The sequence below is a fragment of the Benincasa hispida genome, chromosome 10 (assembly GCF_027475165.1).
Source record: "Benincasa hispida cultivar pf3 chromosome 10, pf3_genome.v1.1, whole genome shotgun sequence".
NCBI classification, from domain to species: domain Eukaryota; kingdom Viridiplantae; phylum Streptophyta; class Magnoliopsida; order Cucurbitales; family Cucurbitaceae; genus Benincasa; species Benincasa hispida.
Window position 1 is genome coordinate 41,052,572 of NC_143487.1, and position 144,179 is coordinate 41,196,750.

At 36.9% G+C, this 144,179-nt stretch overlaps 1 protein-coding gene and 1 pseudogene across 12 annotated transcripts; both read left to right on the plus strand.

The window, feature by feature from the left end:
- Positions 1–29,451: 29,451 nt before the first annotated feature.
- On the plus strand, positions 29,452–30,344 carry LOC120089079 (uncharacterized; annotated as a pseudogene). The gene is made up of 2 exons (XR_016524126.1): positions 29,452–29,722; positions 29,913–30,344. The product of XR_016524126.1 is annotated as an uncharacterized LOC120089079 (transcript).
- Positions 30,345–46,205: 15,861 nt separating this feature from the next.
- On the plus strand, positions 46,206–107,316 carry LOC120088145 (cleavage and polyadenylation specificity factor subunit 3-II). 11 transcript variants are annotated; one of them, XM_090305976.1, is made up of 17 exons: positions 46,206–46,857; positions 47,774–47,842; positions 52,019–52,185; positions 52,263–52,440; positions 52,559–52,631; positions 69,285–69,402; positions 76,590–76,663; positions 77,594–77,730; positions 89,950–90,013; positions 90,603–90,668; positions 90,794–90,863; positions 93,620–93,724; positions 98,660–98,801; positions 99,123–99,219; positions 105,952–106,500; positions 106,597–106,648; positions 106,764–106,881. In XM_090305976.1, the coding sequence occupies exons 3-17, from the start codon at positions 52,161–52,163 to the stop codon at positions 106,769–106,771; spliced, it is 1,758 nt and encodes a 585-aa protein (XP_090162102.1). In that variant the 5' UTR covers positions 46,206–46,857; positions 47,774–47,842; positions 52,019–52,160; the 3' UTR covers positions 106,772–106,881. The 11 variants fall into 11 exon arrangements, with proteins under 11 accessions (XP_090162102.1, XP_090162101.1, XP_090162100.1 ...); XM_039045245.2 differs by having other exon boundaries at positions 46,207–46,857; positions 52,024–52,185; positions 106,764–107,316; XM_090305975.1 differs by having other exon boundaries at positions 105,952–106,648; positions 106,764–107,316.
- Positions 107,317–144,179: the final 36,863 nt, after the last annotated feature.

Genomic DNA, 144,179 nt, shown 5'->3' on the forward strand with positions numbered 1-144,179 from the left:
ATTGATGTAATTTCTATATATAGGTAAATATATATAAGGGATAGTGTTAAATTGGCATGATCAGGCATATATGTTTGTCTTGTTATTATGCTTGTTAAGATATTGCTTGTATGTTTATTTTGGAAACTAAAATCGTACCCGGGATATATAGTTAGCATGCTTGAAAAGGTACTTGGCGGAAAAGTATAGTCGGCTTCAGTCTGCAAGAAATGATAGTCGGTGACAACCGGCGGGAAATATAGTCAAGTTATCTAAGCATAGCTAGCAGGAAAATAGTCGATGTGCACATTGGTGGGATAATAGGGTACAGGGAAAGTTTCCACAGGAATTGTTGATATATTGCTTGAGTATACGTGTGAAAATACTGGGGAAAACCTAGGATCATGCTAGGGATAACCAATGGTAAAGCTGGGGATGTCTTATTATGTGATAACCAGCGGTCAAGTTGGGATTATTTGTTTTAACCAGTAGTTGAGCTGGGGATAATCCAGTGGCCTGGTTGGAAGAATAATATTGAACTTGTGGTAATGTACTCATTGATTATGTACTAATTTCCCAAAAGTATATTTCTGTAATCAAAGTTATTGTTTATTTAAAGATACCACTCACTGGGCTTTATAGCTCACGTTTTCCATGTTTTATGTTTTAACCCCCCCCCCCCCCTCTAAAGTAGCGAAAAGTGAGAAGTTCCAGGGTGCTGCTAAGGTCAAGGTCTGCCACATTCCACAGTTACACTTCCGGAGGGTTTTACGGTTGTTATTGTAAACTTTGTTGTTAAGTCTTTGAGTTGTATAAACGTTATATTGTTGTAAAATAAAAATGGGCCTACTTAATCGCTGTAGTTTGCCTCCTTGACTTAATCAATTGGTTGTTGAATCTGTACATTGGTATCAGAGTTATTTCTGCAAGAGTTATTAGGCAGTAAGTGTCAACCAAAGGGTTGATACTACTATTAGTCACACCTTTTCCTAGCTAAGAGGGTAGTCTAGGGCGGGGTGTGACATTATCACACCCCCAAATTTAGATATATGCTTGTCCTCAAGAATATCTTCCACTAAGGCAATAATGCTCAATTCCTATCCTATATTTTTGCATCGATTGGTTGCTCCGAATGTTACACTAAGGCACATTGCTTGTCCTCTAGTTTTTAAATAGAATGTTTACCTCTTCTTTGTCAAAACAATTTGATGCGTCTATATGCGGTGGTCAAATCTTGCGCCATTTCTTAGAGACTGTTGATCACGGTTACACCCTTCGTTTTGGCTTATTTCCACGGGTATCATGCGAACATCCAACCACGGTTGTGTGCGAATTTCAACTTTAACTCATGATATTCAGAGGAGTTGTCTCTTGCATTCTTTTATTTTTTTTTCTATTTATTATTTTTTTTCCTCTCTCTTCATACTGCGCTGTTCTTGGAAACCCACCTTCGTTTCGGCTTGCTCCCATGGGTGTCATGCGAACATCCAACTATGAGCAAATTCCTTTCACAACTAAACTCTTATCAGGTTGGAAACATTTTTTGAGGTTTTTCCCTTGCGCTGACATTGGAGTTTGGTATAAAAAAAAAATTTGACAGAAAATGAACGAATTTCCTTAATGACCATATATTCTTGATCTCATCTGCTCAGACCTTCCCCACCCCCAAATTTAGATATGGCAAGGTCCTCGTTGCATTGTTTGGATAGACTAGACAAACACTTAGAAAAAATTCAAAAAGAAGGTTTGAGTAGAACTTTGAAAGATAAAAGGTAAAGTACTGCTAAACTAAGAATTAACTAAGTGTCAACATATAATACATCATGGCAGCGCAATGAAGAACGCAAAAATAAAAGATCAAGAACATCACAAAAATTGACAAAGGACGATAAAGAAAAAGGCACAGGCAAATGGAGTGAATAAGTACTCAATTGTATTGAATATTAACTAAGTATACAAATAAGTACAAACTAATACAATACAAAAATTGTTGCATGTACAAAGAGTCAAAGAAATTTGTTAACTTATAAAAATAAATGAATTAAAATCAAAATACAGAATGGCCGCAAAATAAAATAAATGTAAAGATTAATGTTGAGGAGCAGGAGGATCTGGAAGAGGGTTTTGAGGTGGTGCAAAAGGAGCTTCTTCGAAAATCAAGTGCTGCATGAGATGCGAAGGCACCATGGGACCATGAAGATATGCTGTGAGAAAATTGAAGTACCCATGGTTGCGCTCCGCAAGCTGTCTTTGGTGGCGATTGATCGTATAAGTGTTGCGTTGAATATTGATCAATGCCAGCTTTGATGTGGCAGCACTGCGCTATATATCATCAACTTGTTCCATTACCACCTCAAATCTCTGGTCGAAAAAGGTTTGTTGCTGAGCGAAGAGTTGTTGATGTTGGAAGAGAAGTTGTTGTTGTTGGGCCAGAAGTGACCGCATTTCTACTAACTCAGTAGCCAGGGAGGTGATGGAAGGTTGTGCCTATGATGTTTCACCAGCAACGTTTTGGGGTTGGGCAGAGGTGCCTTCACCCAAATCGTGTGGGTCATCAATATGGGGAGTTGCGGTGATGATGATAAAGGTGAAGTCGGGGCTACTAGGTATAAGGTTGGAGAATTGAGACAAGAAGAAGATTGGTAAAGTGCTCGTGGAGTGGAGAAGAAGGTTGTGCGGGTGGGCTTGGAGGGTGGATTACTAAGGATAAGGGGTCCAAAGGTTCTGGATCATGCGTTGGTGATTCTTAGACTTTTTCCTTTCCCTTGTCATTTGTGCGTTGTCTCTTTGGCTTGGGCTCTTGCGACGCATTCAAATCAATGGCGGGCCTCTTCAAAGAGAGCTCTAGGCAGTGTGGGGAGTCCTTGAGAAGCATCCTCAGGATCTTGATGTTGATTAGGTCGTGGACTTCGTGCATGGGTTTTTCATCAATGCCTACGCCCATTGACAGGCACAAACTTGAGACAGTCCATGGAAAGAAGTATTGTCCTCTGATATGCCCCATCAATGCTTTGAGCTGTCTTGCGATCAACTGCCCTACATCGATTGGAATGTCGCGTGCGATGTAGTATAAAGCCATGACTCAATCGCTTGAAATCTTTTTATCATGCGTTGTTGGGATCAGCCGCTTCTTGACCAAGTAAACCCAAAGCCTTCCCTCCAGAAGCAATCACTTAGACGCCAGGGTACGGATGCCTCTGAGTGAAACCGTCCACTTTGTGCCCGATTGCATTAACACTCGCAGCACGTCTTCCATCTGTTGTTACGTGGGATCATCAATGATTTTATTGCCCGGTGCATCCAGGTTGTGCTTCATTTGGTATAGCTCATTGATGTCCCTTGCGCTGAAGGACACCGTCTCCCCTTTAAAGGTCACCACATCTCTGGTGTCGTGTAGACGTCCGTGGTAGAAGTCCCTCACTACCTCTGGAACAACAATGGCTGGGCATTGACAAAAAGAGTCCCATCCATGTTCCACTATCATGCTCGTGACGAGGTCTGGTAGTGGCGTTGGCACAGGGTAAAAGCCCATCTCCATCAACATGTTGTCATTTTCTTTTCTCTTTAATGGATGCCTCTTCGCCAACGCGAGCTCGCTACTCTCTGCGATTACTCTGCCCTTATCTTTAGCCAATGCAAGGCAGACTACTTTTCTTTGTCTCTTTTCCCACTCTCTGCGTTGTTCCTTCTTCTCGCGTTCCGCGAGTTCTTTACCCTTCTTCTTTTGCAAGCGCCGCTTGTTGGCTTCGCACTTCCTTTCCTTCTCTTCTCTCATTCTCCTCTCCTCTTCTGCCTTCTTTGTCTTCTCTTCTTCTTCCTCTTCTCTTTCTTCTCTCTCAAACTCTTCTATAAACTGCTCGGAGGCCAGCAAAAGACGTTGTTCCTCTTCACACCACCTTATCTCTTCGACTCTTGATTTTTCATTATTGCGGTGCACCTTCTCATCATGCAGTCTTCTTCTTCGATCACCCTCTACGATGATGAGTTGGGCCCGCGCCATTTTCTCTTCTTTATCTTCTTCCTCTTTTCTCCTTCTTTCCTCTTCTTCTATTGCATTGATCAAAATTTGACGGTCAATAGTACACCCTTGCGGTGCATTCTCCCTGCAACGCCGCATAAGGGGGGTATCTTCTCCTTCTTCGCCTTCGCCGGTCGCAACCAATTGCATTGTTTCAGGTTGCGCCGGCTCCCTTAATTGCACTGGTTTTCCCTATCCTCCCTTACAAAGGTAGATTCTCCATCCATCTCAGGGCTCTCAACCCTCTTCATCTTTTCTTCTTCCTTCTTCAAGCGTCTTTCCTCACGCCTGCGCTCTCTCCTTTCTTCCTTCTCTTTCCTCTTCCTTTCCTTCTTGGCCTCCTCATCTTCTTCATCTTCCTTTTCTTTATTCTTTTTCTCTTTGCGATGATGAGATGGCTCTTCTTTTTCTTCTTTTTCTCCTCAACCACCTCTGGTTGCTTCTCTACCGCAACCTCCTCCAACGTAACTTCCTCCACCGCAACTCTGGAGGGTCCTTCATAGGTTTCTACGTTGGCAATCACCTCAGGATTCTCTAAGGCCAGAGTGCTTCTTCTGGTCTCTTCTTCCACCACTTCTTCCATCACCGCCACTTCCTCCGTCACTGCCACCTCCTCCGTAGGCAGTGGTTGGTTTACAACCCTTGCCTCGAGTAATCCTCCTCCATGCTTCAGGTTACTAAGAATATTTCCAAATACCTCTTTATCATCACGTCTCTTTTTTTCGCTCTCAGTGGAGACTGCTGGAGTTGGGGTGGGGTGCTTTTAGTGCTTTGCCCCTCTTGAAGTGAGGTAGTCTGATGACTAAAGGGTTTCGCCGGGGTCTACCGGTGATTCTAGGGACACTGTGTGGTTGGGCAGCAAGTCAGTGACTGGCAGCAAGGAATGTTGCCTCTCGCATGGAGATTTGGTCAGTGGAGGGTGTTGAGGGTGAAGCAGAATGCTGGGAAGTTTGGTCGGCCATGGATGCTTAGGTAATGGACTAGAAAATCGATAGGGTTTCTAGGTTAGAAGAAAGCTCGGTATGCAGGCCGCTAGGGTTTTCAGATTGCAAAAAGAGGTAAAGTGTTTTCACAGACGAGGAAGTGGCAATTTATAGGTTGGGCCTCAGTGGGCTCAACGTTATTTTTGTGGTGGCAGGCCTCGAGATACTCAAAAGGCCCACCGATTGCACTCCCCTCATTTATGAGATTTCAGAGTAAACGTCCTTTCGTCTGGTCACCCATCATTTCTTTGGAATACGAAATGATTGGACTTTTCAAATTTGCAAAAAGAATTTTCTTTAATGTTTTATTTGAATGGACGCAAGGTAAAGATTAACGCAATGTGTTCACCAACGCAAATGCATCTTCACAGAGGACAGGCAACAACGCATGCATCCCCGCAACACACCCCTTAACTAACGCATTTCTGGAGGATTGAGTGTACAATATTTCTACCAGCGCAACACTACCTCAACATAGTGCATTTCGCTAAGGATGGGCAAAGGACACATGCACGCGCAACATACCCCTCAACTCAACGCAGTTGAGTTGGGTGAATGCAAAGCGTATCTTGTTGGTTCAAGATGCGTCCATTATCGCCTTGCATACTGGTTGTTGATTGTTTTATTTTATTTCTTTTCATAATTTTTATTATTATTATTTTTTTCTTTTCTTTTTTCTTTTTTTTTTTCATCAACGCAAGCTGCCATGACTTGCGGTAATAAATTTTTCCTGATTTCTCACTCATTCACCAATTAAAGAATAACGCATTAACTACAGAAAGTAAAGGAAGTAAAGACAGCACGGAAATAAATGCAAGAAAATCAAATGAATCTTAAATTCATAAAGTCATGAAACAAAGTAAATGAAGCAGTAAAGACAAAGTTCAGAAATTCATAAAGACAGGAAATAAAGAAAGCATTTAAACATAGATGTGAGATATGGACTGGAAGATGATTTCCCTTGAATGAGCGCAATCCACACCTCTGCAGGCAGTTCAGCTTGCATGCCCAATGTTCTAGGGACATTTCTCCTTCCCATTAGATCCTAGGGCTTCAGAGTTGTTGGGCAAAGTTCCTGGTGCTCCATTTCTCAACTCAGATGCCAGTTGGCCCACTTGGATCTCAAAGTTTCGAATTGAAGACGCTTGCGCCTGCATTACTACGTCATTTTTGTCCATATACTGTTTAAGTAGGGCCTTCAATGAGCTTCCAAAGGTATTTGAAGATGAGGGTTTCTGATTATGCGATTTCCTTCGTTGCCCCTGGTTTGAATTATGGTGAAAATGAGGAGGGTTCCCTCGACTACCACTCTGATGGTTGATTGGCCTGGCTTGGTTAGGATTACCTCCCCAACCGAAGTTAGGATGGCTCCTCCAGCCAGGATTGTAGGTGTTGCTGAAGGGGTTGTTTTGGATAGCGCATACCTATTGGATATTTGATGGGCATATTTCTGCTACATGAGACCCTCCACAATTAAAATAACTTATTACGGCCACTTAAGCCGGTGCAGCGGGTTGCACTGATTGTTGGGAGATGGCTCCTTGATTGATTGCCATCGATTGAAGTATGGAGGTCACCGCGGCCATCTGTGCAGCCAATGTGGTCATTGTCTCCGTAGGGACAATGGCAGTTTCATTTTTTCTTCTTTCGACGCCTCTGCCTCCATAGCCATCATCAATCCAGTCATCCATGTTCCGCAATATGCGGTCAAGGATGACCTTGGCCTCAATATATGTCTTGTCCATGAAACCTCTTGTCGCGAAAGCATCAACAACAGCCTGCGTCGATCTGTTCAGGCCGTTATAAAATGTCTCCATCAAAACGCAATCAGGTATCCCGATATGCGGGCAGTTCTTCACCAATCTTCAAAGTGCACTCAAGTGGTGCTCAGGGTCTCATTGTCCATTTGTTCAAAGTTCAGCACGTTCTTTCATTGCCTTACATTGACGGCCGGTGGGAAGAACTTCTTCATGAATTGTTCAACCAGCTGATCCCATGATGTAATCTCATTCGGCTCCAGTGAGTGAGCCCACCTCTTGGCTTCATCCCTCAAGGTGTAAAGGAATAAATACAATCTAATATTTTCCGGGGTAATGCCAGGTAATGAGAAGTTGCCGCACATTTCGACAAAACTGGTCAGGTGGGCATGCGGGTCTTCACCTTGCAGACCCTCAAATTGCCCTGCGTTCTGGATCATTTGTAGCATGACCGGTTTTGTTTCGAACCTTGCGTTCTCCTCAACAATAGGCCTCAAAATTCTGGGTGAAAAGTCGTAAGGGTTGGTCACCGCATAGTTTCTCATGGAAATGTTGAGGTCAGCGGCTAGGAAAACAGGATCCTGCGTTGGCCGTACTGCCCCTTGATTTCCTATGGGAGCCATATTATCGTTATTATCTGCCATATTAGCTGCTTTCTTTCACCTTGCTCGATTCTGACATGCCCGTGTGTGAAAGGTACGCTTGATCTCAGGGTCAGCTTCAAATTCTTGTTTGGTACCAGTACTCATAAACTGTCAGACTGATCTCCGCGTTGAACAGCCAATACAACGAGATCTGTCCTGCAAAATACCACAAACATACTCAAACAATAACCGTTAACCAATCCCCGGCAACAACACCATAAACTTGTAACTTGTAAAGACATAGATATATATCTTCTATTGCCATAAACTTGATGATATAGATATGCCATAAACTTGACAACATGGAATGTATTCTAATCTTATGATCTTATGTCATACAACGCATGGATGAATGATGACTTTATTTACTATATGCGATACTACTTCTAGATATGCGTTATTAATGAATGCTCTTGTAGTATGTTGTGCGTTGTCACAAGTTTCCTTGCGTTGGAACCAAGTATAATTCCACCGTAAGTTTCTCGGTGTGATTCAAGGTCGAACACAGGAATTGTTTTAGGTTACATGCATTACATTTGTGATATATGTGACCGGGGGTTTTTCAATTTGTAAAAGTTGTGTGTACAGGTATTTAAAAATGTGATAAAGTAAAGATAAGCGATAAAATGTGATAATAAAGTCAATTGCGATAAAAGTAAAGTGCGATAAAATAAACCTAAGCTATGATGATACATGATACAAGAAACCGAGGTTAAGATTGACTGTGAATATTATACAAAGATCGTGTTATGCAGTGGCAAAGCTTATCTGTGAAGCAGAAAGAGAAAGGATAATTAGTACAAACATCGCAAGTTCCTTAATTGCATTAAACAAATAAGTACGGTTCCGCTTTCCTTTGTCGTACACCTCTCGGTGATCGGCCGCGTTCCCACATCTCTGTTGTGAAACAGGGATGAACGTAATGAACGCAAGGTTGCTTCCATCTTTGGAAGTACTTCTCGCTTTAGTTAACGCATTCTTCTAAGCTTCTCTCGACAGATTAGAATGGCACCTTCACTTCTGCTCTCACAAGTGAAGATGTCGTCTAGCATGCTTTAGCTAAACATCTTTATTTCTTTAGCACAGATTAAGTCACTTGTTTAATTCATATTAATCACCAAGGGATTAAGAAAACATCGTGGAGAAAGCGATTAATGGAGGAACGGAAGTAGACAGAAAGATGGATATGACAATGATCAAGACATTTAACTATATAATCAAGTGTCTGATAGATGTTTGTGAATGAAGAGATTAAGAAAATTAAATGCAATTGATGAATAAGAGTTAGAAACAAATACAGATGAGTGCCAACTTCTTGACACGGATCTGGATGGAGAAATCGCTTGCCGGCATGTGGATCAAATGGAAGGAAGAGTTTCCCTCTCAGGCTTGCTCGTCCAGTAGCAGAGATCTAGGTATAGTGCTTCACGGCGGGGATTTGGCAGATTTACACTGAGACTCACCTCTCGGCCTTGTCTCTTCTCTTCTCAAATTTTCTCCGATCAGCACTCAGCTCATCCTTTCTCTCAATAGCCTCGTATCAAATAGCCCCCATATCAAGTATATCTTTTCAGTGGAGGGTATTTATAGGCAAAAAGCTTTGACTCTTTGACTTGTGGACCCTACTTTATTGTTATGGAAATTCCGAAAATGGTGGAATAAATATTCCTTCTGTTATGTAATCAGTCCGTCGAATATGCACAATGGTTAGTTGTACACGTGTCACAATCCTCCGCATTTGCGTTGCTCATTTGCATCTTTCAATCATATGCTGGCATGCGATGTTGTTTTTATTACCGCATGCGGTTGAAATTCAGTTCTGGATCGACTGTCGCATGCGCCGTCATTGCATTGATCGTTTCTTCATTGTTGATTGATGGGCGCAATGCGACGGAGATGCGTTGTTCAATTTCTCTTTGAGCCTTGATCGCAAGTGGTGACTTGATTTCCTGCAAAATAGAATAGAAATATTCTTTTCTACCATCTTAATGATGTTAGTGGGTGTATTTGCAATAATTCATAATTATTGTATTTCTTAGCTAATTTCTATATAATCAACGCATACTCTCTTTTGGCCGCAATATCTGAATAAGGCAGCATAAATAACTTGTATTTCTACAAGTGCTTAACTAGTTTGGTTCCTATTTCAATTGGATGACCTAGGCAACTTAGTCTTAATCCTGAGTGTATTATGAACTCTTGTTCATGAGGGATTATCCTTTGATTTGTATAGGTGAGAATGCTCAGTTTGCCGACTCAATAAGCCTAATTTTGGGGACAAGACTGAGTGAGGAGCTGGGAACATAATAATACAAGATGAAATTCCCTCATTCCCAACTTCAGGGTAAGTAGATGAATGTTCCCTTAAGTTGTGTCTTTGGGACTTGAACAAAGGATCATACCCCCTCATTGGTCGGAAAGGGGTTTCTCTTTATTGGTTGGACCATAAACAGGTTGTTCGTTAAAGGAGCACTGGTACTTAAGGAGTCAGAGGTAACCCAAGGGTAGAACAGTAATTTGACCCAGTAGGCATTAGAACACTCGTGAAGGACTAATTTGTTGTTATTGTTTATATTCTGGATACAGAAATATATCTACAGTGCGAAGAGTGCAGCTATCGGTCTTTAGTGGAGTGCTCAATAGTTAATGAATATTGATTAATTTAATTAAAGAGTTTAATTAATTAATCTCATATCATTAGAGCTTTTAATCTGTATGTCCATAAAGTCCCCTTGTTAGCTCATTAAAGGAAAAGAGAAATGATTTGAATTGTTCAAATCAATTGATGCAATAACATATTAATGAGATTAATATGATATATTCAATTATAGACCTAATCTATAATTAAGAAAGAAATATTTGAATAGGATTCACGTATTAAATTCTTATGAATTTGATTCATAAAGAATTAATTAATTAATTTTGAGAGGTGGAGGCAAATAAACATATGATGTTTATTAATTAATTAAATATATATTAATTCGGATTTAATATGGTTATTTTACTAATGGACTAATTAATTAAATAATGGTTATTTAATTAAATTAGCCCTAAGGGTAATTTTGGAAAGCTATGGAGAAGATCTCCATATAAATTTGTTATTTTGCCCAAATTAGGGCACGGGAAGAATTCATTTGGTGAAATGAAACCCTAGCTTCCAAATTAATCTCCTCTCAAAATTTCTGTTCTCCATATTCTTTATTCTTCTTCATCATCCAAAGTGTAGAGACCACTCTCCTAACCTTTGATTCCTAAGAGAATAACAAGGTCTCACTTACAGTAATGTCCATTGTTCGTTGGAGAATCGTTATGGACAAGACAACGAGGGAATCGACGAAGGTATGTGATATTCTTCTTCCCCTTTTTACTCTTCAATTAGCATGTTGATTTATTACATGTTTGTCCCCTGTTTAGTTCTGTTTTATGTGTTGATTTTGTTTCATTTAAATTGAAAAATCGAAATGCAAGACATTCACACACTTTCACTTGGGATTCGATCCCAACAATTGATATCAGAGCCAATTTCTTGCATTTCGCTCTTCATATTTTTTAAACAAAATCTAGCTTAAAGGTAGGGTTTCTATTCTACATTTTGAATGTTCGAGCATCGATTTGCAATATTCAATGTTTATGAGTTTTGGCACATAGTACTTGTATTTTAATTTGAATAAAATGTAAAGGTCCATTGTATTTTGGGCATTTAAAGTTTTTCTTCGAGTTTGTAAGTCCATGTCGATCGTGGAGCAAGTGTTGCTAAAAAAGGGGCATTCTACCCAACAACGTCATTGCGATATGAGGTGGAAGGCGCGATGCTTTGTCTATTCGAGACTGATGTGCTACTGCAGGCGCTGCAATTAGTATATATAAAAATCGCGCCTTTAAATGTTATCAAATTTTTTGTTGGTTTGTTGGTTGTAGCCTTTGCTTGGTGTCGTGTGTTCAAGTTTTGCTAATGTATTTTTTTTCCTTTGTTTTTTTGTGTTTTTTTTATTTCAATTAATTAGATTAATATAAATTAGTTATATTAATTTAATTAATTTTAGAGTGTCAAAATCCTGTCCAATTAATTACTAATTAATTTAATTATGCATGAGATATACGATTTAAATTAGTGTTGAATGGTGCATAATGTATGTCATTTAAATTAAAATCCCACTTAGGATAAACATGTTCATGCATCATGTCCAAATATAAATGTTATATTTTTAGATGCATGATTAAATTAACATGCTCATGCATCTTAATATAAATATTATATTATTTAGATGTATGGTACATTAAGCATGTTTATGCATCATACAATGTTATATTGTTATGATGTAGGATGACATGATGGTTGATGATGGTTAATGATTGTTAAATACAAGAGTTATATTTTACAATGAAAAAGGAATTTGCATTGTGCATGACACTACTTAGATTAATATAAACGATATATTTGTTCAATGACACAAATGCAAATGTATAGATTTTATATTTCATTATTTTATAACAGTTATGAGTATAATGAAATTAGAATTAAAATTTATAACTAAGAGTTGCATGCAAATATAGGTCCAAATTAATTTTAAATGGTTTAAAATTAATTCATCTAGACTTATGTTGGAAGTTTTTCTAATGAGATTATAAATAGATTAATCTTTTAATTTGTTTTGATAGGATTAAAATGAATTCCGTTGAAAGATTAAATTTATAAGATAATTGCCAATAAGGGACCTTTATCTAAGGAATGTTTTGTTCAAGCGGGGGTATTTAAGCTCACGGAAATAGAACACCTCCATCTGGAAACCAATCTGGAAGGTGAATTGAGCAAATATTTTATAAGCATGCAATAAAGGATTGATTTTATTATAGAGATTAATAAATGAAATCAAGTATTGTTAAATCATTCAATATAAATGTATATTGAGCAAATTAAAAGGACTTAGATAAATTCATTAGTCGGTTTTACTAAGTATAATAAAACCATAAAAATTATATGCTCGGCTTCGTGTCGCCCTAGGCGTGGCCTCCCTTCGGAAAGTGTTTTCATGGGTCAATAAAAAGGTGAATATAGAAAGAGTGCATATTAAGTGGGAGAGAGACGCATGTCAATGTATCCTATGGTCTCCTCCATTAGGTTGCATCGTTGATTCCTATGGTCCGCCTGCACGTCGTCCTGGAATAACCATCCCTTCAAGGGCCTGATCATAGGAGTCAAAACAATGCAAACTCCAACAGTGGATAGGGTTTCTTAGGATAATCTTCAACAGTTGTCTTTCGCATCCCCTCCTAGATTCCCTTTCAACCTAGAAGGAAGTGTGAAGACAGTAGATGCCAATCTTTTTATGACATCTACTACCCATTCCCCCTTAAAAAGTTTACCTTAGGCCTAGCATATTGGTTAAGCACTTAATTACAAAAACATAAAATTTTCGCTAAACAATTCCATTAACCATACAAAATACTTAGAGACTCCAGGCACACAGAAAATACATACAAACATATTACAAACACAACCATCTCCAGGATTACTCAGTAGTGGGCTCTCAACTTAAGTCGGTTTCTAGTCCCTAGTATGCATATGAAAAACTTAGCAAAATAAGGTAAAGACCTAAAGTTTCTCTTTGACCCTCAAAACTTGATCTACTCGTGTGGCAGACTGGCATATCAGCTAGGCTCTGGGGTGTAGGCCGTTATCTGGAAGGAAAAAGAAACATTGGAAAAGAAAAGTGAGCTAATAGCCCAATGAGTGACTTATTTTAAAATTTAATCAACAAATGTCATTAAAACGTATAACTTCTTTAGAAGTTCAGGGTTTATATATGTTTACATCATAAAACATAAAAATCATCATAATAATTAAAAACCCTGAAAACCATGTTCTCACTACAAGAGAACCTCCTTCACTCATCAATTCTTAATTGAGGAGATCCCTTTTACTCAATCACTCAATGTCGAGAATCCTTGGTTGGTGTGGAGTAATCTCAACACAACTAACGTCGATAACACCTACGTGCACGGGGTTATGCCACAAAAGCTACTCATATACCCTGGATACACCATACCTGATGGAATACAAGACATACGCAGCGGAATTGGGATCTAATTACACTCTAATTGCTTCTAAATTAAAGGATAATAGTATGCAATTGAAGGAAAAACAGTGAATTAAAAGTGTAGAGATGCTACCTTTGAAGCTCCCGAAAGCCGCTTCTCCTCGTTGAATCTCGACCCGAACTCTTTTGGACCACCACTATAGTTGACCTACTATCCTCTGGACTCAGAACCGAGTTGTGAGACCCGGTGGATGAAGAGAACCGAGAGAGAAAAAATAGATGAAAATAAGGAATGGAATTTTGAGTAGGTTTGGGTGTTTCCTTTTTTCTTCACAAAGTTGTAATTTTCCAGCCAAATATCAGAAAACTAATATTCAAAATGGCAAAAGTCTTTTAACTAAATTGAAAAGCCCAATTTATAGAAAAAAAAGGCATGCAACAATTATATGAAAAAACTTCACAAAAAACCCAACACCTAGAATCTACTCACTTAGTGGGCTTAATGTCTCCACTATAAGCCAACACCTAGCCCACTATTTTGTTAATGGAATTATCCAACAAAAGTTTGGATTTTCCCACTAACTATAGTCAAAGAGCAAAATAGTCATTTGGTGAAAGTCAAACTTTGACCAAAAAGTCAACATTTTGACTTTTTATGATTTTTCTCGTGTTGACTAATTTTGACCTCCTGAGCATGAATCCACATTCATTTTCTCGAAATTCAAATCACATTTGAATATAAGGTCGGTCAAAGTTTTGACTTTTCAAAGTCAAAAGTCAACTCTTTGATTTTTTACAACTTTGACTATTTCCATCATTTTCGAGCTTCCAAATATGAACGTATTCATATTCTTGATATTTAAATCACATTTAAATATTAAAGCTGTATTTCTAAGCTGAAAAACCCGACCACTATATCACATATACTTGTCGATTTCTCTTTCTCTACCTAATTCGAACAATTCGAATTATTCTATCATACTGTTCTAAGTTTATTCCACATGAGCTAGTAGGGGAACCTAATGGACCTATAGATCATGGGCTCCAAGATCCAAGATTAGCTAGCTAAACTCTTTAGACGGAGCTAATCAACATTTGTTAACTAACGGGTCATTCCATTAAAGTCCCGTAGTTGCACTCCCCTCACTATAGATATATTTGTGTCCATTTGATATAACCATGATTAGTAAGTTAATCCTTCACAGGTTGTTCGTAATCTTGGTTGGGTCATAAAAACCGTTTTACCCATAAGACCACATCTTGTTCCTTAAGTTCCACTTATCCTCTAATGAACAATTGGTTTAAGGTCCAACCTATAAACCAAATCCCTCTCGGGCCAAGGAGAGGGTGGGGCCCCTTGTTCAAGACCTGGATTCAGTACTAAAGGGAACAACCTATCTACTGTCCTTATAACGGGTAGGAGTGAATTTCGTCTTGCACCCTATGTTCCCAACTATCCACCCGATCTTACCCCTGAAATGGGAGGCTTATTGGGCCAGCGATATTGAGCTGCCCTCACCGATGCAGATCTAAGGATAATTCTGAGTGAACAGGAGTTCATAGTTAGCTCAGGATTAAGATTAAGTTACCTAGGTCATCAATTAACGAAATAGTCAGTTTTATACATAAAACGGTATTTAAAACGTAAAAAGTGACTATTTCATGGTTCAGTCTTATATAAACTCTTTACATAGGATAACCCCACTCACATATCTCTATATGAACGATTCAGGATCACATCGTTTGTACTATCTACAAAGTGGGCCGCATCCATAGTGTCCCCAGAATAAGGCACCCAACCTAATTCATATACTATAGACCATTTTGACTATATATTTGAACTTGATCCACATTTATGTCACTACATAAAGTTCAAATTACATTAAATAGCCTCGGAACCTTAGTTTATTGGATTTAAGATTACAATTTCAATAACAACTTTATCGAAAAATAAAACAGAATATATTTATTAATTTACAAACTACGAGTTTTAGGACATAAAATCCAACAAACTCCCATTTGGACTAAAACTCCTAGTGGAGTATTACAATGTTGAATTTAAGTGAGAAATATATGAGTACAATAAACATATGAATACAATAAACTAGGGCATATACCCAAAAATTCTCCCACTTGTCCTAGTTTACAAACTTCATAGACCTAGACTCTGTAGGTGACCTTCAAACACTTTAGCCGTGAGGACCTTTGTAAAAGGATCAACAATGTTTTGCTCAGAAGATATCTGGGTTACTACAACGTCTCCACGATGTACAATCTCTCGGATCAGATGGTATTTGCGCTCAATATGCTTGTCGTGCTTGTGGCTTCTTGGTTCTCTTGAGTTTGCACCTACACCACTATTATCACAATATACGGTGATAGACAGATGCATATTTGGAACGACTTCCAAATCTGTCAAGAATTTCCTCAACCATACTGCTTCCTTTGCTGCTTCACAAGCAACTACGTATTTAGCTTCCATTGTGGAGTCCGCAATACAGTTTTGCTTTACACTTCTCCACACTATTGCTCCTCCATTAAGAGTGAACACTGATCCAGATGTAGACTTTCTAGCATCTTTATCAGTTTGAAAATCAGAATCAGTGTATCCAGTAAGGATCAAATCCTTAGTACCATACACGAGCATGTAGTTCCTCGTTCACCTAAGACAATTAGGCTAATTCCTCAGGCTGTGTAGACCTCCTATGGGTGTTTGTCCTCACAATCACACCTTGTTACCCACACACACGGTCGTCCGAGGGTGCTCAAGAGGCGTCCCACTCACCTACCCATTCAACACATGCCTCGCGTGCCTAGTCGTGTCACACAGCATATGCACAGCGCCTAGCCGCGTCACTCAGCACACATAGCACAATCACACACCTCAAGCCACACTTACTACATAGCATACACAACCATCCTTCATGCTGTTCATCACTGCATGGCCTTGACCGAGCAGCTACTCACTTGTGCTTGGGGTGCAACAGCTTGCTTACTCAACCTATCAGTTTCCTAGGTTTATCTTCCAGTGTAAATAACTCAAAATTTAGGCGTTTTCTTAAAAAAATTCCTTCAAAGAATTTGTTCCCACATGTGATAACTAACTTACTTCAAACTTTTAGCATCAGATTCCACCTGAAAAACTCAAAATTCTCAAAAATTTGCAGCCTGCACAAGTGATCTGAGAGCCTTGCACACTTGGGGAAATCTGAAATTCGAAACTTGTTCCTATGGGAATTTCTGTCCGACAACCCTAAGTCACCTTCGACACTCCATACTCTTTAATTTGGCAGCATTTCCCTCTCTTTGGCACAAGGAAAAATCATAAAGTTGAGCTCCTCATTTTATAACTAAGCTTGCATGAATATAAGTCCTCTTAATGTGACACTTAGGCCATTTAATTTTGGTTTAAGGCCTCTAATCCTGCCACTTAGTCCTCTAACTAATTGTTAAGCAGGGTGCTTACACCACCTCATCGCACTGCCCCTACATGGCCACATAGCCTCCTTTGCCAACACTCGATCGCCTTAGTCTTGCCTTGCGACCATCGCCCTTAGCCTTGTAGCTATCGCTCTTATGTTCAACGCCCAGGGCTCAGTTGCTCTAAAACTCGTGGTATGTAAACAATGGAGCTTATTGTGAAAATTCAATAAAGGTGTTATTGAATACATCTATTACTTGAATAGAAATCCAATAAACCTAAAAGTCCCTTAACTATTGGATGAATACTTAAATTTTATGTGGAGACATAAAGGTGGATCAGGTTCGAATAAATAGTCAAAATGATCTATAGTGCATGGATAAGGTTGAGTACCTTATTCTGGTAACCCTATTGGATACGGCCTGCTCTGTAGTTGTTACAAGGAGTTGTAAAATGCTACAAACGAAGTGATCCTAATTCGTTCATGTTGGAAATGAGGAGTGGGGGTGTCCTTGTGTAAAATAGTTTGTACAAGATCCAACCACGAAATGAGTCACTCTTACTTTATAACGTTGTTTACTGTTTAAGACTGACTATTTCAAAGCGATGACCTAGGTAACTTGATCTTAATCTTGAGCTAACTATGAACTCCTGTTTATCTGGGATTGCCCTTAGATTTGCATAGGTGAGGGTTGGCTCAACAGCGCCAGCTCAATATGACTACCATTTTAGGGGTAAGACCGGATAGATAGCTGAGGACATAAGGTGCAAGAGGGAATTCACTTCTACCCGCTTAAGGGATAGTAGAGAGGTTATTCCCTTAAGTGCTGATTCTGGGGCTTGAACAAGGGATCCCGCCCTCTCATAAGGTATGAGAGGGACTCGGTTTTGTGATTGGATCACAAAACAATTGTTCATTAAGGGATCAGTGGGGACTTAAGGAACAAGAGGTAATTTTGGGGGTAAAACAGAGATTTGACCCAGTTGTTATTGCGAACAACCTATGAAGGGTTAACTTACTAATCATGGTTATATCGAGTGGACGTAATATATCTACAGTGAGGGAAGTTCAATTATGGGCTTTAGTGGAGTGACCCATTAGCTAATGAATGGGGGTCAGATCGGTTTAATTAGTTTAGCCAATTGATCTCGGATCGTTGGAGCCCATGATCTGTAGGTACATGAGATCCCCCTACTAGCTCGGAAATGTATTAGCTATAGAGTAATGTGATGAGTTAATTTGAAACGTTCAAATTAGAATTAAACGGAATTGGAAAAAATATATTTAAATATGACTTAAATATATGAAGATGAATTTGTGTAAAAATTAATTTAATATTAGATATTAAATTAATTAGAATTATTTAAATTGTTTAAATAATTATTTATTAATTTTATTAGAAAACTAATTTGTAAAATTAATAAATTTTGATTTTAGAAATAAAATATGATTTTAAAATCAAAATAAATTTTTGGATATTGAAAAATAACACAAAACTTGAAAAATGGGTTTTTCAAGTTCATCTTTAACTTGCTCACAAGGAACCCACCACCTCTTCTCTTGGTTTACTCCAAGCATGAGCTGCATCCCATGCAGCACATCTCTTTGCATGATAGTTTGAAATATATTGAAGAGATTGGAGTAAAGAATAAGTGATGAACCGACTGAATTTTTGCTAGAAAATTCAAATGAACAAGGTGTTCTTCAATGGGTTCTGTTCAGTGAGCTTTCTCTATATTCCCTTTGATTCCAGCTTATTTTGAGTCCGACAACTCAATCTAGAGTACCAAGAGGATAGTAAGGAAGATCTTGTGGTGGTTTACACAAGGAGTCAGAGGATTTTACAACTAGAAATGGAGATTTCGTTGGTTCGGCCAAGGTATGTTCATGAAACCCATTATACTCTGTTTTTAGCATGTTTCTTTTCAACACAAAATAAATGAATTAGAATGCTTATAGATCCTGAACTCTTCTGCTGCGTGATGGTGTCGATCCAACACTCTTAACCTCAATGTATCATTGGTGCCATGCCTAGCCACACCGTACAACCATCACGGAAATGCTAGGCTCTATCCAATATGCAACCACCTAGGCCCTCATACCTTTGGTGCTCAGAGGGAGGAGGTTGCTGCTCACCAGCCCCTCAACTAACCTCCTTGCACATTTTATCACACTTTCTCTCATGGTTATGCACTAGTCCCATTCGTTGAGTCTTCAAGCCATATACTTCTAGTGATCGTCTAGACCTCACCCTCGATCAACCTTCCTATCTTCTTGGTAATTCTTGGTGCCCAATATGCAACCACCTAGGCTTGCTTAGTTGCTCGCACACTCTTCATTCCACCCTTATGCGATAAGCTCACCCACACGATCAAAACTTGCATTGTAAGTGCTACCTTCCATTATATGTGAGTACCGTTTCCAAACACTTAGCCAAATTCCCTTCTCTCAACCCTTGATGCATACACACACCTCATCACATGGCATATAAGTATATTAACCTTCATAATACTATAACCTATAAAGAATTAGTAAAATAAGTTGAGAGCTTACAGTACCTTTGGGATCCAAAAATGATAGGGTTAACACTTAGGATGAATTAAGCTAGTTAATGAATCATTGATCGAAAAATAGTAGCCAAAAACTATAGGAATAAGAGTTATTCTGGTATTAGTGATTAGCTAAGGTTGTCTCAATTCATGGGAGGAGTAGCTAATTGCCCTTCGGTGCCTATTGCTCTAAACTTCTGAAGTATCATTGCAAAAACTAAATTAATAGTTTAATTAGGGTTCTATGATTACATGTGTTTTTTCTAAATTGATTGGATAATTAAGTAACGGGTTAAGAGAAATATAACTAATATGATCGATTGGTTGTTATTCATTTTCTTCTTCTTCATTGATCAATTTCATTGTTCTTCACTACACAGGTCAGAGGTTTTCATTCTTCTTCGTTGATTCCATCGATCACAGGTAGAGTTCTTTTTCTTTTCCTTCCTTTACAAACAATTGAAATGAGAAACAGTGAGGAAGTGTTAATACTTTGAAGATTCGATTTCAAATCACCTTCTTAGTTGTTCTTTTTCTTTTGGATTTTGTGACTCTGTTTCTTCTTCTTCTTCTTCTTCTTTTTATTCTTCTTCTTCTTCACATTTCGTAGCCTAGTAATGTCTTTGCGAATGAATTACAATGGTAATGTCTTTGTTGATCGCGTTCAGAATCTTCTTCATAATTCCTTTGCATGCAACGGAAAATGATTAATTCTCATAAACGCATAAAAGACATAACCGAAAGTGCATAAATTTGATGACAATTTGTACTATTATTTGTCTATCTTAGATAGATAAATATAGACACCTATCTTTGTCTATCCCTAATAGACAAAGATAGAAGATCTTCCTTCAATTTATAATAGCTCATATGGTTGAAACAACCAATTCTTAAAATTTTGAACACGATCAACATCTTATTCAACTATTACAAGAAAAAAAGATGTGCATATCTACGCAGCTTACATGAACTCCTCGTTCCAATCAGCACCAGAATCTGAGTAAATCAAATTTTAATTAATAGGCACATGTATGTTTATAAAAACTTGTAAAAAATACAAACAAATAAACAATAATTTGCATTTTTTTTTTTTGGCTTGATTCAACCCAAAATTAACTCTAAATATTCATTTAATATTTAGTTGATGAATTCGAAGGTTTACCAAAGAGACGGATTGATAGACAGATATAAAAGTCTATCTTTGTCTATCACTAATAGGCAGAAATAGAAGTCTATCTTTGTCTATCAGTGATAGACAGATATAGAACTTTATCTCTGACTATCATAGATAGACAGAGATAGATTCTTATCTCTGACTATCTTAAATAGACGGAGAAAGATGCCTATCTCTGACTATTCCTGACAGACAGAGATAGAACTCTATCTTTGTTTATCCCTAATAGACAAAGATAGACGCCTATCTTTGTCTATCTCTTTGTTTTTTCCTTGTTTTATTTTGAATTGAACTTATTACTTTGTATTGTATTGTATCATCAAGATAGAACTACTCATTGTGATTGGGTGTATCGTTGATAGACAAATATAGAAGTCTATCTTTATCTACCAGTGATAGACAGAGATAAAACTCTATCACTGTCTATCTGATAGATATTGATAGACAGAGATCACATTCAAAGTCTGTTGAGTTAAATGTTTGCAAGAAGACTAAAAATGGTATGTTAGGGCATCTCGGTATAAGAACAGTGAGTTATGGATGCTTAGGAAGTACATTTCTAAGCATAACTATCCATTGAACACCACTCAAAGTTGTCATAGGCAAGCTTCTTCATCATTAACTGCCAATTGCTTGATAGATGTTTTTAGGTTCATGTCTACTAATCAATCCATTCCTAGATACATAAGGCTCGTACAAAACTTGGAGTTATTATAAGTTATCAAAAAGCTTGGATGCAAAAAAACATCTAGTAAAGATGTTAAAAGGAGATGCAGTTGAATCATACACCTTGATTCCAAGATGTTTTGAAAAGTTTAGTAAAATGAATCTAGATGTGATCCATTTTACTTAGCAAATTTCTATCACTGTCTATCTATACAGTTTCAGTTGCAAATGGATCTACAAGAGAAAACGAGACCAAGCTAGTAAGGTATAGACCTACAAAGCAAGACTCGTGGCAAAAGGTTTTACCCAAAGAGAAGGGATTGATTATGAAGAAACCTTTTCTCCTATTGCCACCATAAAATCGATTAGAATTCTTCGAGGAGCGAGAATTCAAGCTTTCAAGTGAGATTTCAAGTTTCCAACAAGATTTCAAAGCTTTCCAACGAGATTTTGAGCGAGGAGCGAGTTTTTGGTCGAGTAGCAAGTCTGAACTAGTTTGACTGAGTGAAGACGATCGAGGAGGGCCGATTTGACTAATTTTCTTCAGTTTTGGTCCGGTTTAGCCCCAATCCAGTCTGATTCAACCATATTTGGACCGATTCCACCCATTTTGATGTCTTGAAGGTTCAGTTCAAGTGATTCGGGTCCAGTTTGGGTCGATTCGAGCTATTCTACACCATTTTTAAGTTGGTTATGGACCGATTTTGTAATAATTTAGTTATTATGCTTGCCTTCGATGCCAAGGCGGAACCATATCAGTATTTTTTTTAAAAAAATAATTATGCATGTGATGTATGTTGTATTTAAATTTAAACATGTTTGTGCAGATTGTATGTCCTTTAGATTTAAAAACCCACCATAGGAAGCATGTTACATGCATTATATATATGTTATAATCTGTTATAATGTATAGAATGCATGTTTAGGGTTTTTGTTATTTAATATAACTGTTATATTAAATATGAATGCCTTTGATATATGTTGTGGATGTAAGAGCATGTCTAATTTTTATAAGTTGTTATAAAATTGAGTTAGACATTAAAATTTATAACGAAGATAAGATGCATGCTCACATAAGTTAATCACCCATTTTAATAAGTTAAAATAGGTCGACATCTTGTAAAACCTATTTACAAACTCAACCGGTAGATAATCCTGTCTAAGGCTGGAGGTACTTAAGTTGATGGTCTACGAAACACCTCCTACCTGGGGATTAAACCGAATAATTTAATGTTGTTAATCGGTTTTATAAGCGTACATGAGCGGTGTGAGGTAATAAAACTATTTATCACCTAGACATTGTAGGTTAAAATCCAGCTATAAATGTTATACTTGGATAAACCACTTAGACTTAGGGTTGTTTTAATTAGCCGAAAATAACCTAAGTATAATTTTACCCATATTAATAGAACACTTCAGTGGGAGTTTAATAAACTTATATATGATGAAGTTATTAGAACACATAAGTGGAAGATTAATAACATATACGATGCATTATTTTTAGCTCTCACATCTCTAAGAGTTCACAATCGAGATTTAAACGGTACTTCGTGTCACCCTAGGAGTGACCTCCATACGGAACGTATTTTCATAAATTTGGATTCTAGTGAATAAAGGGAAGTCATTCAAACATAAATCAAATATATGATAAATAGATTTAAACTGCCACATCTCCACATAGTTCACACCGTGAGATTCATATGACGTTTCGTGTCACCCTAGGAGTGACCTCCATACGGAAAGTGTTTGTATGAGTCAATAACAAGGTGAACGGGGGAGATAGTTCATAGTAAGTGGGTGACGGATTTGTGTCAACTTGTCCTGTGGTTTCTTTCGTTAGTTTGGATCGTGAGATTCCTAAGTTGCACTTGTTGCTTTGCTTTAGGCGGCCCTTGCTAGTCGTTTAACGACGGCTATGCCCACGAAGTGTTGTAACATAGGATTCGAAACAACTCAAACTCCAAAAATAGAGAGGATTTCTTAGGTCCATTCCCAACCTTGACTCTCCATTTTGGTAGCATAGTTGGGGCCGACCTCTAACGCCTGAAAACGAAGGGTTACACTTACAGAATTACTAAAGTATTAGTAATTTCTGACCAAAATGGTAACAAAACGACTATATGAATAAGAGTTGTTTTGGATATAGTGTTTGGTCAAAATTGTTTGCTTTAGTGAAGGATTATCTGACTGCCCCTCGGTAGCATGTATTCTGACTCACTATAGTATCGTTGCAAATAAATCATGGTTATGGGTACATTATTACTTGTTTTGTTAAAACTTGATTTTGGATTTAGTTGTAATTTTCTAATTCGAATTTGTTTGAAATTTTTCAGCATGTCGAATTCTTCTAGAATACTAACTTTCGAATTAGTTAACGATAAAATTAAATCAACAAACAAATTATTAGCAGTTGATATCTTCAAAAGAGTTTTTACAGATGATTGTCTTCTATTTCCCAACACATCTAAAGTTTTGGACAATATAGATGAAAATGCAAAATTCGAACAACAAGATAAATATGATTTGCTTGTTATCGAAGCATGTTTAGTGAAAAATAATAAAACCTGGATAATTGATTAAGGTGCCGCTAATCATGTCTGTACTTTCTCACAGGAAACAAGTTCCTAGAGATAGCTGACAGAAGGTGAATGGTGATGCGAGGTTTCCTGATGCGTTGTAAATGGTGATGCGAGGTTTCCTGGTAAGTCCAAGGTCGAACACAGGGACTACTGAGTAAATATGCTACAGTAAATTTGATTCTCTTGCGGTAGTGAAAACAAATAAGTTGGATGGTGTTTTATTTAAGAATATTTCCTATGCGACGGAGTTCGAATAAAGAGTTGATGAAATTGAGAATTACAATGAGTATGCGATGAACGGGTTGAGAAGGGGTTTAGCTAACACTTCCTAAGATTACGTACAAGTTATGTGATCATGCTACACACAAATAACAGCATGTCATCTCTCAATGCAAATGCCATAATTCCTATTTCTAGGACGCATGCGATGTATACGAAAATGTAGATAGGACTTATGTCTAAGGCTCTATTCTTGTCTATGCGATGATAAATGATGCACACATACACAAGGTGACCGCATACTATCATATCTTATTTCTAGGGTGCATGTGATGCATTAATAGCAATAGAACTTATGTCTAAGTTTCTATCTCTTGCTTATGCAGTTCTAATCTGACTCTCTCAAGCCTAGATTCTAATCTGACTCCCTCAAGTTTAGATTCTTTCTTTAGACTATACTCTCAAGTATCTCTAAAGGGTGAATGACGCATACATAAGACAAGATGATCGCATAAAGTGTAAATCTTAGGTCATGCAAGCTAAGTACTTCTCATCCCATTCGGAAATTTAGCTACTCATGCAAAGTATGAAGAGATTGAACATAAGTTGAAATGAGATTTCCATTTTCTATAACTAAAATGTAGAATATAGAATAACAATGGAATGTAGAGATAAGAAACCTAGTAGCAATGTCTTGCTCCTCGAGGCCTTTTACACTGTCTTTTTCACTCCAACTCTGTCCAGATGAACATTTTTGCTTTCGCAAGTGTTGGCCCTCTCTCCCTATGTAGTGTTTCCCGGCAGTCTCTCGGGCTGTCCGGGAATGATCTCTCGGCCTCTTCGTCTCTTAGCTTGTCTCCATCTTCTAAGTATGAGCATGAATATGAACATACTAATGACTCACTAACTCTCTATTCTTCCATTCTAACTTCGCACCGAGGAGAATTATTGTCGCACCTACAAGGAGAAAATGCACACCACATCCAAGAAGCAGTCACATATCCAAAACAACTATAATTAAATAAATAAGCTAAACTAGGAAAGCAAGGTAAAGATAGCGTAGAAGACGTCCCTGGAGAAATTGGAGTGAAGCCACCGCAAGGAGTCTTCCATGTAGGAGATTGATCTCAACTGCTTAGGTCAAGAGGCTTCTGACCTATTGGAACTTCCGACAATTGTTGGGCGTATGTTGGTCGTCATGCGCTTATAACTGCTTTCAGCTCATGCAACAGATAGCCTTTCTATCTCGGGGTCAATACTGGCTTTCGGCGCATCGCCTATACTTCAAATATTGTTTGCAACTTGGTCGCACAAGCTACAATACTCCCAAGGTAAAAAGGTGCACCTGCGAAAACACAAAAATCAACAAACTATTAGCTGCCAAGTCCCCGGCAACGGTGCAAAAAACTTGATACGCAAAAAATTGAGTGAATAAATATGTATTTATCTTATGATATGCGTTCGTTCTCCATGCGTCACTGGTCATATGTTGGACTAAAGAATATGCAATATGCGTCTAAGAACCTATGCGATGACCATGCATTCCTGCCATAAGTTTTCTTGCTCTTTCACCAAGTATAACGAGATCGCAAGTTTCTCAAGGTGATCCGAGGTCGAACTCAGGGACTTGTAGCTAAATGTTATGAAGTAATGTGTTTGCGATGAAGAATAAAAGAATAATGAAGTTTAAGGACTATGCGCTACTCCTACTCCTAACTAAACAGATTAAGCAATGGAAGTATGATTATGAGAGTTGGTAGGGACACGACAACTGTTAACGCATAATAAGATGCATGGAAAAATAGATAAAATGGTGGAGGGGATGATTTCACTGCATCAATAAGCTTGATTGCAAGGGTAAACCCAACCAGCACAAGTTATGCGATTATGCTATACACAATTGTCTAGGCGCATAGGATGCATATGCGATAGTGTCAATAGGACTTATGTCTAAGTCTCTATTCTTGCTCATGTGATCTAACACATAAATAAGGTGACCGTATACCACCGTATCCTATTTCTAGACACATGCGATGTGACCGCATACTATCATATCCTATCTATAGGGTGCATGCGATGTGTAATAGCAAATAGAACTTATTCATAAGCCTCTACTCTTGCTCATGCGATCTAATCTGACTCTCTCAAGCCTAGATTTGGTTTTTAGACTGCTCTCTTAAGTATGTCCAAATGATGAATGATGCACTCATAAGACAAGGTAATCACATAAAGCATGGTCGACATAAGATTATTCCTATCTCTAAGAACACTGCTTACTTTGCTTAGTGAGTTACACTACTTACCCTCTCGGGCAGTTAGTCGATGTTGATCAGCTCATAGACAAGCATTGTGACTGCTCATAGACAAGCGTTGCTATAGCCTCACATTAAGCAATGAGGATTTTCTCACAATACTCGCGCAACGCACACCTCTCGGAGGTTTGCTACATGCTTCATATGTCTATGCCGCATGATTAAGTATGCAATACTCTAGCAATCTTACTTAGTCGTTGCAATGAAAGTGAAGGATGATAAAGAAGAGGTAAATGAAGATGGAATCGAAGGAAATCACGAGATGCATTGATTACAAAATGTATTAATGTCTTAAGTCAAAATGTAATACAATATAGAGATAGAAGAGAGATGTAGGCAATGTCTTACTTCCATCAAATGTGTTTCAAGGCTGCCGGTGGTGCCATAGATGGGCGGTGGAGTAGTCTCTCTCGAGATCTATCTTCGGCGAAGCTCCGGTCGCCACTCGGAATGGTTGGAGGAATGAAGAACTCTTAAAGAATGTCTTCTCACGCTTTCGTCTGTGATCACAAGGATCTGCCCTAAGGCAGAAGCTCGGATGATTTGAAGTTGGACTCTAAGGCTCTATTTATAGAGCTCGATCATCGACAGCATTAATGGACCTACTCTGAATTTCTGCTGCTAACGGCGTGATAGACCTACTATGAATCTCTGCTACTAACGGCATGGTAGGTAAAATGTCAACATCAGCTTTTGATACTCCCAAGGTATGCGTTCATGCTTGGTTTCCGAAGTACTATAGCATTCCACCACTCTTACGTTCATCCCTTTATTATGGTTATTACTCTGTAATCTCAACCTTTATGCGATGGACGCATGCGATTAATGGCCGCAACATCCATGCAACGAACGTATGCGATCGCCTTTTGCGATGGTGGGAATCACCGCATGCGATCGATTCCTGCGATAGCTACAAAAGTAGACATTTGGATGCAGAATAACACATAATATTGGGTTAGCCGAGATTTTCAATGTTGATCGATGCAAGCTCACTTTTCACATTAGGATAATCACCACATATTCCACTCGTTAGCCCTCATAATTCTAAATAAAAGGCTTATAATAACGTGCATTTCTACTAGTTATCAGTACCTTATTCTGGTAACACTATCAGATACAACCTACTCTGTAGTTATTACAAGTTGTTGTAAAGATACTACAAACGAAGTGATCCAGATTCGTTCATGTAATGACATGAAGAGTGGGAGTGTCCTATACAATGAGTTTGCATATGATCGAAACAAGAAATAAGTCACTCTTACTTTATAACGCTTTTTATTGTTTAAGACTTACTATTTCGCTTAGATGACCTACGTATCTCGATCTTAATCCTAAGCTAACTATGAACTCCTATTTATTCGGGATTATCCTTAGATTTGCATGAGTGAGGGTTGGCTCAACAACACCAGCTCAATAAGCCTCCCATACTGGGTAGATAGTTAGGGACATAGGGTGCAAGACGGAATTCACACGTACCCAATTTAGGGATAGAGAAAAGGTTGTTCTCTTAAGTACTGAATCCAGGTCTTGAATAAGGGGCCCCAACCTCTCACTGGCCCAATAGGGATCTGGTTTAATGATTAGATCAAAACCAATTGTTCGTTGGAGGATCAGTAGGAACTTAAGGAACAAGATGTAATATCGGGGTAAAACATCATATTGACCCAGGCATTATTACGAACAACCTATGAAGGGTCGACTTACTAGTTATGGTTAAATCATGTGGACACAAATATATCTACAATGAGGAGGATGCAACTATTGAGCTATAGTGGTGCGACTTGATAGTTAACGAATACTAATTAATTTGGTCTAACGAGCTTTAGCCAATTACTCTTAATCGTTGGAGCTCATGATCTGTAGGTCCATAAGATCTCTCTACTAGCTCGTAAAACATGAACACCTTGAATTATTAAATTGCATGAATTTGGAATGATATCAATTTGAAATGTTCAAATTAAAATTAGGGTTTGAATTTGGATAAGTTCAAATTCAAATTAGAGTTTGCATAAACTATATTTAATATAATTATTTAACATTTAATTTATTGAAATTAAACGAAATTGGAGAATTTATGATATTTAAATATTGATTTAAATATCAATTACATGAATTAGATTCATGTTTGAATTTAATATGTGATTAATTTGATATTTGATATTAAATTAATTAATTAATAATGTTTAATTAATTAAAATTCAAATTAATTTCCAATTTAAAATTCAATTTAAGAAATTGAATTTTGATATTTGATCAATTATGAGGTAATTAAATCAATTTTTTGATTAATTTTTTAATTAAATGATTATTGAAATGAAAAATTGGATTATATGGGTTTTGCCCACAAACAACTTGAGAAGGAGGTGTTCTTCCTACAAGCATACACAAATCCCACTTGAATTGAGAAGTAGGTTCTAGTCATTTGGTGGTTGAGGAATGCTTGCATGCTGAAGAAATATAAAACTCTCAAGTCTGAAGAAGAAAGTAAGGGGTTCTTGAGCCGAAAGGAGTTTCTGCTACTTCATCTTCTTCCTCACAAGAACCCTCAATATCCTTTACCAAAATCACACAAATTCGAGTTCCACCACTCAAATTCAAGGCTGAGAATAGTAGAGAAGATCCCTCGATGGTCCATTGTCGATTTGGAGCTGATTTGGAGTGAAGAGCAGCTTGGATTTGGGAGAAATCGTCAAATGTATGTTCTTCTTGAAACCCTCTTTTGAATTTATGAAATAGCATGCTTGAGAACTCAGATTAAATGTAATTAAAGTGCTTATTGATTCTGTTTGCTTCCGTTGCATGCTTATGTATTCCATCATCTTTCCCCTTGCATTTGCTATCGTAGATTCTGAAAATGACGTATCATGGATATGGTTTTATGAAAACTTACGAAGTTGTTTTGGGAAACGAGAGAATCTAGTCATTATTTCTGATAGGCATCTTAGCATTCTTAAAGAAGTTTTAAGAGTGTTTACTAATGTTAAGCATTGTGTGTGCATATAGCATCTCTTAAGAAACTTGAAACTTCATTTTAAGGATCCATTGCTTGATAATAATTTCTTTAGTTGTGCTAATGCCTACACTATTGTTGACTTTGAGTACCATGTGAGATCCATGGAGTCAATCTATCCAAATATTAGAAGTTATCTTAGTAGTATTGGGTTTGAGAAGTGGTCTCACATCGAATGTTGTAGAAAGTATAAAGACAGTTTTTAAAGATGCTAGAGAACTACACGTGGCTAGCTTGCTTAGTTCAATAAGAGATATATTACCAAAGTGGTTTTATGATTGCAGTAAAGCTTCTTTTGCAATGAAAATTGTTTCGACTTCTTGGGCTAATAACATATTACGATGAAAACACAAAAAGTCAAGAAGTTTCTTGGTAAGAATTTTGTTTTCTTTTTTTTTTTATTGTCTATCTATTATTATCTATCTCAGATAGACACTGATAGTGCTCTATCTCTGTTTATCTCAAATAGACACTGATAGAATCCTATCTCTATCTATCTCAGATAGACTATGATAGTATTTTATTTATTGATACTGATTACTTTCTTGTATTTATCTATTAGGTTGATCCCATTAGCAACACTGAATACAAGATAATGGATGGACATAAACAGTTCATAGTGAAGCTAGAATTGGGTTCTTCCAGTTTTCGAGTATGGGATTTTGAGGAAATTCCATGTGCACATGCACTTTTTGTTCTTCGAATGCTTAATTTAGATACCTGTTCTTATGTAGCTGACTTTTATTATAGAAGAACATTGTCAGCAACATACAAGTGTTGTGCTAGACCTGTTGAAGTTCATTTGGATTGGAGAGCTAAAGATGATGTCATGAAAGTGTTACCTTCTATTGTTAAACGTCAAGTTGGAAGACCTGAAAAACAAAGAATTCCATATGTAGGTGAATTTAAAAGTTCATCGAAATGTACTCGTTGTAATTGTAAAGGCCACAATAGTAGGACTTGCAAACTTGAACCAATTAATCAAATGATTTAATCATTATTTTTCATTGTAATACATGTATAGATATATGGATTAACATTGGACTTTATGAATGTTATTTTCTGATTTATGATGTTCTTGCGTTATTTTTAATAGTATCTTCACTTTTCAATAGAACTGAAGAAGTACAAAAATTATCTATTGATATCAGGCAGGTGATAGACACAAAAACTAGTTGTGATAGGCACAGATAGTGCCTATTTGACTTTATCTACCGATATCAGGTAGGTGAACTTTAGTAAGAAAATTAGTAGACAGATACAGATAGACAACTATCTGTGTCTATCACTGTGTAAATAAATTATGATATCTATTTGAATCTATCAGTAGATAGTTGCAACATTGTTTATCACTAAATATACAGTCTTGATTATTTTCCTAAATGTACATCACACATTCATTGCAACTATGTCCCCCCTCTTTAAGTCAAATCCTTAAATGATAGGACTCTATTGAAGTCACCCATCCTTTAAAACCCAATTCATTGAAATCTATCACTCTTTATCTCATATAGACACTGATAGTATTCTATCTTTGTTTATCTCAGATAGACAATGATAGAACTCTATCACTATTCATCTTAGATAGACAGTGATAGTTTTAAGTCTTTGTCTATTTCAATTCAAAGTTATCAATAATAGATCCACTCAAATAAACATGTAAATGTTAAATTATTATTGTTTATCATAAACAAGTATGTAAGATAAAAAATTATCTACCAACAACAAAAATACTGATATGATATTATTGTTTATCATTGAAGTCCACCACTGTCTATCAGATAGTGTTCTATCTTTGCCTATTTGAGATAGACTGTGATAGAGTTCTATCAGTGTCTATCTGAGATGGACAGTGATAAAATACACTATCTCTGTCTATTAGATAGACAGAGATAGTGTTCTATCTCTCTATCTATCTCAATTTAAAGTTATCAATAATATATCCACTTAACTAAACAAATATAGAGTGCAAACGATATAGAAATTATAGAAACAGATATTAACGTTTACAATTAAAGTCCATCATTATCTATCTTATCATTGTCTATCTTAGATAGACAGAGATAGAGAACTATCACTATCTATCTAATAGATAGTGATAGCCCTCTATCTCCTTCTATTTCAGATAGACAGAGATGGTCTTCTATCTCTCTGTTTATCCAAATTCAAAGTTATCAAAAATAGATCCACTCAACTAAAAAAATATAGAGTGAAAACGATATAGAAACTATAAAAATAGATATTAGTATTTACCATTGAAGTCTATCACTGTCTATTTGAGATAGACAGAGATAATGCTCTCTCACTTTCTATCTCAGATAGACAGAGATAGTGCTCTATCTTTGTCTATCTCAATTCAAAGTTATCAATAATAGATCCACTCAGATAAATAGGTATATATTGATGTTAAAGTTTTTCAATAGCTGCTAAAGTTCCTAAGATAGATAGTGATAGTTAACAAGACAATGAACAAAACATGTTAATTTTATAAATTCCAGAAGTAGTTGATTGTCAACAAGTAGAAAGAAACTTACAAATTATATAAAGTAGAAAACAAAGTACAAAGAAATGTTCAATTTGAAACTTTACAAACTGTATAAAGTAATCCAATTATTGTCTATCATACATACAAACCTCTCTACAAACCTCTCTTTAAGATAGACAGTGATAGAGGACTATCATTGTCTATCATACATACAAAACTCTCTTTCCCTTTGGCTCTCATTTTCAACTTGGATCTACAAGGAAAAGCAATTTTAGTTAATAAGTATGCAAAAATAAAATAAAGTAGTAAATGACAAACCAAATATTTATCCCAGGTAAATATGTTGTTTCACGGTCAACCATTGTATCAAGATCATGTCTTTCTTCAGAAATTCGAAGGCTAAGAGAAGCCGGTTGATTTTTTTTCCACACCTTCTTTATGCTCTTATTATTTTTTGTATGGGCTGGGATATTTTCGGTATTCATATGTTGGGTTGGGCTTTCTTCCATCCATTTTGGGTTCCTTTTAAATTTTGCTATTGGTTGTAAATAATTTGGGCTTTTTTATTACATTTGAAAAGACCTCTTAATCGAGTTGTTCAAATTATTTAAGGGAAATATAGGGATTATTTATATTAATGTGATTAATATAAAGTATAATGTATATTGACACATAACAATACATAGTTAATTATAAATATGATTTATAATTAAAACTATATAGTATATGAGAGTAATATATTTGAATGAGATTCAAATATAAATTATATGAATGAGATTCATATAATTACGATAGGTTAAAATTAATGTGAATGTGAATCATATTAAAACTATAGGTTATGAGAGAGTTACACATTTTTAAGCATGTTTAATTAAATGTGTGATATTCAAATAAATTTATGATTAATTAATAAGATTAATTATTATTATTATTATTATTATTATTATTATTATTATTAAATTTTATAATTAATCAATAAGATTAATTCATTATCATTATTTTATAAAAAAATTAATTTTAATTAGATTAAAATTAAATAATATTTAAAAATAGCTCCCATGTAGATGTATGTCATAACCAGTCCCAGACTACTCTTTAAGCCTAGGAAAGGACATGACTGCAGTAGTTATCAACTCTTTTGTTGACACTCACTACCTAGTAACTCTAACGGAAATAATTCTGATATCAACATGCAACTCATACACAGTGGAAGCCTCTTAGGCCAAATTCATTAAGTTTAAACACACAATATATTTAGAGAGATTAGATTACTAGTTTCAAAAGTTCCGATGCCCAAAACCTTAGTCCCTATATAAACAATTGTAACATGTGTACAATATTTACAGTAACCACCTAATCGACAGGTTACAATATCTTTGTCCTTTAGTGGCAGAGCAGATGCAGAGCTATCTCCTAAGAATTTGACCGCTACCTAGGGGAAAGGAAAATATTTGAAAATGGGGTGAGCTTGCTAGCCCAGTGAGTGACTTAAGAAAGAAAACTGATTCTCATGCAAAAGTTTCAATAAAGAGATTAAACTGAAATATAAATTTCTACAGTAACCTTGTACGACGATATAAACATTTTCCAAGCATAAAGCATATAAAGCTATTTTTATTAGAAAACATTAAAACTATTCCTTAGTTAAGAAATACCCTTAAATCCCAACGTCAACTGTTAGTTAAGAGAGAACCATTTTGCTCAATCTCAGACTTTAACTACCTATGTGCACATGGCCACGCTATCGTCATACCTTAGGTACTTTTGCTCAGATACCTTTTCAAAACTTGTCCTTCAGTATCGAGCTGCTCGGATACCTTATGAAATGTCCTTCAGTATCGAGTTGATCAGATACCTTCTCAAATGTTCTTCGGTATCGAGTTTCAAGTAAAACTAGTCATAAAATGACTTTCTCTTTAAAGCATGTAAGGCATACCGTATAGAAAACATGTCTTAAAAGATACTAACGCATGCTTGGTGTATTTAAACACACATAAATAGTTTTTCAATAAACAGTCATACATGGCATGCGTTTAAAATATAACTCATGTTTTGCTTGGAAATTACTTCGTAAAACTAGCTAGCATGAGAATAATATTTATTTAAAACATGGTTTCTTTAAAACATTGTAATTATTTAGTCACTCACCTTGGTCGTTTAGGAACCTTTCTCTCTAGAAGTTCCTTGGTTACCTTGGGCTCCCTTTTGAACCTAAGATCCAGATTCAATTTAAAGCTCGGATTACTCATAGTTATAAGCTTATCTCGAGATACTTTCTTCTACAAACATGCTCTAAAATGTCTCAGGAAGTTTACCTTAAAATATTAGCTCATAACTCTTCGTGATGAATCATCAAAACATCTAGAATGACCCAAGCTTACCTGATAGCTTGACCCTTCTGTCATTTCCTCACTTTCTAGCTTGATTCCTTGGAGCTTCTTCTCCAGCAACCCTATCCTAAAAACTAGACTCTCAGAGCTTTCAGATGGCTTTGGAATCATTCCAAACGCACGAGTATGCTGGGAGATATCCTCATCCCAAGTTGACGCTACTTCCAGACTTCACTGTCGACTGCGTCTCCTTCTCTTGAAACTTTATGACCAATGCCTGGTTTTGCTACCAACGCATGCGTTCTTTCATCAATGCGTAGTTTCCTCATAATCAGCCTTCATACACTCTTCTTAATATTCTTTGAAGAGAATTTGAGTTATGATCTGAAGAGAAGTCCTTGGCCCTATTTATAGGCGTCCAAAATCTCTCCAAGGCCGACACCTCCTACTTGGCGACATGTCCAAGTATCTTTTCCCCACACTATCAATGCAACCTTCATGCCATTGCAATCTAAGGTGTCTTCCTCTTCCTTAACCCACACATAATGCTTAAATTTGCATGTCTTCTTGTGCATCCACCTCATTTGCTTGAAGCCCAAGATTTCTTCCCAACAAGCCACATGTTCGGATGATCACCATTGGCTCATTCCACACCCTTATGGTCGCAAGCCATCTTGGCCGATCGCTCCCTCACATGACCTATGCGCCCATCTAACCTCCAATGCGTTCATCCAACCTAAAATGTGGTCATCCTACCTCAAATGCTTGGTCGTGGATGCCATTTTCTCTTGCATGGCTTTACCTTTGGCCTATGCGCTCAACTAGGATTATGACCAACACTCTTCCAACGCATACTATTATCCTTGTCCTATGCACCCACATGCCCTCGAATGTCCTTGGCATATAGTACATCACCAATGCATAACAACCTTTGGGTAAAGCTAGTTCTCAACTCAACACTTCATGGTATAGCTTACCATCGCCTTGGCTCTTGCTAACGCATCCCCTATGGCCAACGCATGTATGTCCTTGTTTGCCAACGTCCTTAGTCTCTTATTCAAGACCAATGCAACCTAACCTCATAAACCTTATGTACCGCAAGCCTTAGTAACGCAAAAATGTTTCACCATGCGTCCATCATGGCTTGTCTCATTTCCTAGCTCATCGTCTAGTACTGTTGCCGTATAACACCATCGCATAGGGTCTACGCCTATCGCATAGCACACAGCTTACCGCACAGCTCTCGCTCATCGTGTAGCGCTGACGCCCATTGTCTAGCAAAGCACAGCTATTGTCTAGCGCACACGCCCATCACGTAGCGCCATCGCCCAACATCATCATCTAGCACTGATGCCGATCGTTGCTTGTCCTCAAGCATATCTTCTACTAAGGCAATAATGCTCAATTCCTATCCTATATTTTTTGCAACGAATGGTTGATCCGAATGTTACACTTAGGCACATTACTTAACAAAGTAATTTCCTTCCATCCTTGCTAATTCCTAGCAAAGCCCTACTTTATTCGTCTATATAACAAATTTCTGCTCAAAGATTCTTTTCTAGTTTTAAAATAGAATGTTTATCTCTTCTTTGTCGAAACAACTTGATGCATCTATTTGCGGTGGTCAAAACTTTGCATCATTTGTTTAGAGACTGTTGATCATGGTTACACCCTTCAGTTTGGCTTGTTCCCACGGGTGTCATGCGAACATCCAACTACGGTTGTGTGCCAATTTCAACTTTAACTCATGGTATTCAGAGGACTTGTCTCCTGCATTCTTTTATTTTGTTTTTGTTTTTTTTTCATACTGCATTGTTCTTGGAAACCCATCTTTGTTTTGGCTTACTCCTATGGGTGTCATACGAACATCCAACTACGAGCAGGCTCCTTTCACAACTAAACTCTTATCAGGTTGGGAACATTTTTTAGGCTTTCCCTTGTGCTAACATTGGAGTTTTGCATAATTTTTTTTTGAAAATGGAAATAAAATAAACGCATTTTCTTAATGATCACATATTCTTGATCTCATCTGCTCAGACCTTCCTCACCCCTAAATTTAAAGATAAGCAAGGTTCTCATTGCATTGTTTGGATAGACTTGACAAACACTTAGAAGAAAATTTCAAAAAGAAGGTTTGAGCAGAACTTTGAAAAATAAAAGGTAAAGTACTGCTAAACTAAGAATTAATTAGGTGTTAGTCAGAATTTTCAAAGTATGGGAAATGTTTCTAAGTATAAACATATAATACATCATGGCAGCGCAATGAAGATCGTAAAAATAAATGATTAAGAACATCGCAAATAATTGAAAAAAGGATGATAAAGAAAAAGGCACAGGAAAAAAGGATTGAGTATGTACTCAATTGTATTGAATATTAACAAAGTATACAAATAAGTATAAATGATCGCAATACAAAATTTTTGTCTATATAAGAGTCAAAGAAATTGATAAAAAAAAAAAAAAAAGAATTAAGCTTTTCTTTCAAATTTGATTCAGAAGGGTGCACGATTAAAAATTCACACCATGCTTCCAATAAACGTAGATACATTTTTGCTGAGGACGGGCAACACACATGTACTCCTGCATCACACCCCTTATCTAAACACATTTTTGGAGGATCGGGCGCACAACATTTCTATCAGTACAACACTACCTCAACATAGTGCATCTAACTAAGGACGGGCAAAGGATACACACACGCGCAACACACCCCTCAATGCGATGCATTTAGGTATAATGGATGCAAGGTGTCTCTTGTTACCACACACTGCACCCATCATCACATTACTTACCAGCTTCTATTTTTTTTCTTTTTAATTCATCAACAACGCAAGTCGAAAAAGATTTTGCGGTGTTTAATGATTCATCCAATCATTCACAAAAATTATACGACCGACGCTACTAAATTAAAGGAATGGAAATACATATGAAATTAAATTGGAAGAAAATACATAAAGTATTAAAAGCTAATCCTAATAGGCAACAAATAAAGGAATTTAGAAAGCGGTAAAAAAAAGCTGTAAAGAAAGCAAGTAAACATAGATAGGGATGTTGATTTAAGTTCTTAGAATTACCGCAATCGCTTCCCCCACAAGCGGTTTAATCCTACTTGCCCAAGTCAATGGTGTCCATGCGTCGCTCGAAGTCGCCTCCATAGTAAGGCTTAATCCGTTGACCATTGACTTTAAATGCACTGTTCCCGTCTAAAGTTGTTAATTCCACTATGCCGTGAGGAAAGATTGTCTTGATTTGGAATGGCCCAGACCAGCAAGACTTCAATTTCCCTGGGAACAATCGTAAATGTGCGTTAAATAATAATACCTGTTGACCTTCGGTGAATGTTCGATCGTTTATACATGCCATTTCTTGGTTTCCTCCTTATAGATCTTGGCATTTTCGTAGGCGTCCCTTCGCCATTCGACCAGCTGGTTCAGTTGCAGCTTCCGAACTTTCTCCGCACTCGCTAAATCAAACTTTAGCTTCTTGCATGCCCACATCGCCTTATGTTCTAACTCGAGCAGCAGATGACAAGCTTTTCCAAAGACCAGGGCATACGGGGACATGCCAATTGGTGTTTTATAGGCAGTCCTGTATGCCCACAATGTTTCATCAAACTTGGGTGACCAATCCTTCCTAGAAGTATTGACTACCTTCTCCAAGATAGTTTTGATCTCTCTGTTAGAAATCTCCGTCTGCCCATTAGTTTGTGGGTGATATGCAGTCACAAATCAATGGCTGAAGTCGAATTAAGTCAACAAGCTGGCAATTATGCGGTTGATAAAGTGAGAGCCCTCATCGCTGATTAAGGCCCATGGCGTCCCATATCAAGCAAAAATGTTCTTCTTCAGAAACTTCGCCACTGTGGTTGCATCATTCTTGGCACATGCGATGGCCTCAACCCATTTTGATACGTAATCAACCGCGACCAAAATATAGTGATGACTTTCTGATGGTGGAAATGGGCCCATGAAGTCAATTCCCTAAACATCAAATAATTCAACCTCTAAGATTGATGTCAATGGAATTTCATTTCTTTTAGACATATTCCCCGTTCTTTGACATCTGTCGCATTGCACAACATGGGCATGGGCATCCTTAAACAGTGTTGGCCAGAAGTAGCCACACTGTAGGACCTTTGCTGCGGTCCGCTGGCCCCCAAAATGTCCTCCATATGGAGACTCATGACAAAGCTCTAAAATGTGCTTGACTTCGTGCTCAGGAATGCATCGACGTAATATATGACCAGGTCCAAGTCGATATACGAATGGATCGTCCCAGAAATAAAATTTGGCATCATATCTTAGCTTCTTCTTCTGCTGGTAAGTATAGTCATCCGGTATTTGATCGCAAATGATGAAGTTTACTATGTCCGCATACCAGAGAACATTAATGTCTACTGCCATCAGCAACTCATCGGGGAATCTTTCCTCAATATCTTTTTCTATCCCTTGAACCTCGCAATTCTCCAATCGTGACAAATGGTCGGTGACTTAGTTCTCGGTGCCCTTCCGGTCTTTAATCTTCAGGTCAAACTCTTGCAGGAGCAACACCCACCGTATAAGCCTCGATTTTGCATTCTTCTTCATCATCAAATACTTGACCGCAAAGTGATCCGTGTACACCACAACGTTTGTTCCGATTAAGTACCGTCGGAATATCTCTAATGCAAATACCACTGCGAGCAGTTCCTTCTTTGTGGTTGTATAATTCTCCTGTGCATCATTCAATATTTTACTTGCATAATAAATAGGATGCAATATCTTATCCATGTGCTGACTCAAAACTGCGCCCACAGCATATCCGCTAGCATCGCATATCAACGCAAGTGGTTGCGTCCAATCCGGAGCAATCAAAATGGGTGTGGAGATGAGCACATCTTTCAATGTATTGAATGCTTTGGTGCATGCGTCATCAAAATTATATTATCGGTCAGCTTCTAGGAGTGAACTTAAGGGCCTTGGGATCTGGGAGAAGTTACGAATAAATCTTCTATAAAACCCAGCGTGTCCCAAAAAGCTCCTAAGTGTTTTTACGTTCACTGGTAGGGGTAACTTGGAAATTGCGTCAATCTTTGCCTGATCAACTTCCAATCCTGCCTTAGAGATTTTGTGACCCAACACTATTCCTTCTTCCACCATAAAGTGGCATTTTTCCCAGTTCAAAACAAGATTTGTTGCCACAAATCTCTTCAAGACCTTTTCAAGGTTAGATAAACAGGAGTCATAAGTATTACCGAAGACTGAGAAATCATCCATGAATACCTCGACTGACTCCTCCAAGTAATCTGAGAATATTGCCATTATGCATTGTTGAAAAGTGTCTGACACATTGCAGAGTCCAAAAGGCATGCGTCAGAATGCGAACGTACTAAATGGGCACGTGAAGATTGTCTTATCTTGGTCCTCCGGCGCAATTGCTATTTGGTTGTACCCTGAATAGCCGTAAAAAAATAGAAGAATTCATTTCCCGCAAGTCTATTTAACATCTTATCAATGAACGAGAGTGGGAAGTGGTCCTTTTTAGTGGCCAAATTCAGCTTGCGATAATCCATACAAATTCTCCACCCCGTAGTCGTTCTTGTGGGAATTAATTCATTCTTGTCATTAGTGACGATTGTCATCCCCCCTTTCTTCGGAACACACTGCACTGGGCTCACCCAACTGCTATCAGATATCGGGTAGATGACACCTGCATCCAACCACTTTACTATTTCCTTCTTTACGACCTCCCTCATGGCAGAGTTCAAGCGACGTTGCCTTTCTACTAATCCAGTCTTTCCTTCTTCCATACGAATCTTGTGCATACAATACGAAGGACTGATTCCTCGAATGTCTGCCAAGGTCCATCCTAAGGCCTTTGTGTTATTTCTTAGGATCTGTATGCACACATCTTCTTTCTCCTTACCCAGCGATGCAGAAATGATAACCAGTAACGTGTTGTTACTCCCTAAGTAAGCATACTTAAGGTGCACAGGCAATGGCTTTAACTCTAGCACAGATGGTACTTCCAAAGATGGCTTAATGTGTTATGATGTCCGTTCAGATAACTTGAGCGGTTCAGATAATTTGATTCAACATGAATTGTGGCGCAGTCCTCCTCCAACATTGCACCGATTTCAAAATCTTCTTCCTCCAGCTCCTTCAGGGGTTCATGCCAAGGTTCTTCCCACAGTTCCTCAATACACTGGCAATTTTCTATATCACCTGGGTACTTCAACGCATTGAACACGTTGAATTTTACTTCCTGATCGTCGACCCTGATGGTTAATTCTCCTTTTTGCACATCGATCAGTGCTCGCCCTATTGCGAGAAATGGACGACCCAAGATGATAGGGACTTCTCTATCGACTTCATAATCCAATATGACAACTTCTGCCGGGAAGATAAACTTGTCCATTTGCATGAGAACATCCTCTATCTTGCCCTCATGAAGCTTTATCGATCTATCGACCAACTGCAATATGATCGTGGTTGGTCTTGCGTTGCCGATATCTAGCTTCTTAAAAATCGACAAGGGCATCAAATTTATGCTTGCCCCTAAATCTCATAGCGCGTTCCCAACCATCTTCCTTCCTATCGTGCAAGGCAATGTAAAACTCCCAAAGTCCTTCATTTTAGTGGGGAGATTGTTTTGAAACAGTGCGCTGCACTCATAGTTAACGTAGCTGTTTCATTTTCCCTGATCTTTCTTTTATTGGCAAGAATATCCTTGAGAAATTTTACATAACTCGGCATCTGCTCTAGTGCTTCTATCAAGGGAATGTTAATGTGTAGCTGTCGGAGAACGCCAGAAACCTCTGAAATTGCTTGCTATCATCTTTCTTCTTCAGCCGGGACAGAAAAGGTGGCAGATTCCGCCGTATTTCTTGTTCACTTGGCTGTTTGTTGAGGTCTTATGCTTGCTGTGTTTCATTAACTGGAGGTTGCGTTGATTTAGAATTCATGTCTTAAGGAGCTTCATCTTTTGTTGATGAACTTACTTCTGAACTGGTACTTTTTTCAATATTAGTTGATTGTTCATCATCAAAAGTCAAATCTACTAGTGTTGTTGTTGCATCCGGTACTAATGGCATAGGGGTTGTTGTTTTGCCATTCCTCAATGTCACTGCATGACATTGTTTTTTACCTCTGAGCCCCGATACTCTTGAGTTTTCGTGCCGCATACTAAGCGCTTTCTTCTTTAATACCCTCGCAAGCTGATCTATCTGTTCTTCTAATTCTTTAAGGGAGCCAGCTTGCGATTGCCTCATTGCCTCGCTCTTTTCAATATAATATTTTAACGATGTCTCCAGAGATGAGGTGCTGCAAGAGGTATCATATAAGAACAGTTGGTCACAGGGTGGTGTACCTTGAGAATTACCTGGGTTGCAGTCCAGATTAATGAAGACCGGAGGGTTGCCTCGATCCCCGTGATAACTGTACTCATAGAAACTATGACTCTCTTGATTGTGATTCCCATCCCAACCTAAAGTTGGGTGATCCCACCAACCAGGGTTATAGATGTTGCCAAATGATTAACCGTAGACAACATATACGGGTTGTTGATTCCATGGGTAAACTTCTACTGGATGTCCCTCTCCATATTATGCAATTCATTGCGGCCACGTGAGTCAATGCATTGACTTGCGCTGTCCTTGAGAGAGAGTTCTCTGTTGGTTAGCCACTGTTTGAAGGAGTGAGGTCATTGTGGTCATCTGATCGACCAGTGCGCTCATTGTATCCGTTGACACATCAACACTTTTTTACTCTTTCTTGCTCCCGACCCCTTTCCTCGAGCCTGGTATCAATCCACTCATCAGAATGTTGCGAGATACGATCCAATATGTTCTTTGTTATATGACTTGTTCATTAATCCTCCTTCTGCGGAGGCATCGACAACTGTTTGTGTTGATTGGTCTAAGCCATTGTAAAAGGGTTCCATCAAAATACTATTGGGAATCCCGATATGCGGACAACTCTTCACTAACTGTCAGAATCGCACCTAGGCAGTGCTCAAGGTTTCGTAACCCTTTTGTTCGAAATTCAAAACATCCGTCCGCCTCTTCGCATTGACAGCTGGAGGAAAGAATCTATTCATTAATCTATCAACCAATTGTTCCCATGCATTAATCTCGTCTGGCTCTAACGACTGAGCCCACCTCTTTGCTTCATCCCACAGTGTGTACGGGAACAGATATAGTTTAAGATCTTCTTGAGTTACAACAGGTATGGAAAATGCGCTGCACATGTCTACAAAATTTGTCAAATGAGCGTGTGGGTTTTCTCCTTGCGATCCTCCGAATTGACGTACATTCTGAATCATCTGCAGCATAATAGGTCTTATTTCAAAGCTGACATTCTTCTCAACCATGGGTCTTAAAATTCCTGGTGAGAATTATAAAAATATGGCGCCGCATAATCCCTCATAGGGATATTATGGTCAGCAGCAAGAAAAACTGGATCTTGCGCTGGCAAATTTTCCCTTTGGTTTCTTGCAGGTGCCACATTCTCATTAGCCATGCTTCTTCACTAATTAATTTGACCCTGATGAACTCTTGCGCGAATAATACACTTGATCTCTGGGTCTGCTTAGAATTTCTGGATCACTCCAGCACTCATAAGCCGTCAGACTGCTCTCCGCGTTGAACAGTCAGTACAAAGAGATCTGTCCTGCATATATCACAAAAGTATTCAACACTAACCGTTAACCACTCCCCAACAACGGTGCCATAAACTTGTAATGGCAGGGATGCATAAAGCTATAGATTAATTAAGCCTATGTCCTACAATGCGTGGATGGATGATGATTTATGCGATACTACTTCTAGATATGCATTATTAATGGAAGTTCTTGTAGTATGCTATGCGTTGTCACAAGTTTCCTTGTGCTGGAACCAAGTATAATTCCACCGCAAGTTTCTCGGTGTGATCCGAGGCCGAACATAGGGATTGTTTGAGGTTATTACGTTATATTTGTGATACATGTGACCAGGGGTTTTTCAATTTATAAAAGGGTTTGTGTACAAGTATCTAAAATTGCGATAAAGTAAAGTAAAGCAATAAAATGCGATAATAAAATAAAGTGCAATAAAATAAACCTAAGCTAAGATGATACAAGATACAGGTTTCATGATACAAGATACTGAGGTCAAAGCTGTCTGTGAAGATTATACAAAGATCGTGTAATGCGATGGCAAGTCTTATGTACGAAGCAGAAAAAGAAAAGATAACTAATATAAACATTAAAGCTATTAATTGCATTAAAGAAAAGATTATATAAAGAAAAGATCGTGTAATGCGATGGCAAGCTCTTAATTGCATTAAAGCTATAAGTACGATTTCGTTCTTCCCTTAGCGTACACCTCTCGATGATCGGCTGCGTTCCCACATGTTTGTGGTGAAACAGGGACAAATATAATGAACGCAAGATTACTTCCATCTCTGGAAGTATTACTCGCTTTAGTCAACGCATTCTTCTAACCTTCTCTCGATAGATCAGAATAACATCTTCACTTCTGCTCTTACAAGTGAAGATGCCGCCTAGCATGCCTTAGCTAAACGCATTTATCTCTTTAGCATAAATTAAGTTACTCGTTTAATCCATATTAACTACCAAGGGATTAAGAAGACGTCATGAAGGAAACGATTAATGGTAGAACAGAAACAGACAAATAAGTGAAAATGGAAATGATCGAGACATTTAATAAATCTATTTAGTGTTTGATACATGATTCGTGAATGAAGAGATTAAGAAGATGAAATACAGTGATGAATAGAGTTAGAAACAAATACAAATAAGCGCCAACGTCTTGGCGCCGATCTGGATGGAGGTTTTCTTGCCGGTGTAGATGGACCGAATGGAAGGATGGGCTTCCCTCTCAGACTTGCTCAACCGAAAGCAGGGATCTGAGCACAGAGCTTCACGGTGGGGATTTGGCAGAATCGTGCTGAGACTCACCTCTCGCCCTTGTCTCTTCTCTTCCCGGATTTCTTTAGATCAGCACTCAGCTCAACTTTTCTCTCAATAATCTAGCATCAATTAGCCCTCGTATCAAGTATATCTTCTTTAAATTCTATAGGGGTATTTATAGGTGAAAGCTCTAACTCTTTCCTTGTGGGCCCCACTTCTTGTTATGAAAATTCTGAAGATGAAGGAATAAATATTCCTTCTGTTATGCAATTAGACTATCAAATATGCACAACGGTTAGTTGTACACGTGTCACAATCCTCCGCATTTGCGCTGCTCAGCTGCATCTTTCGATTGGGTACTCGCATGCGGTGTTGTTTTTATTACCGCATGCGGTTGGAATTCAGATCTGGATCGACTGTCGCATTGCGCCGTTATTGCGTTGATCGTCTTTTCATTGTTGATTGACAGGCGCAATGTGACGGAGATGCGCTGTTCAATTTCTTGTTGAGCCTTGATCGCAAGCGGTGACTTGGTTTCCTGCAAAACAGATTAGAAATATCCTCTTCTACCATCTTAATAATGTTAGTGGGTGTAATTACGATAATTTATAATTAATGTATTTCTAAGCTAATTTTCATACAATTGACGTATATTTACTCTCTTTTGGTTGCAATATCTAGATAAGGCAACATAAATAACTTTTATTTCTACAAGTTATCAATCGTGCAGTGCCAACGCCTCATCGTCTAACGCTATCACCCATCGCATAGCATTATCGGTCATCGTATAGCGCTATCGCCCATCGTATAGTGCGACTCTCCGCATCGTCTAGCATCGCACTTTACCGCACGATTGCATACTGCATCACTTAGCTCCCCGCTTTGCTACACGATCGTCCAGCGCCCGCTTACACGATTGCCTACCTCATCGTGTAGCGCTGCTCACTTACTATACGATTGTCTACCTCATCGTATAACGCCACTCCTTTGCTACATAATCGTCCAGCGCCCATGCATGCACAAACTTGAGGCTGCCACATGCTTTGCTAACCTCTCAAGACATTGGCTGCCGCATGCGTTTCTCTTAGACACATTTTGGCTTCCTTCAACGCCCAAATAATCTCTAAAATGAGCAAGGCCAACGCATGGAACAACACTTAGCCAATTTTCTAGCTCCCAAGCATGGGTTACACTTAGCCAATTTTTCAAGCTTTACCCAAGAGTCCAGCTTTCAACTTCAAACTTTTCTTCGCTTTTACAGAGAAGGTCTTCAAGTGTAAGTCTCCTCTTCTTTGTAAAAAGCATGGTTATTATATGTTTATCATGTATTTCTTCTTTTAGTTATCTTTTTTTCACGAAATTCTAAAGGCATATGCGTTCATGCGCTTCTATTGAGGAATTCGATTCTTTCTAGTGATCCCCTCAATTTTTTCAATTAATGATGTCTCTCTTAACTTGATTCACAGAGAAAAGAGTTCTCTGTGAATTCTCTCCAAATACAAAAATTCTCTCTCTTCAAATGGGTTTCTGCCAACCGGTACCTTGCTAAGAGAATAGGAGGAAGATTTGATGGTGGTGTCTGTCTCTGTTCATTAGGGAGATAAATAGAGAAGAAAGAGTTGGTGAAACTCTTGAAGACTTGGAAAAGATTGAAGAATAGTTCTTCAAAGATATAAGATCTTCATCCCTATATTTGTATTAAGATGCTTAGCCTAAATTTACAGGATTGTGGATGTTTTTTTTTTATATATATATTTTTGTATGTGTATTGAATTTTTTGAAATGAAAATTGAAAGCAATAAGTGATCACTCGCTTCCTCTAGGAATTTGACCCCTTCACTAAGCCTATATGGTCACCTAAACCTATATCTTAAATAGGTTCTCAAGCAAAAGATACTTTATTCCCTAATTACTTAAAGTTAAGAATGTCATTTCTACTCTCGTTCACCTCCTTCAACAGAATATAATGACATAAAAACCCATTAAAAATCAACTTGGAATCCAAAAAATGTCCAAAAACTAACATGTTTGCCTAGACATTTGTAACTTAATGGATGTTAACTTATCCTTAATTATCGAAATTATTTTCCCAAGATGGGAACAACAAGTTAGGGCAGTAGGAAAGTAGGGAAATAGTCATCTTCACAAAACTTGGGTATCATTGCCATCTACAAGACAGTTAAAAACAGGAACTAAACTCGAGACCAAAGACAACCACAAAATTTGAACAAAATAAAGAGTTAACTGCTTTCGATCTTGGTGTAGATCCTCGGTGAGATCGACCATCGAGTTTGAAACACAATGAATATATTAAGCTTTGATCTCAGGCCTCTAGAATTAGAGCATGCAAGTATTTGGGATTTTATTTTGGAATTTTGAGAATTTAAAAAGGAATAGGTAATATATATATACATTTACTTATTTGAAGTCAGTCTTCGTCTCCGGCGATTCTCCAGCAGCCACAGGCGTAAGGCAGCGACGACTGGAGCCCACACCCACGAGAACGTCCAGCTTTCTTGTCGACGACGGTCTACGTTCACCCACGAATCTAACTTGCATTGTGAGTACAACTCTGAACAGCTTCGCCTAGGCTTTTGGAGCGTCGTTTCTTCTCAGTTTGAGACTCCAGCGTGAACAAGTTGGCAGCAGTGTTTTGGGTGGGGGGTAAGCTTTGGATTGTTACCCACACGGCCACACTCCGATTGGCTTCAAATTAGTGCCCATAACGTTTAAGGTCTACATCTGCAATTTGGAATGCTTTAGGAAACCAACCAGCATGGTTCGGGGCCTTTCGGTATGTTTCGGTAAGGATCATTGCTTTAATTTCCTTTTTGAATTGAATTTAAGTATTCAGATATTACTCTGGCTTGTAACTTTTTTGTTGTTATCTTTGGATAAATTTCTCAGTGTTCGATTAAGGTTCAGCAAGTCTGAACATATGGACTAGTTCAGACTTGACTAAAGTATGTTAGAGCAGTTTTTGACTTGTGAAAGTTTGTTGGGTGTGGTTTTGGACGAATTCTGAGTGATCGATTGGTGGATTTTGGGATCAGAATGTTCCTCTTGAACATTACTGTCGACCAAGGTTTTCGAACTGAGTTCTAAACAAGGTTTAAAATGTTAATGTCGACATAACTATCGAGATCTTGATTTTACGGAAATATCGATAAAACAACAATAGTTTAGGGGTGTGTAGAGTGACCGTAGTGAGGTTTGGTCTTTGGTGATGTCTCACAGTTTTTCGGTTTCAAAGGATTTTTGTAATTACACCCTAGGCATTATTTTACCTAGTTAGAAACCCTTTCTTTAGTGGGGTTTTTGTAGGCTTAGTTTTTTGTATGCTGCTTTATACTTTCATTCTTTTTCAATGAAAGTAGTTGTTTCTATAAAAAAACAATGAAATGTTGATTTCAATGAATATTTTTGGAAAATTTATAAAACAAAAAATCCAAGTAATGAATTTAAATTAGTAAATAAATATTTTATGATTTTTAAACAAGTTAACATGTCTATTCTTTATATTATATTTACATTAGTGACATTTTGTTGCTTATTTTTCTTTTTTGTGTGGATTTTTCTATGACGCAATAGAAGTATCAATGCATCTATTATGTCGATGTCAAATCCATGGATCTGTGGAAATATCGATGAAAGTATCAACATGTCGACGAAAATGTAGTACTATGGTTCTAACATATGGACATTGTATTTATTTTTTAGGCTTCTAAAAGTTGATATTTGTTGAAGGAAGTGGATTTTCGGATTGAAAACTGTAGGTTGTTGATCAAGGTAAGTAGTTTCCACATCCATTCCATGATATAAATTTTTGATAAGAATATGTCTTAATTGTTGTGATTTGATAAATGGTTGAAAGTGTGTTTTGGATGTTCAAAGTATGTTTTATGTGATTTGAGAATTGAAAGAAAACATTTTGTATATTTTTAATTGATTTTGTCAAATGAAAGTATGTGATTGTTTTGAATTTTAGTTGCAAGTGTTTTCTTTGATTTCAAATTGAAAGTGTTTTTGTAATGGGTTACTTCAGAAAATTATTTTTTTTGAAAAGGAAACCAGTCTTTTTATTAATGCATAAAAAGAAAGTACAAGAGATGTGTATTTAAAAGAGAACGATACATGACACGGGATTAGGAGACGCATCCGGGCTTCTCAACTAGGTTGACACCCCCTTAGCATCCTCATCACATCCATAAAAACTCAAACATAACGGAAAGGAAAGAACTTACAAAAAGATTGAATACAAAGAAAACCATCCTCTTTTGAGAAACATAATACAAAACAAAAGGAAAAACATGAACATAAGTCTATACTACTTGAATCTTCTTGGTTGGAGAGTAGTGCCCCTTCTCTTTAAAAAACAATCAATCCGGGAGGATGAAGGCTTACCAATTTAGACAGATGTCTTGGAGAGAGTATGCTACGAAATGCTTAGAAAGAGAACACCATTGAGAAGCATTAAGTTTAGTAGCCTCGTAGCGGGTGAACCAAGGGTGTTCTCTATCTTGGAAGACTCTTTGATTTTTTTCAAACCAAATTTCAACTAGTAATGCTTTTACAGCATTGCACCAAATCAGATTCGAGGTTTTTCTGAGGATAGGACCTATGAGCAACTGCTGTACATTATTTCTAAAGATGTTGTCGAAAGCCCAGCTGATGTTGAAAGTTGTAAAGAGGGTTGTCCAACAATTTCTGGCCAAAAAAAAATGTTGCAGCTCTTCTCCTTCTGACTTACATAAGACACACTAATTAGGAGAAAGAAAATGGGAAGGCAGCTTGTGTTGCAAAACTGAGGCGTAGTTTAGGGCTCCAAAAAGCATGATCCATACTGTAATATTCACTCTTCGAGGACTATTGGTCTTCCATAGAGCTTTTAGTAGGCAAATGTCAAGAGGTGGGGCCAAAGCAAGATGGTTAGAAAATGATTTTACCATGAATGAACCATTGGCTTCTAAGGACCAAGTTCGAGAGTCGGATCTGTTTGAAGGCTTCATGTTGGATATCAAGAAGAGCAAATTTTGAAAATATGATATTTCTTCTTCTTTTAAGAGTCTTCTAAAGGGTAGAGACCATGAAAGGGTTTGAGAATCCCAATGATCCAATATAGATCCATTTTGGTTGGAAGCAATTCTGAACAAGGAGGGAAAACTGTTTTTGAGGGGAGTATTACCAGTCCAAGTGTCATGCCAGAAAGCTATTCTGCTTCAATTTCCCAGTTTGAAGATAGCCCATGAGTCTACTTTCAACCAAGTTTTTGAGATGCTGATCCAAGGGCTACGAAGGCTGCAAATTGTCTTCCCAGAAGTGTGCCATTCACCAAAATTTCTGCCATGAATACTCTTTATAACTTGTCTCCAAAGAGAGGAGTTCTCTTGCATAAAGCGCCACCCCCATTTGGCTAGAAGAGCCAAGTTTCTTCTTTTTAATCCTCCTAGAGCCAGACCACCATCTTCTACTTTTTTAGAGACAACTTCCCATTTTACCAAATGATTTAGCTTCCCTCCTTTATGTCCTTCCCAAAAGAAATTTCTCATAATTCTTTCTATAGAGGAAATAACCTTTTCTGGCATTAAGGAGGAAGACATATAATAGGTTGGTAAATTTGAGAGAACTGAATTGCATAACATTGCCCTACCACCTCTTGAAAGGTTATATCTTCTCCATTTGTCAAGTTTACTCTGAAGTTTATGAATCACCGGCTGCCAAACGTCTACTCTTTATGGATATCCACCCAATGGAAGACCTAGATACAAAAAAGGAAGCTGCAAAGTTTTACAACCTAACCTTGAGGCCACAACTTCTTGCTTGGAATCTTCAATATTGATTTAAAAAATGGCTGATTTTTCCCAATTTATTTTCTGACCGGAGCGACATTTGAATAATGCAAGAGTTTTTCGAAGAGTCTCTAACATTCCATCATCATATCTACAAAATAAGACGGCGTCATCTGCAAATTGGAAAATTATTGAAAGGTCTGATTTGATGATTTCTTTTGCTGAGATTGGTATTTGAAACTACATGTTTTGTTTCAAATGCTTAATGAACGATTCAATAGGGCTATCCAGATATATATGCCGAGTTTTGTTTTGAGATTGTATGCTTATGTGGTTGTAGCTAAATGTGGAATCAACGATAAACGAAATGATTGAATCTTACTTGTGACTTTTGAGAAAGCATTTTATAGTGGTTCGACATTGCTTTGGAATAAGATTCATATGTGTGCTACTCATATGACCTCACACTTAAGTAATTGATTGTTATACTAGTCAATTGTCGATCAACATCTTTGACTAAATGAATGAATGACCGGTGTTATTGATGTGTAACCACATGTGCTGGGCTACTTCAGTTATGCATCTTTCCTATTCTGTATTAAAGCTATTGAAAGTTTATTCGAACGTATTGGTTTTGCTAAAAGACTATTTGAAAGTTTCTGTTTGAAACATTTAGTTTTGGAAGCTTATTTGCTCGAAAGATTTTGATTTCGAAAGTATCCTTTGTAGAAAAATTTTGACCGAAAGTTTTGCAATGATTTATATTTTTATTTACGAAAATCTTTAAAGAAAATGAATTTCAAAGCTTGATATGGAAATTGTTTATTGAATATTTTTTTTGTACTCATCTTTGTTTTCAAAATGTTTTAGGTGACAAATTAGGTGATAATTTGGGGTGTAGTGAAGTTTGGTGTTTCGGTTTAGGACATCAACAGCTAAGAAGCACAGACTCTGACACGTGACACGAATATGACACCACACCGACACATCGACATATCAATTTTCACAAAACTAGGACAAAACATGTTGGGGACACTTTATTTTTATTTTTACCTTTACAAAAGTAAATATATTTGTGCATATTTTGACATATTGTGAAACATGCACGCATATATTTTGCAAAAGAAAGAAAAAACATAAATGGAAAAGAGTAAAGATAAAAACTGAAGGAAAAATAATAGAAATGGAAAAGAAAAAAAAGGAAGTGAAAAGTTGCCAACGTCGATACAGTTAGAAAGAAGAATTGGTTTTTATTTATTTATTTATTTTTTTGTGAAAAAAGCATATTGTGGACTTGACTTATGTCTTGAGGGTGAAGTGTTTTAGTGTGGACAAACAAACTACAAAGTGTGTAAAAACCCTAGATTTTTTTAAAAATTATTATTATTTTTTTTCAAGGGCTATCAGTTAATTTTAATGGGCTTAAAATGTCTCTTAAATGGCTGCCAATAGTGGGTCTTGTTTCTATTTTTTAAAAATTTTTTAGATGGCGTGCCTTAGTTGTGTCCTCACGCGTCCTTAGCATGTCTTGATGTGTTCTGGGCGTGTTCTAATGTGTCCTAGGTGTGTCTTAACGTGTTGGAAATAAAAAAATAAAAAAATAATACACACTAGCTGGCGTGTTGGACACGTGCCGGAGGTGTGTCGGTGTTTGACATGTGTTCAACACCCACACTTGGCCGGAGTGCAATTCTTTATATATCAAGGGATGTTTATCTTAGAATTTGATAGTTTGACCTAGAAATTGTTTGTAATAATTTGCTTCCTCTAATTTTTGTAAGTTGTAAAAGTTTATAATGGTTATGTTTCTGCATTATTGTTTTAATAACTATATTGACGGGCTGTTACAATAAAGTTAGTCATTTCTTCCAATTTCTTGTTTAATTAGCCATATTTATTATTTTAATCAATTAAGGATTCATACCTATAAAATTAATTGGAAAAATAATTCAACGATTGAGAAAAAAATATAAATTAATCATGCATGGAGCTCGGGGTGTTATATCTACCCGTACTTCATTATGTAGTTACTGACCACCATTTCCAAAAAATGAAAAAAAATCCAGAAATGTTATATTCATGCTAACTAGTGGCTAATCTTTCTCTCACTCTTCAATTGTCACGTGGCTCTTCTTCTTTTTCAGTTAATTTCACTGCTTGCTTTTGTCTTGCTTAGCTCAGTGTTGCAGTCATTGTTGCTCTCCACCAGAACTGCAGTCCTTTCTTTTCGCTCTCGCCTCCTAGTTGCCTTCTCTCTCTCTGGGGTCGGTGAGGGCTAGCATTGTGTAGAAGTTTGTCCGAGTTGAAGGGCTATTGCAATGGCCATCGATTGCCTCGTTCTTGGTATTCCCCTAGTTTTTCCATATGTATTCTTTATTTAATTATCTTTTCTGAGTTTGATCTTAATCTTTATCTTTTAGGTGCTGGGCAAGAAGTTGGGAAGAGTTGTGTGGTCGTCACAATCAATGGAAAGCGAATTATGTTTGATTGTGGAATGCATTTGGGCTATGTTGATCATCATCAATATCCTGATTTCTCTCGCATACCTGCTTCTTGTGACTATAATACTGCTCTCTCTTGTATCATCATCACACATTTGTATGTTGTTATTGTTGTTGTTGTTATTGTTATTATTATTATTTTGTAGTGATTGATAAATGTCTGTTACATTCCTTACAATGCTGTGTTTTTATCTCTTTTCTCTGCTATTTTGCAGTCACTTGGACCATATAGGTGCTCTTCCATACTTCACTGAAGTTTGTGGCTATAATGGACCCATTTACATGACGGTAAGTTTCATCTAATACACATGCTTATAGATTTTTGTCTATGTCCTTTTGGTTTTACCATGACCATGTTAGATTATTTTTTTTTTGAAGATTTAAAGAATTTTGCTCATTCCAAAATTTATATGAAGTGAAACTACCAAAAGAAAAAGAAAAAGAAAAAGAAAAAGAAAAAGAAAAAAAAAAGAAAAAGAAAAAGAAAAAGAAAAAGAAATATAGCGTTCTTTCATAGATCTCAATTAAGAGATACAAAAACTTTGGAAGAACAAAGTGCACACAAACCATGGTTGGAAAGTTTTTGTATTGATGTATAGCTTACTTCCTGTGGACTGTGGACCTGGTGTTGCCTTCCCAGGCCCTTTGATGTATTTCTTGAAAACAGATGGCTGTATTTCTTGAAAATAGAGGGCTGTTCTTGACTATAATGTCTTTGAAATTTTCGTCTTCTTGGTTGGTTTAGTCTAGGAATTCCACTCTCGGAAGAAGTAAACTCACTTTCTTGATCTTCTTGGTTAACTTCTTGGAATCTTGGAGCAACTCGGCTTCTTGTTGAAGAATCGGATTCACTCTCAGATTCTTGTCTTGGTGGTCTGTCAATTCCTTCTCTGTCTCTCTCCTCCTTTGTTTCCAGGTCGTCGTGGAGGAAGGGTAGCCAACACCTCTTCCATTTGCCTTGACAACCTTTCAATCGCTCAAGTAATTTCTGTCATGCCGATCTTCATTTCTCCTAGAGATTCTTCTACAATCATCAATTGGGTAGTAGAAGGCTTAGGGGTTAGAGGCTCGACGTCCTCGGGTTGGGGATGACACCCTTCCCTTTTGAGTGTTGCGTTCTTGCTAGCCATAGAGTTCCCACAATTGAGGGCTCTGATACCAAAACTTGATGTGCAAAGTGATGGAACTCAATTCTGAAAAAAAAATGCTTCAAAGTTGTATTAAATATAGAGAGAGTTTAATTTAAATACTAAACCCCTTTTACAACATAAACTAAGAGTTACCAACGACAACCTTATTTCAAGAATCAAGAGTACACCCAAGATTTCCAAGAAACAAGATTACCAACAAATGTCCTGAAATTTAAAACAAAAACCTGAAGAATCCACACAAGACAAGCAAGAAAAGTCAAGAAGAACCCTCTGTTTTTCAAGAAACAACCCTCTGTTTTCAGGAAATACATCACCCTTCTTCAATTTCTTTAGGTTTTCAACGTCCTCCTCTACCTGATAGAAAGATGTTGGAAGTGGTAGGTTTTTGTAAGGTCTCCAATCACTCCAACATATTTAGGGAGATGCAAAAAAGGTATCCACACAATGTAGCTGGTTTGAAATGTTGTGTGTGGCTCATTTGAGACGTGAGGACCATTGAGAGAGGTTTACGTAGGGGTTTGTGATTTCTAAAGAAGGAAAAGTTGTAGCAGCCGAGTGCTTGAGGAGGTGGGTTCCAATTTTCTCGAACAATCGACTTATCTTGTTCTTTCTTCATGTTATTGTTTTCTTTGGCATTTCTCTGTAATTGATGAAATTATATTATGAAACTCTGAAATCCATAAATTCAATATGACAATATTTCTCTTGTTTTTTTGGGAAGATTCTTGGTTAATTTTCAAGTGATATCTTAAAACTGGTATCAGAGCACGTTAAATTGTGGGAAAGACACATACTATGGCACAAAAATAGCATGAGGAAAGAAGTTTCTTGCATTAAGGAACTATTGTTGAGTTTGAATAAATGTTTGGAGAAGTTAACTATGGAGGTGAGGCAGATCTCTTAGAACAAGGTGAGAGAGACATTGGTTATCTTTGATGAGTTTGGTATGAGGCGGAAGCCTTAAAATACTGAAGGAAAATCATTACAACCTAGTGAGTCTAGTGGTCAAAGTGGTCGAAGCTAGTTCAAGAAATTGGAAATGCTTGTGTTCTCGAAAATAGATCCAAATTCATGGCTTTGAAGGGCCAAAAGATACTTCAAAATACATGAATTGACGGATATAGAGAAGATCAAGGTGTTGGTGATCAGTTTTGAGAAGGATGCGGTAGACATGGTTTCGTTGGGTGATTAAGCGAAGGAAGATTGAAACCTGGGCAGATGTGAAGACTTGCTATTTAAATTGTTTCGACGGACTCAGGATGGAAGTTTATGTGTTTGATTCTTCTTGATAAAACAAGAAATGTCGTTGGTCGAGTTTCAACATGTTTTAGAAGTTTGTTCATCCTCGTTTCCACATCTTGAAGAGGATGTTTTGGAGAACACCTTCCTTAAAGGTTTGTGTCCGACGCTCAAGGCAGAGGTGATCATACGTTAGCTGGTTGGGCTAGAGAAAGTTATAAAACAGGCCTAGTTGATAGAGGATAGGGATTTGTTAGTGAAATTGGCCTTGGTGGATTTGGGGTCCATGAGTCTAACTACTGGAGTGGGCCAGAGTACTGTTTAATAGACCATCCATTCTCCTAACCCTAATCAAACAAATTGGGTATCAAAACCTATTGTCCTGGAACCACAAAAGGATGCAACAATGAAGGTTGTCTAGCATTGAATATTAGTCAAAGTGAGAGAAGGGCTTATGTTTTTGGTGCAATGAGAAATTTTTCATAGTTCACAATTGTAAGAATCAGAAAGTTTTGAATTAAGGGTAATGGTTGTCCATGACGTAGACAAAATTGAGTTTGAAGTAGAAAGTTTAGATTAGCAACAATTGGAAACTAAAGCCTTGGAGGTTGATGATGTTGCTGAGTTGGCATTATGAGTTGTATTAGGGTTTTCAGCCCTAGGAACAATGAAGGTCAAATGGGAAGTTGGAAGAAAAGAGGTAATTTTGCCATCAGTGTTTAGTTGAAGACCTTGATCTGCCAATCACCAAAACATCCAACTACGGAGTAATTGTGGGTTAGGCAATCAGGGGAAAAAGAGTTTGCAAAGCCATAATGGTGGGACTTCTTGAATGGTTAGTTAAAGAGAATTTCTTACCTCTTCAATTGGGCAATGTTGATGTTATTCTTGGAATGCAATGGTTGGGGAAAATGGGCATTGATTGGATTGATTCACTATGATGTTTATTCAGGGGTGAATATTGTTACCATTAAAAGTGACCCCACACTTACTGAAGTTGAGGTATCCTTGAAGATGTTGGCTAGAACGTAGTCTGAGGAGGATGAGGAATTCTTGATTGAATTGCAATAGTGATAGTGGTGGAACAAGGAATTCAATTAAACAAAAAGAGTCAAACAAGCAACGATTGTTGTGTTCAAAATTCGAATGTTGTTGGAAGAGTTTGGTTCAGTTTTTGAATGGCCCACGCAACTCCCTCCAAAATGAGGGTCAGCCTAGTGAATGTGATGCCATTTTAGTATTCCCATACGTAAAAGAAAGAAATTGAGTAGTTAGTTGAAAAAAGGATGGAGGGTGGAGGTTTTGTGTAGATTTTTTAGTGTTGGATCAGTGACAGATTATGAAACTTGGTGTAACATATTACTATCAGAGATTTGAGAAAGATTATGGGACAATAGCAACACCATTAAATCAAATGCTCCATAAAGATTCTTTCGGCTGGACTTATTGTGTCATGATAACTTTTATAACTTTGAATAGATGATGGTCACTTACATGTGTTGGCCCATTCTTTTGAAACAGACTTTTTTATGTGCCGCTTTACCCGAAAATGAGCTTTGCTCCTCTAGGCTCCTGGCGCTCCCGTGGTTCGCGAGAACAGACATTGAGAGAGCTGTTTCTGATGTGAGATTGATAACTTGTAGAAATACAAGTTATTTATGCCACCTTATCTAGATATTGCGGCCAAAAGATAGTAAATATGCGTCGATTGTATGAAAATTAGCTCAGAAATACAATAATTATAAATTATTGCAATTACACCCACAAGATGGAAAACATTGTGTACATCAAAGTGCAATGCGTAAAAGTTTTCTTGATAGATTTAGCTGGGTCTTTATGTTAATCCTCAAAAAATGCTCTCCCCTCTCTCCTCCCCCCTCGTCCTTCCCTCCCTAGCCTTCTCCCTCACCGATCCTAATCCCCCCACCCTCCTCCTCCCTCACCGATGCAAAGCCTCTCCGATCAGTCACTTTGCCTCTTCTTTTCCTTGCTCTATCTATTTTCCCGTGCCCTCCAAAAAGTTTCTTACCCCCGATTCAGACCTCATGGAAATAAAAAGTTGCAAAATAGGAGAACACTTTTTCTGTATGTGGAAAGTGCTCAATGGAGTATACATGGAAGATATGGAAAAAAGACAAAAGATACTATTCTCTTCTCCATTGTTACAATGGCTAAATGAAGGACTAAAGCAGCTGCTGAATGGACCAACGTTTGAATTCTTCCTTCTAAAGGAAAGAGTGGATCAGAATGTCATCCGTCTCTCCAAATTTAATGATAACAGTGGATGGTTCGTGGAATGCGCGGTCTGGCCATGGACAGGAGGTAGAAAAAACATACACATCTCTTATTGCAATGGTACAACTGGATGGCAAGACTTCAGCGATATGGTAAGTGAATTCTTAACCTCCTTGCCCTCTTTTGACCCTTCTCAGGTTGCACCCCCTGTTTCAGAGGTTAGTAATAAAAAATCTCAACATCAATGGACTGAAAGAAGATCCATGAAAAAAGAAACCAGTTATAGAAGAAAAAACGGAAGGCATACCCTGCAGCCTACCTCAAACTCGAAGCTGAAGCATCTCAAGCAAACTTTTTGGGTCCAGAAAAACCAAGAGGTATTCAAAGAAGACTTTAACCAGCTTTGGATCTCCAAACTCTTTGCTTTTAATGAGTGGAAGGAAATAGAAGAAAACCTGAAACAAGTCTTCCATACACCGGTTATCATCAATCCTCTGTTTGAAGACAAAGTCTTAATCAAGCTAAGCCAAGGGAAGCTAGGAGATCTAATTGAAGCACCTGGAAAATGGCAATCAATAGGGCCTTGATTTGGGGGTTGGATCTCAATAAACAACCTACCTTTGGATTATTGGTGCATAGCCACATTTGAAGCTATAGGAGTATATTTCGGAGGACTTGAAAGTGTAGCAAGTGATACTCTTAATTTCATCAATTGTGCTGAAGCAAGAATTAAAGTAAGAAGGAATAGTTGTGGTTTCATACTAGCAACCATAGAAATAAAAGATGAAAAGCATGGAAACATTTTTCTAAATTTTGGGGATATACAATGTGATGAGCCTGTCAAACATCGCAAAGGAGATCTTCTCAACCAGTTATCCAATCCAATTGATATTTATCGAGTTCAGCAAGCCATGAAAGATGAAGGGGCAGAATTTGAAGAGCTTGGATCAGATTGGTCCTTTCTTCTTTCCTCAGACTCTAAGCCGAATTTTGCAAGAAATCCATGTGCAGCGTTATTAAGGAGCCCCGTTCAACAAACTTTGAATCACCAGCCACACTCATTTTGCAAGAAAATAGTAGAAGAATTCGAAGAGACACTTCAAAACCTTAAAGAAGTTTTAAATATTTCAAAAACCCGCGAAGGAAATTATCAAGAAGAAGGCCAAAAGTCACCTCGGCTTAAGAGTGAGAAGTCTTTTCCTCTCCCTTTTCAGAAGATTCCGAATTTGTCAGAGGAAGTAGAAGAGTTCACTCCCTTTTTACAGCAAAAAAAATCCTTAAAACAGCCGGTTGGCGAAATGGTAGATAAAGAATCTGAACAGCCACATTTATTGAGGAAAGAGAAGGAACCTATGGAATTAATACACATTGAATCCCCCTCTTGTTCAATAGAAAAGTAAAAAAAAAAACGGCTCTCCCTCATTTAATAGGAGCCGTTACACTCTCTCTCCTTCATTTGACAATTTAAACCTCAAAAAAGCAGTTACAACAGGGGAAATTTCAGCAAAGAAATTCGATTTTGAAGCCATCTCTGCAGTCGATCCCTCTTCAGTCAGCCCTACACAAGTTACACCCCTTCAACACCATACCTCAAGAGCTCGAACCACTTCCGATCATTTTCCCCTTATTTTTGAAGCTGGTGCATTTGAGTGGGGTCCTTCCCCTTTTAGATTCTGCAATAGTTGGCTAAAAAATAAGGAATGCTGTTGGATAATTGAAAATTCTTTGTTGATAAAAGGGCAGCAAGATTGGGCTGGGTTTGCTTTATATTCCAGACTAAGAAGAGTAAAACAGAGTGTTAAAAAGTGGCTGACAGAGCATGAAAAATCACAGAAAATCAGAGAAGAAACCTTGCTGAAAGAAATCAGTGAAAGATACCTCCAAGCCGACAGCTTTGAGAACTTTTCAGTAGAAGAAGATATGAGATTATCCTTAAAGGCTGACCTAATATCTCTTTACCAAATAGAAGAAAGAGACCTAATCCAAAAAAGCAAACTGAATTGGCTTCTTTTGGGTGATGAGAATAATTCCTTTTTTCATCGTTTCCTTGCAGCTAAAAAAAGGAAGAATCTTATTGCTGAACTATTCAACGACCAAGGATTGCCAACCAAATCTTTAAGAGAGATTGAAACTATTATATTGGATTTCTTCTCCAATTTATACACAAAGGACTCAGGTACTCGTTCAGTTCCTTTAAATTTGGCTTGGTCAAAAGTCTCAACTGAAGATAACACTCATTTGATTACAAGATTCAACATAGCAGAAATTAAAAGTGCTATTCAAGCCTTAGGTAAAAACAAGGCTCCTGGACCAGATGGCTTCATAGTAGAGTTTGTTCTGCATTTCTGGAATTTGTTGAAGGATGGTTTTAGAGATGTCTTCGAGGAATTTTATCTCAATGGTAAACTCAACTCTTGTATTAAGGAGAATTTCATTTGTTTAATTCAAAAGAAGGAGGAAACAGTAAGGATAAGAGACTTTCGACCTATAAGCCTTTCTACTATCATTTATCAGATAATAGCTAAGGTGCTTGTGGAAAGGCTCAAGGTGATCATGCCATGTTTAATAAATTCCACTCAAAGCGCCTTTATCGAAGGAAGACAAATCCTGGACCCAATTCTTATAGCCAACGAGGCCGTTGAGGAGTATAGAGCTAAAAAGAAGCAAGGTTGGATACTAAAGCTTGATTTGGAAAAAGCCTTTGATAGAGTTGACTGGGAGTTTCTTGAAAAAGTACTCCATGAAAAAGGCTTCCACTCAAAATGGATATCTTGGATTATGGTCTGTATATCTAATCCTAAATTCTCCATATTCATTAATGGAATATTGGCATCAAGAGGAATTAGACAAGAAGTCCCCTTTCTCCTTTTCTTTTCCTTTTAATTAGTGAAGTACTTTCAGCCTTGATCAAAAGAATTCATGAAAAAGGTTTGTATGAAGGTTTTGTGGTAGGAAAGATAATATCCATATCTCAATTCTCCAATTTACAGACGACACTCTCTTATTTTGTAGAAACGACGATGAAATGTTAGAGATTCTCCGGAAAACTCTTACATTATATGAATGGTGCTCCGGTCAGAAAATAAATGGGGAAAAGTCAGCCATATGTGGAATTAATATTGAAGAATCCAAGTAAGAAGCCGTGGCATCAAGGTTAGGCTGTAAATCTGTACAGCTGCCTTTTTTATACTTAGGCCTTCCTTTGGGCGGTTATCCAAAGAAATTAGACTTTTGGCAGCCAGTGTTAGACAAGTTTCAGGGTAAACTCGATAAATGGAGAAGGTACGACCTCTCAAGAGGTGGTAGAGCAACTCTATGCAACTCAGTGCTTTCAAATCTACCGACCTATTATATGTCTTCTTTCTTAATGCCAGAAAAGGTCATTTCTTCAATGGAAAGAATCATGAGAAATTTCTTTTGGGAAGGACATAAAGGAGGAAAACTAAATCATTTGGTAAAATGGGAGATTGTATAAAAAAAAGTTGAAGATGGGGGGCTGGCACTAGGAGGTTTAAAAAACAGAAATTTGGCTCTTCTTGCCAAATGGGGATGGCGTTTTTTCCATGAAAATTCTTCTCTATGGCACAAGTAATAAGGAGTATTCATGGAAGAAGTTTTGGTGATTGGCACACTTTGGGAAAGTCCTTTTGTAGCCTCCGAAGTCCTTGGATTAACATATCAAAAAGCTGGTTGAAAGTAGAAGCCTTGGCTGTCCTAAAATTGGGAAATGGTAGCAGATTTGCTTTTTGGCACGACACTTGGGCTGGTAATTCACCCCTTAAACTCAGTTTTCCCTCTTTATTTAGAGTTGCTTCCAACCAAAATGGTTCTATTATGGACCATTGGGATTCACAATCACTCTCTTGGTCTGTACCCTTCAGAAGACTTTTGAAAGAAGAAGAAATACATGAATTTCAGACATTGCTTTCCTTGATTTCCAGCCTAAAGCCTTCTTCCAGACCTGACTCTCGATCTTGGTCTTTAGAAACAAGTGGTTCATTCACGGTAAAATCATTGTCTAACCATCTTGCCTTGGCCTCACCTATTGTCACCCACCTTTTAAAAGCTTTGTGGAAGACCAATAGCCTTCGAAGAGTGAACATTACAATTTGGATCTTGCTGTTTGGATCCTTAAACAGTGCATCAGTTCTGCAACACAAGCTGCCCTCCCATTTTATTTCTTCGAATGAATGTGTTTTATGTAAATCAGCAGGAAAAGACTTACAACACTTGTTCTTTGACTGTTCCTTCGCAAGAAATTGTTGGTTAGTCCTTTTTAAATCATTCAACATCAGTTGGGTGTTCGACTTTACTTGTAAACAGAATGTTCAGCAGTTACTCACTGGTCCTATCCTCAAAAAAGCCCCAAATCTGATTTGGTGCAATGCAGTAAAAGCAATATTAGTTGAAATTTGGTTCGAAAGAAATCAAAGAATCTTTCAAGATAAAGAACACACTTGGTTCTTCCGCTATGAGGCCGCCAAACTTAATGCTTCTCAATGGTGTTCTCTTTTAAAGCACTTTGAAGCCTACTCACTTCAAGACATATGTTTGAATTGGCAAGCATTCATCTTCCCAGTTTGAATATGGCTCAAGGAGAAGGATCAACACTACCCAATTTTGAAGACTCAAGTAGCTAGATTTATTTTATGATTCTCTTGTTTCCCTCTTAGTTTGTATTTTGGCCATAAAAAAGAGGGCATTTTCTCAGTTTTCTCATTGTTCTGTAAGCTTTATATTTTCCGTCTTTGTCTAAGTTCTATGGATATGATGAGGACGCTAAGGAGGTGTTAACCTAGTTGAGATGCCCGGGTGCGTCTCCTGATCCTGTCTCTTGTATCGATCCTATTCAAGTACACATCTCGTGTACTTTCTTTTTATGAATTAATAAAAAGTTTATTTCCTTTTCAAAAAAAAAAAAAAACATCATCAAGATAGAAGAAAATGAGATTTCTACTCTGTTTTGTAGAAAACCAAGTCACTGCTTGCGATCAAGGCTCAAGGCTAAGTGATCAACACATCTCTGTCACATTGCGCTCGTCAATCAACAATGAAGAGACGATTAATGCAATGACGGCGCAATGCGACAGTCGATCCAGAGCTGAACTTCAACCGCATGTGGTAATAAAAACGACATCGCATGCGAGCACCCGATTGAATGAGGCAGTTGAGCAACGCAAAAGCGGAGGATTGTGACACGTGTACAACTAACGGTTGTGCAGATTTGACGGTCTGATTACATAACAGAAGGAATATTTATTCCTCCATCTTTGGAATTTCCATAACAAAAAGTGAGGACCACAAGGCCGGAGTCAAAGATCTTCACCTATAAATACCCCCATAGATTTTAGAGAAAAATATGCTACTTGATAAGGGGCTAATTGATGCTAGATTGTTGAGAGAAAGGCTGAGTTGAGTGTTGAACTAAAGAAATCTGGGAAGAAGAAGAGACAATCTTCTCTCCTCTACTTCTTTCTTCCTCCTCTCTTCTTCTTCTTCTCCTCTTTCTTCTCTCTCGAACTCTTCTTCAAATTGCTCGGAGGCCAGCAACAGACGCTGTTCCTCCTCGCGCCTCCGTATCCCTTCGAGTCTTGCAAGCTCATTATTACTACGCATTTCTTCGTACTTCAGTCTTCTTCTGTTTCCTTCTGCTATAATGAGCTTCCCCCTCTCCATTTTCTCCTGCTTTTCCTCCTTTTCTTTTTCTTTCTTCTTCTTCTAATGCGATGATTAGTCTTTGAGGGTCAATAGTAGACCCTTGCGGCACATTCTCCCTGCAACGTCGCATCAGAGGGGTTCCTTCTCCTTCTTCTCCTTCATCGGTCTCAACCACTTGCGTTGTCTCGGGTTGCGCCAACTCCATCAACTGCGCTGTTCCCCCCCCCCCCCCCCCCCCCATCCTCCCTCATGGAGGTTGATTCTCCATCCTTTTCTAGGCTCGCAGCCCTCTGCTTCGCTTCTTCTTTTCTTAGGCGCCTTTCTTCACGCCGACACATTTTTCTTTCTTCTTTCTCGTTCTTCTTCCTTTCCTTCATGGCCTCCTCATCTTCTTCATCATTCTTTTTCTCTTTATTTTTTTTCTCCTTGCGATGATGAGAAGATTCAGCCTCTCCAGTCTTTCTCCCTTTGTTTTTCTTTTTCCCTTCAGCTACTTCTGGTTGCGTCTCCATTGCAACCTCAGGAATCTCCACAGCAACTTCAGCCTCCTTAGTCACCTCCACTACAATCGCTTCCTTCGCAATTCTGGAGGGTCCGTCATAGGTTTTTGCGTTGGCAGTCACCTCAGGAGTCTCTAGGGCTAGAATGCCTCTTCCTGTTTCTTCTTCAATCACCACTGTCTTCGCCATTACCACTGTCTCCTCCTCCGTGGACAGTGGTTGATTTACAACCCCTGCCTCGGGTAATCCACCTCCTAGCTCCAGATTGCTTAGTATGTTACAAAACACCTCAGTGTCATCGTGTCTTTTCTTCTCGCTCTCGGTTGAGACAGCTGGGGTTGGAACAGGGGTACTTTCAGTGCTTTCCCTCTTTTTGAACAGAGGGGGTCTAACAGCCAAGGGGTTTCTTTGGGCTCTCCCGGCGAATCTGGGGACGGTGTGGGCTTGGGCAGCGAGCCTGCGACTGGCAACCAGAAATGTTGCCTCTCGAATATCGACTTGGTTAGGAGTTGAGGGTGAGGTAGATTGGTTAGAAGCTTGGTCAGCCATGGATAAAAGCTTGGGAGAACTGGGAAAATCGTTGGGATGCTGGGGAAGAAGAGAGCTTCGTATGCTGTAGGCGTTAGGGTTTGTGAATGCAAAATGAGGTAAAGATTTCACAACGAGGGAAAGGGTCCTATTTATAGGTTGGGCCGTAGTGGGCCCAACGCGACTTTTGCGGCGACAGGTCTCGAGAAGCTCAAAAGGTCCGTCGTTCAAACTTCCCTCATTTATGAATTTTCAGAAAAATGTCCTTTCGTCTGCAGAATCATCATTGCTTTGGGATATGAAACGATTGGACTACCTAAATTACAAAAAGAATTTTCTTTAATATTTTATTCGAATGGACGCAAGATAAAGATTAACGCAATGTGCTCACCAACGCAAATGCATCTTTGCAGAGGATGGGCAACAATGCATACATCCCCGCAACACACCCCTTAACCAAACACATTTCTGGAGGATACCTCAACATAGTGCATTTAGCTAAGGACGGCCAAAGGACATATACGCGCGCAACACACCCCTCAACTCAATACAGTCGAGTTGGGTGAACGCAAAGCGTATCTCATTGGTTCAAGATGCGTTCATTATCGCCTTGCATACTTGTTGGTAATTGTTTTATTTTTTTATTATTTTTAATTTCTTTTTTTTTTATTTTCATCAACACAAGTTGCTATGACTTGCGGCAATAAATTTCTCTTTATTACTCAATCATTCACTATTTAAAGACCAACGCATTAATTACAGAAAAGTTAAAAGAATTAAAGACGATACAGAAACAAATGCAATAGAAATAAATGAATAATTGAATTCATAAAGTCAAGAACGAATTAAATGAGGAATTAAAGTCAACATTCAAGAATTAAAAAAGATAGGAATTTAAGGGAAGCATTAAACATAGTGGTGAGATATGGACCGAAAGATGCGTTTCCATGAGTGAGTGCAATCCACATCCCTGCAGGCGGTCCTGCTTGCCCGCTCAATATCCTAGGGACATTGCTCCTTTCCAGTAGATCCCGAGGCTTCTGAATTGCTGGGCAACATTCCTGGTGCTCTACTTCTCAGCTCGGATGCCAGTTGGCCCACTTAGATCTCCAAGTTCCTAATTGAAGACGCCTGCGCTTGCATCACTACGTCATTTTTGTCCATATATTGTTTCAGCAGTGTCTCTAATGAGCTTCTAGAGGTTTTAGAAGATGAGGGTTGCTGGTTGTGCGATTGCCTTGGTTGCCCTTGGTTATGGTGAAAAGGAGGATTCCCTCTACTGCCACCTTGATGGTTGACTGACCCCCCTTGGTTGGGATTACTTCCCCATCCGAAGCTAGGGTGGCTCCTCCAGCCAGGATTATAGGTGTTGCTGAAGGGATTGTTCTGGATGGTGCATACTTGCTGAAGGTTCGATGGGCACATGTCAGCTCCGTGAGCCCTTCCACAATTAATGCAACTTATTGTGGCCACTTGAGCCGGTGCAGTAGGTTGCGCTGATTATTGAGCGATGGCTCCTTGATTAATTGCCATCGATTGGAGGATGGAGGTCACCGCGGCCATCTGAGCGGCCAATGTGGTCATTCTCTCTTCTTCTTCCCAGATTTCTTCAGTTCAACACTCAGCTCAGCCTTTTTCTCAACAATCTAGCATCAATTAGCCCCATATCAAGTAGCATATTTTTCTCTGAAGTCTATGGGGGAATTTATAGGTGAAGATCTTTGACTCCGGCTTTGTGGTCCCCACTTTTTGTTATGGAAATTCCGAAGATGGAGGAATAAATATTCCTTCTGTTATGCAATCAGACCGTCAAAACTGCACAACTGTTAGTTGTACACGTGTCACAATCCTCCGCTTTTGCGTTGCTCAGCTGCATCATTCGATCGGGTGCTCGCATGCGGTGTTGTTTTTATTACCGCATGCAGTTGAAATACAGCTTTGGATCGATTGTCGCATTGCGTCGTCATTGCGTTAATCGTCTCTTCATTGTTGATTGACGGGCGCAATGTGACAGAGATGCGTTGATCAGTTTCTCGTTGAGTTTTGATCGCAAGCGATGACTTGGTTTCCTGCAAAACAGAGTAGAAATCTCCTCTGCTTCCATCTTTATGATGTTAGTGGGTGTAATTGCGATAATTTATAATTATTGTATTTCTGAGCTAATTTTCATACAATCGACGCATATTTACTATCTTTTGGCCGCAATATCTAGATAAGGTGACATAAATAACTTGTATTTCTACAAGTTATCAGAGATCCGAGGAGACTCGACTTGAGCCCCAAAACTAGGTTGGGTGTAGGGGGTCAATCTTGATTTTATTCCTCAGGGTGCTTCAGATCAGGTTCTTGTAGCTGAACATGCTTCGAGACATTGACCCTATGGTCAGAATCTTCAATCTGGAAGCGGAGCTGGTGCATCAAGTCATTATTGAAAAAATAAATAAGTCTAGTGCTCAAAGTACATGATAAGAAACGCCATGATGAGGCTTTGACTTGAGTAGTGTTTTAAAAAACCCTCTCGAGCATGTGCCTAGGCTTAAAGTGCAGGTTTGGCACCTCACCATGAAAAGACGAGGCTCACAAAGTAAGGCGCGCCTGCGCACCTTTAGTGAAGCCCCAAGGCTTCAAGCCTTGGGCCACTTTTTCATTATTTTTAAAATATAGTTATAATTAAGGTTTTTCTTCTTCATTAATTAAAAAATCAAATTTACTAAGCCTAAATGCAAAACTTCTTGTATTTAGGGGTCCTTTTTTTAAAATTTCCGCTTCAACTATGCTCTTTCTTCTTGATGTATTGCTTTTATATATAGTGAGCCTCACTGAAAAATGCCCGCGCTTTTTTTTTTTTTTTTCTTTGTGCCTTGCACTTAAGCCCTAGAAGACTATTGCATCTTGAACTTTAAAAAACACTGGACTTGAGCAAACACATAACGATCAGAAAAAATAAGTGGCTTGACTTGAAGTATATGCTGACTTCTCTCGAATCAAATTTCTGAAAGGAGAGCTTCGTCACATTAGCCCATAAAGTTGAAATTGATGAAATTGAAATATGAAGGTATATCTATGTTGGCCTTGTTGGATTTTCATCTTCCATTCATTATTGAAATTGATGCTTTAGGGTTGAGGGTAGGAGTTCTTTTGATGTAAGAACACCGTCAATCGCTTATTATCATACTTCGTCTCTACAGGCTCAAGCAAAACCAATTTACGAGTGGGAACTCATGGCAATCATACTAGCTATGCAAAAATGGAGACATTATCTGTTTGGTCAGAAGTTCGTAGGCAGTACAGACTAACGAGCTTTAAAATATTTACTAGACGACAAGAGGTTTAACCAGAGTATCAGAGGTGGTAAACCAAGCTATTGGGCTATGATTTTGAAATTTGTTTCAACTCAGTTTTGCAATTTTAATGGAAATGACACTCTTTCAAAAATGGCTTAAATTGTAGACCGTATAGCATTGTTTGTTTCCTCAATTATTGATGTAGCTATTTTGCATAAGGAGGTCCATAAGTATGTTGAGTTGAAAGAAATTATAAAGGGGCTGATTCGAAGCTAGAGGAACATTCTCATTTCTCCATTCATCAGAGTAACTTGCTAACAGCTAGTGCTTTCAAAACCCTCCTGATTCATTCCATCCATCCGTGCGGAACTCACTATTTAGGTTATAGCAAGACTGATTGAGCAAGTACAATCACTATCGCATTGAGTTATCCTTTTTCACTCAAGGAAGTGGCAGAAGTTTTTGTGAAAGAAATTGTGTGACTTCTTGGATTTCCCATGTCCATAGTGTTAGATAGAGAGACTTTTATAAGACAATGTTGAAATCAAGCTCATCATTTTCGGCTCTCCACACAATCTTCTCATTTTTTTAAGAAAGGTTGGCTTGGTCGGTTGGTTGGAAAGGTGCTTTCTGGCTACTCCGACCGTCATACCTGACGATTTGCATATTTGCAAAACCAACACTGATAGAAACTTAAGCTACATGGACCTGTCAGATTGAAACTTAGAGAAACTTAGAGAGGTGGAGAGATCGGGTGGGGATATGTGATGTAGTAGGAATAAGGGTAGTTTAGTAAATTTTTAGAATTTTTTTACAGATATGTGATGCAGTAGGAATAAGGGTAGTTTAGTAAATTCAAGATTAAACCCTATCCCTCATGTAATTTTCTATAAATAGACCCCCCTCTCTTGTATTAGTTAGATTTTGATGAATCGAATAAAGTTTACTCTTTGGATTTTACATTAATTTGGTATCGGAGCAGTCGGCTGGGCCAACGTTGATTGCTGCTGGTGGAAGATCGGAAAATTCTTGGCGATGCCGATCGTAAGAGGGAGCTTCATGAGTTGTGTTTGTTGTTGAACAATCCACATCTATATAGGGGGAACCCCTTAAATTTTAGAGAAGAAAGAAGACATCGAGATCTTTTTTTCAAGATTTTGCTAGAAGATGGAGAAGAAAAAAAATATAGCAGTTGGTATATGCAAGAAAGCCAATTTTCCTCCCAAAAGTAGTGTTGGAATTTTGATTCAAGTGATTTAGAAGAAGAATTCCAACATAATAATTTCGCCCGTGCTCATTTTTCCCAAAAAACCTACATTATCCACATTTGAAATTTGATTATAGCGATTCTAGCGATTTTGATGAAGATTCTAATGCAGTTTGGAACGGGATAACAAGACTACATTATCAACAAAGAGCCCTTCGATCCAATCAAACCGGTTTCTCAAGAAATCGACGTAAGAATTGGGAGTTATATGATTCAAAAAATGATTTAGAGTGTGAAAGCAATTATTATCACCAACATCAAAGAACACCCATGAATCATTCCAACACAAATTTGGAGGTTGAAACATTTTCAAGAAAATAGAAATATTCAAATAAAAATGATGTGGTAGGATTAGGATAAGTTAAGCTATTATGATCAAATCCTTAATTGATTAGGATTGGGATTAGTTTCCATGATTGATTAGAATTAGGATTAGTTTTTTTGACTTATTAGGATTAGGATTAGTTTTTTTGACTTATTAGGATTAGGATTAGTTTTTTTGACTTATTAGGATTAGGATTAGTTTGCTTTCCAATTCTCTATAAATAGAGAGATTGTCTTCTTGTATTGACAACTTTCAATTCATAATAAAGACTTTGATTTTATTATTGGAGATTTTTCTTCTTTTATCTCCTAGGCTACATCAATTTGGTATGATATAGTAGGAATAAGGGTAGTTTAGTAAATTCAAGATTAAACCCTATCCCTCATGCAATTCTCTATAAATCGACACACCCCCCCCCCCCCCCCCCCCCCCCCCCGGTCAGATTTTGATGAATTGAATAAAGTTTCCTCTTTGGATTTTACATTACCATGTTTAATGCTTCCTTGTGGGCATTGATCTCAAGGTCTTTCTACAAACATGAGCTTTGGTATTGTTCTTTTGGATTGGAGTCTTTTTTTATGGTTATGTTCAAACTCTCTTTGTTTGGGCTTATTTTTTTTGTGGCCTGTGCATACTTTCATTTCATTCACATGAAAGTCGTTTCTTACTAAAAGGGGGAAAATGTTTGTCAATTTTGGTTTCTTGCATTTGGTATGAACATTGAAGTTCTCTCTTTACTTCCTCTCGATTGCAGTATCCAACAATGGCATTGGCTCCTTTAATGTTGGAAGACTATCGAAAAGTGCTGGTTGATCGAAGGGGTGAAGCAGAGCAATTTACTAATGATCATATTATGGAGTGCATGAAAAAAGGTAACATAATTATGTCAAGATCGTAAATAGTGTGCAATTTGTCTCTCTTGGTTGGGAATGTGATTGTTTAGGCGGCCACAGTATAAGTGTTATCTTTATTTCTTTAAAATGGTTAAAACAGCAAAGAGTTATGGTCCATAGAGGAGTATGGTACATGTCCATGTTGATTAATCTCACAATGTGATTTATTTATTTATTATTTGTCTTTTTTTAAAAAACAAGAAACAAGTATTTTTATTGAAGTAATTAATGCTTCTTCCTGGTGCTCTCTTTCCAAGTCTTTTGCAGATTTCTTCATTCAAGATTTATGCTTAAATTGGAATGTGTTTGTTTTTCGATCCTTAGTTCTTATATTGGGATGTTATTGTACTTCTTACTTTATTTTTGTTTCTGAGTATTTTGAGCATCAATCTCTTTCATTTTTTCAATAAAAAATTCCGTTTCCTTTTAAAACAAAAAAAGAGATTAATGCTGTAATTGTATCATTACACAAGGGAATGAACAAATAAAAAATAAAGGCAATTACAAAGGAAACATAGGGGGCATTTAGCACGTAGAGTTGAGTTGAGTTGAGTTGGTAATTATTATAGGAGAGTAATTGGGAGAGTTGATGCGAATAACGAGGTGAGAAATGTGAGTTAATGTGAAAAACGAGGTGATAAACCTCTTTAATAATTGGTGAACCAAACGGTGGGTGGGTTTTTTTTACCCACCCAACCTAATCCAACTTGGGGGCCAAACACCCCATAAAGACATCCCAATTCAAACAAATGTCATGTCATATAAAGAAAAATTAGCAAAAAACTTGGAAAAAGAACCCACTTCTTTTGGAAAAGGAAATGAAACTTTTCATTGAGACTACTGCTCTAAGATACAATGATCCTCAAGAGGGGAGAATAACTAAGTAAACCAAAAATAGATAGTGATAATTACAACAAAATAAAAAAATCTTGAGGAATCCCTTCAATCGTGCAGATTCAAACCAATTAAACCAAGGGAGATACTTGTCTTTTAATAATTCTTTGATTCCTTTCCATCCCTTTAATCGTGCAGATCCAACAACTAGCTGAAGAACATTATCCTTGAACACATTTAAGAAACCCAGTATGTATTAAAGAGAGAAAAAAACTTGAACTAGTTCTTCAACAAATAGGAGCACCCAAACAAGATATGGAAAAGATAATCCCCATCCTCTTGGAAGATCCAATCAACCTAAGGATGCTCAAGAGGGACTGAAAAAGGTGAATCTTCTAGATTTGTCTGAATGCATCATATTCCAGTTTCTAATGCGTAGAAAATTGACACACAATCTGTTTGTGAATGTTGAAAAGAGATAAGATGAATATTGTTGGTCATGAATTCATCTACTGAAGGTATGCTCTCTCCTCTCTCCTCTCCCTTCTTCCCTCTCTTCTCTTTTTCCTCCCGACCTTCCTCTGGCTAGCCTCCCCTCCGGTCAAACTCCATTGCCATCCAAATCTCATTCTCGCCTAGTTTCCCAGTCTTTCAAGTTCTCATACAAGGTCTTCAGGGGCATTGTTGATCATGGAAATCAAAAGTAGTTGTATTATGAATATTTATTTTGGCATTTGGCGTGTCCCCTCCGGTCAAACTCCATTGCCATCCAAATCTCATTCTCGCCTAGTTTCCCAGTCTTTCAAGTTCTCATACAAGGTCTTCAGGGGCATTGTTGATCATGGAAATCAAAAGTAGTTGTATTATGAATATTTATTTTGGCATTTGGCATGAGTACGACAGTTTTATCTTGGTAGATTCAATTTTTAAGAGGAAGATTTCTTTTTCTTTATCTTCGCAATGGTTTGAAGAAAGTTTAGTAGAAATGCTTCAGTCTCCCATCAAAGAATTACTTAAAAAAAAGATAGAAATGAGTTGGAAGTGATTCAACTAGCAAAATTCCGTACTTAGAAGGGCTGGTTTTTGGAGTGTGCTTTATGGCCTGTTAATGGTGGGAGATCAAACTTACATGTTCCAACTGGTTCTAACAAAAAAGGTTGGCTTGTATTCTGGGAAATGTTAAGTGATTTTCTCACTTCTTTTGGAAGTTTTCAAGCTAGTTCGGACTTGAAGTTGAAGGAGACTTTTCGGCCTAATAATCCGAGCATTGAAAGAATGGATAAGAGAAGCTTTGCTGAAGTTGTTTCAAGGGATCCTTCCAGCCCATCAATCTTGTCGTCACCCACTACAAGGGTTGATTTGGATACATTTTTGTGTTAAAAAATTTTCTGTTTGGGTTCGAAAGGAGGAGGAGCTGGTGAATGTTCAGCTGGATACTGTCTTGGTAGTCACTAGAATGGAAGCACATTACTCGTGGATGAGGATAAAGCTGGTTCTTGAAGATTTTTTTTTTCTCAGATTCCCTTGTCAATTAATCCATTTATGGATGGTAAGGCTTTGATTACGAGAGCCAAATTTCTCAAGTCTCATATGCTTATAGGAAAATGGAATGTCTTTGACGTTTTACACCTCAAAGTCGAGTTGGTCCAATTGGCTCCACTTCAAAAAGGAAGTTATCAAGAGTTATGGTGGTTGGATAAAAATAAAAGATCTTCCATTACCTTTTTTTGGAAAAAAAAACAGTTTTTGAAGCCATTGGCAAGCAATTAGGAGGTCTATTAGCCATTTCTTCTCAAACTTTCAATGGTCTTGATTATTCTTCAACATTAATAAAGATTGAGAAGAATTTGTGTGGGTTCATCCCAGCTTCTATGGATATTCAAGATATTATTCTTGGTGTTTTCTCTATCTATTTTGGAGATTCCGATTTTGAGGAAGTCCAAAGCTCAGATTTTTCCATTTGTGATAATTTTGAGTTTGATAATTTCTCAAATTCATTAGATATTTTACGAGTTGATTTAATTCTCAAAGATGTTGACAAAATTCCGGTTTTGTTGCGCAAACCAGACGGCTCCCCCTTGCATGGAAATGACATTTATTGCAAGGATAAAATCTTGGAAATCAATCAACAGAATTTTCTCTCCCCTGCATTTAATATTTTGGATGTCCAGTGGTCAGATTCTCTCTCTTCTTTAATGGCGGGTGCTGCAGCTATAATTGCTTCTCCTTCATCAGCTCCGAAGGAGGATTTAGTTCCATCATTTCCAGAAAAAAAAAAAAAAACAGAGGAATTTGGAAAGTCTCAAAGACTCTTTCCAAAAGCCGTGCCTTTTCCCAACATTGAAGGAAACTCGAGAGTTTTATTGGAAAATAACTCTCTCACTGGACGAGAACAATTAATTAATGCAACCTTCATTTTTCCCCCGGTTTCAATGGAGTAGATCTATCTTCAGCATTTAATTTAGTGGCAAATAGCCCCATAATTTCAGTGACAGAGAAGAATAGGTCAGATTCTCAAGCTCTCAAAGCTCCTCATAAAAAAAAAATAAAAAGACCTACCTTCATGCCTTCTTATCAAAAATATTATTCTCGTAAACATGGGGTTGCATTTTATCAAAGGATGCTTAATCCTAACGTAATTGAAGTTTGTTGCACTCTTGCCCAAGTTCCAGCCATAATTAGGAAACAGCCTGAGGTTTCTTGCTCCAACCATGCTGTCACTAGAATGATTATTCCTGTTCCAAATGGAAAATTCAATTTAACCAGGGAGGTTCCGTCCATTGCAAGTCCTAAAAATCAAGTGTTAGAGATTTTGATGACGACTCTTCGGCAAGTGTGGGCAGTGAAGAAGTGGAAATTTTTGTTCCAAATTCGGCATAAGAATAGGAAGATATTATTTTTGGGAAAGAGGTTGTAGATCTCTTTCAAACTCCTACCTTACAAATAGTCACCACAGATGCTTTCTTGTAAGTTCTCCTTAATTAAGTCTCATGAAATCCCTTCAAAGTTTTCCTTCTTAATTGAAACTTGCGGTTTGAAGCTCGGAAGGGTGATTCATCGCAATTCAATTTAATTTTTCTGAATTGGATTTTCAAGTTTTTATATATTCAAAAGAGTTATGTGGTTGTTCTCCTGAGACTTATGGTTTTGATTATTTTGGTTTAAAGTGTTTGATTATGTGGTTGAAGTTTGGTTCTTGTCCCTGCTAATATGATGCTTTTCTTCTTCAAAGCTTATTTGGCGACTTTCTTCTCTTTTAACTGCTGGTTGCTAGAGTATTTCTTGTCTGTGGGAGTGCTTGCTTATCTTGGGCTTGGGATTCCATGTCATGGGTTTTTATTTGTTCAGAAAACTTGAAAGTTGTATTTTTTGGCTCCTCAGCAACGATTTCTTGTTCTATCAAGCTTAAAGTTGGGGCTCTTTTCTCATCAAACATTCATTGTTGCAGAGGAAGCTTTTCTTCTATTTGTTCGGGCTTGTTCGAGTTTAAGTATTCTAGAATTTGGGTTTCTCTTAAGTTATGTGTTTAATTAGATTGTTTTACTTTTTCTCCAGAGTTTTAGTCTTAATGATGTAATTTGGTTCTAGACTTGTATAGGCCTGCTTGAAGTTTTTTCTTTGTTTCCTTTCATGTAATTTGAGTATTAGGCTCTTTCATTATGTCAATGAATAGCCTTGTTTCTGTTTCGAAAAAAAATCCCCATCCTCTTGACAAAAAGGACAAATTGATGGCAATAAATAGAAAAAAGCAACTTGTGTCAAAGAACTTTGGATGCATTCAGACTGCCATCAAGAATAATCCAAAGCATATTCTTTGGACTTTTAAACTTCCAGATGGCCCAAAATAGATCCTTGCAACGGAGATGCACAAGCAAATTTTCTTGATCAAGATTTCATTGAAAAAATAATAATACCAAAAGAGTCTAATGGCCATGATCATGCATCTTCAATAGAACCGACATTTATAGTATCTAGAAGACATGAAAGATCTTGCAAAGCAATGATATCATCATCTTTCAAAAACCTTAAAAAAACTGGAGTAGAGACCGTGATAGCAAATGAGAATCCCATAACTTCGAAATTAAGCCACATTGAGAGGTGGAGATGGGAAAAAACTGAGGAAAACGAAGTTTCAAAGAGGTATCTTTGGTGATTTTACAGCTAATTATCTAATTTACAACCAACATGTCCGTTACCTGATTTTTGGTCATGGACTTTGGATCCTTCTTCGTTCTTTGTTAAATCCCTTTTGAATGATTTGGTGGGGGAGATTGAGCCTATTGCCAAAGATCTTTATTCTGCTATCTGAAAGGATTTTTACCCTAAGAAGATTAAAATTTTCCTTGGGAGCCCAGTCTTGGTGCTATTATACTACTGATTGCTTGCATCACCGAATGCCTTGTATATCTCTCGCCCTCTTGGTGTATTATGTGTCAGTGCAGTTGTGGATCTCCCGCTCATCTTTTTGTATACTGCTTTTTTGCTTCACATTTCTGGCACATTATTTCGGATGCATTTGGTTGGTCTTTGCCATGCCCCAACTTACCTTTGATATTTTCGGGTCTCTTTTGGTTGGTCATCCTTTTGGTAGTACGAAGAAGATGATTTGGTTGGCTCTTACACGTGCTTTCTTTTGGGATCTTTGGTATGGGTGCAAAGGCCATATTTTTAGGGACTCTTTCTCCACTTTTGATAAATTTTTGGATTTGGTTTTGTCTACTGTTTTTTATTGGTGCAAGGATAAGCATCATTTTAATCATTTCAGCTTGTTTTATTTAGTCTCCAATTGGAAATGTTTCTTGTAATTGCCTTCTATTTCATTAATCAACGAAATGTTTCTTATTAAAAAAAACCTTTAATCGCAAGTTTTGCCCTTTGTTTGAAGTCTTTTTGGTTGGAAGGATCTTTGTCTCATGAATTTTTGAGGTGGTGTTAAAGTCTCACATAGTTTTTGAAATCCTGGTCTCTCTTTGCTAATTGCATTGTCCTTGTTGCTCTTTTATTTTCCTATGCATCTTTTGTTTTTACAAGGCATTCTTCCCATGTGTTTTTTTATGTGGCTTGTATCCCAAGAGCATTATTTTCTTTTCATTTTTTTCAGTGAAAAGTTCCATATCTTGTTCAAATAAAGAATCAAATTGCTGCCAATGCTTGGAAATGCTGGTCCAAAGGCTTCGAAGTCTTGAGCCATGTTTGCCAGCCATATGCCAACCAAATTGAGATCCCCCATGAGTGCTAATGATTACCTTTCTCAAAGCAGAATGAGGCTGATGCATGAAATGCACATCTACATTTTGCAACTAGTGCCAAATTTCAATGCTTTAAAGCTTCAATTCCTAAACCCCCATCACGTTGAGGTTTAGATGCTAAGTTCTATCGCAGTGAGTGAACCGCCTTCATTACCTTTTCAAAAGATTTCCATCAAACACTCCAATTCCAAGCTCAATTTGAGAAGGAATAAATGTATACTGGAAAGAGACATGTAGTAAAGGGGATACTTGAGATAAGTGAGTTGCTAGCTTGTTAACTTTTTGTCAAGTACTGATTGCCAAAAAAACGAGGACTTAGGATGACCACTAAAGGGAAGGCTGAGACAAAGGAGAGGTAAAGTTACCACCTTACAATTGAGCCGCCTTGACACTTCAGACAACTTTAAGTCTTCCAAATTTAATCCACAAATCGTTAATTTCTCCCCCATAACTTTCAGACCCGAGCACGATTCAAAATGAGCAATAGTTTTAATTAACATAACAAGCACCACATCATTATATTTACAAAACAGTAAACCGTTGTCAGCAAAATGGAGGGTAGAATGAATTTTATCTTTTTCCACCCAAAAGCCTTCAAATGTTGTATAGTAAGCTCTCTTTAGGGGTACGGTTTTTGTTCTTGGTTTATTTGGTCTTGCGTTGTTTTTGTCTGATTCCAAGTGCTTTTGGATTTGGCCTTCTTGTGCAACTCTTACTTTGCATTTATTTATTTTTTCATTAAATGAAACTTGTTCTTTTCTTTTGATTGTTTTCTTTCTACCTAATATACATAGTGTAGAAGGAGAAACCTTTAACTGAATATGGAAAATTGCTACTTTATGAAATCCTCACACTTCATGCTCAGTTACTTGTTCGTTATTTATGTTTGTTCCCATTGACTTAATTTGATGATTGTACTTGCTCAAATTGAGTTCTAGACTGCATTATTGGAAGTTGTGTATTAGGTACCTTTTTTGTTTTTTTCTTTTCTGTTCTATTGTATTTGATGTACATCAATTGCTGTGTCATTATTTTTCCTCTGTATCTTAAGATTATCTGTCATTGATCTTGATTCACCTGCAGTTGTACCTGTGGATTTGAAGCAGACTATACAGGTTGATGAAGATCTTCAAATTCGTGCTTACTATGCTGGACATGTATAGCCTCTTTTGATACATTTCGTTTTCTAATTTTGCATCTCCTACTAATATAAGTTGGAGGGGAATTTGTAACCTCCTTGGTTATGATATCTCTTCCCTCTGGCCCCTAGCTGTATACACATTTTGGTTTTAATATCCTCTACTCTTTTTAATTAAAATAAAGAAAGAGTTTTCAAGTGCATGAGCTTTGAAATTCTCCTGTATTTTCAATTTGAAATTGGTCATTGATGATTTTGTTTTTGTTTTCCTGTGCTAATTCCTTTGTTTTTTGGGTTTTCTTTTTTTTTTTTTTAGTTTATTTTTTGGCTTGCAAATATGGAGGCTCGATGAACCATTTCAAATAAAACAAAATGCAGGAATCTGATGCCTGTGCTTTCTATGGAATTCTATCTAGTTTCCTAGAATACATTTTAGGTGAATGTGAGTTCACATGTTGGACATATGTATTTATTTCACAAGAAGTCAGACGTAAATGAGAAGGATAACATTGTTTAGGATGTAGTTTGAGTGTGAAATTCCATCGGATGTGACAAAAAGGTGATAGTTTGAGTAAGGAATTGTAACCTTTTGGTTTTTTGTGCTTTTCAAATGTAAAAATTTACATATTATTTTTTTTTTTTTACATCGGATATGGGCATATGTGAATCCAGTTATTAGTTGCTTGCTGTGTATATGCATCTTTATATCAATCTTCTATTTTGTTTATTGTGGACCACCATATGGTGTCGTTCTATCAGCAACTTACGCATGCACTATAGCCCATAATTGTCGACTTGGTTCTTAATATTTCTGTCACTGTATCTACTGTTGATGATTCTTTGACTTCTGCTCAAAGTTTTTTCTTGTTGCTTCTCGTAAACTCTCTCCATCAACACTTCAACTTTAAATGCAGAATGTGCATATTTATATTTTAATCATGTTCTTAAGGTTTTAGGAGCTGCCATGTTTTATGCTAAAGTTGGAGATGCTGCTATGGTATACACAGGAGACTATAATATGACGCCTGATAGACATCTGGGAGCAGCTCAAATTGATCGAATGCAATTAGACCTTCTTATAACAGAGTAAGAAGTAAACATAAATGTTTTACATGTTATAGTGTTGGTTATGCACTGTTTAAACTTCAACTATGCAAAACAATTTCTTCTGATTCTTCATTTCTCTCTTTCAGAGGAAAGCTAGGCAGTAACATTGAATCCATGATCTAATTTTACCTGGAAATAAATGGTTTCAATTTTTATCTTCTAAGCATAGCTTAACTTGTTAAGATCTCATATCTGTTTTTGTTCAAATATCCACTCCCACGTTACTGAGCTCGAAAAATAAGGGAAGAGGAACTTTCTATACTTACCAAGAACCTGGGTGATGTACATTTTAAATGATCCCCAAGGCACATCAAATACAAGGAATTGAGTGACCATGAAGGATAGGATAATAATTTAATATCATCATACACCTATGACCTATTTGTAACTTGGAAAATAATGACGGTCATAATGAAGTATCTTACGTCAAATAGGTTTGGATTGGACTTGAAATAAATGGGTTTTAATACTCCCATCAAGTTGGATTTTAAATGTTGATCGAACTCAACCAGTCCTGATGTAGCCTATATCTTAAAAGGCTGGAATTGCTTTAGCCTTATTTTTTTTTTTGGTATTTTCAATTAATGGTTTAATTAGTAGTTGGGAATTAGTCCTGATGTAGCCTATATCTTAAAAGGCTGGAATTGCTTTAGCCTTATTTTTTTTTTGGTATTTTCAATTAATGGTTTAATTAGTAGTTAGGAATTAGTTTGACGGTTTGCGAATTAGTCTAAAGAAGTAGCCATTGCTTGGGTAGGTTGTTTGTTAGATAAATAGGTTGGGGGGCTTGACTTGTAGAACTGCTACAAAATAGTAGCTAAAGTACTAGCGGAGAGGCTAAAAAAGGTAATGCCAAGTATAATAGAGGCTTCACAAAGTGCTTTCATTGAAGGAAGGCAAATATTAGACCCAATCCTCATAGCAATGAAGTGGTTGAAGATTATCGTTCTAAGAGGAAAAAAGGGTGGATTTTAAAACTTGATCTAGAAAAAACCTTTGATCGTGTTGATTGGGAGTTTCTTGAAAAAATCCTTGTTGAAAAGAATTTCGATTCAAGATGGATAATGTGGATGATGGGTTGTATTTCTAACACAAAATTCTCAATTTTTATAAATGGAAGACCTCATGGTAGAATCCAAGCTTCAAAAGGCAAGGTGACCCTCTTTCTCCTTTCCTTTTTCTATTAGTCAGTGAAGTCTTAAATGCACTACTATCCCAGCTTCATGAGGAAGGCAAGTTTGAAAGCTTTATAGTTGGCAAAGATAGAATTCATGTTCCTCTCTTGCAATTTGCAGATGATATACTAATTTTCTGCCAAGATGACAAGGAAAAGCTTAGAAACCTAAAGAAAATAATTGAACTCTTTGAGTGGTGTTCTGGGTTGAAGATTAATTGGGAAAAATCAGCCATAAGCGGCATCAATATTGACCATTTTAAGCTACAATCAGAAGCTGCCATTCTGAACTGCAAGGCTGCCTCTCTTCCATTCATGTACCTCGGTCTTCCATTAGGTGGCTACCCTAAACAATTGGCTTTTTGGCAACCAGTGATTGATAAAATTCAAAGTAAATTGGACAAATGGAAGAGATACAATCTTTCAAGAGGAGGTTGCTCCACCCTTTGTAAGTCGGTTCTTTCTCATATCTCAACTTACTATATGTCACTTTTCTTGATGCCAGAAAAGGTGATTCGAGTTTTAGAAAGATTTTTGAGAAATTTTTTATGGGAAGGACATTCCGGAAGCAAAATAAATCATTTAGTAAAATGGGACCTTATTTCTCGTTCTCAAGAAGATGGTGGTCTCGGTATTGGTGGCTTGAAACTCAGAAACCAAAGCCTTCTAGCAAAATGGGGGTGGAGGTTCATCAATAAGGAAAATTCACTTTGGAGGAAAATAATTACAAGCATCCATGGAAGAAGTAAGTTTGGTTGGCACACCAATGGTAAAACTACCAGCAACCTTAGAAGCCCTTGGATCAACATCTCAAGATCTTGGCTAAAAGTAGACTCCTTGGTAGCCTTCAAAGTAGGTAATGGTGAAAGGGTAGGTTTTTGGCGTGAACCTTGGTTGGAAATTGTTCCTTTAAAAGACTCATTTCTTAGTCTTTTCTCCATCTCCACCAAGCCCGAAGGCTCATTACAAGACTATTGGGATGAGACATCAACTTCTTGGTCTTTCCACTTGAGAAGACTGCTAAAGGATGAAAGCTTTCCCACTCTAAACTTAATTCGCTTCCCGATAAAAAAGGTGGTCTTTAGAACCAAGTGGGATTTTTTCAGTCAAGTCTCTTGTAAAGCATCTATCCTTCTCCTCCCCAATTGGACCGCTATTAGAATAAGCCTTATGGAATTCCAAGAGTCCTAGAAGGGTTAATATACTGATTTGGATCATGCTGAATGGCTTGCTTAACGGTGCAGATATTCTTCAAAGGAAGCTGCCTACTCACTATATTTCTCCACTGGTTTGCTCTCTTTGTTGGATAAACTCAGAATCTCTCTCACACTTGTTCTTCTAGTGTGTTTTTGCAGAAAACTGTTGGATACATTTATTTAAGTGCTTCAATGTCAGCTGGGTTCTAGACAATGATTTTAAGGCAAATGTGCTACAACTTTTAATCGGTCCAAAATTGAAGAAGAATCCAAGATTACTTTGGGTCAATGCAGTTAAAGCTTTGTTATCAGAACTATGGTTCGAAAGGAATCAAAGAGTGTTTCAAGACAAAGCATCTATTAGCTCCTTTAAATTCGATAGTGCTCTTAGCAATGCCTCCTTTTGGTGCTCTCTCTCCAAAGCTTTTAAAGATTTCTCCATTCAAGACACCAGTCTCAATTGGAACGCCTTCATCTTCCCGCTTTCTTGATCTGTAACTGCCTAGTTCTGGCATCTTTTAATTTTCAGATTATCATTTTGTTGTATGCCTTTAATTTGGCAAGGTCTAGTCAGATTTGTACTGAGCTATTGAATTCCTGTTCTACATTTTAGGAGATGATGAGAATGCTATGGAGGTGTCAACCTAGTTGAGATGTCCTGGTGCATTTACTGATCATTTTTTATTAGTTTTGTTTTTTAATGTTTGTTTCCTTTCATACACTTGTAACATTTTTCATTATCTTAATGAAGTGGGTTGTTTCTTGTTAAAAAAAAAAAATACTATGTTTTTTACTTTTTGGGATAGGAAACAATAACCATTCATTGATATGATGAAATAGGACACAAAAGGTCCTATGTAATATTTACAAAAAGCACCACCGTTGATTAGTCAGTGCTGTAAGGCTATAATTACAAAACGTCGGTGATAATTTGCTTCAAATGATAGCTAAAAGAGATGTAGCTTCTATATAATAGCCTATCACAGTCCTTGTTCAAAAGATGCGAGCATTGCACAATCCAACCAAAGATTCCAAAAGATAGAACGAATGTGATTAATCGATGAGATCTCCTGGCCCATTTTAAGAGGATGCCGCTGGAAAGTAAGAGAGATAAGATAGAGAATACCATCTGATCTAGGAAAACTCCAACAAAAAAACATCATGTAGATGATTGCAATATTTTGATGCAAAAGTGCAGTGATTGAATTGGCAAATCATTGTCTCTTAACTATTGATACTATTGATATAGATAGGAAAACAGCTTGGAGAGATGTATACCTGTGGAGATCTTCGTTAAAACTAGTTGTTGTGCAAAACCTGATGTAGGGCGATCCCTTTAGTTTTCTTCTTATATTGTAAAAGCTCTCTGTTTTAGGTTTTTTACTGCTTGATTGGCTAAGTTTTTTTAAGTTGGATCTTGTTATGTTTATCTTTTTAGCAAGTAACCGGTCAACTCCCTTTTGCCTATTTAAAGAGCCTTTTGTAACCATTTGAGATCAATGGAATAAAGTTTTCCTCCAAGAATTTCTTCAAGATTGTTTAGTCTTTATCAAAGTGGTTTCAAAGAACTTCGTGAAAAGAGCCTGATGAAAAGGGCCGAAGCTACTCCCTCTAATGCGGAAGCATCCTTTTCAACCCGGGCATTCGACCAACACCATGACTGGAATGCAACAAGCAATTGACCAGCTCCTTGCAGTTGAATTTGGGAAAAGTGTTGTCCAATGAAGTCCAGAAAAATATAGGAAACCATATCCAACAACCAAAGAAGTCACAAGGTGTCCCTCAAGACTTGCAGAAAGATCAAGATCAACCAAGATTTCCTCCAAGAAAGATGTTACAAGGATCACAAGGTAATTTTTTCCTGAACCTTTATTCAAGTCATTCTTTCCCTACTCAAAGACTGATAATTCAAGGTCATCCTCATCCTATTTTGGGAAGCAACTCCGATTCATCAGGGGAATATCATCCTCGGCATCTACCTCCTCACCCTCCATATCAAGAATTCTATCAGCACAATCAAGAACCGATTCAAGAAGTCCGATATACCAAGAATGTTTACCAAGATCAGCATCAAGATTACCACAGGCTACAATATCAGGGAGGAACCTTTTGGAAATAAGATTCTGGCGACAAGGTGAAAATCTACTTACCCACTTGCAATGGCAGAATGAACATTGAACACTTCCTAGATTGGGTTAAGAGTGTTGAAAATTTCTTTAATTATTTGGGAACCCCTTAATAGAAAAAGGTTAAATTGGTTGGCCTTAAATTAAAGAGTGGAGCGTCTGTATGGTGGGATCAACTACAAACAAATTGAAGGAGCTATGGAAAACCACCTATCCATAGATGGCCAAAAATGCTTTGTTTAATGGAGAAAAGGTTCTTGCCAAGCAATTATGAAAGAATATTGTATAATCAATTTCAACATTGCAAGCAAGGAATTCGAAATGTGGAAGATTACACAAAAGCATTCCAAAGACTTAGCGCCCAAAATGACGTTGCTGAGAATGAAAACCAGCAGATTGCTAGGTACATTGAAGGATTAAGGAGCGACATTAAAGAGATAAGTTCATTTGCATCCTATGTCTTCCTTGTCTGAAGCAATCTCTATTGCCACAACAATTGAAGAAGATGAAGCACAAAAACAAAAATGGTGGGTAAATATAAGAAAGAATTCGGATAGAGCAACCATTCAAACAAAAAGACTAACTTCAGATACTTCTAAATCCAACACAATTTCAAGTACTTCCCAAACGAAAGCAAAGGAAATTTTTTCAACCAAGTTCAAATTGGATGATAGGGGAACTTCTAATCCTTCTACTTTCAAAAGTTTAATTCGTATAATAGACCTAATCTTGGGAAATGTTTTAGGTGTGGTTAATAAGGGCACTTTTCTAATGATTGTCCCCAAAGAAGAGTTTAGCTATTCAAGTAGACAATGAAATCTCTGAAGAAGACGAAGGCCCTGAAGATGGGTTTTTTGTACGGATGACCTCATTTATGAGGCCCAAATGAGAAATGGTCACCTATAGAAAAAGTAATGGAAAGTGGCCTTTTGCTGATTTCATCCATGTGTGAGTTTACTGCTTTGCCCTTGTGATGCACCTTGCGCTCCTGCCACTACCAAGGAACTCAATCCTTGATGGCTCGTTACTTGATCCTCGATTACTCGTCACACGATCCTCGATGCATAGTCACTCGATATCCGGATACATGGTCACTCGATATGTGTGTTATTGATATGTGTATACTCGATCATAGCCATCCGTACTTGATACTCGATTAATGTATACTCGATTATTTTGAATTGCCTGCACCCATCGGAGGACTTGTGCTGTAGTTAATGCTCATGTATGAAAATACACAAATTGGGGAATTTTCTGACAATTCTCACTATTCTTTGAAATCAATTTCTTGAAATGTGAAGAAAACCGTGCAATGTACTACCATCCAATAATAATGTTAGAATGTGGGACTTGATCATGCAACCATAGTCGTCTGTAGGGTTAGGGGATACAGTTGAAGTAGGTCAAATCTTCTTTAGTAAGAGTGATGTGAAGATGAGGTTAGCAATGTTTGCCATTAAGCACAACTTTGAGTTGTGGGTTAAAAAATTGAACAAAAAATTGTATATTGTTCGGTGTTTACACCCGACTTGTAAGTGGGCCGTTTGAGCAATTAAAATGGATGAATGTGATATTTTCAAGATCACAAAATGCATGCCCAATCACACATGCTCGATTGAAGTATTCAAACATGACCACAAACAAGCTAGTGCATTCGTTATTGGTCACTTGATGAAGGACAAGTTTGGCGTTGGTCGTGGGGACAAACCACACCATATTATTGAGGATATGCGACATCAATATGGTGTCAATATTAGTTATGACAAGGCATGACATGCGAGAGAAACTCTTGCAAGGGGGACGCAAGAGGAATCATATGCCCACTTGCATGCATATGGTGAAGCTTTGAAGATAGAAAATCCTGGAACTGTGTTTGAGATCAAGCTTGAAGAATCAAAATATATCAAATACATGTTCATGGCACTAGTTTAAGAGGTTTTAAGAGTTGTCGATCCGTGATCATTATAGATAGTACCCACTGACATATGCAATTGTTGATAGTGAGAATGACCGAGCCCTAAAGTGTTCATAACGAACCTTAAAACAACAATTGGAGACTGCCCTAACCTCGTATTCGTCTCAAACCATGGACAAAGTATAGCTAATGTCGTTGATGCCCTATTCCCTAATTCTTATCACGGACTTTGTACTTACCATTTGAGAAGGAACGTGGAGAAATACTTAAAGGACGAGTCTCTTAGAAAATTGTTTAATGGTGCTTGCAGAGTGTATCGAGAATCAGAATTCAAGTGCCATTAGGTCCAAATAGTGAACTACGACGACGGTTCACTTGCAAGATATTTAAAGGATGGTCATATTCAGCATTGGACATGGTGTTACCAGTCCGGGAACCAATATGATAACATGACCAACAATAGCGCCGAATGCTTCAATGCTATTACCAAAGAAGCCCGAGTGTTGCCAATGACTTCGTTGCTAAAATACATAAGAGGTCTACTTCAAGGTTGGTTTCATGAGAGGCGAACAATGTGGTCTAGTAGTATATCGACACATTCAAAGTATGCAGAGGAAATAATGGGTTTAGAGTGTGACAAAGCTAGACGATACCAATAAATCCAATCGATTGCTATACATTTCATGTCAAGGACGGTGGATTAGATGGTATTGTTAGCCTTAACACTTGAGAATGTAGTTATGTAGAATTTTAGTGTTTGGAGATTCCATGTTCGACGCTATTGCTGTAGCTAGAGAGTGCAATATCAATCCGTTTACTCTATGCAGCAGATTCTATAATGCTAGCATACGCGGAGTCAATAAACCCGCTTGGTCATGTATCCGAATGGAAAAAGCCACCAGAGTATACCGAGGTAAAAATACTCCCACCAAAAAGAATGGTACATGTTGGTAGACGAAGGATAAACAAGATATCGTTTGCTGGAGAACATGTCACATTAAAGAAATGTGGACGGTGTGGTCAGTCTGGACATAATAGACAAAAGTGCAATGAACCACTTGATACGTCTAAATGCAACAAATAGGCAAGGACCGAGACTCAAAGGACCCAGACAATGACCAATATTTTATAATTTAATACTCAATTACGGTACTCGATGCATGTTACTCGTTACAAGATACTCGATGCATGTTACTCGATACATTATTACTCGACAATACTTCATAAAAAATACTTGATCCAATGACTTTATTCGATATACGATACTCGTTATACCATACTCGACGCAAGTTACTTAATACACGATGCAAGTTACACGATACTCGATGCATGATACTCAATACACGACACCTAAAATCATGTACACTCGATATACACACAGTTGCTTACTGTTGAAAAATTGTTCATATAAGTATGGAAATACACAAATTACTCATATAAAGTTAATAGGTTCATACATTTACAAAAATTAAAATTTACATAGAAGAACTAATAAAAAAACTGATCGGCCCACAACTCGGCACCATACTACAACCTAAGCTCATGCATTTTATCTTGCCGTAAACTCTCCAGATTGGACCTGGTCACCAAGTATTCGAAGAACTTAAGACAAAATATCCCACAGTCTAGTGTATCTGACCCCTATAGGAAGCCTATATTGACATGGCTTAACCTCTAAGGACTATGTGCAAGGTTGCAGCATGTAAGTTGCAGAAATGTGCTAGTGAAGAGAGAGTGATGCATAGGGGCCTAGGAATGATACCAGATCTTTCTTTGTGACATACTTGGGGAATGAGTCATACAAAAGGATGCGCCCGAGGTTCATGTCTATCACCAACATAATCCAGTGTTGCTTATAGTTGAGTGGGCTATAGTTGTAATCGACATCTGCCCATCTAGTCTCATGTTTAACTACCAATCCGAGCACATAATCGACATACACGTGCTCTTTCTCCTATAATTTAGTAGCTTCTTCATGCGTTCTCTCATATATGGCGTGGAACAAGCTATCTGGACCTCATAGGTTCAAGTGACTCTGCAAAATAGATAACAATGAGCTCCTCAATTGGGGGCACATGCTCGTCAATAGGGAGCTCATGAGATTCATAATGAGGAGGGTAAGTCTCATGCTCGTCAATAGGGAGCTCGTGAGACTAATGCTCATCGAGTTATGGCTCGTGGGATCGATGCTCGTGACTCTCGTAGTCACTGGAGTGACTATGAGCATCCTCATCATGGTGTGATCTATGTGTCTTTGAGGAGCTCATCTCAGCATCAATGCGCTTGTATGCGGGTCGTTCATCAACCCTAGTGTCCTTATACTTCCTCTCCCTATCCGACATGACCAGTGGTGTGGGTGTGATTCTTGTCTGTACAAAACAACGAAGAATTTGTTAGTTATATGTGGCATTCACCTTAAATCCAAGTAAATATTGATGTAATACACTAACCTGGCCAATGAATGGATATTACCTGGAATGGATGAGGAAACCCCGGAGGTTGTACTTGACAATGTTCTTATTGTTCTTGGACCTTTTTTTTTTATAGTTATTTGCCTTGCCACTCAATCCTCTTTGTAGTCCAAGTAACATCCTCTCCCATAGCATGTTTCCCCAATCCATGTATTTAAAGTAATCCAAATCCTCCACATCAATTAATAATGTCATGTCAACATTTACCCTCGTCTTCTCCCTCCCCATTATGCCCAATTCAGTAAAATAGACCAATGTCATCTTCACAACATCCATGTCGTTATCAAACTCCATCTCCTTGTACACTGTCTCTAAGGTACCAATGTGAATGCCCCCTACAAAATCATTCTTGAAGTACCTACTACATAGTGATCCAAGTGTTTCACCCCTCCTCACAACTGTTGGATTAGGTGACTGCCACAATCCCGTCACCAATAAGAAGTCTTCTTTGGAGAATATAACAACCGTACCATTCAAATTGAAGGTCATTGGATCCTTCCTATCGTCTACAACCTCCCATAATAGAATGTAGTGGACCAATGGACTATTGAAGATAATGTCCATGTCCACGAATCGCCCAAATACCGTCTTCTTGAAGAGGGAAAGCTAAGTGGGAGTAAGCTTCTCTTTCACAATCTTGTTAGCCACCTCAATGTGAGAGGATAGGTTGGTCGCTTGGCCTGGGAAACGATCTTGGGGAGGAATCTTGAATTGTCTAGCCATACTGCACAGAATAACAAAGAACACTAGAAATTAATCATTTTGTTCAATACTCGATACTCGATACACGATACACGATACATGATACATGATACATGATACATGACTTTGTGGTGAGACATTCGGTGTTAGCTAGCATCCATAAACTGATGAACGCCGACCGCTGGAAACTGACGTGTTGGTGATCGGTATCGGTTTTGGCCAAAAATCGATGCCGCTCGCATGATGATCACCTCTTAGCACTATTTCGAACCAAGTGCAACATTAATGGTAAAGTATGTACAGCCATAGTAGATAGCAGAAGCAATGAAAACGTAGTCTCTAAGCAGCTAATTCAGGCACTTAAATTAAAAGTTGATCATCATCCCAGCCCTTATAAAGTTAGTTGGATTGAAAATGGTGGAGTGTGGTCAACCAAATTTGCCAAGTTCCATTATCAATTGACAATCACTACAAGGATCAAATCATTTGTCATGTCATTGAAATGGATGTGTGTCATGTACTGTTAGGAAGACCATGGCAGTATGACAGCCAGTGCACATAGAAAGTGATGATAGATACAAATTTGATTGGATGGACAAGAGAGTCCTCTTTCCTTTACAAAACACCCCTACTACTCGGTCTGTGATTGAATCCAACAAACAAAATGGCCAATTGTTTACATTTTTATCCAATGAGGCAATTACACATGCTTCCACCTTTCCTTTAGCTGTGTTGGTTAAGGAAGCGCAAAATCCACTTCTAAACTCCCCAGTAGACAGCAGGGTTCAACAATTGCTAGACCAATTTCCTACTCTTTTGGACCACCCATACGATTTTCCCCCTCTTTGGGAAAACCAACATAATATTGATTTTATTCTAGGCTCCATATTGCCCCACTTACCTCATTACAAAATCAGCCTATTTGAATATAAAATCCTTTGTGACATATGCAACCCTAAACCCCAAACCCTAAAGAAATATATTCAACCAAGCTTCAGTCCATGTGTTATCCCAACTCTTCTAGCCCCTAAAAAGGATGGGTCATGGCGCCTTACCTAGAAATTTAGATTTGATAGATCAATTGGCCGGGTCCCAAGTGTTTTCCAAAATAAATCTTGCTAGTGGGTACCATCAAATCCAGATCCGACAAGGGGATGAATGGAAAACTAGGTTCAAAAACCAGGAAGGCTAATTTGAATGGTAGCTCTCCAACCCAATGCAACTAAAGTTTTTCCTCCAAAGGCAACAACCTACCCCTTGCTGTTGGTTGAAAGTCTCCTTAGGAGTCTTACAGCGACTTTTGAAGACATTCAGCGGATCTTGGGTATAATGGTGATACAATTAGAACAACTTTCCGCCAAACAACCACTGGATATCTGTAAAGCAAAATTAACGGTTAACCAATCAAGAAGAGGCCAACAACCTTGCAACAGCCATCCAAGGGTGTGATCATACTTCTTCAAATGATGCCAGGGTAGCAGGATATCCTATTCAAGTACCAAGAATTCAAGAACCTCAAATTGCAACCAAAATTCCTTTTTTTTGATTTATTCATTTTACAAGAAACTGAATTCTCAAATGAAGAAGATTTTATGCAAAGGCTCCTGGGAGAAACAACAAATATAAGAGCTGATAAAATGAAGAACAAGGAAATCCCAATATCTACAAGTAGAAAGTTTGTCCAACTCAACTGTCCAAAATGGTTAAGGAGATAAACCTTAAAAATGTTACGGGTCAAGAGCCAAGATCAAAATAAAAGACCCAAGTTGGGAATTGTTGGGTTTTATCTTGGTATAGGAATGTTTCTCCCTTCTGCAACTACAAGTTCAAGATACTTGGCTTTATATCGATAAAATGAAAAGTTTCTAATACTCAAGGAATACAAACTCCTCAATGGAGTGAAATAAATAAGAGAACCAAAAGTGAAGATTGTGAATTTCAACAAATCAGCGTGCATCATTCAGAATTCTGCTCAAGATCCTTATGCTCATTTCGATTTGGCTCGTCTCAACTCTCAAGTCCTTTTATTGGTGTTCTCTTTGGAAGAATTTTGAAGGGTTATTCAGGGTATATATAGTGGTTGGGATGCTTTCATCATTCCTTTTTAATTCTATTTTTGATTTTTGGTTCAGTTGTATTTGTTGATTATTTTTTGCTTTGTCTTTGTTTTCTGTATCCTTGTATTTTTTAGTATTAGTCTCTTTTGATTCCCTTAATGAAGAGTGTTGTATCCTTTTTTAAAAAAATAATAATAAATAAAATAATGAATTACCACTAAGTTAAACACCCTTGTACTCAATTGGGGAAGTTTCTTCTTATTTTCATTGATGAGATCCTCTCCCCTCTTTTTGTATAATTTCATATTATCAATGAAATTTTATCCAATAAAAGATGGTCATAGTTTAATTAATAATGTGGGTATCGAGTCGAAGGCAATCATATAGACATGGAAATGAGTCCAGTCTTTCCCGTTTCTACTAAGCTTATTTATGGTCTTCAAGTTAAATAGAGGAGAGTTCCTGTTCCTGATGCTTTTTCATTGGTATGGTACTTTAGCATTTGTGTTCTGCAAAATATTTCTATTGTTAATCTTCCAATGTTTGTTATTCCACAGGTCTACATATGCAACAACCATACGTGATTCTAAATATGGTCGTGAGAGAGAATTTCTTAAAGCTGTATGTATAAATTAAACTATCAAAATTATTTACCCAGATTTGCCTTTTCTGCACCTTAAACGTTTTTAATTAGAAATCGGATAAGTTGGATTTTCATTTATGTTATGCATACTGGCACAATAATAATTCAGGAGCCAATAGGACATAAGGTTTACTGAAGTTGCATCATGTCTCAATTACAACTTGGCATATAGTTGATATTAGGGATAGACTTCAGAATGATATATTTTATGTCCCTCGGTGAAGGGAATGAAATATTCGGTTTTGTTTTAGCTCCTGTTATGTTTTAGCTCCTGTTTTGTTTTAGGGTTTATTTTGTGATGGTTCAGACTGTAGGTTGATTGATGCCTTTTTGTGTAGGATATTGCATGTTACAATTGTAGACTAATTTATCATAGTTGAGGACCAAGATATAGGATAGAGTCTGATTATGACTTATGAATGGCTATTGAGCATCGACTGGTGACTTAAATCCATTCTAAACTCTAAATTGTTAAATAGATGCTGAATTATTTTAACTTTAAAATTCATAATTTTTAGCGATGGAATTATCTGAAACAAGATATTTTTTCTGTATGATTTGATGTAGGTTCATAATTGTGTGGCTAGTGGAGGGAAGGTCCTTATTCCTACTTTTGCACTTGGACGGGCTCAGGTACTTTACTGAATATTGGGTGTGGCTTTTAAATCTTTTACTGCAATCTGCATCTCTCATGATTAATTTGCTCACGTTATATAATACCGTTTCAGCTTTGTTATAAAAGTTTCCATTATGAGCAGGAACTCTGTGTCTTGTTGGATGACTATTGGGAGCGCATGAATCTGAAGGTTCCGATATATGTTTCAGCAGGTGCTCTTTGAATAATAAACTACTATTATTCTATTAGATATCATATAAATGATTGACAGCTTTTAGCTCCCTGTTTCCTCTTCATGATTTCCAACGTCTTGTAAGTCCATGGTCTGCTTCAATAATCTTCTGTCCACAATTTTGTCAATAAAGTTGACATGCGTGTTAGGAATTTATTGAGAACTGCAATTGCTGAGCTGCCATGATTTATTATCGAGTGTTTAGCTCAATTAGAGCATTTAATACACCCTTTAGTGAGCCCATCCTTGATCCTTCTATTTGTCTCACAAATGATGGTGAGCTTGGGTGATGAATTTTTGTAGAGATTGAACTATATTGATGGCTTGATATTCATTTGCTTGGTGAGGTGAGTCAGAGCCAACTCTCGATGAACAATGTGTTTAAAACCCTTTATTGGGTTTGAGGATTGAAGGGACTATGCTTGGTGGGTTATTAGCCATTGTTGTTGCTGGTAGAACTTATGGATAGAAAGCCTTCGCCTCTTTTACCACAATTAAGTGGTCTACAATAGTAGCAACAACTTTTAAAAATTGACATCTTTGAAAATAACTTGCAATTAAACTTTTCTTTCCATTGAAGTGCAAGTGAAGGAACAACGAGGATAAGGGTGGCAGAGTAATTGATGGTGATAGACAATGTTCTGCCCTGCATCTTGTGGCATGAGAAGCAGAAGGTTGGAGAACTTTTGCATCTTGTGCCATTATCAAGTAACCGTACATCCATTCTTAGTGAAAAAGAAGCAAATCATGATGTAACTCTAGGTAAAGGACCATATAGGAGAGATGGTTGAGAAATCAGTGATGTCATAGTCAATATCTAATCAACATGTCTTAAAAAAAAATTCTTATCAATGTATCCTATGTAAGAAAAGGAAATTTTAATCTGTTGTGTCATGATGAAGTGGTGTAGACAGCATTAGCATTCTTTAAAGTCACTTGCAATTGAACTTTTCTTGCCACTAAAGTTTCTTTTTGGGATTTTGTTACAAAGGTTTTGTTTTTTGTTTTTTAATAATTATTTGATAGTGTTAGTTTACTGGACTGGCAGCCCTTTCTTTAGTTGTTCCCCCTCTTTTGTGGGCTAGTTCCTTTTGGTGGCTCATGTATTCTTTCCTTTAATTCTCAATAAAAGGTTTCTTATAAATAAAACTTTTCTTGCCACTCAAAAGTGCAAGTGATCGAACACTCAGGAGAGGGGTGGTGGAGGCATTGATGGTGACGCACATAATCAACTCTTTGGTGGATGCAAAATTGTTCAGATGGAACTCCTATTGTCATGCTCCAATACAAAATAGAATAGATTATGAGTGTTCAACTGTTCCTAGTGTGGTACTTGTGAAGTAGACTTCAAATGTGAAGTCAAAGTTGTGATGGTACTAAGATGGGTAAGTTTATTATGATGGGGTGTGAAGCCTTTAATCCTAGTCAGGAGAAGCCATCTATACCATCCAAACAAATGAGCTTATAGTTTTAGGTTTAATGACAAATCCTTGCAATTTATTGCTTGGCTAAAAAGATCATTGTGCGAATTGGGAGATTTTGTGATTGATTGACTGAGTTTGTTGGCCAGCTTTGAAGTAGAAGCATATTGTCACGTTTGACTTTTTGCTGAGGAAGGGCTTAGTTGTATTAGCATAAGCAACCATACATGGTGAAGGTAGGGACGTGTTGTCATATGCTGCTCTCAGGGATAAATTTAGAGACTGTTGAGCACATGCAAGTTTTGTTTGGCTTGAGCTATGTTGTATTAAGTTGAGGAGTATTAGAAGTGCGAGAGATGCCTAAGGGTCTTCCAGGCTGAAACCTGTCAAAATAAGCAATTAGGCTTTTGTCTATTTGGTCTCTAGACTTTCAAAATTACAAAATAGTAAAAATAAAAATTCATAGCTCTACTAAGCACAAAATTGAAACTTTATAGTTCTATTAGACATAAAATTCGAATTTATATTGTACTCATTATTTGGAAATATACTCCATAACATTTTAGATTAGAAAGTCGCGTATATATATATAAATGTGTACAGTAGAAAGTAATCTACAATTACAATAAAGGACAAATAACACATATATATTATAATACTTTTCCTCTAGCTGGAGCAAATATATTAATCATGTCCAATAGGTGTACAATAGAAAGTAATGTACAATTACAATAAAGGACAAATAACACATATATTATAACACTTTCCCTCAAGCTGGAGCAAATATATTAATCATGTCCACTTTGTTGCAAAGATAATTTGTTCTTGCCCCATTTAAAGCTTTCTGTTAAAAATATCTTTCAATTGTTCTCCAATTTTCATATATCTTGTGGACACCGATCATTGTATTTTCTCAAGAATAAAATGACAATCCACTACAATGATGATCACAATGGTTCTTTTGGCCCATTGTTGGTGAAGAAAGATGAGAAAATGGCGGGAAGCAATTATGCTCTCTTTCCAAAAGTAGTTTGAGTTTTAAATTATTGGCTTATCGAAAATTTTTCATTTTCAATACGTGAATTGACTCGGTATACATGCAAGAACTATAACAGGAGGACCAGGCTAAATCAAACTTTAGCATCATTCGATAGACCACCACGAGAAAGCGTTGATACTGATAGCTACTAAATATTTTTCTTTAAAATTGTTGGGAATTGTTATGTTTCATATATATTTCTTCTCACTCTGTTCTCTTCTATAAATAGTGCTGTTCTCGACTTTTACGTTCTTGTGTTCATATTTATGCTTTCAGGTTTGACTGTTCAAGCTAATATGTACTATAAAATGCTCATCAGTTGGACAAGCCAGAAGGTCAAAGAGACGTACTCTACAAGGAATGCATTTGACTTTAAGAATGGTACTGTTTCTTCACATGTTTCATGTTTTCAGGATTGGAAACAATTGCTCCTTAAAAAAATGGCCATAAAATAAATGTTATTATGTTGAGCTTATTTTGCTTACCCGTGAAGTGATAAGGGATACAGGGGCACCCTTATTGAAATTGCAGGTGGGGGATATTTATTGAGTATTGAGGCATCTTACCATAGCAATGAATAAATTAAGAGGAAATTAAGTGGCATATTGGGAAGGGATTTTTTCATGCCAAATTACTATCCTCTTCATTTATTCATTGTTATGCCTTAATACTCAATAAATGTCCCCACCTGTCCTTCCCCAAATCAGTTTTGTGTTGTTTTAAGACTTATGTTTGACAATGATGTAGAAGTGATTTTGAGAAAATCCTTATAAAGTTAGAGCAAGATATGAGAGAACTCTGCATCTTTCTATACATTAGAGTTCAATATATATGATACATGGAAACCCTTTCTGAGAATAGTAAATTACAATAAAGGACAAAAGACATAAACTCCTATAACTACATATATACTATAACACCCCCAAGTTGGAGCATATATGTTATTCATGCCCAGCTTGTTACAAAGGTACTCTATTCAAACTCCATTTAAAGCTTTCGCGAAAACATGTCCTAATTGTTCTTTAGTCTTCACATATCTGGTAGACTCTAAACATTGTATTTTTTTTCCGAACAAAATGGCAATCAATTTCAATGTATTTAGTATACTGGGTTGAATGCAATATGAAGGGCAACTTGATTGTCACATCACAACTTGGTTGGAACTGTAGTATTGAAGCCCAACTCAATCAAGAGTTGATGTAACCACATTATTTCACAAACTAGTTGTGTCGTAGCTTTGTATTCTGGTTCAACACTTGATCGTGAAACTACGTTTTGCTTCTTACTTTTTCACGAAACCAAATTGCCTCCAACAAAAGCACAATAGCCATAAGTCGATTTTCTTCCTCTTTTAAATCTGCCCAATCGGCATCTGAAAAGCATTCAATCTTCACATGACTATGATCTTTATATTAGATCCCACGTTCAGGTGCAACCTTCAAATAACATAGAATTTGTTGTACTGCAGCCCAATGATCTACTGTTGGTGAGGTCATAAATTGACACACAATGCTTACAAAATACGTTGTCTGGTCGTGTTACTATAAGGTAATTCAACTTCCCAATCAATCTTCTATAACTTTCAGGAGCTTTAAATGGTTCTCCATCTTTTAAAAGTTGCAGATTAGGAATCATCGGAGTACTACATAGCTTGGCCCCCAATTTTCCTATCTTAGATAGCAAATCAAGCACATATTTTCTTTGTGACATAAAAATATCGTTCTTGCTCCTCATTACTTCAATATCCAAGTAGTATTTTAGCACTCCCAAGACTTTAGTATGAAATTGACTTTGAAGGAAAGATTTGATAGACAATATACCTAATGTATCACTTCTAGTTATGACATTATCATCAATATATACAATAAGTAGAATAATACCATTTGTAGATCGTCAGTAGAAGACCGAGTGACCTAATTTGATTTTCTTCATTCTAAACTGCTCAAGTGCTTAACTAAATTTTCCAAACCTTGCTCGTGGACTCTGTTTCAACCTATACAATGCTTTGCGAAGGCGACACACTTTATCATTCTCTTCGAGGTTGCTCCATATGTACTTCCTCTTGAAGATCACCATGGAGAAAGGCATTTCTAATGTCGAGTTGATGTAAAGGCCAACCTTGAGCTGCTGCCACAGAAATGAATAACCTGACATAAATGAGCTTAGCAATAGGAGAAAATGTATCAAAATAGTCAATCCTATACGTTTGAGCATAGCCTTTGGTCACAAAGCGCACTTTTAAACGAGCTACTAATCCATAAGGATTAACCTTAATTGCAAACACCCATTTACACCCGATAGTCTTCTTACTTGCAGGAAGAGATACTAAATCCCAAGTACCATTATCATCCAAGGCATTCATCTCGTCAATCATTGTAGTGTGCCAACCAAAATGAGACAAAACTTCATGAAAGGTTTTAGGGATCGAGATAGGGTCAAGAGATTTAATGCAAAAACATGTAATAGATGATAAGCAATTATAAAAGACACAAGAAGTAATAGGATAAATGCAAGAACGTTTACCTTTACGAAGGGCCATGGGAAGGTCATCACTTGGTCCGACATTTGATGACGAAGAATCTCTTGGAATAGGACACTCCTCAGGAGGTTGTGGTCGTCAAGAGTGGGCCTGACGAATAGGTGGACAATTAAGGACAGGTATCGACAGAGAAGGATTAAGGTTGGGTGTGGTAGACACAGTGGTGTATATAAAGATATTATCATCTTCCCCCTAACTCGTACTAGGTAAAGATGGAGTGTGAGGCTAGTCTTCAAGGAATGTAACATTACGAGATGCAAGATATCGTTCAAGCTAGGACAATAACATCAGTATCCTTTTTGAACACGAGAATGGCCTAAGAAAATGCACTTCAAAGATTTAGGGTCTAATTTGGTCAGATTAGGACGAGCATCCCGAACAAAGCAAGTACAACCAAATATTTTCGGCTCAATAGGAAACAAAGGTTTTGTTGGAAATAAAACATGATATGGAATCTGACCTTTAAAAACTGATGAAGGCATATGATTAATCAAAAAACATGTTGAAATTGCATCAACCCAAAAATGCTTTGGAACATGCATTTGAAAGAATAATGCTTGATGAATAATTCTATGCTTATCTAAATATGATGTAAGTGCTTTTGAAAAAAATACTCATCAACATTGTCACTTCGCAATATTTTAAGGAGAACACCAAACTGAGATAGAATCTTAGCATGAAAATTACAAAAGTGAGGAAGTAATCAGGACAACTCTTCATAAAATATACCACATCATTGAAGGTTATGAAATATTGAAAACCAGTTTTAACCCCAGATGTCAGAATGAACTAATTCGAAAGGAGAACTAGCTCGATTATCAACTCTAGGGCACGAGCTAAGACGATGAAGTTTGACAAACTGGCATGAATCACAATTTAGTGAGGACAAGTTATGAAATTGAGGACAAAGCTTTTTGAAAACCAAGAGAGATGGATGACCAAGACTACAATGAGCCTCAAAAGGAGAAACAACTCCAGAACAAGCTTCACTTGTTGATTTTGATACCGGTCGATAAAAAATATAAAGTCCTCCAGATTCATGTCCTTTCCCAATAATCTTCGTCACAAGATCTTGAAACAAGCAATAACCAGGATAAAATAAGATACAACAGTTAAGGACACAAGTGATTTGACTAATAGAGATCAAGTTAAAAGAAAACTGAGGTAAATGTAGGATTGACGATAGAGAAAGAGATGGATCGAGAGTTATAGTACCAGTTCCAAGAACAGAAGATTTTGATACATCTGCTAAGGTAACACTGGGAAAAGATATAGATGACAAAATGTTGGAAGTAAGTTGGGATTACCTATCATATGAGCAGTTGCACCGGAGTTTATGACCCATTGTGTAGACGATGAAAGAAGACAATGATTTGTGTTACCTGAAATAGCAATGGTTGTAATAGGAGCATGTGCAGATGATGTGGAAAATGCTTTAGATGATATATGGTACCGTTAAAGTTCATCGATCTCAATTGCAGAATTAACGAAGAGCTGCTTAGACGAACCATGGGTGAATAAAGCCCTCGATCGAACCACATTAGACATCATTGTGACCTCTTTTACAAAAGAACTTTGAACTCGAGTAGAATATGGCCACAAGATCCTCACAAATAGTTGAAAGAAAGAAAAACCAAAAAATTTAAAATAACCACTTATCCAAATATCCTTTCAATCGAGTGTGTTTTGTTGGATCTAAATGCACAGACTCTTCGGAAAATGTATATCGAGACAAGCCCAGGCGATGGCTAAAAAGAAAAACCGAGCGCTCCACGTTACCACACGTACTGGCGCGTGTGACGGAGGGCATCAAATTTCAGGGGCGCGTGGAATATTTTTCGGCCAAACTTTGGATTCTTGTAGATCGGAAAATGGGTTTTCTTTTGACTTAGGCGGTGATGAAAAAAAAACACGCTAGTAATAGACTGATGGTGGCGAAAACGGTGGATTTCCGGCAGGGTGGCAGCAGCGGCAATGGCATAGGATTTCAGTGGTGGCAACTGGTCTCGACAACAAAGAAAATTCTAATTGCCCTAGGAAATACAAGATGCTCTAAACCTAAAACCCTAAGTGTTCCTAAATATCCAAATTACTCACAAAACCCTAATTGCCCTAGGAAATACCTAGTGCTCTAATACCATGATAAAGTTAGAGAAAAATATGAGAGAACTCTATATCTTTCTATACGTTAGAGTTCAATATATATAGGCATACATGGAAACCCTATCTGAGAATAGTAAATTACAATAAGGGACATACGACTAATAAACTCCTATAACTACACATATACTATAACAAATCCAAACACTCTGAAGGGATCACAGGAGTAGTAGATAGGAGGTGATTTTAGTAGGTGATTGACTAGAAATCACTCGAGAATTAGTTACTGAGTGTAATGCCTTCAGAAATCTGGAAATTAACATTTCAAAATTGGAAGGTGTGGAATCAAGCATTGAAGTAATTTATTATTAAATGCCGCTTTCATGAAATCACGTATAAACAAATCATTGTTGCTAAAAGCACTTGTTCTAAAGTCTTCCAAACGTGTCTTTATCAATTTTTTTAAGTTTAAATTAAGTCATGTTTGCTAAAAACAATTATTCTTAAATCAGTAAGTATGCCCCGTCTGAGTAAATTTGAACATAGAGCACATTTATCCCAATTCTGTGAGTCTGTTGTTGGATTCAAGGTTTGATTACGCATCACACATGTCATATTACATTTTAGCTACTGACGAAATGCTTATATAAGTTGTAAACTTGGGCCACATGTTGCAGTTCAAAAGTTCGACCGTTCTATGATTGATGCTCCTGGACCTTGTATTCTCTTTGCTACACCAGGGATGATCAGTGGTGGGTTTTCTCTTGAAGTTTTTAAGCGCTGGGCACCTTCTAAATCGAATCTGATCACATTACCTGGGTATTGACTACGGCTACTCACTTTTGGCTGATGCTTTTTCTTCAGTATTCAAGTGTACTTTTGCAGGCTTGTTCTTTGATAAACCATAAAGTCATTCAATTTCTGTGACTGCTTTTTTTCTTTCACTTTTTCAGCCCTTGTTTCTTTCTTTCCTTTTTTTCCTTCTATTTTTATTTTTATTTTTACTTATTATGATTATTCCAATTTTTGCATATGTTGTTCATAGTGTGTGTTTGGTCATGTATATGGATGGTCTTATATCCAAGCATAATGTGATTTTGAAATTGCCATCTGAAAGCCATTTTACTTTATCTTATGTAGGTATTGTGTGGCTGGAACTGTTGGACACAAGTTAATGTCAGGCAAGCCCACCAAAATTGATCTGGACAAGGACACTCAAATTGATGTGCAATGCCAGGCTAGTATCTACCAGACCTTACGTTGTGTTTTCCTTTATGAATATGATTGCTAGTTTATTAGAATCACGAACCCTCCGCTTCCCTTACCTAGGCGACAATTGCATCTTAATTTGGGTTTTAATGTTTCTTAGAGGTTCACACTTGGTAGTTTTTGATGCTTCATGAACATTGTGTAATATAGCTTTTGGACTATTGTTCACCTAAGGGAAAACTAGGAAGACACAACTAACTTACAATGAATGGTGCAATGGTACTAACATTCTTGTATTTCAGATTGAAAACATTTCCAACCATGATTTCAACTTCTTTGTTATTGTCCCCAAGAAAGCTAAAAGGTTATCACAACCGCTCAAATTTACATTTTCCACTTTTTTCCCCTCAGATTTGAAGCATGTCCACATGGCGATGACATGTGAACGAAAAATTTGATCAATTAGATGATCCCACTTTAGAAGATGATAAAACATTGGATATCAAATTAGTTGGCATCATGTCTTCTATAGGTTACATTAAATTTAATTTTTAATACAATCTAACCGATATTAATTACTACTAAACTTGGAAGCTTAAAAGCTTATGTATCAAACTTGACTTTCTGTTAGTTACTACTAAACTCAGAAGTTTTTTATTTATTTTATTTTATTTTATTTATTTATTATTTTTTATAAAATAAAATAAAAAACGAAAATGAGATTTTTTTCATTGAAATAATGAAATGAGTCTAACACTCAAAGTATAAGAATCGAAACAAAAGGGATCTTACTAGGTAACAATACAAGAACATAACTAGACCAAAACAGTATCAACCGTTCATACTTGATTAAGAAGAAATAAATGCATTCTATTTGAAGCTAATATCTTGAATAGGGTAATAAACAAATAATTTGGATAGAGAACAGCAAGAGAATACGAGGTCCAAGAGCGTATTTTGTAAGCATTGTGAGTCAATTTATAATGGTCCAACCAAGAAAGGGTCTTGTTTAAAAATTCTTTGGTTCCTTTCCAACCAAATTTATGAGAGAACTCTGACTCCATTTACCCACAAAAGGTGAGGAACAACGAAAAATAAATGAGGCCCCACTAAAATCTGCATTAGTTCTGGATTGCACTAAACTCAAAATCTTAAAAGCTTATGTGGATGAGATTGGTTAAATTGAATCTTTTTGATAATTCCAATATTTTTCTAAGCTTAGTGTAAAACTCTTAGGTTTGAGAGACAATCAAAATACTCTATTCATTCATAAAAAATATGAATATATACAAGTGTACAAAGCATAGCAAAGGAAAATATAACAAGATATTTACAATAATGGAAAACCCTAACAATATAACTATAACACTCTCCCTCAAGTTGGAGCATATATGTTAATCATGTTCAATTGTTACGTAGGTAATCTACACGTGTTCCATTCAATGCCTTCGTGAAGATATCTCCTAGTTGTTCTCTAGTCTTCACATATCCTGTAGATACTAACCCTTGTTGAATTTTCTCACGTAAAAAATGGTAATCAACTTCAATATGTTTAGTCCTTTCATGAAATATTGGATTAGACGCAATATGAAATACTTGATTACCACACAACTTTGTCAGTGTGGTGATTTCAAATCCCAACTCAACACGAAGTTGATATATCAAAATCAATTCACACACTGACTGTGCCATTACTCTATATTCTGATTCTGCACTTGAACGTGACACCACATTTTGCTTCTTACTCTTCCAAGAAATCAAATTACCACCAACAAAAACATAATACCTTGAAGTTGATCTTGTCTTCTTTAGATCCTACCCAATCGACATCTGAGAAACATTCAATATTAGTATGACCATAATCCTTATATAATAAACCACGCCCGGAAGCAGCCTTCAGATAGCTCAAAATCTGTTCCAGTGCAACCCAATGATCAACTATAGGGCATAACATGTACTGACTCACAATACTCACTAAATAGGCTATGTCGGGTCGAATCACTGTAAGGTAATTAGTTTTCCCAGTAACCTCCTATATCTTTCAGGATCTTTTCGCAGTTCTCTATCTTTTGTGAGCTGTAAGTTGGGCATCATTGGGGTACTACATGGCTTAGCCCCTAGCTTCCTTATTTCAGTCTACAAGTCTAAGTACATATTTTCTCTGTGATAATAGTATTCCTTTCTTGCTTCTTATTACCTCAATTCCTAAGAAGTATTTCAACATGCCCAAATCTTTTGTACAAAATTGACTATGAAGAAAGGTCTTTAGGGACTGGATATCTAAAGCATCATCACCAATATCACAATATCATTCACATATACGACTAACAAGATGACACCACCCTCAGATCTCTTAAAAAAGACCGAATGATCTAACGTGCTCTTCTGCATTCCAAAGCTTCCAATCACCTAACTAAATTTACTAAACCAAGCCCATGGACTCTGCCTTAATCTATACAAAGATTTACAAAGGCGACACACTGTTCCATTCGCCCCCTGAGCAACAAACCCTGGTGGTTGCTCCATATACATCTTTTCTTGAAGATCACCATGAAGAAATGCATTTTTAATATCAAGCTGATGTAAAGACCAATGATTGATCGAAGCTAATGAAATAAACCACCTCACAGATGCCATTTTTGCTATAGGAGAAAAAGTATTAGTATAGTCAACATATTTGTGCATAGCCTTTCACTACAAGGCGTGCTTTTAACAGAGCAACAGAACCATCTGGATTGACTTTAACCGCACATACCCATTTGCAACCGATAGCCTTCTTTCCTACAGGGGGAGAAACTAAATCCCATGTACAATTATCATCTAAGGCAATCATCTCCTCCACCATTGCGGCACGCCAACCAGGATGAGACAAAGCTTCTTGAACAGTTTTAGGGATGGAAACAGACTTTAAGGATGCAATGAATGAACATGTGGAAAACAACAAATGGTTATATGAAACAAAAGAGGAAATAGGATGAGCACATGTACGTATACCTTTGCGAAGAGCAATAGGAAGATTATCACTCGTTTCTGGATCCAATGACGAAGAAGACTCTGGCATAGGGCATGGAATCGAAGGAGACGAAGAAATTTTTGGTACAAGGCATGAAACTGAAGGAGTTTGTTATCGAGTATAGACCTTAACGATGGGTGGAAGAGTAGAGGTAGCCACAGGTAGAGATGAATCAAGAAGAGGATCAGAAGGAGAAATAACTGTGTAGACAAGGAAGTCATCCTGTAATTCCTTATGCTCTCCCTGACTCTTATTCGAAGAGAAAAATGACGATGAAAAAAATGAGGAATGTTAAAAAAAGTGACATCGGGAGAGATGAAATATTTATTTAAACTAGGACAATAACACCGATACCCCTTTTGAACATGAGAATAACAAAGGAAAATACATTTTAAGGACTTTGGATCTATCTTGGTATGTTGAGGCCGAACATCCCGAACAAAGCAAGTGCAATCAAATATTTTGGGTTGAATGGGAAACAAATGTTGCTTGGGGCATAAAGTACGAAAAGGTATCTCATCCCTAAGAATGGAAGAGGGCATGCAATTTATTAAGAAACAAGTTGTGGAAATAGCATCAGCCCAAAAGGATTTTGGAACATGTATCTGAAACACCAAGGCTCTGGCCGTCTCGAGGACATGACGATTCTTTCATTCTGCAATACCGTTTTGCGTTGGAGTATTGACACAAGAAGATTGATGAAAAATGCCATGGAAATCTAAATATGACTTGACTGCATGAGAGAAATATTCCTTAGCATTATCGCTCCATTGTATTTTAAGAGAACCACTAAACTGAGTTCAAATTATAGCTTGGAAGTTACAAAAATGAGAAAGTAACTCAGAACGATTTTTCATTAAATATAACCGCATAACACGAGAATAGTCATCGACAAATGTAACAAAATATCTAAACCTTCTTTTGGACTCAATAGGACATGGACCCCACACATCAGAATGGACTAATTAAAAAGAGCACTAGCTTGTTTATTGACTCGAGGATACAAACTCAAACGATGAAATTTAGCAAACTGACATGACTCACAATCTAAAGAAGACAAATGTTGAAGTTGTGGACGAAGACTCTTCAACACAGAGATAGATGGATGACCCAAACGACAATGCTCTTCAAAAGGAGATGACACGCTAGAGCATGTGATGGCTGTAAGTGTTTGTGGTTCAAAGATGCAAAGACCGCCAAATTCACGCCCTTTACCAATAGTTTGCTTCATTGTAAGATCCTGAAATAAGCAATAACAAAGTAAAAAGGAGACACAACAATGAAGATCACAAGTGAGTTTACTGATTGAAATCAAATTAAACGAAAAATGTGGTAAATTTAAGACTAATGACAAAGAAATTAATTGAGTAAGATGGACGGTTCTTGATCCTAAAATGGGTGTGGAGGTTCCATCAGCTATAGTGACATCAGGTGAAGAGGTAGATGTACAAATGTTAGGGAATAAACTGGAGTTACCTGTCATATAGTCTGTAGTGCCAGAGTCAATGACCCATTTTGACGTGGAGGAAAGAAGGCATTTAGAGATGTTACCTGTCTTTGTGATGGCCATAATGGGAGTAGAAGGTGATGCTCTCAATGACTCTTGAAATTGTTGAAACTTATCAAACTCCTCTACAGAAATCGTAATTGACTTGTCAAGATTATCAGGAGTAGAAGGAACATGTGCAGATGGCACCCTCTGACCCTTATTCATCAATCTTCTGCATTCACATTTCGTATGACCAAGTTTATGACAGTAATTGCAAACAACACCTCCTGGATTTGATCTTTGGTTATTGGGATGACCTTTGGAGCTATTTGATTCAACCCCCATATTACTAATATAATCATTTGTGCATCCAATCAAAGCACTACTAGAATCAGATGACATAACTGCTTGTGTCTTCTTTGTACGAAGTATTTAAGTATAAGCTTCTTCCAATGATGAAATATTTAAGCTTCACAACACTTGATCTTTGGCCATCTCATATTTAAGTGCAAGACCTACTAAAAAACTCATGATAAACAACTTTTCACTTTGAGCCATTAGAACTTTTGGATCCGTGCTAATTGGCATCAAGGCATTGAATTTTGCACATGTATTTTTAACCTCCATAAAGTAGCTTGTAAGAGATTTTTCTTCTTGATCAGGTTTATAGAGTCTTACAAACATCAAATAGTCTATTAATATTCTCTTTCCCAGAATAAAGGCAATCCAAATATTCCAATAGTTCCTTGATTGATTCGCAGTGATTGACTAGTTCAATGATTTCACAGTCAATAGAATTCTTGATTTGTAGATGCATTCTTGAATCATCCCGCCACCAAATTTTTTTATAAGCATCAATCGGTAGCTCTTTCGTGATGTGATCATCCGTTTCCATGCTCCTAATAAAGTGGCAAACATTTGATCTCCATGAGTAGTAATTGGATTCATTCAACTTGTGTTCAGTTACTTTTGACACCATAGGAACCATCTCAGATATAACTACTAGTTTCTTATTAGCCATTACCTCAAAATAAATACCAGATAGTAGAGAATCAAACCCTAATTTACCAAAGAAATGTTTTTATAAATAGTAAGTATATAGCCCAAACAAACACACCACCAAGAAGAGTCAACAAAACCGAGGAAACCCACAAAAGGCAAACGGAAACAGGTGGTGCACGCGCTGGCGCGTGGATCAACGGCAGAAGGGAAAAATGGCACGTGAGCCTCACACGCTGGTCAAATGGATTCCAGACTTTGGGGTTATGTAGATCGGCGGCTGGGCTTCTCGATGGACTAGGCGGTGTCGAAAAACTACTTTTTTTTTCGGCGGTGGCGGTGGTTACAGTGGCGCAGCGAATGAACCGAAGACGGCAGCTGTGAGCAAAAGTGTAAACTCACCCCTCCAAAAAAACCCTAGATGTAACACAAATGGGTTCTAAATTTTCAAACCCTAAGGTTCACAAAACCCTAATTTTGTTTAGAGGGCTTTGATACCATGTAAAACAATTAGGTTTGAGAGAGAATCAGAATATTCTATTCATTCACCAAAGATATGAATATATACAAGTGTACAAAGCATAGAGAAGGAAAATATAACAAGATATTTACAATAATAAAAAACCCTAACTATAACAAGAAATTAGCACGATAACTGAATAAGTGAATTCAAAATGTTAATCAGAGTGGAAAAGGTGTGACATTCTGGAGTTTGAACTTGGATGTCCTATTTGATTCCAATTTAGATCTTATATAGACATACACACACACACCGAAAAACTGAAAAATAAAAGTAACTTATAAGGGCTACTGAGAAATAGATAAAAGTAACTTATGTGCGTGAGAATGAGAGATGAGGTTGTGATAATTGGCGAAGGCCTGCTGAGAAATAGATAAAAGGCCTCTTTTTGAGTATGTGCATGACAATGAGAGATGAGGTTATGATAATTGGCAAGCGAAGCAATATTATATTTTATTGTTTTATTATTGGTTGAATCAGTGTTTTTTTAGATGGACGAACAACTTGGGCAATTGGATGAATTCAGATATGTGAATGAAAATGGGACTAAAACATGCATAAAGGGTCTGAATGTGGAAAACTCAAAAGTACAGGGAATGTTTCTCGATTTACCCAATATTTTAAGCACCGTTAAAGTTGACCTGGATGAACTTTTGTTTCCTTTTATTATGCATGTAATTCTTTTTATAGTCATGTTATCATTGTACAATTTTCCTGACTATATATATGTTCATCCCAGATTCACCAACTGGCATTCAGCCCACATACTGATTCCAAAGGAATTATGGATCTTGTGAAGTTCCTTAGTCCGAAGCACGTGATACTTGTACATGGAGAGAAGCCTAAGATGGCTACTTTAAAGCAGAGGATTCATTCTGAACTCGGAATCCCATGTTATGATCCTGCAAATAATGAAACCGTATCCATTTCTTCAACTCTTTCTGTCAAAGCAGAAGCCTCAAGGATGTTTATTCAGAGTTGTTCAACTCCTAATTTCAAGTTTTTGAAAAGAAACCTGAACAATAAAGTTGATCCTAATTTAAAAGATTTAAGTTGCAAAGCAGGAGGAACTTCACGCGTGTTTATACGCAAATGCTCGAATCACCATTTCAAGTATTTGAATAGAAATTTGGACACCAAGTTTGATTCTAGTTTTAGTTGTGGTCCAGAGCTACAGGTAAGTGATGATAGAGTGAACGAAGGGATCTTGGTGATGGAAAAGGGTAAGAAAACAAAGGTGTTACACCAGGATGAAGTACTGCTACTCTTGGGAGAACAAGAGCATGAGGTTAGGTTTGCTAATTGTAGACCCATATATTTTGGAAACTTAGAGGAGACCCATGTTATGGATTGCTTATCTAGAAAATCTTTATGGCTTTCCCAGCTATTTTCAAAGCTTTCAAGTGAACTTTCAGACAAGAATGTTCAAAATCTTGGTGAGTATCTTCAAGTTGAATCATTTACACTGTCCATTTGTTCAAAGGAAGATTGCCCTTACAGAACTACAAATAGAATTGAAAATGAATCTACTATAGTATTTTGTTGCTGTAGTTGGCTAATTGCAGATGAAATCCTTGCATGGAAAATCATTTCTATCTTGGAGAAGCATAATCTCGGTTCAACATGAAGGGGGCCTACTATGTATGGTTTCCTTAAATATACATGGGAATATGCATTATGAGGTTAGCTCAATTCATGACTTGTTTGGTAAAGGAAAGAATCTACTGCTTATCACCTGAAGTTCATAGTCTGATGCCAAATCTGGAGGTTTAAATTATGAATTGTTTGTTTTGGAAGTTTTGAATGGCCGGAAGTGGAACTGCTATCTATGCAAAAGTGCGAGCAGTCTTTAAAGAGTGGTGATCCTTTTATTTTCTTTAGTATAGTAGGGATAGAGGGATTTGAATTGCAGACTTCTTTGTCACTAACAGATTCGTATGTCAGTTGAACTATGCTCCTTTTGGCAAAGGGTGGTGAGTTTTTTTATATAAGAGTTTTTGTGGTTAATGGGTTTATTTGTTTTCTCAGAGTTCAGAATTGTTTGTTGTAAAAATGGCTAAGTTATTGTTATTATTTGCTATTAGGAGTTTTCCAAATTGTTTCATTTTGATTGTATTTGTGGAATCCGTTTTATACACTAATTGCTTGTCCCAAGCATTAACGCCATAGGTACACTCCATTTTATTTGTCTTGTCGTTAAATTACAATGTTTACACATTAACAAATGTTATAGTTCTTTTTTTTTTTTTTTTCTTTTTTGAAAAAACGAAAAACATAAATGCCACATCACTCCTTTTTATACAAAATATACTCAATATTTTACCTTAAGCTCATATGATGTCATTGGTAGTATTGGGAGCCAAGGATCTCATCTGGTGTTCAGTTATCATTTTGTTATATGAGAGATTTTGTAAAAGTAGTTTGAACTTATATCTAGCAATTGGTTAAAGGGCAAACCAATTTTAGAATTCACATTATGGATCTTATGAGGTAGTGGCGCCTAAATTGAATAATTTTTTTTATTTAGATAGATTAATATTGGACCATCCAAAAGGTCTCATTACTAATGAAACAACTTCCCCTCTTAGCTCATGTGAGAATTTCATTTGGATAAACATCATGTGAGAGATCCCTTTGAAGAAATGCGTACACTCAATCACGAGAACAACTTACTCAATTCGGAGGCATATCTTGAGTCCATTAAAATAGAGCACAAGCATGAGCACGAATCACATTTGTTCTTAACAAGTAGAGGGGATAAGGTTCACTAAATTTTCTTTGTTTGAAATATGTAGGTTTTTCTAACACATTGCCATTTGGGCTTAGATCGTGGCTCTGATACCAATTGGTAATTATGATAACAACATCTCCTTCCATCTCCACAATGATATTATACTGTCCACTTATCCTTACTCTCTTGACTTTGCTGTTTAAACCATTTAAAAGATTCCATACTCACTTTCTTCTCTAACAATGTAGAACCTTGATTATACTAATCATATAATGCTCAACATAATGCTCTCAGGTATAACAACTCCTAAATAAGAAGTGAAGCATTGCAAATTGGTATAGTTGTTATTACAACAATTTGTTGATTAAATAAGCAACAATCAAAATGAGCATGTGTTGTGAGAATAACCAGATTAACTAATATACATATGAGATCAACTTCGATGAGATATCTTGTTCTTGTCAAATGAAAAACCACCAAATGTCTAGCATATCCCTTACATGGACCCCAAATGAATATTTCTTTTCTTGGAAAAAAAATATGAATTAGATCTTGGATTTTGCAAGTGTATCAACTTATTGTGTTCCACTACATTTTATTTGGATAAACGTTATGTGAGAGACTTATAATTTTGTCAATTAAACTTTTAAAATTTCATAAGCTAATCAATTTAAACTCTTAGTTAAGACTTGATTTTGAAAATCATCCATATCAATTTTAATAATTTATTTTGTTAATTTGATATTTTAAGAAGTCTACCTATGTAATAAAATTGATCTTCAAAAGTAATCTTAACAATGCGTCTAAATTGATTTACTATAATATTATGAAAAATCAGGGGTTTGATTATAAGTCTCACGGGATGTTTTTAAAATAAATTCTTAAAAATTTTATAAATTTATATAATTCTGAAAGTTTAATGTTTAAATTAATACAACGTTCTCAAGTTGAAGCGTATGAACAGATAGCAAATGAAATGGAATAACACTACTCCCAAGTAATTTTCAAAATGGAATGTTGGCCATTATTGGAAAATAAAAGACTTGATGCACAAAGAAAGTTGAAATCAAGTTCTAGAACCCTACCTTTTCTAGAAGCCCTCTTTTCCCTTTGTTCCCCTCATTTTTCTTTTTCTTTCTTTCCCCCTTCTTGTTTTCTAGAATTTCTCTCACGTAAACATTAAATAAATATATTAATTCATTCTTGTCGAGTCATTAAAAAAGTCGAATCTATCATCATTATTATAGAGAGGAAAAAATAACTAAAAAACATATATATCTTTCTTTATGTTAAGTTAGTTTGAAACTCTCTCTAGTTCAGATAAAATTGATAATATTTATTCGTTTCTTTAAAATTGAACGTTCAAATATCTAAACTCGAAATTAGATTTAGTTAAAGAAAAAAGTTGAGACGAAGCTAATATAGATATTTGAAACATGAATGAAAATAAAACATGTTTGAATTTAATAATTTGACCTTTGAAAAAAAGGTCAAATATTAAAAAATGCGTTTGCAGGGAGTCGAACCCGGGTCTATTGCTTGGCCATTTTTTATTATTTAATTCTTATTAAAGGATTAATTAACTATTGTAAAAAAGGGAAAAGGGATAAATATATGTTTATCTTAGCATTTTAAAATATGTTTGACATGAACATAAAAAGTGAATCAATGTGTTCATTATATTGTAAAAATCTAACAAAATATATAAAACAAATCATTGATATGGACATATGTATTAATAGTAGATATTTATATTTAATTTAAAATAATGAAATGTTTAGGTCCTGTTCTGGTAACTATTTAGGCTCCGTTTGGTAGCCACTTTGTTTTTGTTTTGTTTTTGAAAATTAAGCCTATGGACACTACTTTTACCTTCAAATTTTTTAATTTATTATCTACTTTTCACCAATGGTTTAAAAAAATCAAGCCAAATTTTGAAAACTAAAAAAAGTAGCTTTCAAAAAGTTGTTTTTGTTTTTCAAATTTGGCTAAGAATTCAACCATTATAATTAAAAAAGATGCAAATCATGGCAAGAAATGTAGATACTATAGACTTAATTTTCAAAAATAAAAACAAAAAACAAAATAGTTATAAAAAAGAACCTTAGTTTTATATTTTATTTTTTTTTTGAAAATTAAGCCTATAAACACTACTTTTACCTCTAAATTTTTTACTTTGTTATCTACTTTTGACCAATGGATTTAAAAAACCAAACCAAAATCTGAAAACTAAAAAAAGTAGCTTTTCAAAAGTTGTTTTTGTTTTTGAAATTGGACTAAGAATTCAATCATTGTACTTAAAAAATATGCAAATTAATATAAGAAATGGAGAGGAAATAGACTTAATTTTCAAAAACCAAAAAGCAAAAAACAAAAAGATTACCAAACAAACCTCTTAACTTTTTATATATTTTGTTTCTAAAAATATTAACCACATTGACATTTTCATCGCATATATATTTATAACTTATAAATGCTTTATATATAAATTCTGGACTTGTTTAAAAAGTTTCAATTTAGTTTTTAATAATATCTTAATATTTTCATTTATGCTATTTCTATTAGTTAATATAGGACTAATGCCTAGCTTTGCTAGAGGGTAATTATAGTCAATTGACATAAATTTAGATGAAAGATTCCACCACCTCAAATAAATTGGATCTATATAATTCTAGATGGTTTAACCATCTTTCAAATGGTCAACAGTGTATATATCACAAGTATAAGTTTGTAACATCGATCTTGAGTTAAAGGTTTGATTTCTCCACCTTCATATTACATAAAAAAATTCATGCTTCAAAATATCACTTTAAGGTGACAGGATTTGGACCTATGACCCTCTATACCCAAAACAGATGCGTTAACCAAATTGCGCTACACCTCGTATTCCCCCAGAGCATATAGATCACCTAATCGATGAATACTCAAATCAAATTCGCTCCTAGGGATGCAAGAACCATTTTAAGTAATCAACAATTTTTTTTTTTTTCTTAAACGAACTCCTACAATCTTAGACGATGTCAAAAAAGCCATCTTGTACAGGAGCGAAGTCGAGGGGAAGGAGCTTATAGCTCGACCGATAATGGGAGAAGCAAAACTCCTTGGGGAGGATTACGTCAACTTATCATCAATCATATATTTAACTCTATTAACTGTTGATTGAAAAAAAAGATATAGAAAAATGTTAAAACATAAAAGTCTAAAATTGAAACTTTCATTTATTAAGGAAATAACAATTATACCTGTTTCTCTTATATATATATATTCTGTAGCATAGTTAATAACATCTAGATTGTTGAGGCAACATCCAAACTTTATTAAAAATAAATTTGGAAGGTATAGATTTTTATTTATTCATATATATATATATCTTTTTATTGTGTTCATGGTATGGCCAATTATGGTGGCCTATTTTTGTAATAATGCAAGTGGCAAAGTGTGGTCAAGGTCTTTTTAGCAATTTTTTTTATCAATTTATGTCCAAAATTCTTACCTTTTCTTAGAGTTGCTTTCAATGCATTTGAACTTTTTCTTACAAAAGAAAGTAGCAAGTGGGAAAAGATTATTTTGGAGATCCCTTTTTCTTTTTCTTTTTCTTTTTCTTTTTCTTTTTGGTACTTTTAAGATTGGAATCTTCTCTCATTGCTCATTATTCCATAACCTTAATTGAAAAGTTCAAGTATTTTATTTTCTTGACTTTCAACTATGATTCATAAACCTTAATCTCATTTAATGTGATATAATTAATTAACTATATGCATGTACCAATTATGATATTTCCATAGGTAGTATGTTAGATTAATATTAAGGCTATGTTTGGATTAAGTAGAGAAAAAAATATTTTTCAAAATAGTCATTTTTTTATTTAAATTTTTATGATAAAAACTATTTAAAATATAATATGAAAGTGTCTAAAAACTATTTGAGTAGTTGTCACACACTTCATTTTTTTTCCTAAAATGACTTATTTTTAAAATTAAACGGTTAAAAATTTCAAACTAAACATACAGTAAATTATGATGGTCCAGTTTGTTAGGTTATGTAAAATCAATTAAAAAAACATTTGAAAATAAATTAGTTGCTCTTAATCAATTTTCTTGATTTTACATGTATTTTGCCTCCCTCGAAAAGAATACAAAAAAGGAAGGGAAAAAAAAAAGAAACTATAAGTACAATTTAACATTCTAAATTTAAGGTTTTATATGGTTTTATATTTTTAAAGATTTGGGTAAAATATTTGGTTATTCCTTAGGTTTTGAATTTTGTTTGTATTCCGTCCTTTAAAAATGGTATACATTTAGTCATTAAGTTTTGAGTTTGGTTTCAATTTAATCCATAAATTTTAAAATGTTATAATTATACCTATGAGATTTGAGTTTTGCTTCAATTTGGTCCTAAACTCATAATCATGTTTCAATATTTACACTTTTAACTTCAATTTTTCATTAAATACTCATTTTTCATCTTTAGTGTTAATGTCCTATTAACTTTTGAAACTATGAAAATTATAATTAATCAATAAGTTTTACTATTTTCCATCACTATTAAAAATTTAGGGAAAATGTCAATTTATACCCCTAAAATTTGAAGGTTGTATCAACCTTTTATACCATGAACTAATAACTATATTAATTTAAACCTTAGATTTTCATAAGTGTATCAGTTTATACTCTCATTCTACTTCATTTGGATAAACATTGTGCAAAACTTATAATTTTATCAATTAAAACCCTAAACTTCATAAATAAGTCCATTTAGACTCTTAATTATGGTTTCTTTCAAGAATTGACAACACGGTAACTATACTAGTTCATTTTGTCAATCCGACATTTGAAGATGTCTACATATGTGTAAGAATTTATGTCTGAAGAATTTTCATAGATAATCTTAATAATGCATCTAAATTGATTCACTTGTAAAATTTTAGGAGTTTAATGAATAGAATTATAAAGTTTCACACATATTTGTAAAAAAAAATCTAAAAGAAGGTGTACATTGATTCACCTATAAAATTTCAAGATTTAAATTGATACAATTATTAATTTAAGGTTTAAATTGATTCAACTTCAAAAAGTTAAAAGATAAATCTAAATTAAAATTTTATATTCTCTATTGAATTAGTTTATTTAGTTATATAACACACATAATTAAAAACTTTCAATTCTCTCTATTTTTTTCTTTTTAATAAACTAGATGGGTTCGTTGAGTTTGTCTTCATTAATTCAATTATTATTGATTTATGCATACCTCACTCTTATTATATAGCAAAATAAAACAATATAAATTCAATATATAAATATAATTAATGCACATTTAAATAACTAAGAAAAATAAAAATTAGATAAAAAAAACAAATTTTGATAACAAAGTGAGATGGAAGAGTATCAAAGAAAGTTCATATATGGAATATGCTGGTTTAATTTTGGAACACTTTATTTAAAAGCTTAAGATTTTTATCTTCTGTTGAGTGGTTGGCTGTTCTAATATAATGATTTTGGCTTATTTTAAAAATGTATATTATCGTCTCATTGTTGGGAATGACGAGTCATCCAAATGATGTCTTTCTTTAATTTTGTGACTAATTTAACGTTATAATTCTTGAAAAAACTTTTTAATGATTACAAACTTGATAATAGTCATTTGGCAGTTACAGATCTAATGTATTCAACCCAATTTGACCGTTACATATTTAAGATTTTAAAATTGTTCAACCTCTACGGATCTAAAATTGATGTTAGATATGAAACCTTTTTTGAATTTCCTTTTAAATAAAGGACAATTCTTTGTATGTGATGTAGATTTTCTTCTTTTCTCTATTTTCATCTCTTAAATTTCTTTAAGTTGTTTTTTAATTTCATTTCTTTCTCCAACGAGTACATGCCTAATATTGGAGGTTGTGTAAACCTTGGGGAGTAGTCAGCAATTTCGATTAAGCACCAAGGTTGTGATTTCTAGTCAAGACAAATAATGTGGTGATGAGTGACTTTCCAAGTTAGAAGAAACTCACGCCAAAACGGGGATGATGGCAAGCAAGACAAACTTGCCAAGTTTGATTGATATGGTGCGTCAATCTGCTGCTTTGACGGACCAATCAGGTCGCAGATGCCTTAAGCTTAAGTAGGAAGATTGGAGTTGGCGGCATTTAAGTGTGAGGCAGTAGCAGCTACCAGTAGGATCACGAGTACCATACCGCATCATATTTGAGATGGGCTTGAAAAAGGACCCACAAGAAACCTTTTGCACTAGAATGAAAAACTCGGCTTGAATCAGAATCCACTTTTTTTTCCCTTTCAAAACCTTCACGGCACAACAACGATCAACATTTGATTCATATACTTATAAATATAAATATTTGCATGTATGAGTGCCATCATTTCACGTTTCAATCTAAACAAAATGAAAGTCTCAATCAAGCTGCCTCCAACTTTAAAGTGCTTCAAATTTCCAATTATTACTTACTAAGAAAAAGATTTTTTTAAAAAAAAAAAAATTATGACATATATCCACAACTAACTTTGGTACCTCTTTGCCAAATATGAGTGTGTTCCACTTCACATTATAAATGGAGTTTGGTAGATATGTGTTCTTCTTTTAACATGTGAAGTGATCTAACACTTGTGACCATTCTACAAAGCGGGCCGCATCATAGCGTTACCAGGATAAGGTTTCCCTTCTATATCCATATACTACAGACCATTTTGGTTATCACTTAAGACATGATCCACTTGTATGTCACTATATACATGCTTAAGTTACATACAGATAACTAAGGATTTTATGTTTATTAGTTTGTGGTAAAGCAAATAAAACAAACAACTGAGCAAAATAAAGATGTGAAGTAAATATCATATATTATACAATATAAGCGTTCATATAAACTATTTACAAACTACAAGACACGAGACTTTAGGGCATCAACCCCAACAATCTCCCACTCGTCCTAAAGTGAAGTGGGGTGTACATAAAACTAATACAAAATAATAAACTATGGCATAAAAGCCCAGTACAAGAAAATATCCCACTTGCCCTAGTCCAGCCACGGGCGATCCTGTAGACCCATGCTCTGAAGGTGACCCTCAAACACTGTAGCGCCGTGAGAGCCTTCGTAAATGGATCAGCAACATTGTGCTTCGAAGTGATCTTCGTGACAATCACGTCCCCTCAATGCACTATCTCGCGGATCAGATGATACTTTCGCTCTATGTGTTTGCCGCGCCTGTGACTCCTCGGCTCTTTGGATTTCGCCACTGCCCTACTATTATCACAATATAGGGTAATGGGTTTAGATATATCTGGAACAACTTCTAGTTCTGTCATGAACTTCCTGAGCTAGATGGCCTCCTTAGCAGCTTCACAGGCCGCTATGTACTCCGCCTCCATAGTGGAGTCAGTGATGCACCCATGCTTAGTACTTTGCCACACTACAGCTCCTCCGTTAAGAGTAAAGACTGACCCTAACGTGGACTTACAAGAGTTCTTATCAGTATGAAAGTCAGAATCTGGAAAGCTCACGCAACACAACTTTACTTCGTGGACTGTGATCCCTTATATGATCCTCCTCTAGGAAAGTAGCATTCATGGAAACCAACACCCTATTTTTCGTTGGATCATAAAAATAACCCCCTCGTGTACCTCTGGGGTAGCCTACAAAGAGGCATAACCTCGATCGTGGTTCCAACTTCTTGGGATTTGCCTCGGCAACCCCAAACACAGAAGTGATGTAAACTAACTTTACGCCCGTTCCACAACTCCAGAGGTATTCTTGCAACACTCTTAGAGGTAACACAGTTGAGTATGCATATTGCAGTCTCCACTGCGAAACCCCAAAACAAGTCCGATAAGGAAGCGTAACTCATCATCGAACGAACCATATCCAACAAGGTTCTATTTCTCCTCTTCACTACACCATTTTGCTAAGGTGTACCCGACACTGAGAGTTGAGAAACGATTCCATGTTCTATAAAATAGTCCTGGAATCCCGAGTCCAAAAATTCTCCACCTCGATCCGATCGAAGTGTTTTAATCCGTCTATCCAATGCGTTTTCAACTTCAGCCTTGAACTCTTTAAACTTTTAAAAGGATTTAGACTTCCGTTGCATAAGATAAACATACCCATACCTAGAGTAATCATCAGTAAAACTAGTAAAATACTCATAGCTACCTCGGGCTCGCACATTCATATGACCACAAAGGTCAGAATATCGTCAAGAGGCTCTTTGGCTCTATAACCTTTTCCAGTAAAAGGTCGTTTAGTCATCTTACCCTCAAGACAAGATTCACACACCGGTAAAGAATTTTCTTCTAACTCACTTAAAAGTCTATTTTTCACCAATCTCTCAATCCTATTGAGATTGATGTATCCTAAACTAAGATGCCAAAGATGGGCATTTTCTTTTGGAGAAATACGTCAACGTTTTGTTTGAGTTACGACAGTTTTAAACAATTTTGTGTTATGGAGGGAATTAGTGGCTAACGGCCTTAGCACATACAAATTACTTTCCAGATACGTTGTACAAATATCAACACCATATTTATGAATAAACGTGTTATTCACATTAAAATGAATATTGTATTTACATTGTAACAAGCACTTTATAGAAATGAGATTCCTTTTAGGTTTTGGAACAATATACATCATTCAAAACTAGAAACCTATTCTGTAAAGCTAACTGGAGTTCTCCCACTACCACAACTGAGACGATGTGCCCGGTGCCTACTCGCAACATCATCTCACCAGCCTTCAGCTATCGACAGGATCTAATCCCCTGAAAGAAGAACAAATGTGATTAGTGACACCCGAATAAATTATCCAGATAGAATCATCATTATCCACGAAACAAGTTTTAAGTACAAGTAAATCATATTTATCTTTACCTGCCTTGGTCTTAGCCTTGGCGACCTTCCTTTTCTTCAGCTAGCGAGGACAGTTCCTCTTCCAATGTCCATCCTAGTTGTAGTGGAAACACTTTTCTTTTCCAAACGGTGGTGAATGCCTTCTTGGGTTGATAGGCGGCGAGTTAGCAGGCGCCTTCCCTTTTCCCTTACCACCCTTCTTCTTCTTCCCCCTTGCAAAGTTAGAAGTAGAAGGTGCAGACTTCATTCCTGAGGTCAAATCCCTATGGAACGTCTTGAAGGATGAAGCAACATTTGCCTCACCCTTCTTCCTCTCCTTACTTTTCAGTAAATTTTGGTAGGTCTGCAACTCGTTTAGGAGAGTTGTGAGGTTATATTTCACTTTGTTAAGAATCACATTATTAACAAAGTGCAGGAAGCTCTCTGATAAAGAATGCAGGATTATGCTAACCTGGCTGCCCTCATCGATGATAGACCCATTCAGCTCCGCCACATTGAAGTGGACCATCAAGTTAAGCACATGTTCACAAACAGGGGTGCCTTCTTCCATTTTGGAGTTGAATATATACTTAAGAGCCTCATGCATAAGTTGTTTAGATGGTTGTCCAAACATCCGCTGCAGAGACTCCATGATCTCAAGCACTAAGACCATGGGCTCATGTTTTTTTGGCCAAGAGTTCAAAAAGACTTGCCAAGATATAGGATCGGGCCTTCTCATTCGGCAGTTTCCATCGTTTGTATGCCTCTCGAACATTTCAAGCAGTATTGGGAGCTGGAATAGGAGGATAGACCTCCATAAAGGCAAACATGAAAGCCTCGATGATGAGAATCGTCGTGATCATGTGTTTCCATGTCAAAAAGTTATTGCCAGTTAATTTTTTGGTGCTAAGAAAAGCTAACGTGGTTGTGGCCATTTTGAAAACTTCTTGCTGAAAATACAAATAGAACTTTATTAGATTTTGCTAAACCACATTTCAACCAATTAATTTTGCAAAACAAGTTCAAGTACCTTAAGTGAACGACTTCTATTTTGCAATGATGCCCTAGTAAGGCAGGACAAACGTCATCGGTGGAGTGATCAAATGCCCCTTCGCTTGGATAAGACATTCTCAACCATTAGGCGCACCAAATCTTGGAACTGAACCTAACAACCACCATTTATTTGGTCCAGAACTGTTGACCTTTAACAATTTCGCATAAGTGTAACCCATCTCTTTCGGTGCCAGAGTCCCACCTTAATGAGCTCACCGTAGAGAAGAAGCAGATTAGGACAAGAGACTAAGTTACCTTATCCTCTTACAGGAGATCAAATAAAGAAACACGTAAAACTGTCGTCCTTTAGGGGGAAACTCCCAGGGTGCTGTCGAACTAATTTTATTCAATCCAACGAGGGAGACCGAGGGATATGCTGTCAAACTTCTCGTTCCCACTTACTATGAATACTTTCTCCATCCACCTTGATATTGACCTACCCAAACACCATCTGTTAGAGGGACACGCCAAAGGTGCCTCGAGGCCGAGGGTAGCTCACGTTGTGTACTATATAGGAAAAACATGAAAGGTTTAAGTGAAGCATCTAGTACCTCCCACTGAATGTTCTACCTAGGAGTTCATTAACCTAGACAATCCGGCTACTGATTTTAGTCTAAGTCGTCTTTTTAAAGCCACTCTTAAACAACTTTTGTCTATGAATAATAAACAAGTTCAAGTAATCACATTTAAACACTTTAATGGACTGTCCTTAACTTGCATGCATGCATCAAACCTATCTAATTCACCTTTCCAGGTAAGTTTCCAGGTAGGGATGTTACGTTTTCATCAATTTAAATACCCCAGCCTAGACAAAACCCACCTTAGACAAAAGGTCCCTTATAGATAGATTTGCTACACTTTAAACTTTTATTAGTCAATTTAATCCTATTAAACTGATTAAAAGATTAAAGTCTTAGGGTTGCTAATCATATTAGAACCGTGATCTTAGGTCTATGTGATCCAAGTTCTAAACATTTTAAAACATGAATTAAACCTAAGTGAGCATGCATGTCTTTCTTATTGCTTTTAGTTCTAATTTCTCTTTAACTTTTAAAAAGAAAGAACTAAAATACATCGCGCACAACTAGGTGTTTATAACGCTTATAAAGACATCTATGTGTCATGTTTCATGCAATGTTCGGTCATTACTATACATAGCTTTTATATATATGCATAATAACCAAGAAAACATGCTCTCCGTTCACCCTTATATTATAACAATTATAATATAAAGATGATGCATGTCCATACTTTTTATGCATGCATAAATATAACTCTTATATTATATGATGCATGAGCATGTTCTTACATAAATAAATCATGCTTCTCTACTTTATAACATTCACAATAAAGAGATGATGCATGACCAATGCATAACCTAAGGTGGGATTTACTACATGTGCATACCATATGACATATAAATGCCATACATCACATGTAATAAACTAAGGATTAATGGACCAGGATGTGCCTTTACAAAAAAACGGGAATGAAATAACCCTATCTATTACATTTTCCATCGAGCAAACCGATTCATAGGTGAACTGGGTCTTAAACTGTCAGGAAAACTCTATCGTTTAATAAACGCCGAAGATAAACGATCGCTCAGCGCACACTAAACGATAGGCACAAAAGCTAAATGATCGCTTAGACAACAACGAGGCTGCGAACACTGATCGTCTAGGCGATCGCTTAACGCGGCGAAAGGTAAAAGATTTACCGTACATTGCTAAGTGATCGTTTAGTCAGTTACTAAGCGATGAAGCTTGCTGAGCTAAACGATCATCTAGTGTGTGCGCATGTTAAACGATACGCGAGCATCCGATACTCAACGATCGCTTACCTTATCGTCTACACGACCCGATCTACTCTTGATCGTCTTCTTCCTCGAAAAACAACAACCCTTGCTCTGATCTTCTTCCCGAACGACTCAAGACTCAAATTGACTTTGAATTACAGACTCGATAAAGATTAATAATGCCCAAAATGCAGGGGCCTTTACAATCAGCCGAAAATGTAAAAGAAATAAATCAAACCGGGGCTAACATCTTAGAAAACTCCATTAATCCGCACATCTACAACAATTTAACAATTAAACAGAGCAGATATGCACCCACCAAGAATGTATATGCAATTCATTGCAACAATGAAATTGGAATATCAAAACCTAGCTTTGATACCAATTGATACCAACCTGGCTCTGATACCAATTGAAGGAACTCTTAACGAAGAGCAATCATGAGCGTGTTCGAATCTTTTCGATTTCATTGTGACTGAAATACCACACATACATTCTAACAAATAGTTTTGCAAATTACACTAATTAACGACATGCTTTGATAAATAAAATACAAGGGATTGATTTCACATACCAGTTGAAGACTCTCTTCAATTCGAACTCAACGCAGCGAAAGCAACCTCTATGTTCTCTATTGCTCAGCAAAACAGTCGGCTACGGCAGCACGATCGTCTACACCAACGGCAGCAACACAACAAGCACGAGCGGGGACGACACCACCACTTAGAGCCCTTGGTATTCTCAGAGGAGAATCCAAAGTGTGGTCTTTATTGAATTTGGTAGAGGTAGGAGGAACGAGCTGATCGTGTAGAACGATAAGCTAGTGGGAGAGAAGACTATCGTATAGCGGAGTGCTTATCGTTTAGAGAAAGCTACACGATCGTGTAGGTTTTATGATCGTTTAGAAAACACAGCACGCTAAGCGAACGTATAGAAAAGTTAAACGATAGTTTAGAGAAAAGTGTGCGATCGTTTAGACGCGGGTGTGCGATCGTTTAAGCGATGAAGCTCTATCGTATAGCCTCTCAGCTAAGTGATCAAAACGTTTTCACACCTTTTGCGATTTTTACGAACTCTTTGCAAAATGAAACAAATTTTTGTTTTATTCTTCAGTTACAATAACCGAATAAGGATTCTCCCACTAAAGCCAATCGAGGAGAGGTTTTTGGCCAATTATCACATAGTTAACCAATTTAATTAAAAATGAATATAATCATATTATATTCCTACCCTATAGTTTGATATCATATATCTACTAGAGTAATTTCTCCCGTACTTGATATAAATTATATTTATATCTAATTTTCTCCATAATAATGCATCTCATACATTTAGTCAATTATATCATATATAATTAACCAGTTCAATTATATCATATATAATCGAACTCCCTCTTGTCAATTTGAACATTTAAAACTGACCCAAGAACTAATTCTCAACTTTATCCAAGCTACCTAGGGGACCTTATGGACCTGTGGCTCGAAGCTCCAATAGCACATGAATAGCTGACTAAACTCTTTAGCCACGAGATCCACCATTCGTTAACTACCAGGAATTCCATTAAAGACCAACAACTGAACTCTTCTTACCACAAGTATATTTCTGTGTCCATCGGATATAACCAATCATGAGTATGATGACCCTTCATAGATGCTCGTAAGTATAATTGGGCCAATTTACTGTTTTGCCCCTGTATTTACATCTCACTCTTTAAGTACCACTAATTTCTCTAATGAACAATACAACATAATCCAACTATGTGTGAATACCTCTCGGGCCAAGAGAAGGTGTGTGGCGCTACATCGTTCAAGCCCAGGAATCAACCCTTAAAGAAGCTATCTATTTACTTGCCCCTACCTTGGGGAAGGAGTGAATTCCATCTTGTGTAGCTGAGTTCCCAACTCCTAAATCAGACAAATCCCCAAAATGGTACATTTGAATCGGCGACCTGGCCACTCGCACTCATACAAATCAAAGGACCGCCTTCAATGTCAGAAGTTCCCATCTCATTCAGGATTGAGATCATGTTACCTATGGTCATCCTAGTGAAGTGAAGTCTTTGTCATTAATGGTGTTATATAACGAGACGTTAACACTTCGTGGTCAGGTCTTATACAAACTCTTTGTATAGGACGCCCCCGCTCGCATGTCCCCTACACGAATGATCAGAATTAGACCATCTATGACAAGTCACAACACTTGTGACCATTCCACAAAATGGGCCGCATCCGTAACGTTACCAGGATAAGGTTTCCCTTCTATATCCATATACTACAAACCATTTTGGTTATCACTTAAGACATGATCTACTTGTATGTCACTACGTACATGCTTAAGTTACATACACATAACTAGGGATTTTATGTTTATTGGTTTGTGGTAAAGCAAATAAAACAAAATACTGAGCAAAATCAAGATGTGAAGTAAATATCATATATTATACAACACCCACGTTTGTATAAACTATTTACAACTACAGGACACGAGACTTTAGGGCATCAACCCCAACACTCTTCTCACTATAGATATATTAGTTTCCACTTGATTTAACCATAATCAGCAAGTCGGGCCTTCACGGGTTGTTCGTAATAATGGTTGGGTCAATATGTTGTTTTACCCCCAATATTACATCTTGCTCCTTAAGTTCCATCGATTCTCTAATGAATAATTGGTTTGTGATCCAATCACTAAAACGGATCCCTCTCGGGCCAATGAGAGGGTGGGGTCCCTTGTTCAAGACCTGAATTCAGTACTAAAGAGAGCAACCTTTCTCCTATCCCTAAATTGGGTAGGCGTGAATTCCTTATTACACCCTATGTCCCCCACTATCTACCCGGTCTTACACTTGAAATGGGAGGCTTATTGAGCCGGCACTTTTGAGCCAACCCTCACCTATACAAATCTAAGGATAATCTCGAGTAAACAGGAGTTCATAGTTAGCTCAAGATTAAGATCAAGTTACCTAGGTCATCTAAGCGAAATAGTCAGTCTTAAATAGTAAATAACGTTATAAAGTAAGAGTGACTTATTTCTTGGTCCGATCTTATGAAAATTCATTGCATAGGACGTTCCCATTCCTCACACATGAATAAATTAGGATCACTTCGTTTGTAACACCTTTACAACAACTTGTAATAACTATAGAGTGGGTCGCATCTAATAGTGTTACTAGAATAAGGCACCCAACCTTATTTGTATACTATAGATCATTTTGACTATTTACTTGAACCTAATCCATTTTTATGTCTCCACATAAAGTTTAAGTATTCATATAATAGCCATGGATCTTAGTTTATTGGATTTAGGCTTTATAAGTGCAATTTATAGATTCAATAATAACGTTATTGAAGTAATGTTGAATAACATTTTTATTGATAACAAAATATATTTAACTTTACAAACTGCGAGTTTTAGGACAGACAACCCAACATTAAACTCATGAGTTTTCTTAACTATGCCAAATCTTGAGATCAAAAGACTGAAAATTCAAGATTGATTGTATGAATGTTTTGAATTAATAGGTTCTGTAAAGAAAAGAGGAAAAGAAGTCCACATTTTCTATCAAGGTTATTAATTCTTGCAACCCTAATTACAAATTTGTTATAGAATTATGTAATTTTTGCATACAAAAATTGATTAATCTTGAGTTGTCAATTCATTATTAATCAATTTTATTCAAAATCCCTGCAAGAACATTCAAAAGAAAGCAACTACATGAAAGAAATTCAAAGAAAAGTCTTAAGAAAGTGTCAATCTACATTATTTTACCTGAAAATGAGTATTATGAACCAAAATCTGTTGAAGAATGTTGACATAGAAAAGATTGGCTTCAGCAGAAAGAACGATCGAGGCAGAATTAAACTCACTTTCAAGACGTTAGGTTTTTGGACTAGTAGTCCGAACACCAGAAGGTGTCAAACCTATGGGATCCAAAATAGGTATTTGTAAGGAAAAGAAATGAATATAATGTGGTCACAAGATATAAAGCAAGACTAGTTGCACAAGATTTCTCACAAAGACCTGATATTGATTATGAGGAGACATATTCTCCAGTGGTGGATGCAATTACACTAAGATATCTAATTGGTCTGACTGTGTATGAAAATCTGGACATGCATGTTATGGATGTTATCACAACATATTTATATGGATCTCTTGATAATGATATTTATATGAGAATCCCAGAAGGATTTAAGGTACCTAAAACATATAAATCAATTTCTCAGGAATTGTATTCAATAAAGTTATAGAGATCATTACTTAGATTGAAACAATCAGAACGAAAGTGATACAATCACATGAGTAGATATTTGTTGAAAGAAGGATATCAAAATAATCAAATGTGTTTTTATAAAAAAATCACAGTTAGAAATTGCTATTATAACTGTATATGTTGATGGTTTAAATATAATTGGAACTCTTGAAAAGCTTTCAAAGGCAATAGAATATCTTACGAAAGAATTTGAGATGAAAGATCTCGAAAAAGTAAAATTTTGCCTTGGCTTGCAAATTGAGAATTTAGCATATGAGATATTTATTTATCAATCAACAAGATTTTATATGGACAAAGCATATCCACTGAACATTCCAATGGAAGTTCGTTTACTAGATGTGAAGAAAGATATATTTCGAACTCGGGATGATAATGAAGTACCATATCTTAGTGAAATTGGTGCACTTGTGTATCTTGCTAATAATATAAGACTAGATATTGCTTTTTTAGTAAATTTATTAGCAAGATATAGTTTTTCTCCAACAAAAGACATCGGAACGAAATTAAGCATATAATCCGTTATCTCCGGGGAACGATTGACATGGGTTTGTTTTATTCAAATAAATAAAATTTTGATCTAGTTGGCTATGATTTTGGATATTTATCTTATCCACACAAAGCTAGCTCTCAAACAAGTTATCTGTTCACATGTGGACGAACTGTTATATCATGGTGATCAATAAAACAGACCATAACGACTGATTACTTGTAGAAATACAAGCTATTTTACCTCCTTTATCTAAAGCGATTAGAAAAAAAAAACTCTGAAAATATGGCAGCTTGACAAGGAATTCACAAAAGTAATTATATCATGTGATCATACATACAAAGCCTTTATCTATGAAAATTTTAAAAACCGTGTTTTTTTTGTGTGTGTGCAGGAAATCTAATTATGTGATCGCAAGGAATTATCAACGGCAACATTGGAACCGTGTAGTTGAATAAGTTGGTAGTCGTAGGCGATAAAGGATGACATGATGCATGAGCCGTAGAAGTCAAATCAGAAACCAAGTTGGTAGTTGACAAGAAAGCTTCATGACAAAGCCAATGAACTTTTGAAGTGGAGCATGCGACGCATCAGGGTATGGAATTTAATGCACCTTATCGGCATAATCATTAGAAAGAGAGAAAAAGTTGCTCCTTGACGCCTATAAATATCGACCGAGATTTCCATGCAAAACAACAAAAACATTAGAGAATAACTCTGCCCAAATTCTTACTTCCCCTTCGAGTCCTTGTGGAATCTTAAAAGAAAGCTTAGGATTCCTCTCTGGAAGTAATAAGGGAACAACTAATTTCTTTATGGGTTGAGAAACATGACAGCTAACCTAAACTAAGCAAGGCTTAATCATGTGTTCAACTTGTTTTATGCATGCTTTATAAACTATTTGAATAAGTAAAATGATTATTCTAAATAGATTAAATACAGGTTTGGAAAGACCAAAGATTTAGACCTCATGAAACCAGAAGAGAACATCTTTTGAAATAAAGAATCATCTTTTGTACCAAATACTCATTGCATGCATCCTAGAGATAGGATATTGCAGCTGAATACACTGAGAAGTGTAGGTTGTAATTTTTGAGTAGTTTGTTTGAACCCATGATTTATTCTTTTTGTCACACCCCACCCCAGACTACTTTCCGAGCCTAGGAAAGGGCGTGATTGACAGCAGTTATCAACCCTTTTGTTGACACTTACTGCCTAATAACTCTTGTGGAAATAACTCTGATACTAACATACAAATTTAACAACCAACTGATTAAGTAGGCCCATCTTATATTACAACAATGTAACGTTTATACAACTCAAAGACTTAACAACAAAGTTTACAACAATAACCGTAAAACCCTCCGGAAGTGTAACTGTAGCATGTGGCAGATCTTGACCTTAGCAACACCCTGGAACTCCTCACTTTCCACTACCTGGGAGGGGGGGGGGGGGGGAGGTAAAACATAAAACATGGAAAACGTGAGCTGTAAAGGCCAGTGAGTGGTATAAACAGTAACTTTGATTACAGAAATATACTTTTGGGAAATCAATACATAATCAATGAGTACATTACCACAAGTTCAGTATTATTCTTCCAGCCAGACCGCTGGATTATACCCAACTCAACTGCTGGTTAAAACAAACAACCCCAACTTGACCGCTGGTTATCACATAACAAAACATCCCCAGCTTTACCATTGGTTATCCCTGGCATGATCCTACATCTTCCCCAGTATTTTCACACGTATACTCAAGCAATGTATCAACAATTCCTGTGGAAACTTTCCATGTACCCTATTATCCCGCCAATGTGCACATCGACAATTCTTTTCCCGCTAGTCATGCTTAGGTAACTTGACTATATTGACTATTATTTTCTGCCGACCGAGGCCGACTATATTTTCCCGCCAAGTACCTTTTTTAAGCATGCTAACTTATGTACTTCGGGTATAATCTCAGTTTCCATAGAAATTTCACAGACAATATCATGGCAAGCAACATAACATCATAAGCATGCATCTTGCATTCACATATGCATTTATTCACACATCAAAGCATAAGACTAAATAACCACTCACCTTGGTTGGTTAGGAAGTTTCCTTTCCAAAGTTCCTTAGGTTTCCTTGGTTTCCCTTTTTGACCCTAAATTCCAGATTCAAATATCAGCCTAGATTACTCATAGTTCCAGACCTTATTTTAAGATACTTCCTTCTGAAAACATATTCTAAAATGTCTCAGGAAGCTTACCATAAAATCTTAGCTCATAAATCTTCATGGTTTGGCCGGAATCATCAAAACATTAGGGCTGGCCCAGCTTTCCCGACAGCTCGACCCTTCTGTCTTATCCTCATTCTCCAGCCCTATTCCTTAAAGATTATTCTCCAGAAGCCCCCCATGAAAACTAGACTCTTTTAGCTTTCAGATGGATTTAGAATCACATCAAATGCACGAGTATTTTGGGAGAACTCCTCGTTTCAAGTTAATGCTACTTCCTGTCTTTTCTGCCCGACAGCATCTCCCCTCTTGGAACCTCTTGACCAACGCATGGTCTTGCTACCAATGCATGGTCTCCTCTCAATACAATCTTCCTTATGTCTTTTGAAGAGAATTTGAGTTTTCATTTGAAGTCCTTGGCTCTATTTATAGGCATCCAAAATTGCTCCACGTCCGACACCTCTTACTTGGCCACATGACCAAGTGTCTCTTCCTTACACCATCAACGCAATCTTGCATCAGCACAACCCAAGGTGTCTTCTTCTCCTTTTACCAACGCATGGCCCTTAACTTTGTATGTCTTCTTATGCTGCCACTTCTTTTACTTAAGGCTTAAGAATTCTTCCTAACAAGCCACGTGTCTGGATGACGTCCTCCATGAGTTCATCCTTCATATGCGTCCACAAACTTCTTGGATGTTCAACGCATATTAGGCTATCAATGCATAGTAGGCCATCAACACAAAGTCTATATCCACACATAGAAACCCAACTCACTTAGTCACCGCAAGTCTTAACCATCACAAGAGCCAACCACCACCAACGCATCCATCATCCAATGCATTCAACACGTCCAACCTAGCTCATCGCATGGCCTTTGTCCAACGTGTCCATTGTGTAAGCCATCTCACTACCATCGTAACAGCCAGCCATCACCAACGCATACCACCAACATATCCATCACAACTCTTCCAATCCATCCATTAGGTCTAATATGTTGGTCTAACCTCCAAGGCATTCGTCACTCACACTTCAAATTCTCTTTTTGCCCAAGTAATCTTTCTAAGATCTTATGGCCAATGCATAGCAATGCCTAGTCCAACACTTAGTCAATTTTTATCAATTTAAGCTTAACTCAAAGCTACTCAAGGAAAATTTATCCAACACTTAGAAATTTTCTTCACATCAACATAGGATTTAACTTTCTCCTAGTTAATCCCTTAATCACCTGCTTAAGTAGGAAAAATGGAAATCCGGGTTTCAAACTTAGAAATGTTAGTGAATATTTTTCTCAACCCTACCTTCATTATCTTGTACTTCTCACATAGACCGTTTTACTCTTAAGTGTTATTTCCATCGCATTCATCACTCTTTTTTAACAATAGAATAGGATTAAAATCATCGCATATTTAGTCAATAACTCACGTCAAGATCGAGACAATATTTGCTATCGTATATATAGAACGCAATCCTTGAGTTCGACCCTAGACTTACCAGAACTCTAGTTAGACTTATACTTGAGTTTAACTAGGTAAAAACAACGTGCTAATAAGACATCACATAGCACTGAATCCATCACATATTTAAAACACATCAAGTTTTTGGTGCCGTTATCGGGAATTGCGGAAACTAAGTGCACTAAAATTATTGTTTCTGATTTTCGCAGGTCTCAATTTTTGGCGTATTGTACCTTTCTTTGTGAAAAAAGTACAAATGTTTTATGAGCGAGGGATCTACACCTGAGTTTATATACAACCCAAAGATCGAGAGAATTTTCACAGAAGAAGAAAAGCAAACAAAAAAAACGAAGACAAAGGAATAGAGCTCAGAGGATGGCTGATTAATGTGATAATCCAAAAGAGCCACATGCAATAATCAATAATAATGTGAATGCTCTCGGCATCCCCAATTTTCTAGTTAATGATCGTATTAGACCCATCAAGGACTATGTTTCGCCAATCCTATATGATTTCTCACCTGGGATCATGCGATCAGCACTAGATTATTCCAAGTTTTTATTATGATCCCGATGATTTAGACAACTGGTCAATTTGGAGGAAGATGAGGTGAAGATTCTCATGCTTATTTGAGGAGTTTCATCGAAATCTACAACATATTTGTATTCCCCAACATTACTCTTAAAGAAGTTAAGCTCACCTTGTTTCCATTTTCATTATGTGACAACGCCAGAAAGTGGGTGTGAAATCCAGATCTCCATGTTTCCTACTTAAGCAGGTGATTAAGGGATTAACTAGGAGGAAGTTAAATCCTATGTTGAAGGGAAGGAAATTTCTAAGGGTTCAATAAATTTCCTTGAGTAGCTTTGAGTTAAGCTTAAATTGATAAAAATTGACTAAGTGTTGGACTAGGAATTGTTATGCATTGACCATAAGATCTTGGAAAGATTACTTGGGCAAAGGGAGAATTTGAAGTAGAAGTGACGAATGCCTTAGAGGTTAGACCAACACATTAGACCAATTCATGGATGCGTTGGAAAAGTTGTGATGGATGTATTGTGGTATGCATTGGTAAAGGAAGATGGTTATGTGGGATGCGTTGGAATGGACCAATGTGTTGGAAAGGTTGTTGGTGGATGGCATACGGCTGAAGGAAAGAAAATGGAAGTGATGCGTTGAAGGGTTGGATGACACAAGGGTAGGCGAGGACACGGACAAGGCATGTGGCATGTGTCGAGCAGCCTCAGCCAGATGCCTAGCCATGCGTCAAGCAGCCTCGGCCAAACTGCCCAGACATGCGTCGATGCACCCAACGCATATTTTGAGCATTGTCAAGCCTGCCTAGCGCCCATGCGTGTGCCATGCGCCAATGCATCAAGTGTTGCCGAGCACCCATGCGTCGAGCACTGCCGAACGCTACTAAGCGCTGCCGAGCGAGCCAAGCGCCCATGCATCGAGCGCTGCCGAGCCTGCCGAGCGCCCATGCATGTGCTAAGCACCCATTCGTCGAGCGCTGCCAAACGCTACCAAGCGCCCATGCGTCGAGCGCTGCCGAGCTCCCATGCTACACGCCCATGCGTTGGTGACTAGCACCCATGCCAAGCATCATGCATCGATGCCAAACGAACGATGCGTTGATGCCGATCGAGCTGTGCGTCGAGGACGAGTGACCATCCTATGTGTTGGTGATGGCTGGCTCTTGCGATGGCTAAGTTGGATTGCAATAGTGGTGAGATGGCTTGCATGATGGATACGTTGGACAAAGGCCAGGCGATGAGCTAGTTTAGACGCATTGGATGCGTTGGATGCGTTGGTTGATGAATGCGTTAGTGGTGGTTGGCTCTTGTGATGGTTAAGACTTGCGGTGACTAAGTGAGTTGGGTTGCTATGCGTGGATATAGACTATGTGTTGATGGCCTACTATGCGTTGATGGCCTAATATGCGTTAAACATCCAAGGGTTTGTGGACACATAAGAAGGATGAACTCAGGGAGGATGTCATCCAGACATGTGGCTTGTTAGGAAGAATTCTTAAGCCTTAAGTAAAAGAGGTGGTACCATAAGAAGACATACAAAGTTAAGGGCCATGCGTTGATGAAAGAAGAAGAAGACACCTTGGGTTGTGCTGATGCAAGATTGCGTTGATGGTGTAAGGAAGAGACACTTGGTCATGAGGCCAAGTATGAGGTGTCGGTCGTGGAGCAATCTTGGACGCCTATAAATAGAGCCAAGGACTTCAGATAAAAACTCAAATTCTCTTCAAAAGACATAAAGAAGAGTGTATTGGGAGGAGACCATGCGTTGGTAGCAAGACCATGAGTTGGTCAAGAAGTTCCAAGAGGGGAGATGCTGTCGGACAGAAAAGACAAGAAGTAGCATCAACTTGGAATGAGGAGTTCTCCCAGAATACTTATGCGTTTGATGTGATTCCAAAGCCATGTTTTCATGGTGGGGCTGCCAGAGAAGAAGCTCCAAGGAATCGGGCTGGAGAATGAGGATAAGATAGAAGGGTCGATCTATCGGGTAAGCTGGGTCAGTCTTAATATTTTAATGATTCCGGCCAAACCACGAGAAGTTATGAACTAAGATATTATGGTAAGCTTCCTGAGACATTTTAGAACATGTTGGCAGAAGAAAGTATCATAAAATAAGGTCTGGAACTAAGAGTAATCTAAGCTCATATTTGAATCTGGAATTTAGGGTTCAAAAGGGAAACCAAGGAAACCTAAGGAACTTCGGAAAGGAAAGTTCCTAACCAACCAAGGTGAGTGGTTATTGTGTGTTGTATGGTTGATATAATTTTTATATATAGGTAAATATATATAGGGGATAATGTTAAATTGGCATGATCAGGGATATATGTTTATATGATTACTATGCTTGTTAAGATATTGCTTGTATGTTTGTATTAGAAACTGGAATTGTACCCGGGATATATAGTTAGCATGCTTGAAAAGGTACTTGGCTGGAAAATATAGTCGGCTTTGGTCGGCGGAAAATTATAGTCAGTGACGACCGACGGGAAATATAATCAAGTTACCTAAGCATAGCTAACGGGAAAAATAGTCGATGTGCACATTGGCGGGATAATAGGGTACAGGGAAAGTTTCCACAGGAATTGTTGTTGTCTTAGTATACGTGTGAAAGTACTAGGGATGTTTTTGTTATGTGATAACCAGTGGTTAAGCTGGGGTTGATTGTTTTAACTAGCTGTCGAGCTGGGGATTGTCCAGCGGTTTGGCTGGAAAATAATATTGAACTTGTGGTAATGTACTCATTGATTATGTATTGATTTCCCAAAAATATATTTCTGTTGACAAAGTTATTTATTTATTTAAAGGCACCACTCACTGGGCTTTATAGCTCATGTTTTCCATGTTTTATGTTTTACCCCCCCCCCCCCCCCCCCCCCCCCGGTAGTGGAAAGTGAGGAGTTCCAAGGTGTTGCGAAGGTCAAGGTCTGCCATGTGCCATAGTTTCACTCCCGGAGGGTTTTACGATTGTTGTTGTAAACTTTGTTGTTAAGTCTTTGAGTTGTATAGACGTTATATTATTGTAAAATAAAATGGGCCTACTTAATCAGTTAGTTGTTGAATTCGTTCATTAGTATCAGAGTTATTGCTGCAAGAATTATTAAGCAATAAGTGTCAAGTAAAGGGTTGATAACTACTGCAGTCATGCCCTTTCCTAGGCTGAGAAGGTGGTCTGGGGCTGGGTGTGACAGTGAGCTTATTCATTCGAACCTGGTGAGATTACATCATGTGAACAAATTGTGGAGAAGTTTATGTAGAAATACTTTCCACCTGCAGAAAACGCAAAAAGGTGAAGGGCGATAAAAATTTTCAATAGGAAGAAAATGAAACACTAAGGGATGTGGCTAGGTTCAAAAGGCTAGTAAGAGATTGTCCACACAATGGACTCCTTGATTGTTTATAAATGGAGATTTTCTATTATGGCATGAATTCAGCATCTTAAATAGCCGTAAACGCTGCCGTCACAGGTGGCAAGACTTATGTTGAAGCTAAAAAATCCTTGGAAGGAAAGCGAATATGGTTTAAGAACAAACGAGAGAGGGCAAAACAACGATGCCATCGTATCACTTCAGATATAGGTGAATGCGATGACGAGTTTATTGAAAGCGATGACCATGACAAAAACTGACATAGAAAATGGACAAGTGAATGCGGTCGCACACATGGCTAACGAGAGTTGTGTTCTCTGCAAAGAACCTCACTCAATTGAGACATGCCAATGTAACCCACAATCTATCTGCTTTGTTAAAAATAATCCATTTCAAATACCCACAACTTTGGTTGGCGAAACCACCCAAATTTTTCATAGGGAGGAAATCAACAAGCATAAGCCAACCATCACAACACCTCAAGAGATGGACCATTTAGATTCCATCAAAGATAGAATGGGCACCAACAAGCATCAAGCTCATAAAAACAACCAGTAACTTCACCTTTGGAAAATCTGTTAAAAGAATATATACAGAAAAATGAGGTGGTTCTGCAAAATCAAGCGACATCCATTTGAAATCTTCAAATTGAAAATTCAGGCAATGAACAATTTCATGCAGTGACATTTAGGCAATGAAGCAACACTGAAGTTCCTCATAATACGAGACACTCAGGTAATGAACAATTTCATGTAGTGACATTTAGGCAATGAAGCAACACTGAAGTTCCTCATAATACGAGACACTCAGGTAATGAACAATTTCATGCAGTGACATTAAGAAGTAGTCGCATTATGAAAGAAGATCTAAAGAAAAAAATCAAGCAAGCCTATTAATAAGGCACAAAAATATTCTTTTGATGAACACACTAACGTACAGTCAATACAGGAACCACAAGTACCATCGCATGAAAATCAAAAGGAATATAGAGACTTATCTATGATAGCTTCTACTTCGAAGGCACCAACTGAGGTGTAACTACTAGCATACCCACAAATATTGAGAAATAAGAATGATGAAGGCCAACTCTAACGCTTCCTCAGAGCGTTAAAGCAGTTGCATATTAACATTCCACTCACAGAGGTGTAGAAGCAGATGCCATCATATGCCAAATTTTTAAAAGATATCACATCAAAGAAAAGAAAGATGGGAAATTACGAGACTATCACATTAACATAAGATTGTAGCACTATTATTCTACCAAAAGTGCGAGATCTAGGGAGTTTCACCATTCCCTATTCCATTGGAAGACTTTATAAAGGGCAAGCCCTATGCGATCTTGGAGCCAACATCAATCTTATGCCTTTGTCAATCTTCAAGTAACGGGGCATGGGAAAATTGTTGGGATTGGTGTCCTAATTCTCCCGGTGGTCTCGTAGTTTGTAAATATTTTGTACACATATTAATATTAATAAAATAAATGTTATCTTATAAGCATTTACTCAAATCCAATAAACTAAGATTCGTGGTTATTTCATGTAACTTAAGCATGTATGCGGAGACATACAAGTGGATCATGCCTTAAGTAATAACCTAAATGGTCTGTAGTAGATAGATAAAAAAGGGATACCTTATCCTGATGACACTACAGATATGACCCGTTTTGTAGATATTACAAGTGTTGTAAAGTGCTACAAATGGTCTGATCCTGACCATTCATGTGGAGACATGCAAGCAGGGGTATCCTATACAAAGAGTTTGTATAACACTGAACCACGAGATGAATAGTCTCTTCATATAACACCATTGATAATTGAGACTTACATTTTACTAAAATGACCATAGGTGACATGACCTTAATCTTGAGTGAGTTGGAAACTCCTGCCTATGAAGGCGGTCCTTTGATTTGTATAGGTGAAAGTGACCAGATTGCCAACTCAACAAGCCTACCATTTTATGAGCATAACACCTCCTACCTGGGGATTATGGTCGAATAATTGAGCGTTGTTAACCGATTTTATGAGCAATATGTGAGCGGTGTGAGGTTCTAAAATTGGTTTATCACCTAGACATCATAGGTTAAATCCAAATATAAATATTATACTTGGATAAAAACCTAGGCTTAGGTTGTTTAATTAGTCGATGAAGAAACTCTTATCAAAGAGTACCTATGAGTGGAAGCAAGATCGTTCCAAATTTATTGTAAGAGAAATACCGCATTCACAAACATACAACAAGTTATGCATCAACTAACAAATTACGACAGGCTTTTAATAATAAATAACAAAGGAATGAGAGACATACCTCTTGAAGAACTCTTCTTCTATTTATCTCTCGCTCTTGCTTGGAATAACACCTCCTGCTGTCGCTGTGCACGCCAAGCCAATCGTCCACCAAATCTCGCTATCGCTCACCATCAAATAGTCTTCTACACAAACAGGCAGCAAGTAAGCCACCACCACCCAGTAACCTCGGTATTCTCGGAGTGAGAATTCAGGAGGTGTGGGCTCTGTTGGATTTGGTAGAGGGGAGGAGGAATTACGATTGTATTCAACGACCAAGCAAATGGGAAAGATTTGGAGTCTATCAATAAACGGGGGCTTGATCATTTAGAAACAGGTGCATGATCGCTTAGTAAATCAGCTCAGATCATTTAGATGATCATTTAGTTAATTTCACTCTTGCACGCGATCGTTAGTAAAAGCTATGCGATCGTTTAGGTCGACTGTGCGTGTACATGATCATTTAGGAAAACTTGAGCTTATCGTGTAGACTCTCGTTAGCTATCGAAGGGTAGTGTACAAATCTGTGAAGCGATTATCCGATCTCTTTGCAAAATGAAAACTATTTTCATTTTAACCTTCAGTTATGAAAACTTAATGCAACCTCCCAGTTTCACGTACAGTTATGGAGAAAACCCCCAAAAATTATCTCATAATTGTTTAATTATAAATAAATATAATCATAATATATTTATAACCTATAGTTTGATATCACATCATATGCAACATTTAAACCATAGTCCTTTTCTCCTCCATTAGATATAAATCACATTTGTATCCTTTTTATCTAATTAATGTATCTCATACATCATATCAACTATATCATATATAATTGACCAATTTAATAATATCATATATAATCAAACTTCCTCTTGTCAATTTGAACATTTCAAACTGTCCTAAAAACGGATTCTCAACTTGAATCCATTGAGCTACCAAGCGGACCTTATGAACTTGTGGCTTGAAGCTCCAACTATACGTGAATAGCTGACTAAACTCTTTAGCCACGAGATCCACCATATGTTAACTGTCAGGCATTCCACTAAAGACCGATAGCTGCACTCTTCTCACCACAGATATATTTCTGGGTCCATCGGATATAACCAGTCAACTGTATAATAACCTTTCACAGATGCTTGTAAGTACAGTTGGACCAATTTACCATTTTGCCCCTGTAGTTACATCTAACTCTATAAGTACCACTGATCCCTCTAATGAACAATACAACATAGTCTTATTATGTGCGGACACCTCTAGGCCATGAGAAGGTGTGTGGCGCCACATCGTTCAAGCCCCAAAATCAGCCTTTAAGGGAGCAATCTATCTACTTACCCTTGCTTTGGGAAAGGAGTGAATTTCATCTTGTGTAGTTAATTTCCCAACTCCCCAATCAGACGAATCTCCAAAGTGGTAGGTTTGAGTCGATAATCTAGCCATTGCACCCATGCAAATCAAAGGATCGCCCTCAAAGGCAGAAGTTCCCAATTCACTCAGACTTAAGGTCATGTTACCTATGGTCATCCTAGTGAAGTGAAGTCTCTGTCATGAACGACGTTATATAACAAGAATATAAAACTTCGTGGTCCAATCTTATAAAACTCCTTTGTATAGGATGCCCCCGCACGCATGTCTTCACATGAATGATAAGGATCAGACCATCTGTAGTAAGTCACAACACTTGTAGCTCTTCTACAAAGCGGGCCACATCCGTAGTGTCACCGGGATAAGGTTTTCCTTCTATATCCATATACTATAGACCATTTTGGTTATCACTTAAGGCATGATTCACCTATATGTCTTCACATACATACTTAAGTTACAACGACAACTAGGGATCTTAGTTTATTAGTTTGTGGTAAAACAAATAAAAAATCGCATGTTTCATAGACAACAGTGAAGAAAATATCATATATTACTACATCACAAGCATTTGTTCAATATAGTGTTTACAAACTACAGGACCCAATGAGAGTTTTGGGCATCATCCCTAACAGACGAAACAAACATGAGTAACGAATATAACCAAACAAATGTTAGGACACTTCAGTGGAAGTTTAATAACATATAATATAAGAACACTTCAGTGGGAATTTATTAGAATGCTTCAGTGAGAGATTAATAACATATATGATATGTTATTTTTACCTCTCGCGTCCCTTAGAGTTCACACCGTGAGATCCATGCAACACTTCGTATCGATTATACCTCAACTGCTCCATTTCGAAAGTGTTGGCATGAATCAAGATCTAGGTGAATAGGGGAAGTTGTTCATAGTAAATCAAAAGTGATGTTCTGATTTTAAATCTCACGTCCTAAGATGTTCACAGCGTGAGATCCGTGCAACACTTCGTGTCGATTATACCTCAATCACTCCATTCAGAAAGTGTGTACATGAGATCAAGATGAAGGTGAATGAAGGAAAATTGTTCAATGTAAAATTAAATATACAATATATTGATTCCAACTTGTCTCTAGAAAGTTCACATCATGAAGTCCATACAAAGCTTTGTGTCAATTATACCTCGACTGCTCCATTCAGAAAGTGTTTGTATGGGTCAAGATCAAGGTGAATGGGGGAATAGTTCATAGTAAGTGGGTGAAGGATATGTGTCAACGTGTCTCGCGGTCTCGTCCATTTGTTTGGACCGTGAGATTTTTATGTTGGACCTGCTTATCATCTTTATATCAGCCTTGCTAGTCATTTAACGATGGCTATCCCCTCGGAGGGTTGTAACATAGGATTCGGAACAATTCAAACTCCAAAAAGGGATAGGATTTCCTAGGCCATTTTCCAACTTTGACTTTCCAATTCGGTAGCATCGTTGGGGCCAACTTCTAAGGTCTGAAAATAGAGGGTTACACTTACGGAATTACTAAAGTGTTAGTAAGTTCTGATAAAAAATAGTAGCTAAATGTCTATCAGAATATGAGTTATTCTGGAGATAGTATTAAGTCAAGAATGTCTTGCTTTAATGAAGGAGTATTTGATTGCCCCTTGGTAGCACTTATTCTAACTCATTATAGTATCCTTGCAAAAATAATGAATTTTGGGTACATTTATTACTTGTTTATATTTTCAGAATGACGAGTTCTTTAGTATAACTATTGGCTTCTGATAAACTTATCAGTGATAACTATGCTGCATGGAAATCAAACGTAAATATAATATTGGTGATAAATGACCTAATGTTCGTTTTGACAGAGGAATGCCCTCCCATTCCTAGCTCAAATGCAAATTGAAATGTACGGGATGCATACGACGGATGGATCAAGGCTAACAAGAAAGCCCGTGCCTATATTCTTGCCAGCATATCTAATGTATTGGCCAAGAAACATGAGAGCATGAGTACTGCCAGGGAGAATATGGAATCTCTGTGTGAGATGTTTGGACGACCGTCCTTCTTTGTGAGGCATGATGCAATCAAATATGTTTACAACTGCTGTATGAAAGAAAAGGCCTCTGTTAAAGAACTTGTCCTGGACATGGTAATCTATTTCAATTTTGCAAAAGTAAACACTGCTGTCGTTGATGAGAAGAGTCAAGTTGGTTTTATTCTTGAATCTCTTCCGAAGAGTTTCTTGCAGTTCTGTACCAATGCTCTGATAAATAAAATAGAGTATAATTTGACTACACTTCTCAATGAGCTACAGACTTACCAGACCATGATGAAAGCAAAAGGATTCGAACCAAAGGTAAATGTTAATACTGCAAAAAAAAAAAAAAAAAGGATTGTCCTCTAAAGAGCCTGATATTGCTCCTTCTTCAAAGAGTAAGAGTATTCTAGTAAAGAAGAACAAAGGGAAAGGGAAAAAGAAACCTACTGGTCGCAAAGGCAAGACAAAAGCTGCAGATAAAGGAAAGTGTTTCCACTGCAGTACAAAAGGGCATTGGAAAAGGAACTTCCTACGGTATCTTGTAGAGAAAAGAGTGAAGAAAGCAAAGCAAGGAAACTAGTTCCTAAGGGTTGCTTATGGTGAGATAGTACTCCAGACTGTGAATTGAAGGAACTCTTATTCAAAAGTACCTATGAGAGGAAGCGGATCTTTCTAATTCATTGTGACAGAATTTCCACATTTACATTCACACAAACAGATATGCATTCAACAACTAAATTACTGGCATGCTTTAAGAATAAACAACACAGAGAATAAGTCACTTACCAGTTGAAGACTCTCTTCTCGGCAAATCTCCCTCTCACACGAACGGCCTCCTTGCGCCCTCGTTAGAACAGCAGGCTATCGTTCAGCACCAATCCGGTCGTCTACCACGAACGACTTCACTCAAACAGCAGGAAGATGGGGACGAAACTACCACTCGAAGCCCTTAGTATTCTCGGAGTGAGAATCTAAAGTGTGTGCGCTGTTTGGATTTGGTAGAGGTGAGGAGGAAAAGAAATCATATACAACGATCAAGCAAAGAGGAGAAGGTAACGACTATCGTATAGTTAAGATGCTTGATCGTTTAGGTGGGGTACACGTTTGTGCATGAAAAGCTAGATGATCGTCGATATGATCCTTTAGTAAAGCTCAGGCACTAAGCAATCCCTTAGGAAAAAGTGGGCGATTGTTTAGAAAAGTGCGAGCGCGGGTGAGCGATCATTTAGCAAACGTGAGCTTATCATATATGCTCCCAATTACTAAGCAATGGAATGCAAACACAGTGTGAGAAAACTATGCGTGTCTTTTTCGATATCTTTGCAAAATGAAAACAATTTTCATTTTATTCTTCAGTTACGATAACCGAATTGAACTTCCACTAATGCATGGTTACGGAGAAACTTCAGGCAATTATCCCATAATTGTCCAATTAGTAAAATAATAAATATAATCACATTATATTCATAACCTATAGTTTGACATCATATATCAACCATAGTGTTTTCTCCTCTACTTGATATAAATCATATTCATATCCAATTTCCTCCAAATTAATGTATCTCATACATTTAGTCAATCATATCATATATAATTAACCAGTTCAATTATATCATATGTAATTGAACTCCCTCTTGTCAATTTGAACATTTCAAACTGACCCAAAAACTTATTCCCAACTTGTGTCCAAGCTACCAAGGGGACCTTATGGACCTATGGCTCGAAGCTCCAACGATATGTGAACTGTCAGGCATTCCACTAAAGACCGACAGCTGAACTCCTCTTACCACAGATATACTTCTGTGTCCATTGGATATAACCAATCATGAGTACGATAACCGTTCACATATATTTGTAAGTACAGTTGGGTCAATTTACCATTTTGCCTCTGTAGTTACATCTTACTCCTTAAGTACCACAAATCCCACTAATGAACAATACAATATAGTCCTACTATGTGTAAACATCTCTCAGGCCATGAGAAGGTGTTTGGCGCCACATCATTCAAGCCCCGGGATCAGCCCTTAAGGGAGCAATCTATCTACTTACCCCTACTTCAGGGAAGGAGTGAATTCCATCTTGTGTATCTGAGTTCCCAGCTTCCAATTAAAACGAATCCCCAAAGTAGTAGGTTTGAGTTGGCGGACTGGCCATTCACACCCATGTAAATAAAAGAACCGCCCTCAATGGCAGAAGTTCCCAACACAGTCAGGATTTAGGTCATGTTACCTATGGTCATCCTAGTGAAGTGAAATCTCTGTCATGAACGGCGTTATATAACGAGACGTTAACACTTCGTGGTCAGACCTTATACAAACTCTTTGTATAGGACGCCTCAGCTCGCATGTCCCCACATGAATGATTAGGATCATATCACTGTGACAAGTCACAACACTTGTAACTATTCAATAAAGTAGACCGCATTCGTAACGTTACCAGGATAAGGTTACCCTCCTATATCCATATACTACAGACTACTTTGGTTATCACTTAAGATATGATCCACTTGTATGTCACCACATACATACTTAAGTTACATTATGACAACCAGAGATTTTAGTTTATTGGTTTGTGATAAAGCAAATAAAACATCCAATGTGCAAAGTCAAGAAGTGAAGTAAATATCATATATTATACAACACAAGCGTTCGTACAAACTATGTTTACAAACTAAAAGACACGAGACTTTAGGGCATCATCCCCAACAATATGGAAGAATATCTCAAAATGACTAGTGGTTGATGTTGGAGTTGCTGAAAGAAGATAAAACTGCTATTTTTGTTATTATAATAAAAGTTGTTTTATCTTTTGTAAAGAACAATTTATATAAATCTTTTGTTATAAATAAAATGTTCATTAGCAAAAGTTATATTTGTTTTACCGTAAAGCAACTTCTTTTAAAACCAAGCTAAAAGCCATTTGCAAATATTTAGATATTTAAAGTGGCTAGAAATAAGGCAAATAGTTATTTAACCTAAGTGGTACGTTTAGAACACTTGAAAGGTTCAAAGTGTAAAAAAATGTTAAGTAAAATAAGCAAAACACTTTGATTAGATCAAAGTAGAGAATATACACAATCAGAGATTTCCATGGCTATTTTGATAAAACATGAAATCTAGTGACAATTCTCTACATCTAGTTGCCTTAATCGTTTTGAACGTCATTCCATTTTAACATGTTTCATAAGCTCCATATGAGATATGGAGATATCATAAAAGTTGTTTATGATATATAAAACATGTTTACATAGTTCAGAAATCTAAAATAGATCGGCACATATGTTAGTGTCAAAACCTTAAGTATTGGAATACCATACAAATAGTATGTCTATTTGTAGGCAACCTAAAAGTAATATATTTTTTAAGAAGATGAAAATCAAGTGTTTGTGTTGATAAAATACCAAATTTTCTGGAAAAATATATGAGATCACCATGTATTATTTATATTCCATAAAAGCAAGTGTATATTAATAAAAGTTATTGATTAAAGTTGGTACTATAACAAAAGTCGTTTAGACAAGTCAGATACATCTTACTCAAAGAGTTGTGGGTACCTTGATGTAGTGGGAAGAATGTATGCCAACCTAGCCATAGTTTGAGTGGAAACTCAAGTCACTAAATGTCGGTGATCTCATATATTTTAATGAGAAACAAAGAGTTGTGAAAATAAGATGCATTCCCTATATAATTTAATGAGAAATCCATAGTAAACTAAAGTGTTTACAGAGATATTCTCGGCTAAAGTGTTTGAGGATCACCTAGTAAGACTAGAACTACGGGTTGTATAACCTAGGGCAACTGGGAGAAAAACTCATGGGTATGTGATACCTAAGGATGGCTATGTGATACCTAAAGGCAAACCATAGATATGTGATGCCCTAGTTTATTTCTCCGTAAAACTCAAAAACTCGGTATTATATATTCATATGTATGTTACCCCCAGAGTTTTAGTCCAAGTGGGAGTTTGTTGAATTTTACGTCCTAAAACTCGTGGTTTGTAAACAGTAAACTCATTCTGTAAATTAATAAATTTGTTATTGAAGTTTGCTTCAATTGGGTGTCGTATTCTGGTAACACTATCGGATGCGGCCCACTCTGTAGTTATTACAAGGAGTTGTAAAGTGCTACAGACAAACTGATCCTGATCCATACATGCTTCTTGATTGCATGACATTCATGCAATATATAGCTCAAATTCTATATGGAATGGTCATTCAATTGGTTTTGAATTACAGAGAAATCAAGAGGTTGAAGAAGATTGTTCTTCAAAGTGAAAACCAGAAAACCTTTCTCCAAATTCCCTTCAATTCAAACTTATTTTGAGTCCCATAACTCAATCTAAGACTCCAAGAGAATAGTAAGAAAGACCTTGTGGTGGTTCACAACCAAAGGAAAAGGAGATTGCAGCTGAAATTCATGATTCAAAGGTTAGTATTGAAACCCACTTTTTAGTTTATGTGCATGTTGAATTTAAAGCCAAAATTAATGAATTAGAATACTTAATGATCCTATTTTTCTTCTATTACATGTTTTCTAAGTCCTACAGTTCAAAATACGTTCACGAACATATGTCCCTTCTTTCATCTGGGCATTGAAGATATACTTGAGAGCGTTATGCTTGAGTTGTGAAGATGGTTGTCCAAACATTCCCGTCAGGAACGCTATGATCTCACAGGCAGTGGGCTCATGCTTTTTTGCCGAAACTTTAGATAAGTTGGCGAAGATATATGTTTAGGCCTTTTCATTCGCCTTGACCCATCGCTCATATGGCTCTAGAACATTTCAGGTTGTATGGGTAGTTGTGAATGATGTGTGAACACTCGACGCAAAAGCGGATCATAGCCCAATTTTTAATTTTACAGAAACAACATAAATTTCAAAGGACAGAAATATTCATATGCATTCTAATACAACATGCTTATTTAAAAGGCATTAAAGGGGAAAAAAACATTTACTCTTGAAGACTGAAAACTTCACGAAATTTCTCTCTGATCCCGAACAAAATCGAATTCTCCTTGGAACACGAACACCCAAAAGTTACAGCAACCAAAAGGTTAACATCGGACACCACCACAATAAAACTAAGTTAGCAACCAAAAGGTTAACATCGGACACCACCACAATAAAACTAGGTTATTCTTTGAGGCTGAGAATCTATGATACTTTAGTGGGCTTCGTTCTTAATTTTGACAGGAAGAGAGTTCTATTGAGAGGAAGAGTTGCAAAGAAGAATCTTTCCCTTAGGGAGTTCTGTCTTACATATTACTAAGAAGAAGATGAAGATGCCAAAAGAAGATCTCAACTCCTGCCCACTCACGCACGTAAAGGAGAGAAAAAAAAGGAAAGGAGTTAACTCCCTCCTTTACAAATAATTTAAAATTTAAAACCAATTTTCAATTTTAAATTAATTTAATATAAAAACATATATATAATAACTACCTTACTATATATATATACCATATATTAAACCATATAAGTATAACATATAACATATAGTTTATATTATATCACATATAATATAACTTATAGTTTAATATTCTTTCATTTAACTTATAGTATATAATATGAATCATATTCACATTAAATTTAACTTATAGTTTTTATATATGAATTACATTCATATAATTAATATTTGCATCATATTCAAATATTTATTTTCCTCTCATTTAACTTCAAATATTTATTTTCCTCACATTTATATATACATTATGTTAATTGTATCATATATAATTAATTTTTTCAATAAAGATTAATTTGAATAGTCTAAATTAATTGAGGAAATTCCCATTAATCCCAATTGAGCTACCGAGGAGACCTTACAGACCCATAGCTTGAAGATCCAACAGTACTTGATTAATTAATTGAACTCTTTAATTAAATTAATCAACTTCCATTAACAGACGGTCACTTCACTGAAGATCGACAGCTACACTATTCACAGTACATATATATTTTTGTGTCCATTAAATATAATCAATCAATGGTGTGCTGACCCTTCAAAAATTGCTCGTAAGTATAATTGGGCCAAAATGATCATTTTGCCCCTATAGTTGCATCTAACTTTTTAAGTACCATTAATCCCTCTAATAAACAATAATTTATAGTCCAACTATAAGCAAACACCCTCGGGCCAGGAGAGGGTGTGGCGCCACATTGTTCATGAAGAAACTCTAATTGAGGAGAGATCTTTGAGCGAAAGCAAGATCGATCCAATTTTCATTTTTCATTGAATTTAAGTTTTACAGTAAAACAAGAACAAAATATGCATTTACATAAATTATAGCATGCAATAAATAAAGAAAAATTAAGGTTTCAAAAACCCTTACCGTTGAAGAATATTTTTTTCAAGAATCCCTCGAACAAGTCACGAACAGATCCCCTTCTCCAAACAGGACACCACCAACTAGAGCCTCCTGTATTTTCCTTAGGGATTGAGAATAGCATGAATTGTGGGCTCTGCCTTAGGGTTTGGAAGAGGAAAGGAGATGGAGAGGAACAGAGGGAGGAGAAGAACTTTTCTTCTCTGTGCGTTTTTTTCCAGAGAGAACTCTTTTTCTCAATGT

Bases quoted from the DNA above. Each gene is read 5' to 3' on its own strand.
- LOC120088145 (XM_039045235.2), top strand. From the start codon at position 52,161: ATGGCCATCGATTGCCTCGTTCTTG. The intron at 52,632-69,284 runs GTAAGTTTCATC...TCTCGATTGCAG, and splicing joins ATGGACCCATTTACATGACG to TATCCAACAATGGCATTGGC. The intron at 93,725-98,659 runs GTACTGTTTCTT...CACATGTTGCAG, and splicing joins TGCATTTGACTTTAAGAATG to TTCAAAAGTTCGACCGTTCT.